At 44.4% G+C, this 110013-nt stretch overlaps 5 protein-coding genes and 2 pseudogenes across 11 annotated transcripts; 4 read left to right on the top strand and 3 right to left on the bottom strand.

Moving 5' to 3' along the window:
- The first annotated feature begins 3001 nt into the window (after positions 1-3001).
- LOC148899841 (uncharacterized) lies at positions 3002-8170 on the top strand. The gene is made up of 4 exons (XM_088995283.1): positions 3002-4009; positions 5316-5600; positions 5752-6564; positions 7492-8170. Exons 1-4 carry the CDS (start codon positions 3832-3834, stop codon positions 7611-7613), a joined length of 1398 nt encoding a protein of 465 aa, XP_088851409.1. The 5' UTR covers positions 3002-3831; the 3' UTR covers positions 7614-8170.
- Positions 8171-11222: 3052 nt separating this feature from the next.
- On the bottom strand, positions 11223-16856 carry LOC148899840 (uncharacterized). The gene is made up of 3 exons (XM_088995265.1): positions 16069-16856; positions 13265-13537; positions 11223-13128 (listed from the first exon to the last, which is right to left on the bottom strand). Exons 1-3 carry the CDS (start codon positions 16244-16246, stop codon positions 12038-12040), a joined length of 1542 nt encoding a protein of 513 aa, XP_088851391.1. The 5' UTR covers positions 16247-16856; the 3' UTR covers positions 11223-12037.
- Positions 16857-19758: 2902 nt separating this feature from the next.
- LOC148899839 (uncharacterized) lies at positions 19759-27148 on the bottom strand. The gene is made up of 2 exons (XM_088995299.1): positions 26837-27148; positions 19759-21479 (listed from the first exon to the last, which is right to left on the bottom strand). The coding sequence occupies exons 1-2, from the start codon at positions 26961-26963 to the stop codon at positions 20449-20451; spliced, it is 1158 nt and encodes a 385-aa protein (XP_088851425.1). The 5' UTR covers positions 26964-27148; the 3' UTR covers positions 19759-20448.
- A 2368-nt stretch (positions 27149-29516) lies between these two features.
- On the bottom strand, positions 29517-45832 carry LOC148899838 (uncharacterized). Of its 5 annotated transcripts, XR_016114808.1 has the most exons (6): positions 45411-45832; positions 39721-39867; positions 35411-35526; positions 31034-31114; positions 30780-30953; positions 29517-30658 (listed from the first exon to the last, which is right to left on the bottom strand). XR_016114808.1 is itself a non-coding variant. In XM_088995279.1 (4 exons), the coding sequence occupies exons 1-4, from the start codon at positions 45535-45537 to the stop codon at positions 33829-33831; spliced, it is 1101 nt and encodes a 366-aa protein (XP_088851405.1). In that variant the 5' UTR covers positions 45538-45832; the 3' UTR covers positions 32659-33828. The 5 variants fall into 5 exon arrangements, 2 of the variants coding, with proteins under 2 accessions (XP_088851405.1, XP_088851407.1); XR_016114807.1 differs by having other exon boundaries at positions 30780-31114; XR_016114806.1 differs by having other exon boundaries at positions 29518-30658; positions 30780-31114; positions 38271-39867.
- A 10254-nt stretch (positions 45833-56086) lies between these two features.
- Positions 56087-81995, top strand: LOC148899837 (uncharacterized). Of its 3 annotated transcripts, XM_088995209.1 has the most exons (6): positions 56087-56505; positions 57222-57335; positions 57418-57579; positions 65120-66739; positions 72049-72210; positions 81632-81995. In XM_088995209.1, exons 1-6 carry the CDS (start codon positions 56379-56381, stop codon positions 81859-81861), a joined length of 2415 nt encoding a protein of 804 aa, XP_088851335.1. In that variant the 5' UTR covers positions 56087-56378; the 3' UTR covers positions 81862-81995. The 3 variants fall into 3 exon arrangements, with proteins under 3 accessions (XP_088851335.1, XP_088851337.1, XP_088851336.1); XM_088995210.1 differs by lacking the exons at positions 56087-56505; positions 57222-57335; positions 57418-57579; positions 65120-66739 and adding exons at positions 70642-71967; positions 74402-75910; XM_088995211.1 differs by lacking the exons at positions 56087-56505; positions 57222-57335; positions 57418-57579; positions 72049-72210 and adding an exon at positions 74402-75910 and having other exon boundaries at positions 66546-66739.
- Positions 81996-91018: 9023 nt separating this feature from the next.
- On the top strand, positions 91019-96871 carry LOC148899836 (uncharacterized; annotated as a pseudogene).
- Positions 96872-102036: 5165 nt separating this feature from the next.
- On the top strand, positions 102037-102956 carry LOC148899835 (uncharacterized; annotated as a pseudogene).
- Positions 102957-110013: the final 7057 nt, after the last annotated feature.

Raw genomic sequence — 110013 nt, 5'->3', positions numbered from 1 at the left:
AAAGCTCCTCTGTGGCAAGGCCCCGGGGGTGGATGAGATCTGACCGGAGTTCCTAAATACTCTGGATGTTGTGGGACTTTCCTGGCTGACACGCCTCTGCAACATTGCGTGGTCATCGGGGAGAGTGCCTCTGGATTGGCAGACCGGGGTGGTGGTCCCCCTTTTAAAAAAGGGGGACCGGAGGGTGTGTTTTAACTACAGAGGGATCACACTCCTCAGCCTCCCTGGAAAGGTCTATTCAGCTGCCAACCAAAAACCGTCCAAAGGTAGATCAGCAAAGGTTAGCTTGAGGCCACGATCTTGTCTCAGTTCAGTAAGTTCCTCCTGCTCCTGTAAAGACATGTTTATTCCAACAGCTGATGCTGAGCTGAATGGGTCCCTAACCCAGCCAAGGTGCTCCGTGGAGGCTGAAGAGAAATACAATGTCATCTTCTCCTCAAGACTTTTCAGATGTTTTTGACACAACAAAGCAGTGCAGTAGTATTGACATCTTGCCATTTATTGGTGAGTGGGAACATTTCAAGATTGCCCCTTTCCACATGTTGCTGCCAGAGGTGCACCTTTGAACGAAAACCATTTCTTTCATCTGAACTTGTAAGCACATTTTCCTTTCGACCTTGCATTCGTGTGTTCATGAAAAATATCTGCCAGGTATGCCAGCCTTGCACATCACTCATCACTTGCAAGCAGCTTTGCGTAATCGGACCTCTCATTCGTCAGAAACACTTTAAGTTCCTCTCGCAGCCCCGTATGTTCACGCAGGCGAACAAAGTATTCCACATTTTGATTTTGGACTGAGGGCTGTTTCGCTTGGAGATGGCGTTTAAGCTTACTTGGGACCATAGCGCTGTTGGAGAGCTTTTCACCACAGACCAAGCACAATGGAGTCGGTGCCGCTGCATCTCCGGTAAAAGTAAATCCAAATGAAACATAGCTTTCGTTGTATTGCCTCGCATAGTAAAGAAACTTTACTCGACGTCACTGTCTTAGCTTTTTTTTTTTTTACCTCCATCCATACTAGGGCCTTCATTTGGGTCCGGGTTTTGTGCAGGGTCCACACCTCAGTCAGCATTTTTCCTCTTCAAAAACCTCTCCTTCGCTTTCACCGTCGTCCCGCTAGCCACAATCCGCACTTGCCGCGCTATCCATGCGTCACTAATTCGCTTGTCTCAAAGCGAATTAGTGATGCACAACTTCCTGCTGGTATGGAAGAGTACTACATGATTATTCTGCCAGGTGCTAGACTGCACAGGCACACAAATCGGATAATTTCCCGCGGCACCCCTGACAATGTCTCGCGGCACACTGGTTGAAAAACACTGCAGTAAAAGACTCTTTATTGGAACTCTGTCTCACCGTGCATTTTGGATCCAACCCTTTCCGCCTTCCGTCGTCCCTCGAGTCTTGTCACTACGCCTCGAGTGGACGTGACAAGGTGTTCCGAGCATGCGCCACTGGGAGGAGACCCCGGGACGATCCAGAACACGCAGGAGATACTATGTCTCCTAGCTGGCATGGGAACGCCTCGGGATCCGCCAGGACGAGCTAGAAGAAGTGGCTGGGGAGAGGGAAGTCTGGGCTTCCCTACTGAAGATGCTGCGCCCGCGACCCGACCCCAAATAAGTGGCAGAAGATGGATGGATGGATGGATGTATCATAAAGTCACTTTATTTACATTTGTGATGGTCATTGATGCCTTGATGGAATGGCGATGGAGGTCGAAGGTCAAAGGGAATTATTGTTTGGAAAGAGAGGCACATTACATAAGGACTGTAATTAAAGAAATAAACGGTGCTGTAAAATCAAGTTTTATTGACCTTTTTGATGGTCGTTGATGGCTCATGGAAGGAGAGTCACCTTCCATAAGGACTGTTGCTAACTTAACCTCTGGTGTGGCTTCTCTTCTTTTTTCTTTGGAGACTCCTCATCATTTTTGATGATTAAAAACCTCTTAATTGACACCTGTTGCTTTCTGACTTGTAAGGTCTTACAAAGCACATTATCGTTCATCATGTTGATGATTGTCATAGCCACAGTCTTTTCTGGATGGAACTGTTCGGTAAAAGCCTGCACATCATTCCACTTTGCCAACATTGCCTTGATGAGCTCACTTGATGCTGGCTTTAAAATCCTCAATAAGCGCCGAACTTCCACGTTGGCGCATGACGATATCGGCGTGAATTAGTTGTGCTTTCTCGCATAAAATAGCTATACTCACGCTGTCGCCGGATAGCTGCTTTTCGTTAATCGAAATTAACAGAAGTTTTTCAACTTCTTCGATTGCCCGAGACCGTCGCTTTGAGAGCACGGAAACACCTTTTGCAACAGACACACCTTTTATGGCTTCTCTGTTCCGGAGAATCGTAGCAATGGTTGACTTTGCATAGCCGTGCTCGGCCACTAAATCACACAAACGCACACCTTGTTCGCGTTTTTCAATTATCTCCTTCTTCTCAGCGACTGTGATTTTATTTTGTGTCTTCTTGGGCTGAAAACGATATTAAAATTATCAGTAAAAAGCACCAAGTAGGCGACCGACGTGTGCATTCAATGAGAGGGGGTGTGGAAAGTATATTATATTATATATAAAAAGTATATATATATACAGTAAAGTCTCGTTATATCGATATTCAAGGGAGTCGGAAAAAATATCGATATAACCGGGACTATCGATATATCCGACCCTGTTTGCATGTAATTGTCTCCGTGCGTGCATAGAAATAGTATCGATATAACCGGGACTATCGATATATCCGATATCGATATAACGAGACTTTACTGTAATACATTTGACATTATATATATTTGACATTGATCAACATTTGGAGTGTGTTTTTAGCTTCATTTTAAGTACCTGCAGTGTTCGAAATAACGTCTGCCCGGAGGGCGTACAAGTTTTAAAACGTCTTGGCCGACAACTTCAAAGAAAAACAACTTCAAGGAAAAAAGAAACGATTATTTTTAAATCAAACATTTGTTTTATTCAATAAAGCAAAAGCTACAAGCAAACCACTACAAGCCACATGGACTCCTCTTTCTAAGCTTTCAACACTTTTTCAGTCAAGGTATAGTCCGAAGCACAAAACAGGCTTCTGATTGGCTGCCGTGCCGAGTATGCAAATTGCCAAACAAACGTTTGTTTGGCAATTTGCATAGCGATTAGTCACCTTATTGTGTTTCAAGTTGTGAAAAATGGGGCAGGCAACTTAATGGCCGGGCAGGCAACTTTTCAGAGTTGTCTGCCCGGGTGTACGCTAACATTTTGTCATGAGTTTCAGTCACTGGTACCTGTAATGTTTGTTGTGGACCGACCTGGGCCTGCGGCACCTGGACACCCGCGCATTACTCGGCTTTTCTGCTTTCAAAGATTGGCACGTATGACAAAGTAGGAGCTTGCAAATACGTGCCCGCCAGGTGGGAACATAATCAACGAGCACATAAACACAGGAGTTCCCAAACGTTGTTTTGTTGATTGTTTTCTATGTCCTTAATTTAGTTTTTCAAACTTAAAAATAAATGTGTCCTTTTGTTCATTCTATACCTTCGTGCGTCCATCATAAAAGACTACTTGACCCTTGCAACATATTGAGCGGCCGTACACATGTGACTGATCCAAGTTTTGCCTTTGAGAAAACGGCCTCCCACAAGCTGAGCAACACCACCGGGCAGATCCGCCACTCGCAATATGGCGGAGCGTCACACGTGTTACTGGAGCGGTGAGGCGGATCAAGCCGCTCTCGGTCTCAACGCGACGTCTACTTTACGAGGCCCGAGTTCGGTGAGCAGACGTCGCTTCCATCTTAAAAGCAGAAAGAAGCTCGAGTCGTCGACATGTTGAAAGAGTTGGTGAGGGAAAGGCTGCTTGCGGCCGCCGACGAAATCTTCGGACTGTTCCAAACGACCGTGGCTTCGTACGAGGAGCAACTTTGTCGAGCGAGGGAGGAGAGCGAGCGACACCGACGACAACTGGAGGCGGTTTGCAAGACCCGGATTGTGATACGAGTCAAAGGTTTGTCCGCCATATTTGGATTCGGCATTCGCGCCGCTCGATTCGGCGGTTAAGGCGTGAAAGACGACACCAACGCTCCATTTTGTTGAAACGGAAGCCTACGCAGTCTTCTGGTTAGATTTTGGCCTCTCCGCGCACATTCCCGGGCCGTAGGAGACGCCGAACGCCCGAATTTAAATCGGAAGACGTCAATTGGCCGCGATTTCATTTGAACAGAAAAGCTGGCAAGAGCGTTGAACGGCCGCCATCTTGAATGTGAATCGGAAGTAGAACTGTGTTATTCGCGAACGAGCTGGATCTCTTAAGTGAACAAAGAGAGCCGGTTCCTAACAAGGAGCCGGAAACAGGAGCCGACTTTTTTTTGTCCTGTATTTCCCGCCCCCAGTCTTCGATTAAAGCCGCACGTGATTGGTCGATATCCGTGGAAGAGGAGAGAATTACAGACACACGCAGCAGTGAGGAGAAGGGCCAGGGGTTTTGGTAGACAGGTGGACAAATGTTATCAGAATCAGAATCATCTTTATTGCCAAGTATGTAGAACACACAAGGAATTTGTTTCTGGTAGAACACGCTGCACTAGTATCGTCGTCAAAAAAACTGCTAAGTGGCACTATACAGTTCCATTTTGGCTACTGTTGAAAGAGTTCAAAGAGTTAATGGCTTGGGGGAAGAAGCTGTTTAAATGTCTGTTATCACATTATGCTGTGATTATTCAATTATTATCAAAAATTCAATTATTCTATTTTTACTAGTTGGTAGGATAGCATTATTAATATGAAAAGCAAATTAGTGACCGCTGATCATCAGTAACCACAGGGAAAGTCAAAGTTAGTGGATGCTCTCTGTGCACATAGAAATAAATCCATACAAATACAAATATTTGATATAGTGTATTTTTTACATGAGTAATTGGCTTTTCACATGATTTTACATGATTTTTGGTAAAAAAAACCGAGGAGCCATTTGGGAGCCAAAAGAGCTGGACCTTTTTAGTGAGCCGAGCCAAAAGAACCGGCTCTATGAAAGGAGCCGCAATTCCCATCACTACTGTGCACATATAAATAACGGCATATAAATGCAAATATTTGATATAGTGTGTTTTTTACATGAGTAGTTCGTTTTTCACATAATTTTACGTGATTTTTGGTAGTTAATTAATTTAGAAAACAAAAAAATCTGAGGAGCCATTTGGGAGCCAAAAGAAAAGTTTCTTGTGCGGTTGAGAGAAAAATGTCGCACTCTGGCCCCTTTTGCCCTTCTATGATTTTCTAACTGTGTGAATGACGTCCTGCTTGTGTCCCTGCAGATGTCAATCAGCTAATCGGTCGTCAAGAAAAAGGTCCTGATATAAAATCGGGAAGCTCCGCTTTGGAGTACCCACAAGCCCCCCACGTTAAAAAGGAAGAGGAGGAGGAGGCCGATGTCAGCAGTTTGCCGCAAGATGGCGTCTCCGAGGAGAGTGTCAACGACCGACTTCCACCACTCGAGTGGTCAAAGCTTCATCCCGGCGGTCCCAGTGAAGATCGCCGCTGGACGCCCCTCTCGGGGCTTCACACAGAAGAAGCTTTGGGGAGCGCCGGCGATTGTGAAGGTAATGACATGTAGTCAAAAAAATGTGACGTCGCAGGCGCAAAAAAACGTTTCCCGCAGCTCAATTCTTGGCACGATTTACGATCAAACCAAAAACAAATCATCAGATTTTGTATATTTTTTGTGTATTTTTTGTGTATTAAAATCTTTAGTGAAGGAGGAAAAGGCCGATGTGAGCGACACCCGCCTGAAAAGCAAAGCGGGTGAAGACGAAGCGCCCGAATGCTCTGATTGGTCGCCGCCAGATAACCACCTGGCGCCAATCTCGGACGACGACAACGCTGACAGGCAAGGCGAGGATGAAAAGTGCCCGGGGTTTCCGAAAAAGGTCCCATGCGAGAAAAGTTCCCGCAAACCCCAAAAGCGTCCCGCCCCCAAAGGGCGTTTCTGCTGCTCCTGTTGCGGTAAAAAGTTCCCTTGCCCTTCCCACTTGATGAGACACCTGAGAAGCCACACGGGAGAAAAACCCTTTTGCTGCTCGGTTTGCAGTAAGAAGTTCGCTTCCAATTCCGACTTGAAGAGACACGTGAGAAGCCACACGGGAGAAAAACCCTCTTGTTGCTCGGTGTGCGGTAAAAAGTACCTTTGCAATTCCCACTTGATGACACACATGAAAAGCCACACGGGAGAAAAACCCTTTTGCTGCTCTGTTTGCGGTAAAAAGTTCCTTTGCAGTTCCCACTTGATGAGACACATGAAAAGCCACACGGGAGAAAAACCCTTTTGCTGCTCGTTTTGCGGCAAGGCTTTTTCTCTGAAGGGAAACATGATGGTCCACATGAGGAAGCACAGCGGAGAAAAACCCTTTGGATGCTCCACTTGTGGCAAGACCTTCGCCGATAAGGGAATGCTGGTCAGGCACGTGAGGACGCACACTGGAGAAAAGCCCTTCACCTGCCGAGTGTGCGGCAAAAGCCTCGCCCGGAAGTCCAATTTGGATTCACACGTCCGCACGCACCACGCCGGCAAGTAAACCGCATGCAGATCCCTCGACTGGAGTGTCTGATTGTTATTTCTGTCAATAATAATAATAATAATAATAATAATAATAATAATAATAATAATGATAATACATTTCATTTATAAGCGTCTTTCAAAACTCTCAAGGTCACTTTACAGTCACAGCACATGTTTTTCTGTGGGTGAGCAGCGGTAGACACACGCGCCGGCGTTCTCTCAACCCGGAAGTAACTCAAATAGATTGAAAACGAACTAGTCAGCTAATAGATAATAGCTAGCAAGCCAGCCAGATAGCTAATAGATAGCCAGCTATATGGCTAGCCAGATAGCTAATAGATAGCTTCTAGCTAGCCCACGAGATAATAATAATAAGAAGAAGAAGAACAATCAATTTCATTTATAAGCATCTTTCAAAACTCTCAAGGACACTTTACAATCACAGGACAGGTTTTTCTGCGGGCGAGCAGTGGTAGCCACACGCGCCAGCGATCACTCAACCCGGAAGTAACAAAGTAAAAAAAAAAAAACTTTTGAAATATGCATCTCAAAATTGAGTTGACATTGAAAACTCAAATTGACTATTCACTGAATGTCACTTTTTTCAACACTTTAATGAACTTTTTCTTCACAGTTGACCAAGAAGTCATTGTTTTTTTTAATAGATTTGTCACCATTTACGATTTCTTAAAATTGAAAATCGACATTTTTAGAATATTGGGGGCCTCGTTTGGTAAAATTACAGATTTTTTTTTACTTTATGTAACTTCCGGGATGGGTGAACGCTGGAGCGCGTGGCTGCCGCTGCTTATTCGACGTAAAAATATCCTGTTACTGTAAAGTGACCTTGAGAGTTTAGAAAGGCGCTTATAAATGAAATTGATTATTCTTAATATTATTATTATTAATATTATTGCTTTGGTCACGTCTTGCAGATGTCAAGGACGACGATCCGCAGGCGACCCCCCTCAAAGAAGTCCCGAAAGAGGTCGTGGAGTGGCCAAAGCCTCCCCACGTGAAAGAGGAAGCTGAAGAGGCCGACTGCGAGTGTCCTTGAGAGTTTTGAAAGGGGCTTAGAAATGAAAACCTCGAACATTAGAGACAGGCAGGCAGACTCACACACACATGAAAGGGAGATGACAGTTGAAACAAAAGTGTGAGAGGGTGAGAAAATGGATAGAAAACAGTTAAAATATACAGTAAAGTCTCGTTATATCGATATTCAAGGGAGTCCGAAAAAATATCGATATAACCGGGACTATCGATATATCCGACCCTGCGCCGAACTGCATTAAACAAAAGCCGCCAAAAGAGGGCAGCCAAGCGCCATATAAGAAACGGAGCTGGCCATTAGCTCCCTTTTTTTGGGTCAGAGATGTTCCCCCAATGTTGTCTCAAAATGGCACATATAATTCTTTAACGATTGTAAACATGTATGCTTTAATCTTCAGAACTACAGTGTATTTGAAACATATTCATAACTGGATGTGTAACAAGAAAGCATATTATCCGAATCTGAAGCCATTGTTTGGATTCACAAGCAATGCAAGACGTCTTGGCGTGAAGTCATTTTTATTTGCATTTGAATAAAAAGTGACATCGGTTGTCCTTTAATACACAGTATGGAATGTTAATAATTTTCAAAATCATCGCGCTTCAGCAGACAAAATAAGAAACATTGTTGCAAAAAACGATTGCATTCATATACAGTACAGTGGGCATGTACATAACACGACAGGGAAACTGCAACGCTTACATCTTACTTTATTATGTATGCAATTTAAAAAAGTCATCAATCTTCTTCTGCTTCCCATTTTTACCTTTTAACACAAACACTTCAATCTCGTCTGCTACACACGAGCTAGCGTCTGAAAATGAAAATGGCTCTGCTACACGGGTGCTGGGCACGTAACCAAGTCACCTGACCAAGTCGACCAATGGCGCGACTGATGGCGTGACACGTAACCAAGACACGTGACCAAGTTGACCAATGGCGCGACCGATGGCGTGTCACGTGACAAAGTCACACGGCCAAGTCGACCAATAGCGCGACCGATGGCGGCTCATGTGACCAAGTTGACCAATGGCGCGACCGATGGCGGCTCATGTAACAAGACACGGATATATCGATATAAACAACAAAAATGGCCGGCGGGGGATGAAAAGGAGCACCGTAATAACCGGATTATCGTCATAACCGGGTATCGTACTAAACGGTACTAACGGAGAGGCTTAACAAACAATTCTCCGCTAACGACTCTGCATCGGTGTGGAATGGCCTGAAAGCAATAACAAATTATCGTTTACCTTCCCCCCAAGCAGTGTACAACAATGGTATGGCTGATGAGTTGAATACATACTTTTGCCGATTTGAAAAGGACACCACCATTTCCCCGGTCTGCCCACCATTACCAGAAACTACCGTATCTCCGCCCTCTGCCCTACAGATCCACGAACTGGACGTTAGACGGCTCTTCAAGCAGCAAAAGATCAAGAAAGCTGCAGGACCTGACAGAGTGTCCCGCTCCTGCCTGAGAGTCTGCGCTGACCAGCTGGCTCTGGTCTTTACACAAATCTTCAACAGATCCCTGGAGCAGTGTGAAGTCCCATCCTGCTTCAAACAGTCTACTATCGTCCCAGTTCCAAAGAAACCAGCACCCTCGGGATTGAACGAGTATAGACCTGTCGCTCTGACGTCTGTGGTCATGAAGTCCTTTGAACGCCTCGTGCTGAAGCACCTAAAGAACATCACCGGACCTCTGCTAGATCCTCTTCAGTTTGCCTACCGGGCAAACAGGTCTGTGGAGGATGCAGTCAACATCGGACTGCACCACATCCTCGACCACCTTGACAACACAGGAACCTACGCAAGGATCCTGTTTGTGGACTACAGCTCTGCGTTCAATACCATCATCCCAGAACTCCTCATCCCCAAACTTCTCCAGCTTGGTGTGTCCCCCACGATCTGCCAGTGGACCCTCAGCTTCCTGACAGGACGGACACAACAGGTCAGACTGGGAAATATATCATCCACGACACGAACCACGAGCACTGGAGCCCCGCAGGGATGCGTCCTCTCTCCATTGCTCTTCTCTCTCTACACGAACGACTGCACCTCAACAGATGTCAAATTCATAAAGTTCGCAGACGACACCACGGTCATCGGTCTCATCAAAGACAGCGACGAGTCTGCGTACCGACAACAAGTGGAGCAGCTGGAGCTCTGGTGCAGCCGTCACAACCTGGAGCTGAACACGCTCAAGACAGTTGAGATGATGGTGGACTTCAGGAAACATCCATCACCACAGCTACCCCTCACACTATCCAACTGCCTGGTGTCAACCGTTGAGACCTTCAAGTTCCTGGGAATCACAGTCTCCCAGGACATGAAGTGGGAGGTCAACACCAACTCTATCCTGAAAAAGGCCCAACAGAGAATGTACTTCCTGAGGCTGCTACAGAAGCATGGCCTGCCACAGGAGGTGCTGCAACATTTCTACACGGCTGTCATCGAATCCATCCTGTGTTCTTCCATCACCGTTTGGTTCGGGGCCGCCACAAAAATGGACAAAATCCGACTTCAACGGACAGTTAGGACGGCGGAAAAAATCATTGGCACCGCCCTACCCACTCTCGAGGACTTGCACACTGCAAGAATCCAAACTAGGGCGCGGAAAATCCTACTGGACCCTCCGCACCCTGCCCACCACCTTTTCCAGCTACTCCCCTCAGGCAGGCGCTACCGATCCATGCGCACCAAATCCAGCAGACATTTAAACAGCTTCTTCCCCCAAGCCATTAACTCTTTGAACTCTTTCAACAGTAGCCAAAATGGAACTGTATAGTGCCACTTAGCAGTTTTTTTGACAACGATACTAGTGCAGCGTGTTCTACCGGAAACAAATTCCTTGTGTGTCCTACATACTTGGCAATAAAGATGATTCTGATTCTGATATTAAAGAATAACGAGCCGGTGAAATCGAGTGATGTGGCTATGGGAGTGAGAGCAAGTGTCATTGGATCGATATTTGAAGAGAAAAGAACATCCTGTAGCCGAGTCATCCGTAGCAAAGAGATTTGAACGTGTGAGCACCCTCAGACAGAAGAGCTCCCCGAAGTTTTTATGTCAGGGGACAAAATTTCCTTCCTCCGTCCACCTGCTGACCACCACAAAGGTAAACAATCCTATTCATAATTCTTTTCTTTACGAACGTACAATTAGCCTGGGTTACATTTATGTTTGTTATTTGTGTCTTTGCCATTTTGCTTCACACATTCTGAGATATATATTGCTTTTTATGTGTTGGTCAGCATTTCAATGTGCAATTTCATGCAGAAAATAATGTATAAAATACTGTACTAAAAAGGTCAATCATCAGGGTGTTGGACCGGATTAAAACGATTAACATTATTTGTAATGGGAAAAATGGTTTCAGTGTTCGAACAAATCGGTCTTCGAACAGGGTTCTGGAACGGATTATGGTCGAGAACCGAGGTACCACTGTACTAATAATAATAATAATAGTAATAATAATAATCCATTTCATTTCTAAGCCCCTTCCAAAACTCTCAAGGACACTCGCATTCGGCCCCTTCAGCTTCCTCTTTAACCCGGGGAGGCTTTGGCCACTCCACGACCTCTTTCGGGACTTCTTTGAGGGGGTCGCCTGCGGATCGGCGTCCTTGACATCTGCAGCACGTGAGCAAAGAATTAATTATAATAATAATTATAATAATAACAATCTATTTCAGTCATAAGCACTTAGCGTTCACCCAACCCGGAAGTTACATAAAGTAAAACAAAATCTGTAATTGACCAAATGAGGCCCCCAATTTTCTAAAAATGGCGATTTTCAATTGAAAAAAAAAACATAAACGGTGACGAATCTATCTAAAAAAACGATGACTTCTTGGTCAACTGTGAGGAAAAAGTTCAAGTGTTGAAAAAAGTCAAGTTCAGTGAATAATCAATTTGAGTTTTCAATGTCAACTCAATTTTGAGATGCATATTTCAAAAGAACGCTGGCGCGTGTGGCTACCGCTGCTCACCCGCAGAAACACCTATCCTGTGATTGTAGTGTCCTTGAGAGTTTTGAAAGATGCTTATAAATGAAATTTATTATTCTTCTTATTATTATTAATATCTAGTGGGCTAGCTAGAAGCTATCTATTAGCTATCTGGCTATCTATCAGCTATCTGGCTGGCTTGCTAGCTATTATCTATTAGCTGACTAGCTCGTTTTCAATCTATTTGAGTTACTTCCAGGTTAAGAGAACGCCGGCGCGTGTGGCTACCGCTGCTCACCCAAACAAAAACATATCCTGTGACTAAAGTGAGCTTGAGAGTTTTGAAAGACGCTTATAAATGAAATGTTTTATCATTATTATTATTATTATTATTATTAGTAGTAGTAGTCGTAGTAGTATTAAAAGAAATAATCAGACACTCCATTTGAGGGATCGCCGAGCGCTGCGTGCGGTTTACTTGCCGGCGTGCTGCGTGCGGACGTGATAATCCAAATTGGACTTCCGGGCGAGGCTTTTGCCGCACACTCGGCAAGCGAAGGGTTTTTCTCCGGTGTGCATCCTCACGTGTGTGACCAGTGTTCCCTTTTCGGCGAAGGTGGCGTCGCAAACTGAACATCCAAAGGGTTTTTCTCCGCTGTGCGTCCTCATGTGGACCATCATGTTTCCCTTCAGAGAAAAGGCCTTGCCGCAAACCGAGCAGCAAAAGGGTTTTTCTCCCGTGTGGCTTTTCATGTGTCTCATCAACTGGGAATTGCAAGAAAACTTTTTACCGCAAACCGAGCAACAAAAGGGGTTTTCTCCCGTGTGGGTTTTCACGTGTCTTATCAAGTCGGAATTCTCAGTGAACTTTTTACCGCAAACCGAGCAGCAAAAGGGTTTTTCTCCCGTGTGGCTTTTCATGTGTCTCATCAAATCGGAATTGTAAATGAACTTTTTACCGCAAACCGAGCAGCAAAAGGGTTTCTCTCCCGTGTGGTTTTTCATGTGTCTCATCAAGCGGTAATTGCAAGGGAACTTTTGACCGCAAACCGAGCAACAAAAGGGTTTTTCTCCCGTGTGGCTTTTCATGTGTCTCATCAAGTAGGCCTTGCAAGTGAACTTTTTACCGCAAACCGAGCAACAAAAGGGTTTTTCTCCAGTGTGGGTTTTCATGTGTCTTATCAAGTCGGAATTTTGAATGAACTTTTTACTGCAAACCGAGCAGCAAAAGGGTTTTTCTCCCGTGTGGCTTTTCATGTGTTTCATCAAGCGGTAATTGCAAGGGAACTTTTTACCGCAACGGGAGCAGCAGAAACGCTTTTTGGGGGCGGGACGCTTTTGGGGTTTGCAGGACATTTTCTTGCCAGGAACCATTTTCGGAGATCCCGGGCACGTTTCGTCCTCGCCTTGCCTGTCAGTGTCGTCGTCGTCGTCCGAGATTGGAGCCAGGTGGTCGTCTGGCGGCGACCAATCAGAGCATTCAGGCACTTCGTCTTCACCCGCTTTGCTTTTCGGGCAGACGCCGGTCGGGACCAATGCGCTGATATCGGCCTTTTCCTCCTTCTCTAAAGATTTAAATACACATCAATGTCTGATTTTTTTTTGGTTTGATCCTAAAACGTGCCAAGAATTGAGCTGTGGGAATGTTTTTTTTGCGCCTGCGACGTCACAGCCACCATTTTTTTGACTACATGTCATTACCTTCACAATCGGCGGCGCTCCCCAAAGCTTCTTCTAGGTGAAGCCCCGAGGTGGGCGTCCAGCGGCGATCTTCACTCGGAAGCTTTGACCACTCGAGTGGTGGAAGTCGGTCGTCGACGCTCTCCTCGGAGACGCCATCTTGCGGCAAGCTGCTGACATCGGCCTCCTCCTCCTCTTCCTTTTTAATCTGGGGGACTTGTGGATACTCCAAAGCGGAGCTTCCCGATTTCACGTCAAGACCTTCTTCCTCACGACCGATTAGCTTATTCACATCTGCAGGGACACAAGCAGGATGTAATTCACGCAGTTAGAAAATTGTCCAAGACCACGGCGCGAGAGGAAGTCACTGCCACATAACGCCAAAGCGATGTTCCAATTGGCTGAAAACTAAATCGAAGATGGCGGCCGTCCAGTGGTGTTTTTTGACCGTTCAAATGAAAGTGCAGCGAATCAATGACTTCCGATTCTGTGATAGGAATTCCGGCTCTTTTCAGAGCGCCGCTTCTTTTGGCTCGGCTCACTAAAAAGATCCGGCTTTTATGGCTCCCAAATGGCTCCTCGGTTTGTTTGTTTTTTTTTTTTTTGCTTAAATTATTTAATTACTAAAAATCATGAAAAATGATGTGAAAAACGAATTACTCATGTAAAAAATACACTATATCAAATATTTGTATTTATATGTGCATAGTAGTGATGGGAATTGCGGCTCTTTTCAGAGAGCCGGTTCTTTTGGTTCGGCTCACTAAAAAGATCCGGCTCATATGGCTCCCCGGTCTTTTTTGTTTTTGTTTTGTTTTGTTGCTTCAATTAATTAACTACCAAAAATCATGTAAAATTATGTGAAAAACGAATTACTCATGTAAAAAATACACTATGTCAAATATTTGTATTTATATGGCTTTATTTATATATGCACAGTAGTGATGGGAATTACGGCTCTTTTCAGAGAGCCGGTCCTTTTGGATCAGCTTACACACACAAAAAAACGGCTCTTGTGGCTCCCAAATGGCTCCTCAGTTTTTTTTCGTTGCTTAAAGGACAACCGACATCACTTTTTTGTTTCTTATATCAACAAGACTCCACTGCCAGGGAAGCTCAAGCTCTGGTGTCTGCAGTTTGGACTTCTCCCTCGGGTAATGTGGCCACTTACAGTCTATGAGGTCCCACTCTCAAGGCTGTCTGCATCGCAGAACTCAGTCCCGTAGGAAAACTCTGTTGAAGAGGCCTATGAGCGCAAGAAGCTGCGCTATGCAGAACTCGCAGTGGATGCGCAACAGCGAGGATGGAAAGCCAAGGTCTATCCCATTGAAGTTGGATGCAGAGGGTTTGTGGCTTCCTCCACCATCAAACTGCTAAAAGACCTGGGCATCCACGGACAGGCTCTGCGGCACGCAGTTAGATCACTCTCCGAAGCGGCAGAAAGAAGCAGCCACTGGATCTGGATGAAGAGGAAGGACCCTTGTTGGGCTCTTAGGTCAGCAACCTAAGACCCTCCCCCCCACCAGCTTCTCAACATCTGATTGGGCATGGGACACAAGCGCGGGCGTGATCAACCTGTCGCTGGCCACCATCGATGAGGGTGTCTCGTGATGAAAGGCCGAAACACCCAATGATTCTTTGGAGCACGACTGATGATGTCTCCCAAATTCACAACTTTCCCATCCATGAGGCACAGCTCCCACACCACTGTCAACATCAAGGCTAATCTCATGTGAGGACCATCCATTTGCACAAACGGACAGAATAACATCAGGTACAGTGTTTCATTATTCATAAAGCCGGTTCTTTTGGCTCGGCTCACTAAAAAGATCAGTCTCTTTTGGCTCCCAAATAGATCCTCAGTTTTTTTGTTGCTTGAATTAATTAACTACAAAAAATCATGCAAAATTATGTGAAAAACGAATTACTCATGTAAAAAATACACTATATGAAATATTTGTATGGCTTTATTTCTATGTGCACAGAGAGCATCCACTAACTTAACCGGGTGTCGGACGGACAACACAGCACGACTCCACGCCACGATCAAGCTCTGCGCGTCATCTGCCTGGGAGATCTGACAACGAACCTACTTACAAATTAAGAGAACAATCAAACTCTTTACATCCACTAACTTTGACTTTCCCTGTGGTTACTCTGGTCTGATAATCAGCTGTCACTAATTTGCTTTTCATATTAATAATGCTATCATACCAACTAGTAAGAATAGAATAATTGAATAATAATAAAAGCATAATGTGATAACATTTGTCCACCTGTTCAAACTTACCCCCCCCCCACTCTCCTCACTGCTGTGTGTGTCTATAATTCTCTTCTCCCTCCTCTACCACGGATATCGACCAATCAGGTGCGGCTTTAACCGAAGACTCAGGCGGGGAATAGAGGACAAAAAAGTCGGCTCCCGTTTCCGGCTCCTTGTTAGGAACCGGGTCTCTTTGTTCACTTCAGAGATCCGGCTCGTTCGCGAACAACACATCACTACTTCCGATTCACATTCAAGATGGCGGCCGTTCAACGGTCTTGCTAGCTTGTCTGTTCAAATGAAAGTGCATCGAATCGACGTCTTCCGATTAACATTCAAGATGGCAGCATTCCAGCGGTCTTGCTAGCTCTTCCGTTCAAATAAAATCGCAGCGAATCGACGTCTTCCGGTTCAAATTCGGGCGTTCGGCGCGAATAGGCCAAAATCGAACCAGAAGACTGTGGGCTTCCATTTCAACAAAATTTTGTGTTGGAGTCGTTTTTAACACCCTTCCCGTCAAATCGAGCGCCGCGAATGCCGAATCAAAGTATGGCGGACAAACCTTCGACGCGTATCACAATCCGGGTCTTGCAAACCGCCTCCAGTTGCCGTCGGTGTCGCTCACTCTCCTCCCTCGCTCGACAAAGTTGCTCCTCGTACGAAGCCACGGTCGTTTGGAAGAGTCCGAAGATTTCGTCGGCGGCCGCAAGCAGCCGTTCTCTCACCAACTCTTTCAACATGTCGACGACTCGAGGTTCTTTCTGCTTTTGGACCGGAAGCGGCGTCTGCTCGCCTAACTCGGGCCAAGTAAAGTAGACGTCGCGTTGAGACCGAGGACGCCTTGATCCGCCTCACCCCCTGCGGGAACACGTGTGAGGCTCCGCCATATTGCGAGTGGCGGATCTGCCCGGTGCAAGGCAAATCTTGAATCCGTCACACGTGTATGGCCGCTCAATATGTTGCAAGGGGCAAAGAGTCCTTTATGATGGACGCACGAGGGAATAGATTGAACAAAATGATCAATTTTTAAGTTTGAAAAACTAAATTAATGACATACAAAACAAAGTTTTGGAACTCCTGTGTTTATGTGCTCGTTGATTATGTTCCCACCTGGCGGGCACGTATTTGCAAGCTCCTACTTTGTCATACGTGCCAATCTTTGAAAGCAGAAAAGCCGAGTAATGCGCGGGTGTCCAGGTGCCGCAGGCCCTGGTCGGTCCACGACAAACATTACAGGTACCAGTGACTGAAACTCATGACAAAAAGTTAGCGGACACCCGGGCAGACAACTCTGAAAAGTTGCCTGCCCAGCCATAAAGTTGCCTGCCACATTTTTCACAATTTGAAACACAATAAGACGACTAATCGCTATGAAAATTGCCAAACGAACGTTTGTTTGGCAATTTGCATACTCGGCACGGCAGCCAATCAGAAGCCTGTTTTGTGCTTCGGACTATACCTTGACTGAAAAAGTGTTGAAATCTTAGAAAGAGGAGTCCATGTGGCTTGTAGTGGTTTGCTTGTAGCTTTTGCTTTATTGAATAAAACACGTGTTTGATTTAAAAATAATCGTTTCTTTTTTTCCTTGAAGTTGTTTTTCCTTGAAGTTGTGGGCCGTCAGAGCCAGCAAGGCCTTCTCTGCTGGCCTAACATAATCACACATCATTATCATCATTATAATAAAAGTCAATTTCATTAAAAAAGTATTTTTTCTAAATACGTATATATATAATTATTCTACATACTGTTTTCTTGATGTTATATTATATCCATTTGGTTATGCTCCTTTCAGTGTTGTAGTTTTAGGTCAGAGTTTTTAATCCAATCAGAATTCAACTAGCTTGTGTCGCCAGGCTGTATGAAATCTGACCGACACCTTCAGAATCAACAGTGAGGGTGTCTGTGCGCTGTACATGAACGGGCACATGTAGTTGATAGATAGTTGCGATAGCCAATCAGATCACGAGTCGGCACAGTAAGGGCAGCTAGAGGGCCTCGCGTTGAACATGACGTACGCGTCCTGTGATTGGATACTCACTTTACCTCAGGCCTCAGCGGAGGCAACGCTATGCAAATCAACCAAGCTACAACAGATCAGACCCGGAAAATCTAGCAGAAAAAACAAGTATATCTACTCGCTTTTTAACCCACAATGGCTGAAAGAGAGGACAACTCGCTGTCGCATGGAGGCCTATTCTCAAGAACAAATGAAAAAGATTTGTTTACTTTTATTTTCAACAAATAGTTCGTTTTGTGAACGTCTTGTTGTTTTTCTTATATTAAACTGACATTTTGTAATTTAGCGTAAAATCTTGTTAAAGATTGCATATTCTTGGTGGACTTAATAAAACTTTGTGGACAAATGATTTTAAGTTTCCTTTTATTTTGAAGTGTTTGCAGTAGCATGTGTTGTAGACGATTAAGGTGATACCACGCCCAGTACTGCGTGCGTGTGCTTTTGTAAATGATATCTCCAGCCGTTGTGTCATAAATTACGGTATTACGAGGGATATTTGTTCGCGTCGGACTAAGCAGGACTTCACTGAAGGCCTAGGTGTGAAATGCACGGACCGCCACTGGAAATCATTAGAGTGTATGTCCGGTGGAATCTCATGAAATTCTGAGTAATCAGTGCCTCCATCTTCAAGGAACGAATTCAGATGTTGGACTGTGAAAGTTTTAATTTTAGAATAAATTCAAAAGGAGTCAACAGGGTTTACAAGCAGATCCCTTGTTCACATTCACTAACAAAAAGGCAACTCATCCCACAGAGGTTAAGGGGAAATGCGTGAATGTGCACGCATGCGCGTGCTGACATGACTTGAGTCAATGCAGCCCAATCTACCTCTACAAATCTAAAAATAAAATACAAATTATCAGGGAAAAATCAGCATAAATGTCACATTTTACATTACATTTTCTGTCTAACATTTCTCTTGCTTCTCTGTACGGCCCTACATACTCATCGTTCTCTTTTCTGTGAAACAACGTGGTTGTTGTATCTCGCTCCCTACATTCTTGTTCGTGTTTTCTATCTCTTTCCTGTTGCTGCCTCTCCTGTTCCTCTTTTTCTATTTTAACTTGCCTTGCTCTTTTTTCACCTGCCTCTCTCTGTCCTGCTATTTTCATCCATACGTAAGTATGCTGAATACCTTCTTTGTTCATTTGTTTTTCCTTACAGTTCGTTTTGTTTCTGATTTTTTGCTGTAAGTCTTTTATTCCCGCCTTCGATAGTTTGCCGTTAAAATCATACTTTTTTATCCAATACGGTAACGGTTTTAGTGCTTCTGGATCTTGTTTTTCTACCACTGTCCAATCTTTACATTCTTGGTTGTCTATTTCTTTTTTTTACGTTGTTTACTTTGCCCTTTTCCCATTTTGGCAATTTGGTCCCAACTATGATGAGTGCTCCCAGGGAGTCCTAATAGTTGGGGATGTTCTTAGTGAGGTGGTTTTCAATGCCTTATTGTGGTAATTGTCAAGCTTCTATCCCGGTGAGGGCGGACAATTCAGAAACCAGCATTAAACAGAAGACAATGAAACAACCGTGTTGCATTTGCTAAGGCCCACAGCTTGCAGAAAGGGTGGACAGTGGAAACGTGGCAGAAGGTGGATTTTTCGGATGAATCGTCCATTGAACTGCATCCCAATCACTGCAAATACTAAAAAAGACCTGTTGGAAGCCGCATGGACCCAAGATTCACCCAGAAAACAGTCAAGTTTGGTGGAGGAAAAATCATGCTTTGGAGTGACATCCGGTAACATCAACAGCCTGAAGTATCAAGAAATTCTTGCTGACCATTACATCCCAAACCGCAAGGGATGGCAAATTCTGCAGCAGGATGGTGCTCCTTCCCATACTTCAGCCTCCACATAAAAGTTCCTGAAAGCAGAGAAGGTCAAGCAAGGTGCTCCAGGATTGGCCAGCCTAGTCACCAGACATGAACGTTATTGAACACTTCTGGGGTAAAATGAAGAAGGCTTGGAAGATGAAACCGAAGAATCTTGATAAACTCTGGGAGTTCTGCAAGACTGCTTTCTTTGCCATTCCAGATGACTTTATCAATAAGTTAATTGAGTCATTGCAGAGACTTATGGATGCAGTCCTCCAAGCTCACGGGAGCCATACACGAAATTAATTATTTTTCTAAGGTATCATGACTTTATGTTCTGACGTTATTGCAGCATATTTGCGTATTCAAAATGAAATATGTATAATTTCTACATTATTTTTGTATGCGACAAGACTTGATAGAATGATACAAAACTTTATTTTAGTATAATGAGCATAATCTAAAGGGCTTTGCCTTTCATATCAACCATTTCTGATTCCAATAGATCAACGACAATTCAAGTTATTATCTGTTGTTTCTACAACTTGGATAAGCGACAAGACTTATCAGGGACTGTATATAACAAATATAACCCTGCCACGTTACTCAAGTCTTTTTTTGAGCATTTGTTTAGTTTCCCCAATCTTTATTTTGACAATGTATGGAATAAACGACATGACTTTGTTTATCATTTAATCATAGGAAATTGAACACATTTCACAACACAGACAAAACCTTGAAAATGAGTAAAAAAAACACATTTAATAACCATAACTGAAAGAAAAAATAAAAACAATTTCAATGTTCCCAAGGGGAAAATAAAGAACGTAAACACATGACAATCAGCCTGATAAAGCCTGCTCGGATGAGTTTCTCACCAGTATCGGTTCTTGAGTGTCTATTTAAGAGTCCCTTCACAGAAAATCTTTGGCCACAAGCAGAGAAGGAAAAGGGTTTATTTCTCAGCAGTGCAGATGATTGTGTAGCTAATTAAAATGCCCTTCATCGAGAATCCTTTGCAACAAACTGGGCAGGCAAAAGCTTTCCCACCGGTGTGGATTCTCACGTGCACTTAAGTGATGCTTCCTTAAAAATCTTTGACCACATTCTTAACAGGTAAAAGGTTTCTCACCACTGTGGATTCTTGTGTGGCGAATTAAATTGGCCTTCTTCGAGAATCCTTTGCCACAAACTGAACACGAAAAAGGTTTCTCACCACTGTGGGTTCTGGTGTGGCGAATTAAATGGCCCTTCTGAGAAAATCCTTGGCCACACACTGTGCAGGGAAAAGGTTTCTCACCAGTGTGGATTCTAGTGTGTTTACTTAAGGTGCCCTTCTGAGAGAATCCTTTGTCACAAACTGAACAGGAAAAAGGTTTCTCACCACTGTGGATTCTTATGTGGCGAAGTAAATTGGCATTCTTAGAGAATCCTTTGCCACAAAATGAACAGGAAAAAGGTTTCTCACCACTGTGGGTTCTTGTGTGGCTAATTAAATGGCTCTTCTCAGAGAATCCTTTGCCACAAACTGAACAGGAAAAATATTTCTCGCCAGTGTGGATTCTTATGTGTTTACTTAAGTTTCCCTTCTCAGAGAATCCTTTGCCACAATCTGAGCAGGAAAAAGGTCTATCACCAGTGTGGATTCTTGTGTGTTTACTTAAGCTTCCCTTCTCAGAGAATCCTTGGCCACACACTGAACAGGAAAAAGGTTTCTCACCAGTGTGGATTCTTGAGTGGCTAATTAAAGAGTGCTTCTGAGTGAATCCTTTGCCACAAACTGAACAGAAAAAATGTTTCTCACCACTGTGGATTCTTGTGTGGCTAATTAAATCGGCCTTCTGAGAGAATCCTTTGTCACAAACCGAGCAGTCAATATGTTTCTCACCAGTGTGGGTTCTCGCATGCCTTTTGAAATGACTCTGACCAGTCAACGTTTTGCCACACAGACAAGATTTGCAGGGTTTGTTGCCAGTGTGACATGTCAGAACACCGTCAGACTCTTCATCTTCACCATCATCATTTGATGATCTGTTGTCATCATTTTTGGTGCAAGGGTGCTCTGGCTCCTCTCTTTTAATGTCGCGGGCTCTCTCTTCTTCCTTCTTCAGCAGCGCAGGGCAACCATCTTCGCTGATATCTGCATGACACAAAAAGACAGACACACACGCAATTATGGTGAAAGTTACTCAGAGATAAATGAGTTCAGATTACCACTCAAAATGTGACATGAAAAGAATCACATTTGTGGTGGATTTCAAGACTGACGTCGGCGACGAAAAAGTGCTGCTTTTTCAGACATGCTACTTTTTTTTCTTTCAAACACAATCTCTTTCTCTTTGTCTCAGCGCGCACACACTCACATACACAGCTTTTAGCACCCGCGTGCGTTCTTAGCTGAAGGCTTTCACACCCGTATGCGTCTAGTATGCAAGAACTTCTTGAATTAGAACATTTTGCCGAACATGAAGCATGTAAAGCTTTTTTCGTCCTTGTACGTCTGGACCTGTTCAAACAAGCCGACGGTGAACATGCAAGTTTTTTTTTGCGTGTATGAGTTCTCATGCATCTTTTGGGCGAATTTCTTTGTGCACATGGTGCAACCAAAGGGATTCTAAAAGGCGCTTGGAAATTAAACGTCTTGTTATTCTTATTCTCTACTGTGCGCGTACACTTGTGCTTCATCAGGTTGATCTTGCGGGAGAATCTCTGCCTCTCATGTGTGCAACTCTGTCTATACTACTCCTCGCCACACACACAAACAGCGACAGAGAGAGAGATGGAGAGAGAAAGAGAGAGACTGACTCACAGCAGCGAATGCTCCGATTGGTCTCTAGTCAGGCATCGCTAGTCGAACAAGCAAATACGAGTTGTTCATATCAGAATCAGAATCAGAATCATCTTTATTTCCAAGTATGTAGAACACACAAGGAATTTGTTTCCGGTAGAACACGCTGCACTAGTATCGTCGTCAAAAAAAACTGCTATGTGGCACTATACAGTTCCATTTTGGCTACTGTTGAAAGAGTTCAAAGAGTTAATGGCTTGGGGGAAGAAGCTGTTTAAATGTCTGCTGGATTTGGTGCGCATGGATCGGTAGCGCCTGCCTGAGGGGAGTAGCTGGAAAAGGTGGTGGGCAGGGTGCGGAGGGTCCAGTAGGATTTTCGCGCCCTAGTTTGGATTCTTGCAGTGTGCAAGTCCTCGAGAGTGGGTAGGGCGGTGCCAATGATTTTTTCCGCCGTCCTAACTGTCCGTTGAAGTCGGATTTTGTCAATTTTTGTGGCGGCCCCGAACCAAACGGATATCATTACAAGAGCCACTTTGTGTCAGAATCGGTTTGGTCAGAAACAAAAGTCCTGATGTCGCACAAGTTGGAAATTAAATATATTATTATTGTTGTACTCTTGTTGAGTGTGTTTGATGGTATGAGTGGCAAAGTCATGTTTAGGTTGTTCGCACAGTGATGTTGCCTGCGGAGAGAAGGGAATTTTCGTATGTTATGATAAATATAGTCCAGCCTATAATGTGTACTATCCTGAGACAAGAAAAGTCCTGAAACATAGACTGGTGAAGTTTATCACATAAAACAGCACAGATAATCAGACTCAAACCGGTTGTGACGACATTCAGAGTTACAGAAAAACACCTTGACAGGTAATCAAGCAGAGTCAGGGACAGCTTGAGGAAAGCAAAGAGCCGAGTGCTGAAGAAACAGTCGAGACAGATCTGACTCAGACGGACAGTGTTTAGGCAGAACAGGAAAGGTGTTATAGAAGACAAAGAAAGGCTCCAGAATATTTAAAGGAGTATCAATGTAAAATTGAGTGGGATGATGACAAAAACGAAAATATTGAGTATTTCTACAGAGTGACTTATGGCACACCGAAGACATTTAAAGAGGCTCTGGAGTCTGAAAAGTCAAAAGTGTGGGCGACTGCAATGAAAGAGGAGATGAAATCTTTGACAGAAAATGAGGCTTTCACTCTGACTTCACTACCAAAAGGCAAACAAGTAGTGGGAGGTCGCTGGGTGTATACAGTGAAAGCGAACCGAGATGGATATGAGACTTGTAAAGCCAGATATGTAGCAAAAGGATACGGTCAAATGGAAGGAATTGACTATAAAGAGACACCTAGAGCAGTGGGCCCCAACCTTTTTTGCGCCACGGACCGGTTTAATGTCAGAAAATATTTTCACGGACCGGCAGATAAAGAAACTTTCCAAAGACGTGTTTTTTTGACTCATTTTGCTAGCTTACGGTGGGATAATTTTAGCGGTATGTATCACGTGACCTAGACAAGTGTTTTGACATGCGTCAAGAGTAAGTCATAGATGGATGTAATCTGGCAATTTTTCATTTTATGTAAATTATTTATTCTTTCTGTGCGGCCTAGTCCCAAATGACCCACGGATCGATACAGGTCCGCAGCCCGGGGTTGGGGACCTCTGACCTAGAGCAAACATGGTAGCTGATGTTCTTACCAAAGCAGTGACAAAAGCTAAGCTTGAATGGTTCAGGGGATATTTGTTTGGAGAGTAATGTGAACTGGAAAATGTGAATAATTTGAAGTTTACAGAATATTGCCAACATGTGAAATGTTTTATTTTTCCAACAAGGTATTTCTCATTTTGAGATGTGTTTTGTCTATTACTAGATATTTGTAAACATGTCTTTGAGAGGGAGTATTGAGTGTGTTTGATGGTATGAGTGGCAAAGTTATGTTGAGGTTGTTCGCACAGTGATGCTGCCTGCGGATGAGTGAACCTGTGAGACCAGGATGTTGTAATGCTTTTTATGAGCATGCGCAGAATAAACGGCCCGTGAGTGAGTTCCCAGACCAAAGACAGATACGGCTGTGCGTCATTATTCTTCCATGAATATTAGCAACCATGAAAGTGAAATAGCCACCATGAAAGTGAAAACTACTTTGGTGACCGTAGATGAGAAGGTCTCCTGTACGACTGAGAGCTTACACAGACGTTTTGGTGACCGTAATAACGCGAAGACTGCTGCAGGAATGTCCAGCGCTACATCTCTACTGTAGTTCACGTGTGCTTCATCAGGTTGATCTTGTGGGAGAATTTCTGCCTTATATGTGTGCATCTCGATGCTCCTCACCACACACACACACACACACACACACACACACACACACACACACACACACACACACACACACACACACACACACACACAAAATAGGGAGAGAGAGCGACAGAGAGAGAGAGACGGCGGAGTGAGAGAAAGCGACTGACTCACAGCAGCGAATGCTCCGTTTGGTTTCTCGTCAGGCATCGCAAGTCGAACAAACAAATATGAGTTGTTTATATTAGTGATGAATTCAGGCTCTCTGAAAAGAGACGGAATTCCCATCTTCTTTTGGATCGGCTCACTAAAAAGATCTCTTTTGGCTCCCAAATGGCTCCTCAGTTTGTTTTTTTGTTGCTTTAATGAATTAACTACCAAAAAAATAATGTAAAATTATGTGAAAACCGAATTACTCATGTAAAAAATACACTACAGCAAAGTCTCGTGATATCGATAGTACTGCTTATTACAATACTATTTCAATTTCCCAGCAAATTTCTAGTCTTTTATGATATAATTAGTTAGTTACGACGATACCCGGTTATTACAATAATCCTGTTACTACGATGCCCTTTTCATCTCCCACCAGCCAGTTTGGTCTGCTTATATCGATACAAAAGCAGCTGAAAGCTGAACAATATTTGCTTAAGGATTTCAATACCACCATTAGCGAAATCTGTAAACAGAGTATTGTTTGATTTTTGGCGAACACCGTTTGAAGGAAGAAAAATGGTTATTGGTGTCCTGAGCTGACTCATATATAGTTTCACTTTTTGTTTTTCACATTGATTGTTTTGTATTCGCCTTTTTGTTTTTCTGAGTCGAAACACCTGGGTACGGTTTGTTCGGTTACACTGACACAATCGGTCACACTGACCCAATTTGTTTTGGTTTTGAAAACTGCATGTTTTCACACGCCTTTGTGTGCCTGCCAAAAATTGCTCGTTAGTCCGGGGCTGAGGGAAAGGAGGAGGAATGACTCATCTCCTGCGTGGACAGGCTGGCCACCTGTCTTAGCAAGAGTGGGTCTATAAGATGGGGTTTTCCTCAATATCGGGTAGAGTCTGCTGTGAACTGTGCACAAGTGTCCAGCTCTTCGGTTATCCAGATTACTCTACCGGGGTGTTTCGCCGGCTCTCCGCCCTTTGTCAACGGTAAGGTATACTGTTCTGGATCTGAACTGTGACGTTGGAGTCTTTACATGAGGGCATGAAGGTGACAGTTTGTGTCTAGCGTAATTACTCATGAGGGGAAACATTGTGATGTTGGAGTCTTTGCATGGGGGCATAGAGGTGACAGTTTGTGTCTAGCGTAATTACTCATGATCGGGAAATGCTGTAAATTGCTGTGTGTTTTATCAATAAATACATATCTATATATACAGTCGTCGTTTGTGGTCATTTCTCTGCTGCGATCTCTCCGAACCTGTAACAAGGCAATTTTTCATAAAACACTGTTGGTCACGTGACCAGATGTCACTAATTGTCATTTCATATTAATAATGCTTCCATACCAACTAGTAAAAATATCATAATTGAATAATAATAACAGCATAATGTAATAACATTTGTCCACCTGTCTACCCAAACCCCCGCACCCCTCTCCTCACTGCTGCATGTGTCTGTAATTCTCCCCTCCCTCCTCTACAACGGATATCGACCGATCACGTGCGGATTCAACCGAAGACCGGGGGCGAGGAATATAGAGGACAAAAAAGTTGACTCCCATTTCCGGCAACTTGTTAGGAACAGGCTCTCTTCGTTCACTTAAGAGATCCCGCTCTAAAACCCGTTCGTTTGCAAACGACACATCACTAGTTCATAGCATTCATCACTTTGCTGCCGTGAAATGTAAATTTCTCCACCGCGAGACTAATAAAGGCAAATCCATCCATGCATTCCAAGAGCCACTTCGTGTCAGAATCGGTTTGATCAGAAACAAAATTCCTGATGTCGCACAAGTTTCGAGACGTGTGATTCTATACATATGTGATGAGAGCTTTGTGCCTTCGCACTTGTGATTTCCGACAGCCATTGTATGTTACTTATTTGAGCGCGGGTGTACAAAACAAAACTGTTGAGAAAGTTAGATTGTATCCTCATTTTATGTAACGCTGTAATACTGAACTGATCTGGCAACCCAGCCACGACGCGACATCACGTGACTTGACAGCGATAAAAGCCAGTTTGTGTGTATGTTTTGGACTTCTCGTACGACGGTGAACGCAGCGGTTGCTGTCTGTGCTTCGGCAAATAAATATCCTACTTGTATGATCTAAACAAGAGGACCATCTCGACTCATTATTCTCCCAAATGCATCGCGAAAGCGCTGGAGATCTCAACAAAAACAATGCACGAAGCCTGTTCAAAAAGACTTGAAAACAAGCGAGACGATCAGTAAGAGCCAACCTTGTCCGTGAAGAACAATTCTTGGCTGCATCCTCAAAATGGCGTCCTGCAGTTGACGTTGTCCCTTGTGGTCCTCTTTTTCTTCATATAGGTCCTTCTCGTCTTCTGGTGTCTTTCTTGCGTCCATTGTTCACACGACACTTCCAAAATGTTTCGCTTACGATCTCTGCGGAGCGATGCGTTGAGCACGAGGTCCTGTTTGTTAGCGGCTAGCAAACTCGGCTAAGCTAAACGAGGCCTAGAAAGTCCAACGGAGACCGAGACGTCTTTAATCGGACACAAGCTTCAACGAAAGATGTTCTCACCGAGTAAGATAGTGGTGGGCGCTCCGAGTGGTCGTTTTGAGCACGTCGCCGGCAAATTCGGGAGTTTGGTCAACGGGTGTCGACCGCGTTTGCGTCAAGCTCGTCAGTCCTAGGTTGCGTCAAGTCAGCAATTGTGAATATTCTGCATCCGGAAATCTGTCCACGGTGAACCCCGTTCACCACCTTAGAAATAAGACAATTCTAAGCAGTCAGCGGTTTGGATTTAAAATCGTGTTTAAAAATAAGTCAGGCCTCCACGCGTTCACCCAGAAAGAATGAAAACGGTCTCAGAATAGCACCAAGAAGAGACAGAAAAAGGTCAACATAAACGCTCAGTCCAAAATAACAATTTTACATTGTTAAATACCCCCCCCCCCCCAACCAGACCAGGTCGAAGGCACACAAAACCACTTCGGGTATCGAACGACTGTCGTTCTGATCCGATGTTAGATTAAAAAAATCATCCAAATCAATAAAATAAAAAATGTGGCCCTTGTTTGGAAATTTGAATCAGATAATGGATGTTGGGATGCATGTTGCAGTGCACACCGTCGAATTAACAGCGGTCGAAGTACATCAAATCTTCTTTTCCTTTCGGCTTTTCTCTTCAACGGGTCTCCACAGCAAATCAGTGTCCTCCATCTTTAAAGGTTTGATCCGCATGTTTGTTTTGGCCAGTATTCAACGATGGAGTTGGTATTAGTTTAGCCCTATGCTGGAGGGTTCTGATAACTCCTAGTTTGTGTTGTAAAGGGTGGTTAGAGTCAAAAAGTAAGTATTGGTCAGTGTGCGTAGCCTTCCTAAAGACTTCTGTTTTTAGCGCTCTGTCCTCTTTTATAATTACTTTACAATCCAAGAAGGCTAGTTGGTTCTCTTTCGTGTCCTCACGAGTAAATTTAATGTTGATGTCTACAGAGTTGAGGTGATCGGTGTAGGATTGAATTTCTTGTTTTTTAATTATGACAAAAGTATCGTCCACATATCTAAACCAGTGTTTAGGTTTTGTCCCCGGGAAGGATGTGAGGTCCTGTTTCTCCATCTCTTCCATGTACAAATTAGCCACTATGGGTGAAACTGGTGAGCCCATACCACAACCGTGAATTTGTTTATAAAATTAGAGGAGGGACCTATCATAGCTGTGTCCGGCGCCGCCATGTCTGGACATTAGGGATATATAAATAGGGCAGATACGACCAGTCAGACTTTAGTTCGCTGACGAAGCCTCTTGGATAGGAGGCGAAACGTCCGAAACCTTCAAATTTGTACAGATGACGGCTGAAGAAACCTTCTCATCGAAGAACTGCTACAATGCGTCTTTTTTTTTTCGGTGAGGGGCGTTCCTTTAGTGACGTCATGTACGGACTCGTCACCAACTCAAACACAAGACTTCCTGAATATTCAGCACGAGTCTTAAAACGTAAAATATTGCTATATGCGGTGGAATCTTCATAAATGCGCTCAGTAGAAGTCATTTGAAGTAATTTTACAAATTATGGATGCAACTTGTCCAAATACGTCGGTTGTCCTTTAAGGGGCCTCATCTGAATATGCTCAACAATGGATTCAGATGAATTTCTAAATCTAATGGCTTGGATAGAAATCATTCAACAACGACGTTGACAGGCCTCAGCCCCGGAAAAAAAATAAAGCCACATTCTCTGACTTCCCGTATGTGTTCCCCTCCAGTGGATACGCCGCGCAATAGCACCCTGTCGAATAAACAGGGCCAATGGCATGTGATCTGATTACTTTTCCAAATGGCACATCAACCAAAAAATAATGAAAAACAATTAATTGAGACGCACCCTGTCAAATCAATGGGGCCACGGCACGTCATCGCGCTCCGGTGGACACGCTATGGAATTGCACCATGTCGTAAAAAACAGGGCCGATGCAGGGTCATCTGAACGTGCCTCCCGTTGAAAGTATAGGACAGGGGTCGGGAACCTTTTTGACTAGGAGAGCCATAAAAGTAAAATACAGTAAAGTCTCGTTCTATCGATATCGGATATATCGATAGTCCCGGTTATATCGATACTATTTCTATGTACGCACGTTGAAAATTACATGCAAACAGGGTCGGATATATCGATAGTCCCGGTTATATCGATATTTTTTCGGACTCCCTTGAATATCGATATAACGAGACTTTACTGTACTTAGAAATGTTTTTCAGTGAGAGCCACACGCACGCGCGCACGCACGCGCGCGCGCACACACACACACACCGCCACTTTTCAACAAAATATCAGAATGTATTATTTAAAATAACTTTGTGATAGTACTCACCGTTAACATGAATGGTTTTCTGTTCCTCGTGATTGGTAAAAATCCAGGCGAACGATCGGAATGAAATTGGATTGGATTGGATTTGCCTTTATTAGTCTCGCAGTGGAGAAATTTACATTTCACAGCAGCAAAGTTATGAAAGAAATGAAAGTATAAGGAAGGAATGAAATTCAACTTGCCGGTCAGGAGGCAAAGTTACTGCTAGCTAGCCTGCACACGGCTCATAAGCTTCCACACTTGCTATCTGCAATCGACTTCTCGCAGAAGTATGTTGATGCTAACGTTAACATGGGGCTTGTTAAAATGTTACAGACATTCGACTGTTTCATCGATGGTGTTGTTTCATTGCAAATTAGAATCAGAACATTTTCTCTCCTGTAATGCTCCGGTGCATTAATGCTGAAGTGCACTAGTTGGGCTCATTTAAAGGGGCGTTTACCTGTTTCAACATGACGGCCACTATCAACCAATCAAAATGGCGCTTTCGGGCAACCTAGCTCAGTGACATCCAATCAAAATTGCGCTTTCCGCCAACTGCAGCCCCAACGGGAAATGAACGGCGTAAAAACAAAAATATGTATTTAGTTTTATCGGCGAGCCATATGCAATCATCAAAAGAGCCATATATGGCTTGCGAGCCATAGGTTCCCGACCCCTGGTATGGAGATGCCAGCGTGTCGTCATTTATGATCACGTGATCGGCCGCTAACTACCGGTAGGCAGAAAGCCTACCAACACAAGAAAGTGCTATCATTGTTTTGTAAGCTTGTGCATTTAATTTTCGGTTTAGATAGTGATGGGTAGATTAGGCATCCTGAATTGTTTCGACACAGTGACGCAATGTATCGACACTGTGTTGCTGAATACTTTTGCTGAATACTGACACCTGTGGACTTGCAGGGAACATTTCACAGGGTCTTCTGACGCTGATCTGTCAAACCAATTTTATCCAATTTCATTGATTAGGCATTTGCGTTCACATTATTTTTAGATCTATGTAATTTCATAAAAATCTTTGATATTCGAGACACAGTTGATAAATTAAGTGAACATCGATCTGAATGCCTCAGTAAAAATGTTGCGAATGACAATGGACTCATTGTAATTAAAGATATTTATTCCAAAAAATTAGTTTCTCCAGCGTTATGTTATTCAGTCTATTTCTTAGCATTGTGGAGGTGCTCTTGTTGGCGTAAGAAAGTTCGCTGCTGCAAATGCGACATTTCACCTGAAAAACACAGTATGAATAATAAACTAAGACTTACTTTCAAAATAATCATGAAATAACAGAACATTGAGAAAATATGAGAGTAAGACAGTGAAACAAGGAAATCAACATCAAACAATACCTTCAATGAAAAGGTTTCTTCAGCCATCATCTGTACTTCTTTGAAGGTGTCGGACGTTTCGCGTCTTATCTAAGAAACTTCGTCAGCAAACTGGTAGTTTAGGCCCTGGATAGCTGGATAGCTCAGTTGATAAGGCATCGGTTTGGCATATGGGAGACGAGGCTTCGAATCCCACTTGGGGCCGAGAAAATGAGCACAACAAAGACATCATCCAGTGTGGGTCCTTGGGCAAGACCCTTCACGCTAATGCCTACCTCATACAATGATGACAGACAATAAATGGAATGACATGCCGGCTCAGACGTCGCCCGGCCAAACAAGGTCTGCGTCAGGTGCTGGGGAACCAGAGCACCTTGATGAAAAATGGGCTACTGGAACAAAGCGGAGATGGACGAGATCCGATAACATGGCTCTGTTGGAATGCTACTAGTCAAGCAACCCTAGTCAGAGGGGTTACATGCGGCGAATGGGGGCTGAATGGTTACTTTGAAACCCACAGTCACGGTTGACCACGAAACAACTAGTAGCTCAGTGTTCCAATATCCACAAACGGCAATTGCTATCAGAACTTGAGATTGATGAGGTACAACACAAATTCCGAGGTGAAGGGCCCCAGGCTGCCACATCAGAGGAAGAGGTTCAACCAGAGATTGGGAAGCAAGCCCCAATGAATGATGAGATTGGGAAGCAAGCCCCAATGAATGAAATGCTGAGTGAAGCAGCAACTGACCTGAGAGATAAGGTCATGGCAAGAACGAAAACTGGGCAACTAAGAAACCGATTTCAACGGCTATGTGAAGTACCACCTGAAAGTCTCATGGAAACTGTGAATGCAGCACTGAGAACGATCCCGACCGGAATGATCACGGAAACCAATGAGCTGATATACGCCTCAGCATCAGTGATCCTAGAGATGCTTGGCTACAAGAGCAACCATGAGAGCCACGAGATCCATTACCCACCATGGAAAAGACGGTTGGAGGCTAAGATCAAGGCGGCTCGGAAAGATGTGAGTCAATTGACGGAGACCCAGAGAGGTGTGAATAAAAGGCCAATACCCAAAAGGTACATGCAGATAACCATACCTGAAGCACTCAAAACTGCCAAACAAAGGCTCCAGGCCTTGTCCAGTCGCCTAAAGAGGTACATGAAAGAGAATGAGGCCAGAAGAATAAACAGGCTGTTCGCAACACAACCTGCGAAAGTGTACGCTCAGTGGCAGGGTTCTAACAGCAGAGCAGACCCTCCAAGGCTGGAAACTGAAAGATACTGGAAAGGCATGTGGGAGAAGGAGGTCGCACATAACAGCAGTGCACAATGGCTGGTGACTCTGAAAGAGGAGCACAGCAACCTCCCTGAACAGAACCCAGTTACCATCACAGCGGCAGATATACAAGGAAGAGTCTCAGGTATGAAAAACTGGACGGCACCAGGCCCGGATATGGTCCACACCTACTGGCTAAAGAAACTCACAGCTCTCCACGAGCGCCTAGCAGCACAAATGAACCAGTTGCTGATGGATGGGACTCACCCAGGATGGCTAACCGAAGGGCGAACAATCCTGATCATGAAGGATTCCTCAAAGGGTACTGTTCCTTCCAACTATCGGCCAATAACCTGTCTCTCCACAACATGGAAGCTCATGTCAGGCATCATTGTGGCTAAGATAAGTGGACACGTGGATCAATACATGAGCAAAGCACAGAAAGGCATTAGTAGAGATACTGGAGGCGCCAAACATCAGCTGCTGGTTGACAGAACAGTCGCACAAGACTGCAGGTCCCGACATACCAACCTGTGCACAGCCTGGATTGATTACAAGAAAGCATATGACTCGATGCCACACACATGGATCACTGAATGCTTGGAGTTGTATAAGGTCAACAGGACCCTGAGAGCCTTCGTTGCAAACTCGATGAGGATGTGGAAAACCACACTTGAAGCCAATGGCAAGCCACTAACGCAAGTGTCCATCAAATGTGGCATATACCAAGGTGATGCACTCTCCCCACTGCTGTTCTGCATAGGACTGAACCCCCTCAGCCAGATAATCGCCAAGACAGGCTATGGATACCGCCTCAGAAATGGAGCTACGATCAGTCACCTCCTCTACATGGATGACATCAAGCAGAGCGAAAGGGACATAGACTCCCTGATCCACACAACCAAGATCTACAGCAGTGATATCGGAATGTCATTCGGGCTGGAGAAATGTAGTCGGATGGTGACAAAGAGGGGCAAGGTAGTCCACACTGAAGGGGTCTCACAATAGCAGACATTGAAAACAGCTACAAGTACCTTGGTATACCACACGCCAATGGCAACCTCGAACTAGCAACAAGGAAAGCGGCTACGACCAAATACCTCCAGCGGGTGAGGCAAGTCCTCAGAAGCCAGCTCAATGGCAAGAACAAGACCCGGGCAATAAACAGCTATGCCCTGCCAGTGATCAGATACCCTGCAGGAATAATAAGGTGGCCAAAGGAAGAGATTCAGACCACGGATGTTAAGACCCAAAAACTCCTCACCATGCATGGAGGGTTCCATCCCAAGTCTAGCACCCTGAGACTGTACACAAGCCGTAAGGAAGGAGGCCGGGGACTAGTGAGTGTGAGAGCCACTGTCCAGGATGAAACATCCAAGCTCCATGAATACATCAAAGAGAAGGCTCCGACGGATGATGTACTCAGAGAATGTCTCAGACAATGGCGAACAGAGGATGAGGTGCTGGAAGAGGGACAATCATGGGACGAAAAGCCCCTACACGGGATGTACCACGAACCATAGCAGAAGTGGCTGATCTCAAGAAGTCCTATCAGTGGCTAGAGAGGGCTGGCCTAAGGGACAGCACAGAGGCACTCATCCTGGCTGCTCAAGAGCAGGCCCTGAACACCAGAGCCATAGAGGCAGGGATATACCACACCAGACAAGACCCAAGGTGTAGGTTGTGCAAAGAGGCACCTGAAACAATCCAACACATAACTGCAGGGTGTAAGATGCTGGCAGGGAAAGCCTACATGGAGCGCCATAACCAGATGGCTGGCATAGTCTACCGAAACATCTGTGCGGAATATGGACTGGAAACCCCAAGGTCAAAATGGGAAACACCTCCCAAGGTAGTAGAGAATGACCGAGCAAAGATCCTGTGGGACTTCCAGATACAGACTGACAAGATGGTAATGGCCAACCAACCAGATATCGTGGTCATAGATAAAGGGGAAAGGAAAGCCGTTGTCGTGGATGTAGCGGTCCCGAGTGATGGGAACATCAGAAAGAAGGAACATGAGAAAATCGAGAAATACCAAGGGCTCAGAGAGGAGCTGGAGAGAGCCTGGAAGGTAAAGGTGACAGTCGTGCCTGTGGTGGTCGGAGCACTCGGGGCAGTGACCCCCAAACGAGACGAGTGGTTGCAACAGATCCCGGGAACAACATCGGATATCTCGGTCCAGAAAAGCGCAGTGCTGGGAACAGCACGGATACTGCGCAGAACCCTCAAGCTTCCTGGCCTCTGGTAGAGGACCCAAGCTAAAATGGGGGACAGACACCACTCATGAGGGGTGAAACGAGGATTTTATTTTTATCCCTACTGTCCAGACATAGCGGTGCCGGACTCTGCTATGATAGGTCCCTGCTCTCAGGTTGGGGGGAGCAGAGGACTACTCCCTGCAGCTCCACTGATTGTTCCTATTGTTCTGACTAACGACTGGCCTGATTGCCCCACTTCCACTGGGATCACCTCATCAGTATTACTAATCCTATTTTGCCTAAGCAGGCTGTTGTACGAACGATCCAAATTGAACCTCACACCACCATATTGTTTTAAAGGATTTATCTGTTTTATGAAAATCGCTTCTTTTACTCCCCTTTCATATTATCATGTACTACTCTTTACAATTTCCATTCTTACAATGTATTGAATAAATTAAGTTTGGGCCTCAATCGGCCCCAACCTGAGAGCAGGGACCTATCATAGCAGAGTCCGGCACCGCCATGTCTGGACAGTAGGGATAGGGATATATATATATATATATATATATATACAGTAAAGTCTCGTTATATCGATATCGGATATATCGATAGTCCCGGTTATATCGATATTTTTTCGGACTCCCTTGAATATCGATATAACGAGACTTTACTGTATATATATACAGTAAAGTCTCGTTATAACGATATCGGATATATCGATAGTCCCGGTTATATCAATACTATTTCTATGCACGCACGGAGAAAATTACATGCAAACAGGGTCGGATATATCGATAGTCCCGGTTATATCGATATTTTTTCGGACTCCCTTGAATATCGATATAACGAGACTTTACTGTGTATATATATATATATATATATATATATATATATATATATATATATATATATATATATATATACACACATATATACTGGTGGGAAACCTTAAAGGCCGCCACGTCGTCACGGAGCTGCGGCCACCAGAACCGCTGGGTGACGAGGTGCTCGGTGTGGCTCACCCCGGGGTGCCAAGCCATCTTGGAGGCATGCCCCCACTGCAGCACTGCAGAGCGCAGCGCCGGGGGCCCGAACAGTCTTCCTGTATGGCAGTTATCGGAAGCCGGGGTAGCTATCAACACCTCAAGGACCCTCCGTCCTACCTCCCACTGGAGCGCCCCCACGATCTGGCGGCCGGGCAGGATGGTCTCCAGGAGATCTTCCTTGCCTGTCAGCTCGTGGATCCGCGCGAGGGCGTCGGGTTTGGTGTTCTTGGTCCCTGGGCAGTATGTGAGGGTAAAAGAGAAGCAGGTTAAGAAGAGCGCCCACCGTGCCTGGCGTGAGTTCAGCCTCTTGGCGGCCCGGATGACCGCCAAGTTTTTATGGTCGAGGTTCTGTGCATCTACTTCGGAAAATGATATGCAAATGCACGACCTTATAACGCTCGGGAAAGACGGAAGCGCAAAGCAGCCTTCTGATTGCCAAGTATCCAAATTGCCAAAGAACCGACATTCAGACATTTCCAAACCGAATGAAGATTTCGAAATCGGAATAATTTATTCTGATTTAGAAATCTTTGTTCAAATGTTTGCTTTCTTAAATAAAACAAACCATTGATTTTATAAAATATCTTTCGGGTTTTTTTTCTTTTTCTTGAAGAAGTTGTCAGCCACCCGGGCTGTGTCGTTTTATAAGTTGTACGCCCGACGGAAAAGTTGGGCATCCGGGCATACGCTATTTCAAACACTAGTAATGTCCACGCGAGGGACATTTCTTGACCGCAAGAAGCAAGTCTTCAATGATGCTCTCCTTCGCCGAGTTCGAGTCTTCGCTCAAACAGAAGCGCTCCGGTGTCTGCATTAGCCAAGCTGACCCGAGAGTACACCAACGCGCATTTTTTAAAAAAGATTGCGAGATCTCAAATTCTTTGCGAGGGAATGCAAAGTATTGCGAGATGTCGCAAAGTTTATTTTTTTTTCTTCAATGTCCACTTAGGGGCTCAGTAAAAAAAACAGCATACTATACATAGTAATTTATTTTCAACTAAAAACGGCATACTATACATGGTCGGGTTTTTTCGGGCAAAAAAAGCATTACTATACATCAGGAGTATAAAACTCTAATTGACAGAGGGCCAAAATAAAAAAATAAAAAACATTGTCAAGGGCCAGACCGAAATTTTTACATTGTTTTTATTATCTTTAAGATACAGTAAACTACTGTATTAACCATCCCAATATATCCCCAAATGTTTTAAATCGGGCGTCAAACGCCACCCTTTTGTGGCGTTCCGCCACTGACGTCGCACATGCACAATAAATGGCTGCGCTGACGCCACCCACCTCTTGGCGCGTTCAATGTGTACGCACCTTTAGCGGGACATGCTCTGTGTAACGGGCCGGGGGGCCAGAAGTAATACATATTAGAAATTATCTCACTGGCCAAATATAATTGTAGTGCGGGCCCGAGATAATTGTAGTGCGGGCCAAGATTGGTCCGCGGGCCTGAGTTTGACACGGTTGCTTTACATGGTTATTTCTTTCGGGAAAAAAACGCCTTACTATACAGTATATACAGGTAACATCCGAGTTACGACCGCGTTCCGTTCCGACAAAACGGTCATAAATCAAAAAGCATTCAAAATGGCTGACGTGGCCAAGCACGTGATCATAAAAAATGACGACACGCTGGCATCTCCTATACGACAGAATAGTATACGACCTTAATCTGTTGTTTCTAAGAAACGTTTTTTATTGAATACAATAATAGATACCAAAATGTTGACATTTTATATTTGGTTTTATCGATTTTTATTACTGTGTCGGCGCACAGGCTTTCTGCTGACCCAAATACGCACAGCTTCCCACGCATGCGATCTGTCGAAAAATCACTTTCCTTGCTAACGGAGAAGTCAGCCAACAATCGCGCTCGGACTCAGGTGGACGCCGAAGCAAACAAGTTCTACCGGTTGCCTTCTCCTCGGCCGCACCCCGCGCCGACGTGCGGACCGACCCAGGGACCGTCTGAAACGCCGACGTGCCCAACCCACTATCTCGCCGCGCAGCAGAACAAACTGTCTCAAAAAGGCAGCATCGCCGACCGTGAGCCCGATGCGGCAATTGCGTCGCGGCGATCCCACCCGCTCGAGCGCGGGGTGATTGCTGTGCTAGTGAGATGCTGTCATGTTGGAGAATATTGTAGTACGCGTTTGTTAAGTAATAGTTATTTTGTATCCTCATTTTGTCCTATTTCGAGATTGTCACGTTCGGATTGACAGCTGGGGGCGGGGCCACGCCCTTCCGCTTCCAATGCTGTCAATTCCTTCATCAGAACGCTAAAATGGGACGCTGTCAACTTGTATTTGTACTTTGTATTACCCTGGACCATGTATATCTTCGGTGGTCGGTCCGAGCACCCCCCACACATCCCATAATACTTTCAGAATTGTACCTTCTCTGCACCACCGTGTGCGACTAGCTTTTCGCCATTGTCGGGTTTCCCATCCGCCCCCCCACCTGTCGTTTTTCGTATTGTTTATTTTTTATTATTTCCCTGGAACTCTTTTCTGGACCAGAACTTTGTGTTGTAGCTTAATAGATCATCCTACATGGACCTCTGTCTCTGTCGTGTTGCTGGCTGTAGCGGTGGCAGCGGTAAAAAAAATAAAATAATAAATAAATAAAAAATTGGCGGTCGTGGTCATAAGTACGGGTGGTCGTAACTCTCGCCGGTCGTAAATCGGATGCTACTGTCGGTTTTCTTCACCCATTTATACATGGTCTTTTTTGGGCAGAATTTTTTTATCATAGAAAATTGAACACATTTCACAACACGTAGGGTGCTGTACACTCAACGATGGCACAGGGTGTGGGAAAAAAACTTAAACATTAGTGACAAAAATACATTTAATAACCATAACTAAAAGTTACTAAAAAAAAACAATTTCAATGTTCCCAAGGGGAAAAAAAGAATGTGAGTAAATTACAATCAGCCTGATAAAGGCGGCTCGGATGAGTTTCTCACCAGTATCGGTTCTTGAGTGTCTTTTTAGGAGTCCCTTCACAGAAAAATCTTTGGCCACAAACAGAGAAGGAAAAGGGTTTCTCACCAGTGTGGATTCTTGTGTGGCTAAATCCAGTCAATGGCTCTTCTGAGAAAATTGTTTGCCTCAAACTGGGCAGGAAAAATATTTCTCAGCAGTGCGGATTGTGTGGCTAATTAAAATGCCCTTCTTCGAGAATCCTTTGCAACAAACTGGGCAGGCAAAAGCTTTCTCACCGGTGTGGATTCTCATGTGCACTTAAGTGATGCTTCCTTAAAAATATTTGACCACATTCTTAACAGGCAAAAGGTTTCTCACTGGTGTGGGTTCTTGTATGGTTAATTGAAGAGCCCTTCTGAGCAAATCTTTTGACACAAACTGAACACGAAAAAGGTTTCTCACCACTGTGGGTTCTGGTGTGGCGAATTAAATGGGCCTTCTGAGAGAATCCGCGGCCACACACTGAGCAGGAAAAAGGTTTCTCACCACTGTGGATTCTTGTGTGGCAAATTAATTTGGCCTTCTTAGAGAATCCTTTGAGACAAACTGAACAGGAAAAAGGTTTCTCACCACTGTGGGTTCTGGTGTGGCTAATTAAATGGCTCTTCTCAGAGAATCCTTTGCCACAAACTGAACACGAAAAAGGTTTCTCACCACTGTGGGTTCTGGTGTGGCGAATTAAATGGCCCTTCTGAGAATATCTTTGGCCACAAACTGAACAGGAAAAAGGTTTCTCACCACTGTGGATTCTTGCGTGGCAAATTAAATTGGCCTTCTTAGAGAATCCTTTGCTACAAGATGAACAGGAAAAAGGTTTATCACCATTGTGGGTTCTTGTGTGGATAATTAAATGGCCCTTCTCAGAGAATCCTTTGCCACAATCAGAACAGGAAAAAGGTTTCTCGCCAGTGTGGATTCTTGTGTGTTTCCTTAAGCTTCCCTTCTCAGAGAATTCTTTGCCACACACTGAGCAGGAAAAGGGTTTCTCACCAGTGTGGATTCTGGTGTGGAAAATTAAACGGTCCTTCCGAGAGAATCCTTTGCCACAAACTGAACAGGAAAAAGGTTTCTCACCACTGTGTATACTTGTGTGGCAAATTAAATTGGTTTTCTTAGAGAATCCTTTGCGGCAAACTGAACAGGAAAAAGGTTTCTCACCACTGTGGATTCTTGTGTGTTTACTTAAGTTTCCCTTCTCAGAGAATCCTTTGCCACACACTGAACAGGAAAAAGGTTTCTCACCAGTGTGGGTTCTTGTGTGGCGAATTAAATAGGCCTTCTGAGAGAATCCTTTGCCACAAATCGAGCAGGCAAAATTTTTCCCGCCAGTGTGGGTTTTCGCATGCTTTTTCAAATGACTCTGATCAGTAAACATTTTGCCACACAGAGAAGATTTGCAGGATTTGTTGCCAGTGTGACATGTAAAATCACCGTCAGACTCTTCATCTTGACCATCATCATTTGATGATCTGTTGTCATCATTTTTGGTGCAAGGGTGCTCAGGCTCCTTTCTTTTAATGTCGCAGGCTTCCTCTTCTTCCTTCTTCAGCCGCGCGGGACAAGTATCTTCCCTGACGTCTGCATGACACAAAAAGACAGACACACATGCAATTATGATGAAAGTTACTCAGAGATAAATGAGTTCAGATTACCACTCGAAATGTCACATGAACAGCATCACATTTTGTGGTGGATTTCAAAAGACTGACGTTGGCGTCAAAAAAGTGCTGCTTTTTCCAGCTTTTTTCGTGCAAACACAATCTCATTCTCTTTATCTCTCTCAGCGTGCACACTTCCTTCCCCCAGCCACACACACTCTCATACACAGCTTTTACCACCCGCGTGCGTTCTTAGCCGAAGGGCTTCACACCCGTATGCATCTAGTGTGCAAGAACGCCTTGAATTAGAGCATTTTGTCGAACATGAAGCATGTAAAGCTTTTTTTGTCCTCGTACGTCTCAAACTGTTCAAACAAGCCTACTGTGAGCATGTCATTTTTTTTTGCGTGTGTGAGTTGTCATGCATCTTTTGGGCGAATTTCTTGGTGCACATGGTACAACCAATGGGATTCTGAAAGGCGGTTGGAAATTAAACATATTCTTATTCTCTACTGTGTGCTTCATCAGAATCAAAATCATCCTTATTGCCAAGTATGAAGAACACACAAGGAATTTGTTTCCGGTAGAACACGCTGCACTAGTATCGCCATCAAAAAAACTGCTAAGTGGCACTATCCAGTTCAATTTGGGCTACTGTTCAAGAAGTTAATGACTTGGGGGAAGAAGCTGTTTAATTGTCTGCTGGATTTGGTGCGCATGGATCGGTAGCGCCTGCCTGAGGGGAGTAGCTGGAGAAGGTGGGGGGCAGGGTGCGGAGGGTCCAGTATGATTTTCCGCACCCTAGTTTGGATTCTTGCAATGTGCAAGTCCTCGTGAGTGGGTAGGGCGGTACCAATGATTTTTTTCCGCCGTCCGAACTGTCCGTTGAAGTCAGATTTTGTCCATTTTTGTGGTGGCCCCGAACCAAACTGTGATGGAAGAACACAGGATGGATTCTGACAGCCGTGTAGAAATGTTGCAGCACCTCCTGTGGCAGGCCATGCTTCTTTAGCAGCCTGGTTGATCTTGCAGGAGAATCTCTGCCTCTCATGTGTGCATCTATGTCTGTGCTACTCCTCACCACACTTACATATACACACACACTCACCAACAAGGACATAGAGAGATAGCGAGAGAGACTGACTCACAGCAGCAAATGCTCCGATTGGTCTCTCGTCAGGCATCGCTAGTCGAACAAGCAAATACAGTGGTACCTCGGTTCTCGACCACAATTCGTTCCATGACCCTGTTCGAAAAGCGATTTTTTTCGAACACCGAAACCACCTCTTTGCTCGAGTTTTTCGCGTCTTTGAACGTTCGTTTGGCAATTTGCATACTCGGCACCGGCGCCCAATCAGAAGCCTGCTTCGGACTACACCCTGACTCAAAAGTGTAGTTCAGAGTTTTGAAACCCGCTGAGAAAGTGGAGCCCTCGTAGTGTTAAGCAGGCAACACAACGCAAACGTTGCACGCCTGCACGCGACAACAGTTGGTCACGGAGAGAGCGGTACACCCGTGCGCCGCTCAGTTCCCCACCCTCGCGCCGCTCTCACGCGTCGTATTGGCGTTCGAACACCTGATGTTCGAACACCGAAGCAAAAATATCTCGAATATTTTGTTCGAACACCGATTTGTTCGAACTGTGAGGCGTTCGAGAACCGAGGTACCACTGTACAAGTTGTTCATATCATGACAAGAGACACTTTGTGTCAGAATCGGTTTGGTCAGAAACAAATGTCCTGATGTCGCACAAGTTGTAAATTAAATGTATTATTATTCGTATTCTCTTGTTGAGTGTGTTTGATGGTGAAGGAAGAGATTGTTATTGGTGTCCTGAGCTGACCCATATGGTTATATAATTGGTTCACATTGATATAATTTGTTTTGAACACCTGGTACCCAGGTCGTTATACTCTCGCACGCTGTTTTGTAGCTTGTCTTGTATTTTTGACACAAAATATCTTGTTTTGTTTGGACAACTGGTACAGTACATTGATAGTTTGTATTACTGCCTGAATTGCCTTCTCTGAAGCACCTGGTCCCAAGGACGCTGATATGACTTATGAATTGCCTTTTCATACAAAATGTGTTTTTCTGGAGCACCTGGTCCCAAAGCTGAGGGAGGGAGGAGAAATGACTCTCCTGCGCGGACAAGCTGCCCACTTGTTCTCGCATGAGTGGGTCTATAAGACGGGGAGTCTCATCAATAGATCGTTAGAGTCTGCTGTGAACTGTGCACAAGTGTCCAGCTTTTCGGTTCCAGATTAGTCTGCCGGGGCGTCCGCCGGCTCTCCGCCCTCTGTCAACGATAAGGTATACTAGTCTGGATCTGAATTGTGATATTGGAGTATTATGTGGGGATACAGGAATAACAGCTTGTGTCTAGCGTAATTACTCATGATGGGAAATGCTGTGTATTCTATCAATAAACGTCACCGATATACATACAGTCGTTGTTTGTGGTCATTTCTCTGCTGCGATCTCGCTGAACCTGTAATAAGGCATTTTCACAAAACAGATGGTATGAGGGGCAAAGTCATGTTTAGGTTGTTAGCACAGTGATGTTGCCTGCGGAGAGAAGGGTATTTTCGTAGGTTATGATAAGTATAATTCAGCCTATAATGTGTACTATCCTGAGACAAGAAAAAGTCCTGAAACACAGACCGGTGAAGTTTATCACAAAAAACAGCAAAGGTTGTGACACGTGGGACGGTTGAGACGACATTCAGTTACAGAAAAACACCTCGAAAGGTAATCAAGCAGAGTCTGGGACAGCCTGAGGAAAGCAAAGAGCCGAGCGCTGAAGAAACAGTCGAGACAGATCTGACTCAGACAGACAATGTTCAGACAGAACAGGAAAGGAGGTGTCCTATAAGATAAAGAAAGGCTCCAGAATATTTGAAGGAGTACCAATGTAAAATTGAGTGTGATGATGACAAAAATGAAAATATTGATTACGGGTAACATCCGATTTATGATCGGCGCGAGTTCCGACCACCCGTACTTACGACCGCCAGATTTTTTTTTCTATGGTTGCCACTGCTCCAGCCAGCAACGCGGCAGAGACAGAGGTCCGTGCAGGGTGATTTATTCAGCTACAACACAAAGCGCTGGTCCCAAAAAGAAGACCAGGAGAATAATCAAAAATAAAGAATACCAAAAACGATAATAATAATAATCATAAATAAGAATAATACATTTCATTTATACGCGCATTTGAAAACTGGGAGGTGGGCTCGGACGAAGATATTAAAAGTCTAAGGTAATACAAAGTACAAATACAAGTTCACAGCGTCCCGTTTTCGTACCCGCTGTCCTGAAGGAAGTGGACGTTGCAGGGAGGCGTAGCCCCGCGCCCAGCGGTCAATCCAAACGTGACAATAGGGAGGAAGGAGGGAGGGGTGTCCGCTGAGGCAGAGCGGGTGGGATCGACACGACGCAAATACCGCGTCCGGCTCACGGTCGCCGCCGCCGCCTCTTTGAGACAGGTGACCTCTTCTGGCTTCTCCGTTAGCAGGGAGAGCGATTTTTGGAAAGCTTGCATGTGTGGGAAGCTGTGCGTATTTGAGTCAGCAGAAAGCGTGTGCACCAACACAGTAATAAAGATCGATAATACGAAATATAAAATGATTAAAATGACACTAAAAGTGTAGATTTATAAATGAACTGTCAAAATTTTGGTATATAATAGTATTCAATAGAAAATGTTGCTTAAAAACAACAGATTGACATCTATACTATCCTGTCCTATAGGAGATGACAGCGTGTCGTCATTTGTTATGATCACGTGATCCTCCAACCAAAGGGCAAACAAGTAGTGGGAGGTCACTGGGTGGACACAGTGAAAGAGAACCCAGATGGATCTGAGACTTGTAAAGCCAGATATGTAGAAAAATGATATGGTCAAGTGGAAGGAATTGACTATAAGGAGACATTTTCACCTACAGCAAACATGTTAGCTGATGTTCTTACCAAAGCAGTGAGAAAAGCTAACCTTGAAAGGTTCAGGGGATATTTGTTTGGAGAGTAATGTGGAATGGAAAATGTGAATACTTTGAAGTTTAGAGAATATTTCCAATGTGTAAAATGTTTTATTTTTGCAACGAGGCATTTCTAATTTTGACATTTGTTTTGTTTATTACTAAAGAGAGTTGTAAAATGTCTTTGAGTGTGTTTGATGGTATGTGTGGCAAAGTCATGGATTGGATTGGATTTGCCTTTATTAGTCTCGAAGTGGAGAAATTCACATTTCATGTTGAGGTTGTTCGCACAGTAATGTTGCCTGCGGACGAGTGAACCTGCGAGAATGTTGCAATGCTTTTTATGAGCATGCGCAGAATTAACGGCCCGTTAGTCAGTTCCCAGACCAAAGACAGACACCTCTCTGCGTCATTATTCTCCCGTGAATATTAGCCATCATTAAAGTGAACAACTACTTTGGTGACTGTAATAACGCTAAGACTGCTGCAGGAATGTCCAGCGCTACATCTCTCCTGTGTGCATTCACTTGTGCTTCAGGTTGATCTTGTCTGAGAATCTCTGCCTCATGTGTGCATCACTGTCTCTGCTACTCCTCACCACACACACACACAAAACAGAGAGAGAGCGACAGAGGAAAGAAAGCGACTGACTCACAGCAGCGAATGCTCCGTTTGGTCTTTAGTCAGGCATCGCTAGTCAAACAAACACATACGAGTTGTACATATGAGTGACGGGAATTCCGGCTCTTTTCAGAGAGCCGGTTCTTTTGGATCGGCTCACGAAAAAGATCTGGCTCTTTTGGCTCCTCAGTTTGTTGCTTAAATTCATTAACTACCAAAAAAATCATGTAAAATTATGTGAAAACCGAATTACTCATGTAAAAAATACACTATATCAAATATTTTTATTTATATGGCTGGATTTATATGTGCACAGAGAGCACTTTCACTTTCCCTGTGGTTATTCTGGTCTGACCATCAGCTGACACTAATTTGCTTTTCATATTAATAATGCTATCATACCAATGCGTAAAAAAATAACATAATTGAATAATTATAACAGCAAAATGTAATAACATTTGTCCACCTGTCTACCCATACACCCCCGCCTCTCCTCACTGCTGCGTGTGTCTGTAATTCTCCTCTCCCTGACAATCACCTGCGGGTTTAACCCAAGACGGGGAATAGAGGACAAAAAAAGTCTGCTCCCATTTCCGCCTCCTTGTTAGGAACCAGCTCTTACTTCACTTCAGAGATCCGGCTCCAAGCGCCGGTTCGACGGAATGACACATCACGAGTTCAGATCATGACAAGAGCCACTTCGTGTCAGAATCGGTTTGGTCAGAAACAAAAGTCCTGATGTCGCACAAGTTTCGAGACTTCATTCTATAAATATGTGATGAGAGCTTTGTGCCTCTGCACTCGTGATTTCCTACAGCCATAGTATGTTACTTATTTAAGCGCGTGTGTGCATAAACAAAACAATGCACGAAGCCCGTTCCAAAAGACTTGAGAACAAGCGAAACGAGCAGTAAGAGCCAACCTAATCTGTGAAGAACAATTCTTGGCTGCATCCTCCAAATGGTGTCCAGCAGTTGACGTTGTCCCTTGTGCTCCTCTTTTTCTTCATATAGGTCCTTCTCGTCTTCTGGTGTCCTTCTTGCGTCCATTGTTCACACGACACTTCCAAAATGTTTCGCTTACGATCTCTGCGGAGCGATGCGTTGAGCACGAGGTCCTCTTTGTTAGCGGCTAGCAAACTCGGCGAAGCTAAACGAGGCCCAGAAAGTCCAACGGAGACCGAGACGACTTTAATCGGACACAAGCTTCAACGAAAGACGTTCTCACCGAGCAATATAGTGGTGGGCGCTCCGAGTGGGCTTTTTGAGCACTTCGCCGACAAATTCGTGAGAATTTGGTCATCGGGTGTCGACCGCGTTCCAGTCCGAGCTTGCAACAAGTCAGCAATTGTGACTACTATGCATCCCGGAAATCTGTCCGCAGTAAACGCCGTTCACCGCCTTCGAAATAAAAGCATGGTAAACCGTCAGCGGTTTGGATACAATGAAATTATTCAGACAACTACGCGTTCCCCCAGACAGAATGAAAACGGTCTCAGAATAGCACCAAGGAGGAGAGACAGAAAAAAAGTCAACATAAACGCTCAATTAAAAATGTTACATCATTAAAAAAAATTGCAACCAGATGTTAGGCTTAAACCCAAAACATTTTCACCAATTGTGAAAGAAAAACACAAAGACGTGAGATGGACGAGAGACTGTTCCGTAACATTCATCCGACCCACTCTGAAAACAATCTCTGGTCTCCTTGCTTTTATTGAAAGTTGGGGAGTGCCTGTTTACAAGGTCTCAACCGTCTAAAGCAGGGGTCGGGAACCTTTTTGACTAAGAGAGCCATAAAAGTAAAATATTTAGAAATGTTTTTCAGCGAGAGCTACACGCACGCGCGCGCACGCGCGCGGCCACTTTTCAACAAAATATCAGAATGTATTATTTAAAATAACTTTGTGATAGTACTCACCGTTAACATGGATGGTTTTCCGTTCCTCGTGTTTGGTAAAAATCCAGGCAAACGATCGGAATGAAATTCTATTTGCCGGTTCAGAGGCGAAGTTACTGCTAGCTAGCCTGCACACGGCTCATAAGCTTCCACACTTGCTATCCGCAATCTACTTCGCGCAGAAGTATGTCGATGCTAACGTTAACATGGGGCTTGTTAAAATGTCACTGACATTCGACTGTTTCATCGATGGTATTGTTTCATTGCAAATTAGAATCAGAACATTTTCTCTCCTCTAATGCTCCAGTGCATTCAGGCTGAAGTGCACAAGTTGGGCTCATTTAAAGGGGCGTTTACCTGTTTCAACATGACGGCCACTATCATCCAATCAACATGGCGCTTTCGGCCATTCCAGGTCAGTGTCATCCAATCAAAATTGCGCTTTTCGCCAACTGCAGCCCCAACGGGAAATGAACGACGAAAAAAACGACAAAATGTATGTAATATTTATCGGCGAGCCATATGTAATCATCAAACGAGCCATATATGGTCTAAAGGGAGGGGGAACACACCAGTTGAGACTGGCGCAAAACACAAGCATATTTTGAGATAAGCAGAAGACTGTTCAAGGAGACATTCTGTTAATTGTGTCTGCACATTCTGTTATTGAAAGTCAGCATGGCTAGAGATAAAAACAAAAAGCTATGTGCGTGTGCAAGTAACTTAGATAATACTAAGCAAACTAATTTACGAATATAATGTGACTACATGATATACAGTTTCACTCCAACATTCCCCCGTTTATCCAATTTACTTATTGTAGATCATCATTTATTGATCACTTCACAAGGATTTTTTAGCATAAAATCATAAACACATAAAAAAGTTACACCTAGAGGAAAAGTTGTCACTCATAATCGCCTGGATCTGGAAAAAAAAAATCAAAAATGTTAAAAGATATTTCATTGTCATAGTCAACATCATCTTTATTAACGTTAACACTGTCTTCGTCGTCATCATGTTGTGGGATCGCTGACCCCAAAGCAGATATGAGTGGAATATTTACGCTAGAATGTGGCATTTCTCTCATAAAAACATAATTACACTGAGCAGAAACATGCTTCATAGCAATAAAATACATTTAGCATGCAATTATGTGACAACTAAACCAACCAATCCCCTGTTTGTTTGCTCAAATCGTCCGTCACATACATTTTTCCTGTTGAATCTTACTCAGAGGAGTTACGTTGTAATTGCAAACGTAGTTACACTCAGGGTCTTGAACGAAAGATGTTATCACCAAATTAAAATTAAAATCAGGAAAACATTGTTCAAAATTATCAGCGACATTTTGGTATTGAGGTGAAACCATGTGTCAGTGAGCTGAGCTGTTTCCTAAATCTGAATCAGCCTTCCTTCGTAACAGCAGGGGGTACACCCCATTCACTTTAAACGTGGGCGCAACAGTAGTAATAAATTTGACAAGCAGAACTCGGATACAGGGAATGCAGCAACCCCCACACAATGTCCGGAGAGCTGAAAAATAAAATGTAAGTGAAGTTAAAACAGACACTAAATTTGTACGTGACAAAGGTCTTCCTCCACAATTCTGACGACAAGGGCGGGTTCACGCTGGAGTGATCCATCCAGTTCAGTGTGCGGAGCCCTCCGGGCGAGGTTGAACGTCACTGTTCACCAAACATCGCACACGCTCCATTGGCCTCAACCAAGAGCACATCGACCGCCAAGCAGTCCCAGAACGCCATCAGAGATGTGACTGTCACTCGTTTTGCTTCCAATAGCCCAATAGGCTCCTTCAGTATAATTTGCATGCTCGTGGACACTATCGTGGCGATAGCGGATCCCGTCAACACGTGTCATTCATTTCCATCATAAAATATGGTAATCGGTATGGTCGCCCAAACATAATTTCATAAGGTATTAACCCGTTGGTACTAATTATGTTAATGTGTAATTTAATCAAGTCTAGGCATTGAGTCCATTGTTTGCCTGTTTCCATTCATTCTTTCTACCAATCCTGCGCTCTGTGGTGATAACCACAATGTCGTTTTAAATCAATATGAAATGCTCTGACTATGTTGTCTATTATTTGGTTAACAAAATGTGAGCCATTATCACTGTATATTTTTTTTCTGGAATACCATATCTTGGTATAATGTCTTTACATAACGCTTTTGCTACGGTAAGTGCTTCTGGATGTTTTGTTGGAAATAAATAATTCAATCCATTTAAAAAAATGAATCAATGATTACCAAACATAATTTTTTACCTTCACTTTGATTCAATTCAATAACATCCATAAAATCCATTTGTATATGTTGAAATGGGTAGCTCGGTTTAGGAAATTGACCACTTTGTGGACATAGATTATCTTGTACATTATATTGGGCACACACTAAGCATGCTCTACAAAAAAAATTGAATAAAACTGAAAACCATATGTTGTATAAATAGTTGATATTAAGCCCACCATTCCACCTGTCGAGACATGAGATTTCCCATGACTCAACAATGCAGCCCATTTATACAAATTTTTCGGTAGGATAGGTTTATTTTCTGGACAAAAATATATACCATCATCTAAGCGTGCTCCCTTCCGGAGCCACATATCTGTTTCAGGTTTGGGAAATTGTTGCACATCACGTAAAATGGTCCTATCTAGAGTAGGAAAAAAAATCATCAGAAATAAGGAAAACACGAACAACGCCAGCAGCAGCTTGCTTAGCAACTTTGTCAGCAAATGCATTGCCTTTAGATACAGCATCCGTACCGGAGGTATGCGCTGCGCATTTGCAAATGGCTAACTTAGCGGGCAATTTAATGGCTTGCAATAGATCAATCAATCAATAAGTGCGCGTGAGTAACAGGTTTACCAACGGATGTAACCATACCCCTATTATTCCAATATTGAGCAAATGTGTGTGTAATTTCAAACGCATATTGACTATCTGTATAGATGGTAATACTTTGATCCGTCATCAATTTACAAGCTTCAATAAACACAGTAATTCCAGCTGCTTGTGCAAAATAATGTTGGGGTAAAGCATCAGCTTTTACAATTTGATCATACGTAACTACAGCATAACCAGTTCTTGTCTTTCCCAGATCATCCTTTCGTGATGAACCGTCACAAAAGGCCTTTTCTGCCTCAGGAGTCATTTTTTTCCCACTTCTAAATTATCTCGCGTGCCTGATCCAACCTACTTGGGGGCCGATTCTGGCCCGCGCGCCGTATGTTTGACATCACTGGTCTATATCGACCAATGTTTTTTTTTCCCAACAAATCAAACCCTCAATCTTGGAACTGTATAGTGCCACTTAGCAGTTTTTTTGACAATGATACTAGTGCAGCGTGTTCTACCGGAAACAAATTCCTTGTGTGTCCTACATACTTGGCAATAAAGATGATTCTGATTCTGATTCTGATCTTCTGATGTTGACATTTATCACACATTTCAATGGTAGTTTTCACAACATCAATTTTCAAATGCAACAAATTAATTCAAATTTCAAAACATCATTATTTTTACACTTTATTTTTTGTCTCTCTCTTTCCTGATATAACATGTAAATTTTAACTCACGTTACCCTCTGAAATCTAAAAATTGATACTTTGGGACTTTTCCGGACCCAACCCGCATTTCCCTCTGTATGAAAATGCGGTTCGTGTCAAAATAATTTTGGCAATTTTCTTGCCTTCCGGCACTTCTCTTGCTTACGACCATACGGCCATAACATGTTAAATTTGCCCTTTGCCCAATTGTTATATTTTAATAACGTTTTAATTCAGCCAGCATCTCTTCCAGAATACGGTTATTCACCTCTTTTAATCAACGTTATTTTGGCACCTCAGATCGAAGGCAGTTTGATTTTGAATGTCCGAGTAGGACTGACCACATTCCAACACTTTGTCCATCAGAAACAAGTGTGTTGTCAACTTTTATACATTCGGGACGCCCCTAAATACTGCCTGAGAGCTATGGCTTTTTTCCTTCCCCCCTTTTATTGCTTCTATGAATTTGGTCCAGTTCTTCAACGCATAGGGCGGACTCTATAACTGGGTTCGTTGAGTAGGACAGCAATTCAAATTTACATTTGTGGTTTCTCCTTCTTCAACCCCCGATCGGGTGAGGAGAACTTGCATATTGCATCCACAAAAGTCTGCTGTTTGAATCCCACTGTATATTACATGAATTACGTCACGTTATCGCAATTCCAATCACAATCAGACGCACTCACGGCCGAAAACAGCTGGCGCTTCACTCCTAGACAGTCAAGCTCACACAGGCACACACAGACACACAGACACAATGGTGATCAGTCCTTGTGTATTTTCACTTCATCGCTCCTGACATTTTCTTCTTTTGGTGGCTTTCTGTCTAACATTTCTCTTGCTTCTCTGTACGGCCCTACATACTCATCGTTCTCTTTTCTGTGAAACAACGTGGTTGTTTTATCTCGCTCCCTACATTCTTGTTCGTGTTTTCTATCTCTTTCCTGTTGCTGCCTCTCCTGTTCCTCTTTTTCTATTTTAGCTTGCCTTGTTCTTTTTTTCACCTGCCTCTCTCTGTCCTGCTATTTTCATCCATACGTAAGTATGCTGAATACCTTCTTTGTTCATTTGTTTTTCCTTACAGTTTGTTTTCTTTCTGAGTTTTTGCTGTAAGTCGAAAGTTTGCCGTTAAAATCATACTTTTTTATCCAATACGGTAACGGTTGCTGTGGCCACAGACTTGCCTAGATCTCTCTCCCACGCTGGAATCGTCAGGTTTCTTGGAATGGAAGGACCAATTTAATGTTAGGCTTAAACCCAAAACATTTTCACCAATTGTGGAAGAAAAACACAAAGACGTGAGATGGACGAGAGACTGTTCCGTAACATTCATCCGACCCACTCTGAAAACAATCGCTGGTCCCCTTGCTTTTATTGAAAGTTTGGGAGTGCCTGCTTACAAAGGTCTCAACCGTCTAAAGGGAGGGGGAGCACACCGGTTGAGACTGGCGCAAAACACAAGCATATTTTGAGAAAAGCAGAAGAGACTGTTCAAGGCGACGTTCTGTTATTGTGTCTGCACATTGAGAGTCAGCATGGCTATGAGTCAAAACAAAAAAGCTATGTGCGTGTGTAAGTCACTTGGATAATACAAAGCAAACTAATTTACGAATATAATGTGACTACATGATATACAGTTTTACTCCAACACGACCCCTGAGGGGAAAAGCCGAAAGGAAAAGAAGACTTTGACATACCTGCCAACTTTTGAAACCAGAAAAGCCGAGTAATGCACCGGGGTCCAGGCGCCGCAGGCCCTGGTCGGTCCAGGACTTTGTCTTGGTCAGGGGCTTTAGCCAAACAATTTTTTAACATGACAGCTACTTAAAGGCCAACCAACGTCACTTTTTTGTTTCTTAACTGACATCAGAAAAACGTTTTATAGAATGTAAAATACCCAAAACACGCAGTATGATATTTTTTTCAGATGCAAAACACCAGTAAAAATGACTTAAAGTGTCCAAAAACTGCGAAAAATTGACCTGCGAGTTGGGCATTTTCAGAAAGTCCCGCCCCCAGTTCGTGACGTTACTGCAAGACGTCTTGCATAGCTGGAGAATCAAAACAATGGCTTCAGATTGGGAGAAGATGTTTTCTTGTTACTCATCATTATGAATATGATTCAAATAGTTCTGAAATGGAAAACATACATGTTTTCAATCCATTAAAGAATTTATTCCCTGTCATTTTGAGGCAACATTGAGGGGAAATGTCTCATTGAAAAAGAGGCACAAAATGGCGACCTATTGTGGCCACCTCCGTTTCCACAGGCTGATAAATTCCTCATATGGAGCTTTGAAGCCCTCTTCTGGCGGCTTTTGGGTGCAACACGAGGTCCCCAGACCAAACATTACAGCAAAATACATTGACGTGATGGAAGGACCGCTACAATGCGTCTTTTTTTCGGTCAGGGGCGTTCCTTTAGTGACGTCACGTACGGACTCGTCACCAACTCAAAAACAACACTTCCTGAATATTCAGCGCGAGTCTTAAAATGTAAAATATAGCTATATGCGGTGGAATCTTATTAAAATATGCTCAGTAGAAGTCATTGGAAGCCATTTTACAAATTTTGGACACAACTTGTTCGGAGACGTCGGTTGTCCTTTAAAATGAGGCTAAAAACACCATCCAATGTTTATCAATGTCAAAGATATATACTTGTGAAAAAAATACCCATATTTCAACTTGTCAATCATGAAAATATCATGTTTGCTACTATTATAAGAAAACAAAATAGAAATATTTTCAGATCAGCATCAATCTAGTTTGAAAAGTACACAGATTTGTAAGGCTTTGTTAGTCACTTGAAATCTGCGCATCGAACCTCCATCTTGATGGATTTAATTTGAACGACATCCAAGTGAACATTCAAGATGGTACACCTCAGCGAATCATAAACATGTTGAATTTTCAGATGTGCATTCGGTTCACAGGAAACACTTTGTGTACTAAAAAGACATAAGAATGGTTATATATACTCTTCAAAGTTCAAAAAACACACAAAAAAGATACAATCATTTTAAAGTGTACAAAAGTGTCATCACGTACATACGACGCACCAAGGATTGTTCTAATAAATGACTCACAATTTATATGAATATTGTAAATAATAATAATAACAATAATAATAATAATAATAATACATTTCATTTCTAATCACTTTCAAAACTCTCAAGGTCACTTTACAGTCACAGGGTAAGTTTTTCTGTCGGTGACCAGTGGCAGCCACACGCGCCAGTGTTCACTCAACCCGGAAGTAAGTCAAATAGATAGAAAGCTAGCTAGCTAACAGATAGCCAATAGATAGCTAATAGATTGACAGCTAGCTAGGTAGCCGTATAACTAATGGATAGCCAGCTAGATAGCTAGCGAGCCATCCAGATCAGAATCATCTTTACTGCAAAGTATGTAGAACACACAAGGAATTTGTTTCCGATAGAACACGCTGCACTAGTATCGTCAAAAAATTGCTAAGTGGCACTATACAGTTCCATTTTGGCTACTGTTGAAATAGTTCAAAGAGTTCAAAGAGTTAATGGCTTGGGGGAAGAAGCTGTTCAAATGTCTGCTGGATTTGGTGCGCGGATAGCTAATAGATAGCTAATAGATTGACAGATAGCTCGGTAGCCGTATAACTAATTGATAGCAAGCTAGATAGCTAGATTACTTTAGATACGATGCCTTTTTGCATTAATGTTTTGATGGACAGACTATGAACATAATGAAGTACCGTATTTTCCAGTGTATATGGTGCACCCAAAAGCCTTGATTTTCTTCCAAAGATGAGCCTGCGCCTTAGACGCGCTATATAAATCAATATGTATTTGATTGTACTGTGTATATATTTTGAGCCACAATAGTGGTGCGTAAGCCATGCAGCCTCTACTGTCATGCCTTATAATGTGGTGTGCCTTATATTTGGAAAACTTTTATTTACTCATATATTATACAGTATTTGGAAATCTTTTTCATTCATTGAAGTTGCGCCTGATATATATATATATATATATATATATATATATATATATTAGATGTCACGAGAGGCTGTGTCCTGGAGGGCAAATACATCCCCCTAAGATGGCTCCACCCAGAGAGTCTTGGCCCCACCTGGTGGAAGGCAGCAATTAAACCCACACACCTGCAGCTGATCAGGGCTTGATTGGAAAGCAGGGCTCTTAAGGCAGAGAGCCTCTGAGTGTGCAGCTTGGGGGAAAGACAAGCTCGATTGCTGTGCTCTGTGGATAAGTTGATTGCTGCGTGGAACTCATTGCCAGTTGGGACCACACGACTGGACACTGGATTTGAACCTAGCTAAGGTGGCTAGGCTACATGACGAGGACGTCAAGAGGGGTGAGGCCTAGAGACTCTTGTAAAGAACCCCGTCTTCAGTTTTACCTCAGAAGAGACTTTATTTGGATTTAAGGAGCAGAAGAGAATATTTGGATTTAAGTATCAGAAGAGACTTTATTTTGATAAGTATTGGAAGAGACACTATTCAAACCTTTGTTGCTTGTGAATTCCCCCTGAAACCCTTGATTAAAACCTTAGCAACCACTCATTTGACGACAATGAGGTTAAAATCTTAGCGAAAGAACATAGATGGTTTGAAAGGGGGGTAAAAGAGGTGATTCTTATAAAACAACAAAATCCTTCATTAAAGCGGTCTGGTGGGGTGAGGTTCAATTTGGATCGTTCATACAATAGCCTGCTTAGGCAAAACAGGTTAGGCAACTTTCGCAATGCTGATGAGGGTCGTTATGCTGATGAGGTGATACCGGGGGGAGTGGGGGTAATAGGCCAGTCGTTAGTCAGGAATGTAGGAACAATCAGTGGGGCCACAGGGAGGGGTCCCCCGCCCCCCCCAACCTGAGAGTAGGGACCTATCATAGCTGTGTCCGGCGCCACCATGTCTGGACAATAGGGATATATAAATGGGGCCGATACGACCAGTCAGACTTTAGTTCGCTGACGAAGCCTTTTGGACAGGAGGCGAAACGTCCGAAACCTTCACTTTTGTACAGATGACGGCTGAAGAAACCTTCTCATCGATGGACCACTCCTGTACGACTGAGAGCTTACACAGACAAACGTCACATTGCATTTCTGATTGCAGTAAGCTTCAAACGTTTCCTTTATTTTTGAAAGCTTCATCTTGTCATCTTCAGCATCAAATGTGACGTTATTGTAGACCTCGAGAGCTTCCTCTGCCACAACGTGCAAAATCATGGATGCTTTCATCTTCACATGGCTTTCATCAGCTCCAATCGCAAACAAATACAGTTCAAAACGTTGCTTAAATCCCTTCCAGTTTTCAGCCACGTTACCTGTTAGCTGCGGATCTGTCGGTGGACGGAAAGCTTCCATTTTTGCAGTTTTCTGCCGGGGGTTGTGCTCAATGTCTTATTCTTTTTCCACCGTGTAATCTTCCGTTCCAAGTCCTTTTATCGTCCTATTGTCTTCCAGACCAATTCTGACACCATGCGTTGCTTTGTGTAAGCGGGTTCGGTCCACATAATACAACTTCTGGAGAGAGTTGAGGTTCTTTAGTTGGAGGGAGAAGGCAATTGACATGTGAGTCTCTCGTCAGCTCTCATCAGACTGACTTGCAGCAGCAAGCTTCTTTGGTCGATACCCAGGCATCACTAGTCGAACAAGCAAATACGATGTGCTCATATAATTCATTACATGCGGTGCAACATTCACCCCAACATTCAACATCCGATTCAAATTTCCAAACAAGGATTTTTTATTTTATTGAGTTGGATGTTTTTTTAATCTAACATCGAATCAGAACGACAGTCCCATTGTTCGATACCTGAGGTGGTTTTGTGTGCCTTCGACCTGGTGTGGTTGCATGGAATGGGGGTTGTTTTTATTTAATAATGTCAAATTGTCATTTTTGATTGAGCGTTTATGCTGAGTTTTTTCTGTCTCTCCTTCTTGCTATTCTGAAACCGTTTTCATTCTGTCTGAGTGAACGCGTCGTTGCCTGAATAGTTTTTAACAATTCTTGTAAATCCAACACGCTGACGGCTTAGAATACTTTTATTTCGAAGGTGGTGAACGGTGTTCACTGTGGACAGATTTCCGGGATGCAGAGTAGTCACAATCGCTGACTTGACGCAAGCTCCGACTGCAGTCCAAAACGCGGTCGACACGCGTAGACCAATTTTTCCCGAATTTGTCGGCGACGTGCTCAAAACGCCCACTTGAAGCGCTCACCACTATCTTGCTCGGTTAGAACATCTTTCGTTGAAGCTTGTGTCCGACGAAAGTCGTCTCGGTCTCCGTTGGACCTTCGAGGCTTTGCTTAGCTTAGCCGAGTTTGCTAGCCGCTAACAAAGAGGACCTCGTGCTCAACGCATCGCTCCGCAGATATCACAAGCGAAACATTTTGGAACTGTCGTGTGAACAATGTGCGCAAGAAGGACGCCAGAAGACGAGAAGGACCTTTATGAAGAAAAAGAGGACCGCAATGGTGAACCTCAACTGCTGGACACCATTTGGAGGATGCAGCCAAGAATTGTTCTTCACGGACAAGGTTGGCTCTTACTGCTCGTCTCGCTTGTTTTCAAGTCTTTTTGAACAGGCTTTGCGTATTGTTTTATGTATACACGCGCTCAAATAAGTAACATACAATGGCTGTAGGAAATCGCAAGTGCAAAAAGGGTTGTTTTTATTTAATAATGTCAAATTGTCATTTTTGATTGAGCGTTTATGTTAACTGTTTTCTCTGTCCTTCTTGCTATTCTGAACCGTTTTCGTTATGTGTGGGTGAATGCGTCGTTGCCTGAATAGTTTTTAACAATTCTTGTAAGTCCAACACGCTGACGGCGTAGAATGCTTTTATTTCGAAGGTGGTTTACGGCGTTCACTGTGGACAGATTTCCGGGATGCAGAGTAGTCACAATCGCTGACTTGACGCAAGCTCCGACTGCAGTCCAAAACGCGGTCGACACGCGTTGACTAAATTCTCCCGAATTTGTCGGCGACGTGCGCAAAACGCCATTATCTCGCTCGGTTAGAACATCTTTCGTTGACGCTTGTGTTCGATTGGAGTAGTGTTGGTGTACGTTGGACTTTCTGGGACTCGTTCAGCTTAGCTGAGCTTGCTAGCCGCTAACAAAGAGTCCCTCGTGCTCAACTCACCGCTCCGCAGAGATCGTAAGCGACACATTTTGGAACTGTCGTGTGAACAATGGACGCAAGAAGGACACTGTAATTATATGAGCAAATCATATTTGCTTGTTCGACTAGTGATGCCTGGCTGTAGACCAAAGGAGCATGCGCTGCTGCAAGTCAGTCAGATGAGAGCATACGAGAGGCACACGTGTCAAATGACTTCTCCCTCCAACCAAGACGGCAGTCCTAGTAAAGAACCTCAACTCTATCCAGAAGTTGTATCATTTACCGAACCCGCTTACACTACAACACTCTCTCTTCTTTCTTTCAGACGTGAATCAGCTAATCGGAGATGTGAAATCGGAGATCTCCACTTTGGACTATCCACAAGTACCCAACATTAAAAAGGAAGAGGCCGATGTCAGCAGTTTGCCGCAAGATGGCTTTTTCGAGGAGAGTGTCGACGACCGACTTCCACCAACCGATTATGAAGGTAACGACACATACTGTACTCCAAAAAATGGCGGCTGTGAAGTCGCAGGCGCAAAGAACATTTTCAGCAGCTCGATTCTGGACATGTTTTAAGATCAGACTTCTTCTTTTCCTTTGGGCTTTTCCATTCAAGGGGTCGCCACAGCAAATCAGTGTCCTCCATCTTTAGAGGTTTGATCCGCATGTTTGTTTTGGCCAAGCTTTGACGTCGGATGCCCTTGTGGAACTGTCGCGGCTTGGAATTGAAGCGGATTTATTGGGACAGGAGATGTGAGGCGATCTTTTCGTCAATGGATGCTACAGCTTCGTGTTTGGTTTCAACATTTTGCTTGTAGTAGACGTGCGCATTCCACCATGACGTCCCTGATCCACTGCTGAAAAGGATGCTATGTTTTAGGGAAAAAACAAATGTCGAATTTGATGTGGATTGACATTTTTACACAAGGGGAAAAAGTCTGAGATTTGACAACATACCAGAGAAAAACCCTTTCAGCGCTGAGTTTGTCGTAGAAGTGAGATCATCGATGGTTCTAGGTCAGGGGTGGGCAAACTTTTTGACTAACGGGCCACAATGGGTTCTAAAATGTGACAGAGGGGCCAGGCAAAGGAGCATTTGGAGGGAGTGTTTGGGCCGGATATACTCAACCTAAAGCATTAAATGTAGTGTGTGCAAACCTCATAGCAGAGTAAGACTACGAGAGTACGACAACCCAATGTATTAACTGTCTTTCAAATGAGAAAAATAGCCCTTATGAGTTAACAAATTTGGCTCAAGGAATATGCACGATATGGCATTTACATACTATTTAGCAGATACTGGGAGGAGTGGATAGATTAAAAAAAAACAAGTTTCAATCGAAGGTGCAAAGTTAACGAAATGAACATTTATTCAAAAATAGAATCACTTTCAACATTCAAAACATATTACACAACGAAACACTCAAGCTCAATAATATCGAGTTGTGTTAAACTCTGCAAAATCATAGATGGATTGTCCTGACCGCGCGCTCTACAAACTCGCCGCGGACGCCCTCGCCTTCACGTGCAAACAGTACACGTGTATCGTAACCTGCAGTTGAAATTTGCATACTCGGCACGGCAGCCAATCAGAAGCCTGCGTCGTGCTTCAGACTTTCCCAAGCGTTATAACAGGGGTGTCAAAGTCAAATCCGGACCGCCACATCATTTTTTTCGGCCCGCGAAAGCAAATCAAGCGTGTTAAATTCCATGATGATTGCTAAAATTTGAGCCAAAATGTCATATTTTTGGATGTCAACCACAATAAAAGTCATTATTCTTGACTTACGAGTTATTCATTAATTTGCTGTGTTCTCTATATGTAATATTTGAAGGGATTTAAAGGGATTCTAATGGGTTCCCCAAATTCATAACGGCCCTCGAGAGGAAACCATAATTACAATGTGGCCCGCGGCAAAAAATGACTTTGACACCCCTGTTTAATGGTTGTGCATACAAAACACTGTTTCAACTTTCAAGATGAAGAGTTACGAACTTACGTATGAATGACAGCGGTTATCCAAGTGGGGATTTGCGCACTGCGGGGAGCTCCTCGGCTGGCGCTAAACTGCTCTGCTGTGTTGGAAATGCTGCATTGTTTGTGTTGGGTTATTTTTTATCGTTCGCCCCAGGTTCATTGCTTCGACGGGTGTTGATGGAGATCGATGGTTAAATCATCAGGGAGCCAGGACTTGAACAGAAAGTTGATTTAATTTGGAGAGCACGGGCATTGTGGTGCGGACGGAAGAGCGAGCATGGAGAGAGAGAGAGATGAACGGGCTGCAGGAGTATTTATGCGGTGCTTCGCAATGACGCGACAGGATGTGACGTAATAAAAGTGCGACATCGTGTAAAGGAAGGCAGGAAATGACATACGAGGAAGTTCAAAATGTAAACAAAGATTACAGAGCGATGTTTAGAGATGTTTGTATGGCGAATTACCCTAACATCTCCCCCCTGACGAACATTTTTAACATCGGTCGAGGTGAACAGAAAAGAAAGTCATAATGGAAACATTCTCAAATCAAAGTCATGTCATTCTCTAGCTACAATAGTCAAATCTTCATGGGATCCTGGATGGTGATCACCAGGATGACGAGTAGGAACAAAATCGTTTGTAGCATTTGTCGCAAGCAGGCCCCAGGGTGTGGTACAAACGAGCTGGTGAATGGGAAAAGGTGTGTGATCTTCGGCTCCAGTTGTGCATCTGGAATCTTCTTGACGAACGGTGTGGTGTCCTCGCGAGTCCAGACGAAGCTTGTAGCTGCTAAGACGGCTAGCAGCTCCGCAACCGGTCCATCCCACTTTGGCGTGGCCCACGTCATCTTCTTCATACCGCATCTCTGTCCTGTGGAGACTAAAAGAAGACTTGTGCCAGGTCACATGTCAAAGGGATGGTTTCATTCTGCACAGCACCCTTTCTTGGTGTTTCTTTCCCTATCAAAATCTGTCTCATCGTTTAGGCTCTGTAATGCATTCTCTCACAGAAATGGCAGACATTGTTATTGTTAGATTTTAGTTGGTTAGTGTATGTTAGTTGTTAGTGAGTCTGCATTTCTGGAGGGCACCACTTTCTTGTGGGAATGATATTGCAGCTAACATCACTCAACACCAAAAGTGAAAATTTTGGCAATGATGATCTAGGCTATTGCCATTCCCCCCTGTTGAGACATGAAAAGTCTCAATTTGCCAATTGGGAACGTGTTTGCGCGGAACACGATCCCTCTTGGACATTGCACAGATCATCAATACGACCAGTCAGACCCTAGTTCGCTGACGAAGCCTCTTGGATAGGAGGCGAAACGTCCGAAACCTTCAAATTTGTACAGATGACGGCTGAAGAAACCTTGTCATCGATGGACCACTCCTGTACGACTGAGAGCTTACACAGACACCAATTTGCATAAAACTGCTTGTCAATCATTGGTCAAAAATTTGGAGTCCAAATTTTGGCATGTCTCTCAACACCTGCATGAGAACTAATTCATGTAGCGTGTACCACGGAATTTTTGTACATTGAGCACAACTTCTTCTGCTGTTACTCCTCTGCTGGCCCCCAGGCAAATCATCTCTGCAAAAATGTGTTTTTGGTGGACATTTGCATGTCACCAAATTGTATGGGTGGAGGACAGCCTTCTACAATTTGCACAAGTTTATGTACAACATTATGGCGATCTGTGTAAATGGTCATCTCGTACTCACCTTTTGTCATTCAGTTGGAGGGCACCAGTTGACAGTCAGTTTCGCTTCTGCGTAGGACATCCATTCGCGCAACCCAGCTTCATCTGCGGCCACCCTGGCACGGATTCCGCAGGAGTCCTCCCCTTCTGAAGGATCTCTTTCTCTCAATTCTGAAAGAAGCTGGTTAGCGTGGAAGCCCTACACAATGTATCTGATTTCGCCTGAATCTCTGGCCGACATCGGTGCCCACTCAACTCATTTGCCAATTTCATTCTTACCGGCGAGAAATTCCTTTAATGTGCACTGCAGTCAATTACTCCAATGTGCACTGCATCCAATTCATAATAATAATGATAATAATTCACAATCAAATCAATCTTGACAGGTTATCTTGCACTTTTTGTCGTAACTACAACTTACTTTTGAACTGACAAATGTCATCACTGTACGCAAAGGCAGCCAGGAGATAAATTAGCATCTGCATGCTGTCTTAATAAACGTTGGATTTCCTCCATTGCATCTCCAACATTGAATACTTTCAAATCAATTAAGCCTAATTGTAACAATTCGATGCTCGCTAGATGGTTGGATGAGAAATATGCGCAATAAAAATTGTCATGCATTACAATAAATGCCACACATTATGCTTTTGGAAAACAAAACTACTCTCAATATGGACTTTGTCATCGATCCCAAATCAGCAGGTGGGTGTGCCAACTCTAGTTCTGCAGGTGCATCCCACCAGCCATTGCGGCCTCTCCTTTGTTGGATGTCCTATGACAACTGAAGCAGAGATTAAACTTTGTTTCCAAAAACACCAAGAATGCAAATTCGGTTCGGATGATACTCCGGATGAAAATCACAGGATGGGTGGATGCAAATGGCTTGTGCACCCCACAGTTCATCAATTCATCCTGCAAATGGAACAATTTCTCAACCATCATCCCAGCTCTGTTTGCGAATTGTTGCTTTACACATCATCTGCACAAAAAGCATAATGAAAAAAGTTCAGTCATCAAATTTTGCAACTCCATCTTTTCCTTTTGAAATTAATTTCTCTGCTCAGAAACTAATAAAGGTGCATCCGATCAAATTCAATTTATCGTTTTTATGAATCAAATCATCTGCTCTTTGATTTCAGGGGATGACAATTGTCAGGACAAAACCAGTGTAATGATCAGGTCACAATCATTATCTTAATAAATCTATAACTTTCCTTCTATGAAATGTCCAACAATATCAACTGGTGAATCTCTGTAAGGACTTAATCACCAGCAAATTTCGTTACATTTACCTTGCCAATTCCATCCAATTCAAGATAAATGTTCCTGTTATTCAGCCCAATTTACTGACCATTTTATTTACTTTTTCCAATTGAACCGTCGTTTACGAGCCAGCAGGGCCTCCGAATTTTCTCTGGGTCTTTTAAACCCCTCTTTGAAGCTCTGTCCTGACAAAAACCCTTGATAAGAGGCATCGTAAATAACTGGCTTGTTTCAAATGGCTTGAACAAGCTGTGGACAGAACAAGGTTCAGCTCTGTTTGACAAACTAAACTCATAATTTTATAAAGTCACTCTTTGATTCTGTCATGTTATACAATTTCCATTTCATTTCGCATTTGCCCAAATCAGGATTTCAAAATGATTTGTCTTACATGGAAAAGGGCATGTAGCTTCAAAAGAGTGAATTAATCATAATCATTTATCATTGAATCTAGCAACATCTATCTTGCTGATTTCAGTTCAATTTGAGATAAACATCCTTATTTCCTCAATTGAACCGTGATAGAGGAAAAACTTGAGCAAAAACATACATGATTGTTATCCTAAGGAATGCAATGGTCTCACTGCTTAAACACCATCCCCCAGTTTTTGAGACACAGCAGGCCAGATCCCAGCAGTCATAAATAACTCCAAAACGCAAATGGCCAATGTTCAAATCGCCCTTGAGAACAATGTGGCACAATTTCAACGCTGATAATTTTACAAATTCACTGTAGTTCGGCTTATGTCTATTCATTTGTCCGCTGTCTTCATTTATTTGCTCACTCAGTCTAATTAATTATTTAATTCAGTTTTTTTTGTTTCAAGTAGCATTCGTCAATAAGCTATGGAAAAAGAAACAGTGTTATGTCATTCATGAGGACGTCGAGCGGAGACGAAAGTCTCCTCGCTGCATGGTTGAACAGGTCTCCCGATGAGACAGGACAGCCCACTCCATGGCACCCGGTCGAGTCCTCTTGTGATGACAAGGGCGCCTCGGTTCTGTGGAGAAGAGAGGCCTCGCGGCAGAATCAAATTCGGCAGGAAGAATGTCTTTTATACACATGTTTGTGAATGTTAACGCAGCCCTTTATTAATTTTATTTTCCTTTATTAACTTATTCGCGAATGAATCAATTTGCCGATCTCAGAATGTGGTTGTGAATTCACCCCTTACCCCTCTCTCACGGGTAGGGAAAGAAGGATGGGGGGGGGTCTGTCTGCATCAGTTGCTGGCAAACCACCCATTACCTCTTTTTTTTCCTCAGCGAAGTGTACACAACGCGCGTACATACACAACAATACATAAAAACACACAATGCATGCACAAAAAGACGAAAGACAAAACACGAAAAGGGAAGACAAGAACACACACACAAGGACTGCTCCCCCTAACGCCCCCCTCCTCCAGCCGACCACCCTCTGCCCCCTGGACAATGAAGCTCCCTGGGAAACCCCGTAGCAATGGCTAGCATTGTTGACCATGTGCTAGTGTTGGTGAATTAAATGAAATTACGGTAATCCACAATATCGCGTCAACAAGCAGGCCTCGCCGAGGGAATGGTCCCTCGTCGCTCTTGTGGATACAAGCAGATGACCACCAAAAGCTAAAAGCTTCTGTCTCTTGTCAACCATTATAGCTGCAGCTATTTAAAACAAAAAACGTCCGGAGTGAAATCTCTCAATTCCCCAATTTCACTCACGGCCCTCGCGCACAGTGAATTCCAAAAATTCACCCCTTGTGAATATTATAATTAGAATTATTCTGGTTTTACAGTACGGCAGCCAGGGCGCGGTAAACCAGACATCTCGATAAATATTAGGATCGATTTGTCGCGTATATATTTAATACACCTCCAGGCTCGACTCAAATGGGGACCCGCCTTGGCCCGATCATCAGAAATAGAACCCATAGTTTGAACATGGGCTATAATCGGACGATATCTTCCAATAAAGTCGCGTTAGTAGCCTCGATACGTGGATTACGCGCAAAGAAATCCTTCTGGCCACAAAGGATTCCACATTCGTTCACCCAACATAGCAGCATGCTAGCGGCACTCACCCGTGAAACTCAACCGTGTGGTCAGGTCAGAATGAAGAGGCGCTCCCATCACGCACCCCTCAAGCGCTTCGGACCCAACCGGCGCGGGTTTCTTGGCACCAGAATGTTGGGTTATTTTTTATCGTTCGCCCTTGGTTCATTGCTTCGACGGGTGTTGATGGAGATCGATGGTTAAATCATCAGGGAGCCAGGACTTGAACAGAAAGTTGATTTAATTTGGAGAGCACGGGCATTGTGGTGCGGACGGAAGAGCGAGCATGGAGAGAGAGAGAGATGAACGGGCTGCAGGAGTATTTATGCGGTGCATAGCAATGACGCGACAGGATGTGACGTAATAAAAGTGCGACATCGTGTAAAGGAAGGCAGGAAATGACATACGTGGAAGTTCAAAATGTAAACAAAGATTACAGAGCGATGTTTAGAGATTTTTTTATGGCGAATTACCCTAACAGTTTGTCCGCTGGGAATTTGTGTCAATTTACACCTTTGTGCGTGTTACCGCAATTGGCTGCAACACGATTCGCGTTATTTATGTAGTTTTCCATCTAATTTCGCGATCAACACGGTGTTTTCAGATGAAAAAAGTACCCAAAATGCAATGTGTGTCGCTTTTTCGGTCAGGGGCGTTCCCTCCGTGACGTCACTTAGGGTATCGTCATCCACTTAAAAACAAGGCTTCATGAATATTCAGCGCAAGTCTTCAAACGTAAGATATAGCTATATGCGCTGGAATTTTGGAAAATGCGCCAAGTAGAAGTCATTTGAAGTCATTTTACAAATTATGGATGCAACTTGTCCGGAGGTGTCGGTTGTCCTTTAAAGTGTCTTTGAGTGTGATGAAAAGCGCTTTCACATCATCAAATGTATTATCTGTATCATATTGGACTTGGGTTCAGCGAGCAAATTGAAATGGGAGAAGGGGGACCACAAGGGGGCGTCAAAGCGCCACTTATGATTCTGGAACGGATTATGGTTGAAACCCAAGTTTGACTGTATTTGCGTTGCTTGCGTCCCGCAGATCTCCGGCGGATGAGCGGCGGTCTGGACGAAACTCCCCCTCGGCCTCCATGGGGGCACTCCGGTTTGGAGCCGGAGCGCCCGCCTGGCTCCTCCCATTTTGAGGCTGATGTCAGCCCGAACGGCGGCCGCCTGAAAAGCGAAGCGGGTGAAGACCAAGCGCCCGAGTGGTCTGAAGGGTCACCGCGAGACGACCTCCTGGCGCCAATGTCGGACGCCGACAGGTCCCGCAAACGCCAAAAGTGTCCCTCCCTGAAGGAGCCTTTCCACTGCTCTGTTTGCGGTAAAAAGTTCACTTGCAAGTCGCGCTTGATGATCCACATGAGAAGCCACACGGGAGAAAAACCCTTCGGTTGCTCCATTTGTGGACGGACCTTCGCCGAAAAGGGAGCGCTGGTCAAGCACATGCGAAGGCACACGGGAGAAAAACCCTTCGGTTGCTCCATTTGTGGACGGACCTTCGCCCACAATGGAATGCTAGTCACGCACATGAGGACGCACACGGGAGAAAAACCCTTCGGTTGCTCCATTTGTGGACGGACCTTCGCCGAAAAGGGAACGCTGGTCAAGCACATGCGAAGGCACACGGGAGAAAAACCCTTCGGTTGCTCCATTTGTGGACGGACCTTCGCCCACAATGGAATGCTAGTCACGCACATGAGGACGCACACGGGCGAAAAACCCTTCGGATGCTCCACCTGTGGCCAGACCTTCGCAGAAAAGAGAACGCTGGTCACGCACATGCGAAGGCATACGGGAGAAAAACCCTTCGGATGCTCCACCTGTGGCCGGACCTTCGCCGAAAAGGGAGCGCTGGTCAAGCACATGCGACGGCACACGGGAGAAAAACCCTTCGGTTGCTCCATTTGTGGACAGACCTTCGCCCAAAATGGAATGCTAGTCACGCACATGAGGACGCACACGGGCGAAGAACCCTTCGGAAGCTCCACCTGTGGCCAGACCTTCGCCAAAAAGAGAACGCTGGTCTCGCACATGCAAAGCCACACGGGAGAAAAACCCTTTAGCTGCTCGGTTTGCGACAAGACTTTTTCTCGGAATGGACACATGGAGGTCCACATGAGGACGCACACGGGCGAAAAACCCTTCGGATGCTCCACCTGTGGCCAGACCTTCGCCAAAAAGGGAGCGCTGGTCAAGCACATGCGAAGGCACACGGGAAAAAAACCCTATAGCTGCTCGGTTTGCGACAAGGGTTTTTCTTGGAAGGGTTACGTGGAGATCCACATGAGGACGCACACGGGTGAAAAACCCTATTGCTGCTCGGTTTGCGACAAGGCTTTTTCTCAGAAGGGTCACGTGGAGGTCCACATGAGGACGCACACGGGTGAAAAACCCTATTGCTGCTCGGTTTGCGACAAGGCTTTTTCTCGGAAGGAACACATTGCGGTCCACATGAGGATGCACACGGGTGAAAAACCCTTCGGATGCTCCACCTGTGGCCAGACCTTCGCCGAAAAGGGAACGCTGGTCAAGCACATGCGAATGCATACGGGAGAAAAACCCTTCGGATGCTCCACCTGTGGCCGGACCTTTGTCAAAAAGGGAACGCTGGTTAAGCACATGCGAAGGCACACAGGAGAAAAAGCATTGTCATCAAATGGTGAGTATAGTTTTTTCTTTTTTAAATGTTGCTGTGCCGATGAACATTTTGTGTTTGGGAGCCTTTTGCTGAGCGAGTTGCTTGTTCTGTAGCCACAAAGGGACATAAGTCTTCTTGTGCCGGTCCCAAGCCCGGATAAATACAGAGGGTTGTGTCAGGAAGGGCATCAGACGTCAAAGCTTGGCCAAAACAAACATGCGGATCAAACCTCTAAAGATGGAGGACACTGATTTGCTGTGGCGACCCCTTGAATGGAAAAGCCCAAAGGAAAAGAAGAAGTCTGATCCTAAAACATGTCCAGAATCGAGCTGCTGAAAATGTTCTTTGCGCCTGCGACTTCACAGCCGCCATTTTTTTTGAGTACAGTATGTGTCGTTACCTTTACAATCGGGTGGTGGAAGTCGGTCGTCGACACTCTCCTCGGAGACGCCATCTTGCGGCAAACTGCTGACATCGGCCTCTTCCTTTTTAATGTGGAGGACTTGTGGATAGTCCAAAGCGGAGCTCTCCGATTTCACGTCTCCGATTAGCTGATTCACGTCTGAAAGAAAGAAGAGAGAGATTGTAGTGTAAGCGGGTTCGGTAAATGATACAACTTCTGGATAGAGTTGAGGTTCTTTACTCGGACTGGCGTCTTGGTTGGAGGGAGAAAGAAATTGACATGCGTGCCTCTCGTATGCTCTCATTTGACTGACTTGCAGCAGCGCCTGTATTTTGTTTTTCTACTTTCATTCCTTTCATCACTTTGCTGCTGTGATTGTGAACGTATTGTCTCCACTGCGAGAATAATAAGGACAAATCCAATCATTACATCTCCCATTCTTCATTTTATTCTTTACTTTTAACAAATGTCATGAATGTATTGATTTTGTGTGTGCAGTAATTAGCAAGTTTAAACTTCAATAAAGTCTTTCCAAATTTCACAGCAATAAATGAAATGACATTCACATTGGCTGCAGTATCCGATTTGAATGTGAGATGAATGTCCTGCACTTTCAGAGTAGTTTTCCAAGCTTTTTCTCCTCTTTCATCTTTTACAGCATGCACATAAAGTTCCTCCACTTCATAATGATCATCTACTGCATCTACCTTGCCTTTCATGTCTTGGTTCCTGCAGCAACGAGCAAAGTGATTTGCTTTGTTGCAGTTTTGACATATTTGTGCTGCACACTGCTTTGGGGGATGTTGCGTACCACAACGAGTACAACATTTTTGTTTGAATATATCTTATTTTTATTGGCTTGTCTCACTCTTGCTTTCATATCGGCGGTTTTGTTTTTGTTGAATCTGTGTGCATTTCTTTCCGCTGCATCCACATTGCAGCTAGCATCATTTAGCAGCTCTTTAGCCTGTGATTTAACAGTTCTACACAGTGCTAAGGCTTTTTCCAGGTCCAGATCTGATTCTCTGAGTCGCCTTTCTCTCAGTTTATTGTCTGTAATGCCACACACTATTCTGTCTTTGATCAGTGATTCTGTTAATCCACCAAACTCACATGTCTTTGATCTGTTTCTCAGCTCATTTGCATATTGGTCACTAGTTTCTCCAACTGTCTGTACACGTGTGAAGAATGTGTACATTTCAAACGTCACATTGCGTTTCTGAATGCAGTAAGCTTCAAACGTTTCCTTTATTTTTGAAAGCTTCATCTTGTCATCTTCAGCATCAAATGTGACGTTATTGTAGACCTCGAGAGCTTCCTCTCCCACAACGTGCAAAATCATGGATGTCTGTGTAAGCTCTCAGTCGTACAGGAGTTGTCCATCGATGAGAAGGTTTCTTCAGCCGTCATCTGTACAAAAGTGAAGGTTTCGGACGTTTCGCCTCCTATCCAAGAGGCTTCGTCAGCGAACTAAAGTCTGGCTGGTCGTATCGGCCCCATTTATATATCCCTAATGTCCAGACATGGCGGCGCCGGACACAGCTATGATAGGTCCCTACTCTCAGGTTGGGGGGGGGCAGAGGACACGTCCCTGTGGCCCCGCTGATTGTTCCTACATTCCTGACTAACGACTGGCCTATTACCCCCACTCCCACCGGTATCACCTCATCAGCATAACGACCCTCATCAGCACTACGAAAGTTGCCTAAGCTGTTTTGCCTAAGCAGGCTATTGTATGAACGATCCAAATTGAACCTCACCCCACCAGACCGCTTTAATGAAGGATTTTGTTGTTTTATAAGAATGGCTTCTTTTACCCCCCTTTCAAACCATCTATGTTCTTTCGCTAAGATTTCAACCTCATTGTCGTCAAATGAGTGGTTGCTAGCTTTTCAGTGCAAATGTACTGCCGATTGAGGTCCACTTATATTATCCCTGCGATGTTGATAAAGTCTTTTTTTGAGAATTTGTTGAGTCTCCCCAATGTACTGCTCTTTACAATTTTCATTCTTACAATGTATGGAATAAACTACATTACTTTGTTTTTCATTTGGTAGCCTATCTTTTGGATGCACTAATTTTTGCCTTAACGTGTTTATCGGTTTGAAATAAGTAGGAATTTTATGTTGCCAAAGGACTCTTTGTAATTTTTCAGAAACTCCTGCAATGTACGGTACTGCTACTCCTCTCCTTTTTGTATCTTGAGAATTATTGGTTTCGTTCGCTATTCTTTCTTTCTGACATTTGTTGAATGACCACTGAGGGTACCCACAGTTAGTGAGTGCTCTCCTGATATGTTTAGACTCCTTTTCTCTACCTTCAGTGCTAGTTGGTATTAGTTTAGCCCAGGGGTGGGCAAACTTTTTGACTCGCGGGCCGCATTGGGTTCTAAAATTTGACAGAGGGGCCGGGCCAGGAGCATTTGGAGGGAGTGTTTGGGCCGGAAATACTCCGAACAAGTTATGTCCATAATTTATAAAATCACTTCAAATGACTTCGACTGAGCGTATTTTACAAAGATTCCACAGCATATAGCTATAGTTTACGTTTTAAGACTTGCGCTGAATATTCATGAAGTCTTGTTTTCGAGTTGATGACGATCCCCATGTGACGTCACGTTTGGACCACCCCTGACTAAGAAAGCGACATACAATGCATTTTGGGTACTTTGTTTGGTCTGAAAACTTCGTGTTGATGGCGAAATTAGAAGGAAAACACATAAATAACACCATGGTGAATCGTTGTGTGTTGCACCAAGACAACTATTTGATATTCACTGACACAAATTCCCAGCTGACAAATCAGCCCATTTCTAACGGAGCTTGGGCGCAATCTTCTGTTTTTCCTGGGTGCTACATTGCTGTCATTGACTGCTCGAATTGATATGGGAGGACTCCTCACAGACGCCCTCGCCTTCACGCGCAAACAGTAAACGTGTACCGTCGCCGAGCACACAAACATAGACTACCTGCAGTTGAAATTTGCATACTCGGCACGGCAGCCAATCAGAAGCCTGCTTCTTTCTTCCGGACTTTCGCAAGCGTTATAAAGTCGTTCAATTGCATGTCATTTTCCAAAATAGATGCACAGAACCTCAGCCCAGAAGAAAGATTCAAAAGAAGCTAACAACATATGTGACGCTACAAAACGTAAATTTACATAAAACCGTGGCTGTAAAGTGTACGTGAGACTTATGAAAGCTTAGTGGCTCGTAGGAAGCAATGCAAACGTTGCATTGTGCACCACAATGACAATCGACTACTGCAGCAAAATCTACAGCCATGCACATTTGTCGTAAATTAAGCAAGGTAGCATTTGTAGTTGGTGCATTATTGATTTAAAAAAAAAACTTTGTACTTTGTGACAATGTTTTTTAGTGGGATTAGTCTCATTTTGCTTCAAGTTGTGAAAAATGGAGCAGGCAACTTTTCAGTAATCTGCCCTGTTGTTCGCTAGCTTTTTGTCATGAGTTTTAGACACTGTTTTTACTATAATTTGGGCAAATTCAGCGGGCCGGATTAAAAAGCCTAACGGGCCGTATGTGGCCCGCGGGCCGTAGTTTGCCCATGTCTGGTTTAGCCCTATGCTGGAGGGTTCTGATAACTCCTAGTTTATGTTGTAAAGGGTGGTTAGAGTCAAAAAGTAAGTATTGGTCAGTGTGCGTAGCCTTCCTAAAGACTTGTGTTTTTAGCGCTCTGTCCTCTTTTATACTTACTTTACAATCCAAGAAGGCTAGTTGGTTCTCTTGAATGTCCTCACGAGTAAATTTAATGTAGAAGTCTACAAAGTTGAGGTGATCTGTGAAGGATTGAATTTCTTGTTTCTTAATTATGACAAAAGTATCGTCCACATATCTAAACCAGTGTCGAGGTTTTGTCCCTGGGAAGGATGTGAGGGCCTGTTTCTCCATCTCTTCCATGTAAAGATTAGCCACTATGGGTGAAACTGGTGAGCCCATAGCACAACCATGAATTTGTCTCGTCGTCACCACTGAGACTGCTGCTGGGGTTGGGACAGATGTAAAGAGAGAAGTCACATCGTATGATGCCAAAGTTTCCTCAGGTTCCAATATGAGGTCTTTGATCCTCTCTACAAACCCTGTGGTGTTCTCTACGTGATATTGTGTGTTACCAACCAACGGAGCTAAAATAGTTTTTAAATATTTGGCTACATTGTATGTAGAGGAGTCAATGCTACAAACAATGGGTCTGAGGGGGAACCCTTCTTTATGTATTTTTGGCAGGCCATAGATACATGGCGTGGCTTCTCCCGGGTATAATCTAAAATACATCTGTTTGTTTTCCTTTCTCTAACTTTTGGAGACAGTCAATCATTTCTTTCTTGTATCTATTGGAAGGGTCCCTTTTTAGTTGCTCATACGTGTTAGAATCACTGATTAACCTAATTATTTTGCTATACCCGTTGACTAAATTCTCCCGAATTTGTCGGCGACGTGCGCAAAACGCAGTCGGAGCGCCCACCACTATCTCGCTCGGTTAGAACATCTCTCGTTGAAGCTTGTGTCCGATTAAAGTCGTCTCGGTGTACGTTGGACTTTCTGGGCCTTGTTTAGCTTAGCCGAGTTTGCTAGCCGCTAACAAAGAGGGCCTCCTGCAAAACGCATCGCTCCGCAGAGATCATAAGCGAAACATTTTGGAACTGTCGTGTGAACAATGGACGCAAGAAGGACACTGTAATTATATGAGCAAATCATATTTGCTTGTTCGACTAGTGATGCCTGGCCGTAGACCAAAGGAGCATGCGCTGCTGCAAGTCAGTCAGTTGAGAGCATACGAGAGGCACACATGTCAAATGACTTCTCCCTCCAACCAAGACGGCAGTCCTAGTAAAGAACCTCAACTCTATCCAGAAGTTGTATCATTTACCGAACCCGCTTACACAACAATCTCTCTCTTCTTTCTTTCAGACGCGAATCAGCTAATCGGAGACGTGAAATCGGAGAGCTCCACTTTGGACTATCCACAAGTCCTCCACATTAAAAAGGAAGAGGCCGATGTCAGCAGTTTGCCGCAAGATGGCTTCTCCGAGGAGAGTGTCGACGACCGACTTCCACCACCCAATTGTAAAGGTAACGACACATACTGTACTCCAAAAAATGGCGGCTGTGAAGTCGCAGGCGCAAAGAACATTTTCAGCAGCTCGATTCTGGACATGTTTTAAGATCAGACTTCTTCTTTTCCTTTGGGCTTTTCCATTCAAGGGGTCGCCACAGCAAATCAGTGTCCTCCATCTTTAGAGGTTTGATCCGCATGTTTGTTTTGGCCAAGCTTTGACGTCGGATGCCCTTGTGGAACTGTCGCGGCTTGGAATTGAAGCGGATTTATTGGGACAGGAGACGTGAGGCGATCTTTTCGTCAATGGATGCTACAGCTTCGTGTTTGGTTTCAACATTTTGCTTGTAGTAGACGTGCGCATTCCACCATGACGTCCCTGATCCACTGCTGAAAAGGATGCTATGTTTTAGGGAAAAAACAAATGTCGAATTTGATGTGGATTGACATTTTTACACAAGGGGAAAAAGTCTGAGATTTGACAACATACCAGAGAAAAACCCTTTCAGCGCTGAGTTTGTCGTAGAAGTGAGATCATCGATGGTTCTAGGTCAGGGGTGGGCAAACTTTTTGACTAACGGGCCACAATGGGTTCTAAAATGTGACAGAGGGGCCAGGCAAAGGAGCATTTGGAGGGAGTGTTTGGGCCGGATATACTCAACCTAAAGCATTAAATGTAGTGTGTGCAAACCTCATAGCAGAGTAAGACTACGAGAGTACTACAACCCAATGTATTAACTGTCTTTCAAATGAGAAAAATAGCCCTTATGAGTTAACAAATTTGGCTCAAGGAATATGCACGATATGGCATTTACATAGTATTTAGCAGATACTGGGAGGAGTGGATAGATTAAAAAAAAACAAGTTTCAATCGAAGGTGCAAAGTTAACGAAATGAACATTTATTCAAAAATGGAATCACATTCAACATTCAAAACATATTACACAACGAAACACTCAAGCTCAATAATATCGAGTTGTGTTAAACTCTGCAAAATCATAGATGGATTGTCCTGACCGCGCGCTCTACAAACTCGCCGCGGACGCCCTCGCCTTCACGTGCAAACAGTACACGTGTATCGTAACCTGCAGTTGAAATTTGCATACTCGGCACGGCAGCCAATCAGAAGCCTGCGTCGTGCTTCAGACTTTCCCAAGCGTTATAACAGGGGTGTCAAAGTCAAATCCGGACCGCCACATCATTTTTTTCGGCCCGCGAAAGCAAATCAAGCGTGTTAAATTCCATGATGATTGCTAAAATTTGAGCCAAAATGTCATATTTTTGGATGTCAACCACAATAAAAGTCATTATTCTTGACTTACGAGTTATTCATTAATTTGCTGTGTTCTCTATATGTAATATTTGAAGGGATTTAAAGGGATTCTAATGGGTTCCCCAAATTCATAACGGCCCTCGAGAGGAAACCATAACTACAATGTGGCCCGCGGCAAAAAATGACTTTGACACCCCTGTTTAATGGTTGTGCATACAAAACACTGTTTCAACTTTCAAGATGAAGAGTTACGAACTTACGTATGAATGACAGCGGTTATCCAAGTGGGGATTTGCGCACTGCGGGGAGCTCCTCGGCTGGCGCTAAACTGCTCTGCTGTGTTGGAAATGCTGCATTGTTTGTCCGCTGGGAATTTGTGTGAACTTTCACCTTCTTTGTGCGTGTTACCGCAATTGGCTGCAACACGATTCACCGTCGCGTTATTTATGTAGTTTTCCTTCTAATTTCGCGATCAACACGGTGTTTTCAAATGAAAGAAGTACCCAAAATGCATTGTGTGTCGCTTTTTCGGTCAGGGGCGTTCCCTCCGTGACGTCACTTAGGGTATCGTCATCCACTTAAAAACAAGGCTTCCTGAATATTCAGCGCGAGTCTTCAAACGTAAGATATAGCTTTATGCGCTGGAATCTTTGTAAAATGCGCCAAGTAGAAGTCATTTGAAGTCATTTTACAAATTATGGATGCAACTTGTCCGGAGGTGTCGGTTGTCCTTTAAAGTGTCTTTGAGTGTGATGAAAAGCGCTTTCACATCATCAAATGTATTATCTGTATCATATTGTACTTTGGTTCAGCGAGCAAATTGAAATGGGAGAAGGGGGACCACAAGGGGGCGTCAAAGCGCCACTTATGATTCTGGAACGGATTATGGTCGTAAACCCAAGTTGGACTGTATTTGCGTTGCTTGCGTCCCGCAGATCTCCGGCGGATGAGCGGCGGTCTGGACGAAACTACCCCTCGGCCTCCATGGGGGCACTCCGGTTTGGAGCCGGAGCGCCCGCCTGGCTCCTCCCATTTTGAGGCCGATGTCAGCCCGACCGGCGGCCGCCTGAAAAGCGAAGCGGGTGAAGACCAAGTGGCCGAGTGGTCTGAAGGGTCGCCGCCAGACGACCTCCTGGCGCCAATGTCGGATGCCGACAGGGAAGACAAGGACGAAACGTGGCCGGGCTCTCCGAAAAAGGTCCCCGGCAAGAAAAGGTCCCGCAAACGCCAAACGTGTCCCTCCCTGAAGGAGTGTTTCACCTGCTCCGTTTGCGGTAAAAAGTTCACTTGGAAGTCGCACTTGATGAGCCACATGAGGATGCACACGGGCGAAAAACCCTATAGCTGCTCGGTTTGCGACAAGGCTTTTTCTCGGAAGGAACACATGGAGTTCCACATGAGGACGCACACGGGTGAAAAATCCTTCGGATGCTCCACCTGTGGCCGGACCTTCGTCGAAAAGGGAACGCTGGTCAAGCACATGCGAAGGCACACGGGAGAAAAACCCTTCGGTTGCTCCACCTGTGGCCGGACCTTCTCCCTAAAGGAAACGCTGGTCACGCACATGAGGACGCACACGGGCGAAAAACCCTTCGGATGCTCCACCTGTGGCCAGACCTTCGCCAAAAATGGAACGCTGGTCAGGCACATGAGGACGCACACGGGTGAAAAACCCTTTAGCTGCTCGGTTTGCGACAAGACTTTTTCTCGGAAGGGACACATGGAGGTCCACATGAGGATGCACACGGGTGAAAAACCCTTCGCATGCTCCACCTGTGGCCGGACCTTCACCGAAAAGGGAAAGCTGGTCTCGCACATGCAATGGCACACAGGAGAAAAACCCTATAGCTGCTCGGTTTGCGACAAGACTTTTTCTCGGAAGGAACACATGGAGGTCCACATGAGGATGCACACGGGTGAAAAACCCTTCGGATGCTCCACCTGTGGCCAGACCTTCGCCAAAAAGGGAGCGCTGGTCAAGCACATGCGAATGCACACGGGAAAAAAACCCTATAGCTGCTCGGTTTGCGACAAGGGTTTTTCTCGGAAGGTTCACGTGGAGGTCCACATGAGGACGCACACGGGTGAAAAACCCTATTGCTGCTCGGTTTGCGACAAGGCTTTTTCTCGGAAGGAACACATGGAGGTCCACATGAGGACGCACACGGGTGAAAAACCCTATTGCTGCTCGGTTTGCGACAAGGCTTTTTCTCGGAAGGGACACATGGAGGTCCACATGAGGATGCACACGGGTGAAAAACCCTATTGCTGCTCGGTTTGCGACAAGGCTTTTTCTCGGAAGGGTTGCGTGGAGGTCCACATGAGGATGCACACGGGTGAAAAACCCTTCGGATGCTCCACCTGTGGCCAGACCTTCGCCGGAAAGGGAACGCTGGTCAAGCACATGCGAAGGCACACAGGAGAAAAAGCATTGTCATCAAATGGTGAGTATAGTTTTTGCTTTTTTAAATGTTGCTGTGCCGATGAACATTTTGTGTTTGGGAGCCTTTTGCTGAGCGAGTTGCTTGTTCTGTAGCCACAAATGGACATAAGTCTTCCTGTGCCGGTCCCAAGCATAAATAAAGACGGTTGTGTCAGGAAGGACATCAGACGTCAAAGCTTGGCCAAAACAAACATGCGGATCAAACCTCTAAAGATGGAGGACACTGATTTGCTGTGGCGACCCCTTGAATGGAAAAGCCCAAAGGAAAAGAAGAAGTCTGATCCTAAAACATGTCCAGAATCGAGCTGCTGAAAATGTTCTTTGCGCCTGCGACTTCACAGCCGCCATTTTTCTTGAGTACAGTATGTGTCGTTACCTTTACAATTGGGTGGTGGAAGTCGGTCGTCGACACTCTCCTCGGAGAAGCCATCTTGCGGCAAACTGCTGACATCGGCCTCTTCCTCTTCCTTTTTAATGTTGGGTACTTGTGGATAGTCCAAAGCGGAGCTCTCCGATTTCACGTCTCCGATTAGCTGATTCACGTCTGAAAGAAAGAAGAGAGAGATTGTAGTGTAAGCGGGTTCGGTAAATGATACAACTTCTGGATAGAGTTGAGGTTCTTTACTCGGACTGGCGTCTTGGTTGGAGGGAGAAAGAAATTGACATGCGTGCCTCTCGTATGCTCTCATTTGACTGACTTGCAGCAGCGCCTGTATTTTGTTTTTCTACTTTCATTCCTTTCATCACTTTGCTGCTGTGATTGTGAACGTATTGTCTCCACTGCGAGAATAATAAGGACAAATCCAATCATTACATCTCCCATTCTTCATTTTATTCTTTACTTTTAACAAATGTCATGAATGTATTGATTTTGTGTGTGCAGTAATTAGCAAGTTTAAACTTGAATAAAGTCTTTCCAAATTTCACAGCAATAAATGAAATGACATTCACATTGGCTGCAGTATCCGATTTGAATGTGAGATGAATGTCCTCCACTTTCAGAGTAGTTTTCCAAGCTTTTTCTCCTCTTTCATCTTTTACAGCATGCACATAAAGTTCCTCCACTTCATAATGATCATCTACTGCATCTACCTTGCCTTTCATGTCTTGGTTCCTGCAGCAACGAGCAAAGTGATTTGCTTTGTCGCGGTTTTGACATATTTGTGGTGCACACTGCTTTGGGGGATGTTGCGTACCACAACGAGTACAACATTTTTGTTTGAATATATCTTATTTTTATTGGCTTGTCTCACTCTTGCTTTCATATCGGCGGTTTTGTTTTTGTTGAATCTGCGCATTTCTTTCCGCTGCATCCACATTGCAGCTAGCATCATTTAGCAGCTCTTTAGCCTGTGATTTAACAGTTCTACACAGTGCTAAGGCTTTTTCCAGGTCCAGATCTGATTCTCTGAGTCGCCTTTCTCTCAGTTTATTGTCTGTAATGCCACACACTATTCTGTCTTTGATCAGTGATTCTGTTCATCCACCAAACTCACATGTCTTTGATCTGTTTCTCAGCTCATTTGCATATTGGTCACTAGTTTCTCCAACTGTCTGTACACATGTGAAGAATGTGTACATTTCAAACGTCACATTGCGTTTCTGAATGCAGTAAGCTTCAAACGTTTCCTTTATTTTTGAAAGCTTCATCTTGTCATCTTCAGCATCAAATGTGACGTTATTGTAGACCTCTAGAGCTTCCTCTCCCACAACGTGCAAAATCATGGATGCTTTCATCTTCGAAAGGCTTTCATCAGCTCCAATCGCAGACAAATACAGTTCAAAACGTTGCTTAAATCCCTTCCAGTTTTCAACCACGTTACCTGTTAGCTGCAGAGCTGTCGGTGGACGTAAAGCTTCCATTTTTGCCGTTTTCTGCCGGGGGTTGTGCTCAATGTCTTATTCTTTTTCCACCGTGGAATCTTCCGTTCCAAGTGCTTTTATCGTCCTCTTGTCTTCCAGACCAATTCTGACACCATGCGTTGCTTTGTGTAAGCGGGTTCGGTCCACATAATACAACTTCTGGAGAGAGTTGAGGTTCTTTCGTTGGAGGGAGAAGGCAATTGACATGTGAGTCTCTCGTCAGCTCTCATCAGACTGACTTGCAGCAGCAAGCTTCTTTGGTCGATACCCAGGCATCACTAGTCGAACAAGCAAATACGATGTGCTTATAATTCATTACATGCGCTGCAACATGCATCCCAACATCCAACATCCGATTCAAATTTCCAAACAAGGATCTTTTATTTTATTGATTTGGATGATATTTTTTAATCTAACATCGGATCAGAACGACAGTCCCATTGTTCGATACCTGAGGTGGTTTTGTGTGCCTTCGACCTGGTTTGGTTGCGGGGGGATGGGGGTTGTTTTTTTTTAATAATGTAAAATTGTCATTTTTGATTGAGCGTTTATGATGAGTTTTTTCTGTCTCTCCTTCTTGCTATTCTGAAACCGTTTTCATTCTGTCTGAGTGAACGCGTCGTTGCCTGAATTATTTTTTTAAATTCAAACCGTTGACGGCGTAGAATGCTTTTACAGTAAAGTCTCGTTATATCGATATCGGTTGTATCGAGAGTACCGCTTATTACGATACTATTTTCGTTTCCTTGCACATTTCTAGTCTTTTTATGTATAATTAGTACCGTTTAGTACGATACCCGGTTATTACGATAATCCGGTTATTACGGTGCTCCTTTTCATCCCCCACCGGCCATTTTTGTTGTTTATATCGATATATCCGTCGCGCCATTGGTCAACTTGGTCACGTGTCTTGTTACGTGAGCCGCCATCGGTCGCGCCATTGGTCGACTTGGTCACATGAGCCGCCATCGGTCGCGCTATTGGTCGACTTGGCCGTGTGACTTTGTCACGTGACACGCCATCGGTCGCGCCATTGGTCAACTTGGTCACGTGTCTTGGTTACGTGTCACGCCATCAGTCGCGCCATTGGTCGACTTGGTCAGGTGACTTGGTTACGTGCCCAGCACCCGTGTAGCAGAGCCATTTTCATTTTCAGACGCTAGCTCGTGTGTAGCAGACGAGATTTTTGAAGTGTTTGTGTTAAAAGGTAAAAATGGGAAGCAGAAGAAGATTGATGACTTTTTTAAATTGTATACATAATACAGTAAGATGTAAGCGTTGCAGTTTCCCTGTTGTGTTATGTACATGCCCACTGTACTGTATATGAATGCAATCGTTTTTTGCAACAATGTTTCTTGTTTTGTCTGCTGAAGCGCGATGATTTTGAAAATTATTAACATTCCATACTGTGTATTAAAGGACAGCCGACAGCCGTCACTTTTTATTCAAATGCAAATAAAAATGACTTCACGCCAAGACGTCTTGCATTGCTTGTGAATCCAAACAATGGCTTCAGATTCGGATAATATGCTTTCTTGTTACACATCCAGTTGATGATGAATATGTTTCAAATACACTGTAGTTCTGAAGATTAAAGCATACATGTTTACAATCATTAAAGAATTATATGTGCCATTTTGAGGCAACATTGGGGGAACAAAAAAGGGAGCTAATGGCCAGCTCCGTTTCTTATATGGCGCTTGGCTGCCCTCTTTTGGCGGCTTTTGTTTAATGCAGTTCGGCGCATGATCGGATATATCGATAGTCCCGGTTATATCGATATTTTTTCGGACTCCCTTGAATATCGATATAACGTTGCTGTGAAATGTAAATTTCTCCACAGATGAGACTAATTAAGGCTAATCTAATCGAACCTAATATAATGTGGATGTATGTGGAACTGTCGCGGCTTGGAATTGAAGTGGATTTATGTGGGACAGAAGATGTGAGTCGATCTTTTCGTCAGTGGATGCTACAGCTTCGTGTTTGGTTTCAACATTTTGCTTGTAGTAGACGTGCGCATTCCACCATGACGTCCCTGATCCACTGCTGAAAAGGATGCTATGTTTTAGGGAAAAAACAAATGTCGAATTTGATGTGGATTGACATTTTTACACAAGGGGAAAAAGTCTGAGATTTGACAACATACCAGAGAAAAACCCTTTCAGCGCTGAGTTTGTCGTAGAAGTGAGATCATCGATGGTTCTAGGTCAGGGGTGGGCAAACTTTTTGACTAACGGGCCACAATGGGTTCTAAAATGTGACAGAGGGGCCAAGCAAAGGAGCATTTGGAGGGAGTGTTTGGGCCGGATATACTCAACCTAAAGCATTAAATGTAGTGTGTGCAAACCTCATAGCAGAGTAAGACTACGAGAGTACTACAACCCAATGTATTAACTGTCTTTCAAATGAGAAAAATAGCCCTTATGAGTTAACAAATTTGGCTCAAGGAATATGCACGATATGGCATTTACATACTATTTAGCAGATACTGGGAGGAGGGGATAGATTAAAAAAAACAAGTTTCAATCGAAGGTGCAAAGTTAACGAAATGAACATTTATTCAAAAATGGAATCACTTTCAACATTCAAAACATATTACACAACGAAACACTCAAGCTCAATAATATCTAGTTGTGTTAAACTCTGCAAAATCATAGATGGATTGTCCTGACCGCGCGCTCTACAAACTCGCCGCGGACGCCCTCGCCTTCACGTGCAAACAGTACACGTGTATCGTAACCTGCAGTTGAAATTTGCATACTCGGCACGGCAGCCAATCAGAAGCCTGCGTCGTGCTTCAGACTTTCCCAAGCGTTATAACAGGGGTGTCAAAGTCAAATCCGGACCGCCACATCATTTTTTTCGGCCCGCGAAAGCAAATCAAGCGTGTTAAATTCCATGATGATTGCTAAAATTTGAGCCAAAATGTCATATTTTTGGATGTCAACCACAATAAAAGTCATTATTCTTGACTTACGAGTTATTCATTAATTTGCTGTGTTCTCTATATGTAATATTTGAAGGGATTTAAAGGGATTCTAATGGGTTCCCCAAATTCATAACGGCCCTCGAGAGGAAACCATAATTACAATGTGGCCCGCGGCAAAAAATGACTTTGACACCCCTGTTTAATGGTTGTGCATACAAAACACTGTTTCAACTTTCAAGATGAAGAGTTACGAACTTACGTATGAATGACAGCGGTTATCCAAGTGGGGATTTGCGCACTGCGGGGAGCTCCTCGGCTGGCGCTAAACTGCTTTGCTGTGTTGGAAATGCTGCATTGTTTGTCCGCTGGGAATTTGTGTGAACTTTCACCTTCTTTGTGCGTGTTACCGCAATTGGCTGCAACACGATTCGCGTTATTTATGTAGTTTTCCATCTAATTTCGCGATCAACACGGTGTTTTCAGATGAAAAAAGTACCCAAAATGCATTGTGTGTCGCTTTTTCGGTCAGGGGCGTTCCCTCCGTGACGTCACTTAGGCTATCGTCATCCACTTAAAAACAAGGCTTCCTGAATATTCAGCGCGAGTCTTCAAACGTAAGATATAGCTATCTGCGCTGGAATCTTTGTAAAATGCGCCAAGTAGAAGTCATTTGAAGTCATTTTACAAATTATGGATGCAACTTGTCCGGAGGTGTCGGTTGTCCTTTAAAGTGTCTTTGAGTGTGATGAAAAGCACTTTCACATCATCAAATGTATTATCTGTATCATATTGTACTTTGGTTCAGCGAGCAAATTGAAATGGGAGAAGGGGGACCACAAGGGGGCGTCAAAGCGCCACTTATGATCCTGGAACGGATTATGGTTGAAACCCAAGTTTGACTGTATTTGCGTTGCTTGCGTCCCGCAGATCTCCGGCGGATGAGCGGCGGTCTGGACGAAACTCCCCCTCTGCCTCCATGGGGGCGCTGGTCAGGCACATGCGAAGGCATACGGGAGAAAAACCCTTCGGATGCTCCACCTGTGGCCAGACCTTCGCCGAAAAGGGAGCGCTGGTCAAGCACATGCGAAGGCACACGGGAGAAAAACCCTTCGGTTGCTCCATTTGTGGACGGACCTTCGCCCACAATGGAATGCTAGTCACGCACATGAGGACGCACACGGGCGAAAAACCCTTCGGATGCTCCACCTGTGGCCAGACCTTCGCAGAAAAGAGAACGCTGGTCACGCACATGCGAATCCACACGGGAGAAAAGCCCTACAGTTGCGGAGTGTGCGGCCAAAGCTTCGCCCAGAAGGTCAGTTTGGCTTTGCACATCCGCACGCGGCACACCAACAAGTAAAGCACAGTGACTGACCGGCGCTCGGTGAGCAAGGGTGGCTTTTGTGCACCCGGTAACTCCGTGCGCTTCACGGAAGTCCAAATCGCATCAAAGACCTTCACCAAAGAGGTGCAGCAGCAGCAGAATTTTGAAACGGTCTTCAAAGTAGGAGTTGTTTTCATAACTTTGCTGCTGTGAAATGTAAATTTCTCCACTGCGAGACTAATAAAGGCAAATCCAATCCAAATATGTGCCTGCCTGGTGGGAAAATAATCAACGTGGAGAGAAGAACAAAGCAGTTTCAAAACATCATTTGGTTGATTGTTTTTCATTCATTATTTTTTTAACTTAAAATTACATTCCGGTTTCCTTGTCCATCTATTGTAAAAGACTCCGTGCACTTCCAATATATTTAGCGGCCATATAGTTTGTCTGTGATAAAAGGGCCTCCCACACTTTGAGCACACGTTCCACCTCACGCAATATGGCGGAAGCTCACACGTGTTACCGCAACTGTGAGGCGGCTCTCGGGGATTCTCGTGAGTCGCAAAGCGACGTCGACTGAATGAGGCCCGAGTCAGGCGAGCGGCTTCGCTTCTAGTGTGGGAATTCAGGCTTCTTTCACAGAGCCGTTTTTTTGGGCTCGGCTCACTAAAAAGATCCGGCTCTTTTGGCTCCCAAATGGCTCCTCAGTTTTTTTTTGTCGCTCTATGCGGTGGAATCTTTGTACAACACGCTCGGTGGAGATCATTTGGGGGGATTTTGCAGGTTGTGGACGCAGCTAGTCCGGAGGTGTCGGTTGTCCTTTAAATATATGATGTGTGTACTGGATTTTCCAGTATATAAGGCACATGGCAGTATAAGGCGCACACCCAATGAATCGTGTATTTTCAATTTGTTTTCTTCCATATATAAGGCAGAGCTTGTTTGCAGATGACATTGTGATCTGTAGCGAGAACAGGGAACAGGTGGCGGAGAAACTAGAGATGTGGAGGTATGCCCTGGAAAGGAGAGGAATGAAGATCAGTCGCAGCGAGACGGAATATATGTGTGTGAATGAGAGGGATCCAAGTGCAAGAGTGATGCTACAGGGAGAAGAGATAAAGAAGGTGGAGGATTTTAAGTACTTGGGGTCAACTGTCCAGAGCAATGGAGAGTGTGGAAAAGAGGTGAAGAAGCGTGTCCAGGCAGGCTGGAGAAAAATGTCAGGTGTGATGTGTGATAGAAGGGTTTCAGCTAGGATGAAAGGAAAACTGTATAAAACTGGTGAGACCAGCCATGATGTTTAGACTGGAGACAGTGCCGCTGAAGAAAAGACAGGAAGCAGAGCTGGAGGTAGCAGAGTTGAAGATGTTGAGGTTTTCTTTGGGAGTGACCAGGTTGGATAGGATCAGGAAGGAGTACATTAGAGGGACAACTCATATTAGAGGCTTTGGAGAGAAGTCAGACTGAGATGGTTTGGACATATCCAGAGGAGAGACAGTGACTATATCGGGAGAAGGACGCTGAGTCTCTAACTGCCAGGCAGAAGACCGAAGAGGAGGTTTATGGATGTGGTCCAAGAGGACATGAAGGTAGCTGGTGTGAGAGAAGAGGATGCACAAAACCGGGATAGATAAAGGACATTGATTCGATGTGGCGACCCCTGAAGGGAAAAGCCGAAAGGAAAAGAAGAAGATGCATAAGGCAGAGCGGACTATAAGGTGCAGCTTCAATGAATGAAAAAGATTTCCAAATACTGTATCATATATGAGTAAATAAAAGTTTTCCAAATGTAAGGCACACCACATTATCAGACATAACAGTAGAGGCTGCATGGCTTACACACCACTATTGTGGCTCAATATATACAGTACATTCAAATACATGTTGATTTATATAGCGCGTATAAGGCGCAGGCTCATCTTTGGAAGAAAATCAAGGCTTTTGGGTGCACCATATACACTGGAAAATACAGTACTTCATTATGTTCATAGTATGTCCATCAAAACTTGAATGCAAAAAGTCATCTAATCGAAAATAATCTTGCTATCGATTAGTTATACGGCCTTGTGACCTTGAAAGTTTTGAAATGCGCTTCGAAATGAAATGTATTATTATTGAGAAGATTCATATCCATTGTGAGTCATTTATTTGAACAATCCTTGGTGCCTCGTATGTACATCATGACGCTTCTTTGTACACTTTGTAACAATTGTATCTTTTTCGTGTTTTTTTTAACTTTGAAGAGTATATATAACCATTCATATGTCTTTAGTACATGTTTCCTGTGAACTGAATTCACATCTGAAAATTCACCATGTTTGATTCGCTGAGGTGAACGATCTTGAATGGTTACGTCATTCAAATTCAAGTTTGTTGATATCAAACCATCAAGATGGAGGTTAGATGCGCCGTTTTCAAGTGACTAACAATGCCTTATAATTCTTTGTACTTTTCAAATGACATTGATGATATTTGTTATGAATATTTGTTGTTCTTTTGACTTCAAGATGGCGCCGCGAGAGTGGCTGCCTTTAAAGAAGCTCCCGTATGTGTTTTTTTCTACTTCTTCCTTTCATAACTTTGCTGCTGTGAAATGTCAATCTTTCCACTGCGAGACTAATAAAGGTCAATCCAATCCCATTTTCATGATTGACAAGTTGAAATATGGCTATTTTTTCACAGGTATATATATATCTTTGACATTGATCAACATTTGGATTGTGTTTTTAGCCTCATTTTAAGTAGCTGTAATGTTAAAAATCGTTTGGCTTGAGCCCCTGACCAGGACTCCTGGACCGACCAGGGTTTGCGGCACTTGGCTTTTCTGGTTTCAAACATTGGCAGGTCTGTCAAAGTAGGAGCTTGCAAATACGTGGCCGCCAGGTGGGAACATAATCTACATGGAGAGGAGAACAGGAGTTTCAAAACTTTTGTTGGTTGTTTTTTTATTTCATTTATTTTATTTTTCAAACTTAAAATAGTGTCCTTTTGTTCATTCTAATCCCTCGATGAGAAGGTTCCTTTAGCCGTCATCTGTACTTTTTGAAGGTGTCGGACGTTTCGCCTCCTATCCAAGAGGCTTCGTCAGCAAACTAAAGTCTCACTGGTCGTATCGGCCCTATTTATATATCCCTAATGTCCAGATATACCTATATATATATATATATATATAAATCCTCGTCTCACCCACCATGGGTGGTGTCTGTCCCCATTTCAGCTCGGGTCCTCTACCAGAGGCCAGGAAGCTTGAGGGTTCTGCGCAGTATCCGTGCTGTTCCCAGCACTGCGCTTTTCTGGACCGAGATATCCGATGTTGTTCCCGGGATCTGTTGCAACCACTCGTCGAGTTTGGGGGTCACTGCCCCGATTGCTCCGACCACCACAGGCACGACTGTCACCTTTACCTTCCAGGCTCTCTCCAGCTCCTCTCTGAGCCCTTGGTATTTCTCGATTTTCTCATGTTCCTTCTTTCTGATGTTCCCATCACTCGGGACCGCTACATCCACGACAACGGCTTCCCTTTCCCCTTTATTTATGACCACGATACTGGAGATATATATATATATATACAGTAAAGTCTCGTTATATTGATATTCTCGAGAGGCCGAAAAAATATCGATATAACCGGGACTACCGATATATCCGACCCTGCTCGCATGTAATTTTCTCCTTGCGTTCATAGAAATAGTATCGTAATAAGCGGTACTATCGATATAACCGATATCGATATAACGAGACTTTACTGTATATATATATATATATATATATATATATATATATATATATATATATATATATATATATATATATATATATCAAAGTCAGCTTTATTGTCAAATATGCTAATATGCATGACATGCAGCACAGATGAAATTAATGTCCTCTCGGACCCGGCATGCAAGACACTAATAGTTGGCTAAAAAAGACATACAATTGACAACAGACTATACATGTAATTTCTGAATGCAAAGTGAGGGAGTGTCGTCTGGAAAGTGAGGCAGTGACCTATGTAAAGTGAGGTAGTGACATATATAAAGTGATGTAATGTAGTAATGCAAAAACAAACAAGAAGAAAGGGTTGAAGTGGTTGAAGTGAGGTCTTGCAGAAAAAAATGAGAAAGAACAAAAAATAGAGTTCAGGATGATAGTACAGCGTGTAGCATGTCCTCAGAGTTCGGTGAGTGTGGCAGTGGGAATGGGCAGGGCTGGGAGAGAGTTGAGTCTCCGGACTGCCTGGTGGCAGAAACTGTCCTTGAGCCTGCTGGTCTTGACTCAGAGACTCCGCAGTCTCCTACCCGATGGCAGCAGGCTGAAGAGGCTGTCGGAGGGGTGTGTGGGATCGCCAGCGATCCTGATGGCTCTGCGGGTGTTGTAGATGTCCTGAAGACGGGGAGAGAGACACCGATGATCTTCTCAGCTGTCCTCACGATGCGCTGCAGAGTCTTACGGCAGGACACGGTGCAGGCGCCGTACCACACGGTGATACAGCTGGTCAGGATGCTCTCGATGGTACCGCGGTAGAAGGAGGTCGTGATGGGGTCGGGGCTCCAACTCTTTTTAGTTTGCGGAGGAAGTACAGGCGCTGGTGGGATTTCTTGGCCAGTGATGACGTGTTGTAGCTCCAGGACAGGTCTTCGGATATGTGCACTCCCAGGAACTTGGTGCTGCTCACTCTCTCCACTGCAGCACCGTCAATGGTTAGTGGAGCATGCTGGAGGCGCACTCTCCTAAAGTCCACAACAATCTCCTTCGTCTTCTCCACATTGAGACGGAGATTGTTGTCCTTGCACCACGTGGCAAGGCGGCTGACCTTGTCCCTGTAGGCTGTCTCCTCATCGTTGTTGATGAGGCCCACCACAGTTGTGTCATCCGCAAACTTTATGAAGAGGGTAGAGCTGGGTGATGATGGTGAACAGTCATGTGTGAGCAGAGTGAAGAGGAGGGGGCTCAGCACACACCCCTGGGGGGCCCCTGTGTTCAGGGTGATGGTGCTGGAGTTGTTGTTTCCAACTCTGACTGCCTGTGGTCTCCCCGTCAGGAAGTCGTGTTTCTCAATGAACTCCTTCTTCTCCTCGACTGTAATTTTGTTTTGTGTCTTCTTCGGCTGGCGGAGGTCGGGAGCGGCGGCCCTGCCCCAGCTGTCAACTCGCACGTGACAATTTAGGTGTCATTACGTCACGTGAAAGCATCGACTAAATAACACCTTTGTGTAAAGCTTTTAGCCGAAGGACGGTAGCAATGGTGGACTTAGCATACCGGGCTCTTTATTTGTAGAATGGTAGTGACACACAGTGTGGGAGATGTGTCAGGCTGAGATTCACATGACAGCCGCGGTGCGCACATGTGGCGCCACAAACGCACACCTCGTTCGTGTTTCTCAATGATCTCCTTCTCCTCCACTGTTATTTTGTTTTGTGTCTTCGGCTGCACACGAGCCTGTGGTGGGATGTGCACTCATAGTAAGGGGGTGTGGAAAGGTAGGCTGGCTGGGACGCTGTTTGATCGTGTGCTTTTGTGGTCTTCCGCCGAATAGTAATCCGCCAGCCGTGGTGGAGGGGTGTGTCTGGCAAAAATAGTGCGTATGCCAAGGTTTAATTTTCATAAATGTAATGTTCGTAAACCGAAAAGTTCGTAAGGCAAGGTGTTCGTAAACCGAGACGCCACTGTATTAGAAATCATCTTGCCGACCAGATCTAATTGTGCATGAGTTTGACAAGACTGCTATACATGGGTGTTCCATGGCGAAAAACACCTTACTATACAGTATATGTCTGTGTAAGCTCTCAGTCGTACAGGAGTGGTCCATCGATGAGAAGGTTTCTTCAGCCGTCATCTGTACAAAAGTGAAGGTTTCGGACGTTTCGCCTCCTATCCAAGAGGCTTCGTCAGCGAACTAAAGTCTGACTGGTCGTATCGGCCCCATTTATATATCCCTAATGTCCAGACCTGGTGGCGCCGGACACAGCTATGATAGGTCCCTACTCTCAGGTTGGGGGGGGGCGCGGGACCCCCCCCTGTGGCCCCACTGATTGTTCCTACATTCCTGACTAACGATTGGCCTATTACACCCACTCCCCCCGGTATCACCTCATCAGCATAACGACCCTCATCAGCATTGCGAAAGTTGCCTAACCTGTTTTGCCTGAGCAGGCTATTGTATGAACGATCCAAATTGAACCTCACACCACCAGACCGGTTTAATGAAGGATTTTGTTGTTTTATAAGAATCGCCTCTTTTACCCCCCTTTCAAACCATCTATGTTCTTTCGCTAAGATTTTAACCTCATTGTCGTCAAATGAGTGGTTGCTAGCTTTTAGGTGCAAATGTACTGCCAAATGATGATCCTTCACAGATCATCTCAACTTATAAAAGGATCCTTCACAGATCATCTCAACTCTGTAGACTTCAACATTAAATTTACTCGTGAGGACATTCAAGAGAACCAACTAGCCTTCTTGGATTGTAAAGTAATTATAAAAGAGGACAGAGCGCTAAAAACAGAAGTCTTTAGGAAGGCTACGCACACTGACCAATACTTACTTTTTGACTCTAACCACCCTTTACAACATAAACTAGGAGTTATCAGAACCCTCCAGCATAGGGCTAAACTTATACCAACTAGCACTGAAGGTAGAGAAAAGGAGTCAAAACATATCAGGAGAGCACTCACTAACTGTGGGTACCCTCAGTGGTCATTCAACAAATGTCAGAAAGAAAGAATAGCGAACGAAACCAATAATTCTCAAGATTCTAAAAGGAGAGGAGTAGCAGTACCGTACATTGCAGGAGTTTCTGAAAAATTACAAAGAGTCCTTTGGCAACATAAAATTCCTACTTATTTCAAACCGATAAACACGTTAAGGCAAAAATTAGTGCATCCAAAAGATAGGCTACCAAATGAAAAACAAAGTAATGTAGTTTATTCCATACATTGTAAGAATGAAAATTGTAAAGAGCAGTACATTGGGGAGACTCAACAAATTCTCAAAAAAAGACTTTATCAACATCGCAGGGATAATACTAGTGGGCCTCAATCGGCAGTACATTTGCACCTAAAAGCTAGCAACCACTCATTTGACGACAATGAGGTTAAAATCTTAGCGAAAGAACATAGATGGTTTGAAAGGGGGGTAAAAGAGGCGATTCTTATAAAACAACAAAATCCTTCATTAAACCGGTCTGGTGGTGTGAGGTTCAATTTGGATCGTTCATACAATAGCCTGCTCAGGCAAAACAGGTTAGGCAACTTTCGCAATGCTGATGAGGGTCGTTATGCTGATGAGGTGATACCGGGGGGAGTGGGTGTAATAGGCCAATCGTTAGTCAGGAATGTAGGAACAATCAGTGGGGCCACAGGGGGGGGTCCCGCGCCCCCCCCAACCTGAGAGTAGGGACCTATCATAGCTGTGTCCGGCGCCACCAGGTCTGGACATTAGGGATATATAAATGGGGCCGATACGACCAGTCAGACTTTAGTTCGCTGACGAAGCCTCTTGGATAGGAGGCGAAACGTCCGAAACCTTCACTTTTGTACAGATGACGGCTGAAGAAACCTTCTCATCGATATACAGTATATGGTAGTTTTTTTATACATGGACATTTTTTGGGGGGTTAATTTTTGTTTTTATAAAATAGATGATTAAACACATTTCACAACACGTAGGGTGCTTTACAGTCAACGATGGTACAGGGGTGAAAAAAAACCTTGAAAATGAGTGGAGAAAAAAAATTACATTAATAAACAATAGCTAAAAGTCATGAACAAATGATTGTAATGTACCACGGGGGAAAAATCAGTATTGGTCCTTGAGTGTCTTTTTAGGAGTGCCTTCACAGAAAATCGTTGGCCACAAGCAGAAAAGGAAAATAGTTACTCACCAGTGTGGATTCTTGTGTGGCTAATTAGAGTACATGGCTCTTCTGAGAGAATTGTTTGCCACAAAGTGGGCAGGCAAAATATTTCTCAACAGTGTGGATTCTCACATGCACTTAAGTGATGCTTCCTTAAAAATCTTTGACCACATTCTTAACAGGGAAAGTTTTCTCACCGGTGTGGGTACTTGTGTGGCTAATTAAAGAGCCCTTCCGAGAGAATCCTTTGCCACAAATTGAACATGAAAAAGATTTCTCACCAGTGTGGGTTCTTGTGTGGCTAATTAAATTGCCCTTCTGAGAGAATCGTTGGCCGCAATCTGAACAGGAAAAGGGTTTCTCACCAGTGTGGATTCTTGTATGGCGAATTAAACAGCCCTTCTCAGAGAATCTTTTGCCACAAACTGAATAGGAAAAAGGTTTCTCACTAGTGTGGATTCTTGTGTGGCGACTTAAAGAGACCCTGTAAGAGAATCCTTTGCCACAAACAGAACAGAAAAAAGGTTTCTCACCACTGTGGGTTCTTGTGTGGTGAATTAAATTGGCCTTCTGAGAGAATCATTTGCCACAAACCGAGCAGGTAAAATGTTTCTCACCAGTGTGGGTTCTCACATGCTTTTTCAAATGACTCTGATCAGTTTTGCCACACAGAGAAGATTTGCAGGCTTTGTTGCAGGTGTGACATGTCTGATCACAGTTAGACTCTTCATCTTGACCATCATCTTGGTCTACAGTTGTTTTGTTGATTGTTTTCTATGTCCTTAATTTACTTTTTCAAACTTAAAAATAAATGTGTCCTTTTGTTCATTCTATACCTTCGTGCGTCCATCATAAATGACTACTTGCCCCTTGCAACATATTGAGCGGCCGTACACGTGTGACTGATCCAAGTTTTGCCTTTGAGAAAACGGCCTCCCACAAGCTGAGCAACACCACCGGGCAGATCCGCCACTCGCAATATGGCGGAGCGTCACACGTGTTACCGGAGCGGTGAGGCGGATCAAGGCGGTCTCGCGATTCTCGCGCGTTTCGATATGACGTCACCAATACGAGACCAGATTTATGCGAGCAGACGTCGCTTCCATCTCAAAAGCAGAAAGAACCTCGAGTCGTCGATATGTTGAAAGAGTTGGTGAGAGAACGGCTGCTTGCGGCCGCCGACGAAATCTTCGGACTGTTCCAAACGACCGTGGCTTCGTACGAGGAGCAACTTTGTCGAGCGAGGGAGGAGTGCGAGCGACACCGACGACAACTGGAGGTGGTTTGCAAGACCCGGATTGTGATACGAGTCGAAGGTTTGTCCACCATATTTGGATTCGGCATTCGCGGCGCTCGGTTCGGCTGGAAGGGTGTTAATGACGACGCTCACGCTAAATTTTGTTGAAACGGAAGCCCACAGTCTTCTGGTTATATTTTGGCCTATCAGCGCACATTCCAAGGCCGCACGAGACGCCGAACACACGAATTTGAACCGGAAGAAGTCGATTCGCTGCGCTTTCATTTGAACAGAAAAGCTAGCAAGACCGTTGAACGGCCGCCATCTTGAATGTGTATCGGAAGTAGTGATGTGTTTGTAGTTCCATTCCGAACAGAGGACTCCGGTTCGTTATACTGATGGTTAATTATTTAATGTGATTTCACTTGCATGCTGACTCACCAACGACACCACCACCACCACCACCGTAGAACTACAAACAAGTATAAGTATAGCTGTTATTTACACACAAACATTTGGACCCCACATCAATGAAATAAAACCAGTGACGTGCGTTGAGGTACATGACTGGTGAGGCACTGATGTCATCACAGTCAGATTTACAAACATATGAACTCCTCAGAGTAGCTTATTCACCATTTGATTGGCAACAGTTAACGTGTTTTGTTTAAAATGTCATGTCAGCATTCTTCATATACTGTATACAAACTGTAGCATAGAAAAAAGAATTAAAAAAAACTTTATCGTGATACCTTTACTTATAAATGAAGTCCAAGTCTCTCTGCCAGTGAAGAAAGTCATCCTTGATCAGTCCTGTTCCGAATGTATGTTTTCATTCTTTTCAGTGCTGAGAATGACCGCTCCAATGACCGTAGGTCGAGCTGGAACAGTGAGCATGAGCTGGAGCAACTTTGTCGCTTCAGAAGTAGTTTCAATGAGATCCTTCTTGGCGAAAAAGTTGATTTCCATTCATCCTTCACCGTTTGTGAGCGATACAGTCCGGTGTTGGTCTTCCTTTAATTATGATCTCCTGCTTCGATTGAATGTCCAGTTTCGAAAATTAATTCAATGTAATCCACCATTCTGAAAATAAGGCCAAGCAACACGAAAAAATGGCTGGATCGTTGCACTTAATTTGCTAACTGTTTACTGGAGCTATCTGTCACTAACTCTATTATTCTGCCGCAGAGGAACCGCAAGAAGAATCTCTAATCGCCCCCTGTCATGAGGCAGGAGAACTGTGTGCCTCACCTATGCACACAGTTTTGATAAAAATAAAATAAACACTGTAGTACAGTGTTTATAATGTACAGTAACTGTACATTATATCCACCAGCTAAACTGTAGAAATTTAGTTCATACACTAAAAGCTTTTGAACACTTTCATAGCGATATGCAGAGGGACAACAATGCGGTCTCACTGCAGAACAAGACAGCACAGTTAGCATAGTGACTGCGCAATCCATGGTGAGGCTCAGCCGGCTGCTGCCTCACCTCTCGTCTCCACTTAGCATTTGAACGGTAAGCACAGCCTCACCTGCCTGCCCTGACTGCACTACACTGAATAAAACATATGCAACAAAATCGTACAAACCACTTTGCCCGCTTTCTGTCCGAAATAGAAGTTTTTGGTCTTTTCCTTGCTAAACAGTACAGCGATAAAGCATGTCTCCTTATCTTCACACACCACAAACTCCAAACAATCTTCATACGTGTCCCAAGAAGCAAGACAAACTGCAGCTGAAGTAGCATCATCAAGAGAAGCTCTCAGAGCCATGAAAGAAAATAAAGCACAGCCATCTGTTGGTCAACTACGGGACAGCAGTCATAAATAAACAAATATATATATATACAGTAAAGTCTCGTTATATCGATATTCAAGGGAGTCCGAAAAAATATCGATATAACCGGGACTATCGATATATCCGACCCTGTTTGCATGTAATTTTCTCCGTGCGTGCATAGAAATAGTATCGATATAACCGGGACTATCGATATAACGAGACTTTACTGTATATATATTTTAAACAAAGCCTAACAAAAAGACTGCAGTGCATTCTCTACCATGTGTCTAGCAATAGAACCGTTTTGTGTGTGGCCCTCTCGACATAACGTGGCTGAAACATACTTTAGACAAAAAATATGATTATTTTCAAATCAAACGTTTGATTTGAAAATAATCATATTTTTTCCCACCCAGGCCGAGATGTTTTAAAACGCGTACGCCCGACGTAAAAGTTGTACGCTCCAGGCCGACGTTATTTAGAACACTGCAGGTACTTAAAATGAAGCTAAAAACACCATCCAAATGTTGATCAATGTATATATATATATGTGTGTGTCTGCGTCGGGTGAGCCCTTTGATGAAAAATGGGCTACTGGAACAAAGCGGAGATGGACGAGATGCGATAACATGGCTCTGTTGGAATGCTACTAGTCAAGCAACCCTCGTCAGAGGGGTTACATGCGGCGAATGGGGGCTGAATGGTTACTTTGAAACCCACAGTCACGGTTGACCACGAAACAACTAGTAGCTCAGTGTTCCAATATCCACAAACGGCAATTGCTATCACAACTTGAGATTGATGAGGTACAACACAAATTCCGAGGTGAAGGGCCCCAGGCTGCCACATCAGAGGAAGAGGTTCAACCAGAGATTGGGAAGCAAGCCCCAAAGAATGATGAGATTGGGAAGCAAGCCCCAATGAATGAAATGCTGAGCGAAGCAGCAACTGACCTGAGAGATAAGATTATGGCAAGAATGAAAACTGGGCAACTAAGAAACAGATTACAACGGCTATGTGAAGTACCACCTGAAAGTCTCATGGAAACTGTGAATGCAGCACTGAGAACAAACCCGACCGGAACGATTACGGAAACCAATGAGCTGATATACACCTCAGCATCAGTGATCCTAGAGATGCTTGGCTACAAGAGCAACCATGAGAGCCACGAGATCCATTACCCACCATGGAAAAGACGGTTGGAGGCTAAGATCAAGGCGGCTCGGAAAGATGTGAGTCAATTGACGGAGACCCAGAGAGCTGTGAATAAAAGAGGTACATGCAGATAACCATACCTGAAGCACTCGAAACTGCCAAACAAAGGCTCCAGGCCTTGTCCAGTCGCCTAAAGAGGTACACGAAAGAGAATGAGGCCAGAAGAATAAACAGGCTGTTCGCAACACAACCTGCGCTCAGTGGCAGGGTTCTAACAGCAGAGCAGACCCTCCAAGGCTGGAAACTGAAAGATACTGGAAAGGCATGTGGGAGAAGGAGGTCGCACATAACAGCAGTGCACAATGGCTGGTGACTCTGAAAGAGGAGCACAGCAACCTCCCTGAACAGAACCCAGTTACCATCACAGCGGCAGATATACAAGAAAGAGTCTCAGGTATGAAAAACTGGACGGCATCAGGCCCGGATATGGTCCACACCTACTGGCTGAAGAAACTCACAGCGCTCCACGAGCGCCTCGCAGCACAAGTGAACCAATTGCTGATGGATGGGACTCACCCAGGATGGCTAACCGAAGGGCGAACAATCCTGATCATGAAGGATTCCTCAAAGGGTGCAGTTCCTTCCTACTATCGGCCAATAACCTGTCTCTCCACAACATGGAAGCTCATGTCAGGCATCATTGCGGCTAAGATAAGTAGACATGGATCAATACATGAGCAAAGCACAGAAAGGCATTAGTAGAGATACTAGAGGTGCCAAACATCAGCTGCTGGTTGACAGAACAGTCGCACAAGACTGCAGGTCCCGACATACCAACCTGTGCACAGCCTGGATTGATTACAAGAAAGCATATGACTCGATGCCACACACATGGATCACTGAATGCTTGGAGTTGTATAAGGTCAACAGGACCCTGAGAGCCTTCGTTGCAAACTCGATGAGGATGTGGAAAACCACACTTGAAGCCAATGGCAAGCCACTAACGCAAGTGTCCATCAAATGTAGCATATACCAAGGTGATGCACTCTCCCCACTGCTGTTCTGCATAGGACTGAAGCCCCTCAGCCAGATAATCGCCAAGACAGGCTATGGATACCGCCTCAGAAATGGAGCTACGATCAGGGACCTCCTCTACATGGATGACATAAAGCTGTATGCTAAGAGCGAAAGGGACATAGACTCCCTGATCCACACAACCAGGATCTACAGCAGTGACATTGGAATGTCATTCGGGCTGGAGAAATGTAGTCGGATGGTGACTAAGAGGGGCAAGGTAGTCCACACTGAAGGGGTCTCACTCCCTGAAGGAACGATAGCAGACATTAAAAACAGCTACAAGTACCTCGGTATACCACAGGCCAATGGCAACCTCGAACTAGCAACAAGGAAAGCGGCTACGACCAAATACCTCCAGCGGGTGAGGCAAGTCCTCAGAATGGCAAGAACAAGACCCGGGCAATAAACAGCTATGCCACCTGCCAGTGATCAGATACCCTGCAGGAATAATAAGGTGGCCAAAGGAAGAGATTCAGACCACGGATGTTAAGACCCGAAAACTCCTCACCATGCATGGAGGTTTCCATCCTAAATCCAGCACCCTGAGACTGTACACAAGCCGTAAGGAAGGAGGCCGGGGACTAGTGAGTATGAGAGCCACTGTCCAGGATGAAACATCCAAGCTCCATGAATACATCAAAGAGAAGGCTCCGACGGATGATGTACTCAGAGAATGTCTCAGTCAATGGCGAACAGAGGATGAGGTGCTGGAAGAGGGACAATCATGGGACGAAAAGCCCCTACACGGGATGTACCACGAACCATAGCAGAAGTGGCTGATCTCAAGAAGTCCTATCAGTGGCTAGAGAGGGCTGGCCTAAAGGACAGCACAGAGGCACTCATCCTGGCTGCCCAAGAGCAGGCCCTGAACACCAGAGCCATAGAGGCAGGGATATACCACACCAGACAAGACCCACGGTGTAGGTTGTGCAAAGAGGCACCTGAAACAATCAAACACATAACTGCAGGGTGTAAGATGCTGGCAGGGAAAGCCTACATGGAGCGCCATAACCACGTGGCTGGCATAGTCTACCGAAACATCTGTGCGGAGTATGGACTGGAAACCCCAAGGTCAAAATGGGAAACACCTCCCAAGGTGGTGGAGAATGACCGAGCAAAGATCCTGTGGGACTTCCAGATACAGACCGACAAGATGTAATGGCCAACCAACCAGATATCGTGGTCATAGATAAAGGGGAAAAGAAAGCCGTTGTCGTGGATGTAGCGGTCCCGAGTGATGGAAACATCAGACAGAAGGAACATGAGAAAATCGAGAAATACCAAGGGCTCAGAGAGGAGCTGGAGAGAGCCTGGAAGGTAAAGGTGACAGTCGTGCCTGTGGTGGTCGGAGCACTCGGGGCAGTGACCCCCAAACGAGACGAGTGGTTGCTACAGATCCCGGGAACAACATCAGATATCTCGGTCCAGAAAAGCGCACTGCTAGGAACAGCACGGATACTGCGCAGAACCCTCAAGCTTCCTGGCCTCTGGTAGAGGACCCGAGCTGAAATGGGGACAGACACCACCCATGGTGGGTGAGACGAGGATATATATATATATATACAGTAAAGTCTCGTTATATCGATATCGGATATATCGATAGTCCCGGTTATATCGATACTATTTCTATGCACGCACGGAGAAAATTACATGCAAACAGGGTCGGATATATCGATAGTCGTGGTTATATCGATATTTTTTCGGACTCCCTTGAATATCGATATAACGAGACTTTACTGTATGTATATATATATATATATATATATATATATATATATATATATATATATATATGATCTTTTATGGGGACCTGGGAACGGATTATTCTTCGCTTCTTCGGGCTTCGCACATACACACACACACACACACACACACACACACACACATATATATATATATATATATATATATATATATATATATATATATATATAGGGCCGAAACTACCAGTAAGACTTTAGTTTGCTGACGAAGCTCTTTGATAAGAAGCGAAGAATAATCCGTTCCCAGGTCCCCATAAAAGATCATTTTCTACTAAATAACCATTTAAACTACACAAAATATAGTGATATCTCAGTTTACAAACTTACTTGGTTCCATGAAAGTGTGTGTAAGGTGAAAAGTTCATCTGCCAAACATCTATTTCCCATAAGAAACCATTAAAATGACAATAATCTGTTCCCGGGTCCCCATAAAACATAATTTTCTACTAAATAAGCCTTAAAACTACAATAGTATATACATTTTTACATATAATAAATGTGCTATTGTATTGTCATTAAAGAAATAAATTGTACAACATAAGTCACACCAACGCACACCTTGTTTGTGTTTCTTGATGATCTCCTTCTGCTTGATCTTCTCATCTCATCTCATTTTCCGTAGCGCTTCTTCCTCATTAGGGTCGCGGGGGTTGCTGGAGCCTATCTCAGCTGTCTTCGGGCACGAGGCGGGGGACACCCTGAATTGGTTGCCAGCCAATCGCAGGGCACACAAAGACGTACAACAGTCACTCTCACACTCACACCTCGGGACAATTTGGAGTGGTCAATCTGTCTGCCATGCATGTTTTTGGAGTGTGGGAGGAAACCGGAGTACCCGGAGAAAACCCACGCGGGTCCGGGGAGAACATGCAAACTCCACACAGGGATGTCGGAGCGGGACGCGAACCAGCGACCTCTGCACTGTGAAGCCAGTGTCGACTACCGGGCCGCCCCCACCCCATAATAATAATAATAATAATACCGTATTTTTCAGATTATAAATGGCTCCGGATTATAGGTCGGACCAGCCAAAAAATGCATAATTAAGAAGAAAAAAACATATATATATAGGTCGCACTGGAGTATAAGTCGCATTTTTGGGGAAAATGTATTTGATAAAATCCAACACCAAACAACATACATGTCATCTTGAAAAGCAATTTAAAATAAATTAATTAAATTAAAATAAAATAGAGAACATCAGGCTCCGTTTTACTTCTTTTTTTTTCCAACATAACACCGCAGCTCTCGCTCTACTCAACTCCGATGGACACACCTCCTTTTTGGTAACCCACAACAGTCTTTTACAAGAGTTATTCAGATAACTCTAGCACAAAGAACATGCTAACAAGTTAGAGAGGCGTTTGCGTTGCATGAAGCGGTAACACCAAGAAGGTCTTCCTTCCTTCCAAAGCCGTTTATATTCATCTCCATGGCAACGACCTGGGCGTGGAGACGCAACTGCGCTGTCGACAACCCTCTCCCAGCAGCACGTTGTTCAAGCACCCATGCGTGAACTCGTTCCTCCAACTGCGGCCACCGAGCTTTTCGCCCGCCATTAGCTTTTTTTGTTTTCTTCATTTCAGTAAGCGTAACCTCTGCTTTTTGCCAGTCCCTTCCAAGTTTTTCGCTCACGCCAAACTTTCTTTCCGCTGCTCGATTGCCGTTTTCGGCTGCATATTTCACTGTCTGCAGCTTGTAAGCTGCAGAATATGACTTTCTTTTCGGTGCCATTTTTATTCAGCCCTTCTCAGTTGTGTTTATAAATAACAGCTGGTGTTACAGAAAAATCAGACCCTCCGGAAACCGCGACCGCAGAGACAGATTCTGACGGCTCACAGATTTCCCTGTAACACCTGTTATAGAAATGTGTAGGCTACTGTCTCTGCGCTCGCAATACCAGCACAGGCCGAGAGCGCGCTATTGCGGTTTAATGTGAAAATAACATGGGAAATAATATACAGTAAGAAAAAAAAGCATATCTAAGTCGCTCCAATTTGATGAAAAAAACTGTGATTTATAATCCAAAAAATACGGTAATAATAATAATAATAATAATAATAATAATAATAATAATAATAATTATTATTATTATTCTAATAATAACAATCCATTTCATTTCTAAGCCCCTTTCAAAACTTCTGCTTCCTCTTTCACACGGGGATGCTTTGGCCACACCACGACCTCTTTTGGGACTTCTTTGAGGGGGGTCGCCTGCGGATCATTGTCCTTGACATCTGCGGGACGTTAGCAAAGCAATAATATTAATAATATTAAGAATAATCAATTTCATTTATAAGCGCCTTTCTAAACTCTCAAGGTCACTTTATAGTAACAGGATATTTAGCAGCGGCAGCCACACGCTATCTATTAGCTATCTGGCTGGCCAGCTTGCTCGCCAGCTTGCTCGCCATTATCTATCTGTTAGCTGACGAGCTCGCTTTCAATCTATGAGTTACTTCGGGTTGAGAGAAAGCCGGCGCGTATGGCTGCCGCTGCTCACCCACAGAGAAACCTATCCCGTGACTGTAAAGTGACCTCGAGAGTTTTGAAAGACGCTTATAAATCAAATGTATTATTATTATTATTATTATTATGATTATTAAAGGGCAACCGACGTCGCTTTTTTGTTTCATAACTGACATCAGAAAAACGTTTTATAGCAGCTAAAATACCCAAAACACGCAGTAAGATATTTTTATTCAAATGAAAACACCAATAAAAATGACTTAAAGTGTCCAAAATCTGCAAAAAATTGAGCTGCGAATTGGGCATTTTCAGAAAGTCCCGCCCCCAGTTCGTGACGTCACGCCAAGACGTCTTGCATTTCTAGTGAATCAAAACAATGACTTCAAATTCAGATAATATGCTTTCTTGTTACACATCCAGTTATGAATATGATTCAAATAGTTCTGAAGAGGAAAGCATACATGTTTTCAATCCATTAAAGAATTATATGTGCCATTTTGAGGCAACATTGGGGGAAAATCTCTCACCCCCCCCCCAACAAAAAGAGGCACAAAATGGCGACCAACTGTGGCCACCTCCGTTTCCACAGGCTGATACGTTCCTTCCATGGAGTTTGCCTCCCTCTGCTGGCGGCTTTTGGTTGTAACATCTGGTTTTCCAAAAAAACAGTACAGCAAAATACATTGACGTGATGGAAAGACGCTACAATGCGTCTTTTTTTACGGTGAGGAGGCGGTCCTTTCATGACGTCACGTACGGACTCGTCACCAACTCAAAAACAACACTTCCTGAATGTTCAGCGCGAGTATTAAAACGTAAAATATATCTATATGCGGTGGAATCTGATTAAAATACGCCCAGTAGAAGTCATTTGAAGTCATTTTACAAATTATGGACACAACTTGTCCGGTGACGTCGGTTGTCCTTTAAAAGAAATAACAATCAGACACTCCAGTCGAGGGATCTGCATGCGGTTTACTTGCCGGCGTGGTGCGTGCATACGTGTGAATCCAAACTGGACTTCTGGGCGCATCTTTTGCCACACACTCGACAAGCGAAGGGCTTTTCTCCGGTGTGCGTCCTCACGTGCGTGACCAGCGTTCCCTTTTTGGCGAAGGTCCCGCCACAAGTGGAGCATCCAAAGGGTTTTTCTCCGCTGTGCGTCCTCATGTGGACCATCATGTTTCCCTTCAGAGAAAAGGCCTTGCCGCAAAACGAGCAGCAAAAAGGTTTTTCTCCCGTGTGGCTTTTCATGTGTCTCATCAAGTGGGAACTGCAAAGGAACTTTTTACCGCAAACAGAGCAGCAAAAGGGTTTTTCTCCAGTGTGGCTTTTCACGTGTCTCATCAAGTGGGAATTGCAAGTGAACTTTTTACCGCAAACCGAGCAACAAAAGTCGTTTTCTCCCGTGTCTTCTCAAGTCGGAATTGTAAATGAACGTTTTACTGCAAACCGAGCAGCAAAAGGGTTTTTCTCCCGTGTGGCTTTTCATGTGTCTCATCAAGTCGGAATTGTAAATGAACGTTTTACTGCAAACCGAGCAGCAGAAACGCTTCTTTGGGGCGGGATGCTTTTGGGGTTTGCGGGACCTTTTCTTGCCGAGGACCATTTTTGGAGACCCCGGTCCCTTTTCGTCCTCGCCTTGCCTGTCAGTGGCGTCGTCATCCGAGATTGGAGCCAGGTGGTCGTCTGGCGGCGACCAATCAGAGCATTCGGGCGCTTCGTCTTCACCCGCTTTGCTTTTCGGGCGGGCGCCGGTCGGGACCAATGCGCTGATATCGGCCTTTTCCTCCTTCTCTAAAGATTTAAATACACATCAAAGTCTGATGATTTGTTTTTAGTTTGATCCTAAAACGTGCCAAGAATTGAGCTGCGGGAAACGTTTTTTTGCGCCTGCGACGTCACAGCCGCGATGTTTTTTGACTACATGTCATTACCTTCACAATTGCCGGCGCTCCCCAAAGTTTCTTCTGTGTGATGCACCGAGGGGGGCGTTCCCTGGTGATCTCCCCTAAGATCGCCGGGATGAAGCTTTGACCACTCGAGTGGTGGAAGTCGGTCGTCGACGCTCTCCTCGGAGACGCCATCTTGCTGCAAACTGCTGACATCAGCCTCCTCCTCTTCCTTTTTAATGTGGGGGGCTTGTGGGTACTCCAAAGTGGAGCTTCCCGATTTCATGTCAGGAACTTCTTCCTGACAACCGATCAGCTGATTCACATCTGCAGGGACACAAGCAGGACGTCATTCACACAGTTAGAAAATCATAGAACGGCAAAAGGAGGCAGAGTGTGACATTTTTCTCTTAACCGCAAAAGAAACATTTATCCAAGACCACGGCGCGAGAGGAAGTCACTGCCACGTGACGCCAAAGCGGCTTTCCCATTGGCTGAAAGCTAAATCTAAGATGGCGGCCGTCCATTGGTGTTCTTCGACCATCTTTTGGCTCCCAAATGGTTCCTTGGTTGTTTTTTTTTCGCTTAAATTAATTAACTACTACTACTAAAAATCATATCAAATTATGTGAAAAACGAATTACTTGTGTAAAAAATACACTATAACATCCCTCCGTCCATTTTCAGTCGTGCTTATTCCGCATTAGGGTCGTGGGGGGGGGGGGGTTGCTGGAGCCTATCTCAGCTGTCTTTGGGCACAAGGCGGGGGACACCCTGAATTGGTTGCAAGCCAATCGCAGCGCACACAAAGACGTACAACAGTCACTCTCACACTCACACCTGGGGACAATTTGGAGTGGTCAATCTGCCTGCCATGCATGTTTTTGGAGTGTGGGAGGAAACCGGAGGACCCGGAGAAAACCCACGCGGGTCCGGGGAGAACATGCAAACTCCACACAGGGAGGCCGGACCGGGACGCGAACCGGCGACCTCTGCACTGTGAAGCCGGTGTGCTAACCACTCGACTACCGGGCCACTACAAGCTCGGGCTTCCGGGCACGGCCCGCCCCTGCTCTCCGCCTTGCCCATGTCGGTCAAAGGCTTCTTGTCAGCAGCCATGGGTCTCAGCGGCGCAGGTAACGAGGGCCTGGTGATCGACGAGGAAGAGTTTTTCGACAGCCAGTACGACTTTGATTTCAGCAACCTGAAGGACACGTGCACCTACTACCGAAGAGGCGAAGTCTACCACAGGCCATGTGGATGGCTGCGCTTTGCTCTCAAGGTCTGGGATAAATACCCGGACGGGAACATGTGGCTGTGCGAGCGAGGCCACAGAACCACCACCTACTCCAAACCCGGAGAATGGCCCGTGTCCTACCACGGGACCTCCAAGAAAGGAGCCCAGGCCATCATTGTCACCAATTAGCAGCCTGGTCCGGGCCAAAGGTACGGTAGCGACGTGTACTCGACGCCGTACTTGGAGTATGCGGTGGCCTACACGCAGACGTTCCAATCGTGCGCGACCAACACAGAGTACCGCGTGGTCATGCAGAACCGGTTCAACCCGGACTTCCGCCAGAAGTACAACGACGACAAGTACTGGTTGCTGCCCGTCCCCGAGGGCCTGACGCAGGAGCAGGAACAGGATCTGGTGGAGAAGGCCATCCGGCCCTACGCCGTGCTCATCAAAGTCTTCTGACCCAAAGGGAAACCGCCGCCTGCTCCAAAATACACTATAACATTTTTTTATATGGCTTTATTTATATGTGCATAGAGCATCCACTAACTTTGACTTTCCCTGTGGTTACTCGGGTTTGACAATCAGCTGTCACTAATTTGCTTTTCATATTCATAATTCTATCATACCAACTAGTAGAAATAGAATAATTGAATAATAATAACAGCATAATGTGATAACATTCAACCTTACCCCTTACACTCCTCACTGCTGCGTGTGTCTGTAAGTCTCTCCTCCCTCCTCTACCAATCACGTGCGGCTTTAACCGAAGACCGGGGGCAGGGAATAGGGGACAAAAAAAAATTCGGCTCCCGTTTCCCAATTCCGGCTCCTTGTTAGGAATCGGCTCTATTTGTTCACTTCAGAGATCCGTGTCGTTCGCGAACAACATTGTGACTAACTGCACCTGATGCATTTGTTTATGACTGCTGTCCCGTAGTTGACCAGCAGATGGCTGTGCTTTATTTTCTTAACATTGCGTTGGGCTGTTGTGCCTTCCGGTAAAGATTTACTTCCCGCTCTTCGTTATTTAAGCTTCATTTTATGGCGAAGACGGCGAGGATTGACATGCTTTATCGCTGTACTGTTTAGCAAGGAAAATACAAAAGAACAAAGACCGAAAACTTCTATTTCGGACAGAAAGCGGGCAAAGTGGTTTGTACGATTTTGTTGCATACGTTTTATTTCATTGATGTGGGATCCAAAAGTTTGTGTGTAAATAACAGCTGTATTTTTATACATGTTTGTAGTTCTACGGTGGTGGTGGTGTCGTTGGTGATTCAGCATGCAAGTGAAATCACATTAAAGAATTAACCATCAGTATAAAGAAACCTCTGTTCGGAATGGAACTACAGTAGAATACTTCCGTGAAGAGTGAAGACTCCACGTGATAGCTGAATCGTTTTTTGTCTGAAGACGTCGGGTAGAAGATTCGCCTGCAGAAGATGTCCGTGGTGAAAGTTTGAGCTGCGAAGTGAAAGGAGCAGTGTCTCAAGCCTGAACAAGGAGCCCGTTGAACAAGCAATGCCTCGACAAGCGGGCCAGACAAGCACTGCCACTGAACTCTTCGCTGCAAAGACCCGCCATCTTAAAAGAGAAGCAGACGTTTCCCTACATCAGCACTTGCAAACAACATTCACAGTCAACATGCCATGTGAAGGTGAAATGGACCAATCATAGGCCCAAGAAGAGCAAGTTAAAGCAACAGTGATGGAACACCACATCCGAGTAAAGCAGATTTCACAAAGCCTAGAACAAGTGAACGCACTCGCACACGAACTGAAAAGGGACAGGAACTTGTAGATGACAAGTTGAAAGATCTGCAAGCAAAGTTTAAAGTGACCTATGAAAGGTGGAAATAATGTTAATGTACTGAAAAAGGCCATCAAATACAATGACGATTCTGACCTCGTGAATACAATGAGCAGAATAAATACAGCTCAAAATGTGATTGATGCTACTTACCAAAAATTCAGAGACACTCTACATCCAGAGCATCCAGACTCATAAAAAAGAAAGAAAGAATGACACACGCGAATCACTCACCCAAACTGCCAATAAAAAGGCTCAGCAATTCCTTAAGGTTGATAGGTCAGAAATCTATTCTTGGCCACACAATGAATCCGTGTTTGAGACTACATTGTCCAATGTCTCCATATCTTCACACACAACTACATCTCAAAACATTTGTGATGATCTTGTGAAAACCTTCGCTGAAGCCATTACAGCCAATCGCATTCCAATCCCACAGCCTGCTGCATTTATAGGAGATCCTCTCAAGTTTAACGATAGGAAGCTTTCGTTCTCAACGCTGATTGATAGGAAGAACCTGCCAGTTGAAGAACAAACCTACAAAAGTACGTCGGTGGTGCTGCCAAGAAAGCTATTGAAGGGCGTTTGCTGGTAGGTACAGATTCTGCTCGCCTGGACTACATTGGAAGACAGATATGGCAATCCTTTCTTAATTATCAAAGCATACAGGGATAAGATCCAGGCATGGCACAAAATTGGACCAAAGGATAACCAAGACCTACGTGAATTTGCAGACTTTCTCAGCAGCGTTGAATCAATCATGCCTTATGTACAAGGACTGCAAGTTCTCAATGACTGCTTGGAGAACCAAAGAACAGCAGTCAATCTGCCTGATTGGTGCAGCTCACGCTGGAATCGTGCAGTTGTAACAATTGAGGATGAAACTAATGTGTTTCCTGATTTCAAGGCCTTTGTGTCATTTCTCAGAAAAGAGGCTCGTATTGCCTGCCACCCTATAACATCGTGGCAAGCCATGAACCCGAAAGATGAGAAAGCAAAGGCAAGCCAGCAACTCAACTTGAATGAATATAGAAAACGAAACATTAATGCCAAAACCTTCACTACAAGTTCAAGTGAAAAGACAGACAGCCAATGTCTGTTCTTCAAGAAAGTAAATCACACTCTCCACAAGTGTCGAAGGTTTATGGAAAAACCAACAGAGGAAAGAGTAAAGTTTGTGCAGCAGGAGAAACTTTGTTTTGGCTGCCTTGAAGTTGGTCATCATTCAAAGAACTGCAAATCTAGAAGCACATGTGACACATGTGAAAAGCACCATCCAACATCCTTACATCAAAACCGTGACAGGAAAGAGTACAAGCAAAGACAACAAGACCAGCCAAGAGAAAGGGACAAAGAAGAGGGGTCTAAACCAAGGACACAAGAGTCAGATGTTGCTACTTCTTTTAGAATTGTACAGGATAGGAGCAGCACTTACACTTCACCAATCGTTCCAGTCTATGTGTCCACATAGACTGAACCAGACAAGGAAGTGTTAGTGTACGCATTGCTCGACACCCAATGTGTTTTTTTCGAAAGGATTCGACAATAAACTGGACTGGTCAACAAACACGGATGTCCTAATCAAAAAGGGACAGAGTCGCCTCTTCCTACTCAAGAAACTGAGGTCTTTTGGAGTTCAGGGGTCACTCCTAAAGACTTTCTATGACTCTGTGGTGGCATCAGCCATCCACTATGGCATTGTCTGCTGGTCAGGCAGCATCACCACCCGGTACAGAAAAAGACTGGAGCGCCTTGTCAAGCGGGCCAGTTCTGTCGTGGGCTGCTCGCTGGACTCTCTGGAGGAGGTGGGCAACAGACGGACGCTAGCTAAACTAAAAGCTATGATGGACAGTCCCTCCCACCCCCTCCTGCCCACCATGACAGCACTGGGTAGCTCCTTTAGCCAGAGACTATTACACCCGCGCTGCAAGAAGGAGAGGTACCGCCGGTCGTTCCTACCGACTGCTGTCAGGCTTCACAATTCTCAATGATCACATGTGAAAAAAGAAAAAAAAAAACTGGACACTTGTAAATATGGGTTGTTGCAATATATCAAAATGCATTTCTTGATTCTGCACTATGTACAGTTTTTCTTATGGAACGGTTTTGCACATTTACATCTGCACAGTATACAGTTGACACTTTATTTTGTTATGCTTAGAATATCTTGTTTTCTATCCTTTCACCCCCACCCCTACCCAATCCCTTTTCAATTGCTGCTGTGGACTGCAAATTTCCCCATTGTGGGACGAATAAAGGTATTCTGATTCTGGACTTAAGACTTAAGCTTCCGGGTCGAGTGTACGCTGGCGCGCTTTTGGCTGCCGCTATTCGCCCGCAAACATTTTGGCTTCTTTTAATTTTTACGATTCCTGTAACCACTGGAAATACTCGACAGCCACCAGAGGAACTTATGGTCGTATTCCAATCCGTTTTGGCTATCGGATCGTCTCGTGATTCCGGTCGTTTATCCGGATCACAGACGAGAATACGTACGATCTCCACCCACCTGTACCTGCTGTTGAGGGCTAACCTGGACGCTGCCTGTCTCTGGACGTTACTGGTTGATATCATGTCGCAACTCCATCGACCCGTTGGACGGCTGCAGTATTCGGCGGCAGAGCTCCTCAAACTCTGCTTCCGACGGACGAGCGTGCCGCAGGCGATTTTCCAATTCCCTGAAATCGCTCGTCGCCCTTCCCGGAGGTATATCCACCGCGGATCACGTCGAGACTTTCACCTTGACGACTCCAAGGATATCACCTCCCTGTGGTCATCTTTCCTCCGGCCACGCAGAGGGTACAGCCGCTTCGTGGAACACCGTGTGTTGGCGGCCTGGGTAGGTCGGCCAATGCGCCTCAAAATGACGACACCACCAGCATCAACTTCGGCCTCCTGAACATCCGCTCGCTTACGGGAAAGGGTTGTCTTATCCAAGACATCCTTCGTGACCGTAAGCTGGACTTCTTCTGTTTGAATGAGACCTGGCAAACGGCGGGGGACTTTTCCGAGTTGAACGACACGACGCCACCTGGGTTTGTTTACCTCTCAAAACCCCGCCTCTCGGGCCGAGGAGGCGGTCTCGCGATATTTTACCGCGAGATCTGGAAAGTCACTCAAGTACCAGTCCCGGAAACTCCCTCATTTGAATGCCTTGCGTGTCAAATTTCTGGACGATCTCCCACTGTTAGTCGTCCCACGAAACCGCATCATGACTTTTTAAAAGACTTCTCCCCTGTCTTCACACACCTCTCCACTCTGTCACCAAATATTATTATCCTGGGGGACTTCAACATACACATTGACAGTTCCACCCATCCCCTTACCAAAGACTTGTTTTCCTCACTGGAGAGTTTTGGCTTGCATCGATTCTCTGATTTTCCCACACATACAAATGGGCATGCCCTGGACTTGATATGCTGCTGTGGTTTTACTCCCGCCAACTGCACAGCAAATGAACTACCTGTAACGGACCATTTCCTTGTCTCATTTAACGTTCCCATCACACTCTCCCCAAGCCACCCCGCATCATCACTTATCGGAACGTCAAACACATCGACACTTTTTCCCTCACTGCAATGGCTGCCACCCTCAATCCGGACTACAACTCCCCCCCGATGAACTTGTCTCCCGGTACAACACGGACCTTGCAAACATGCTAATCGCCCTTGCTCCTGTCAAGTCCCGGTCAGTCCAATTCATCCGATCCGCCCCTTGGTTCACCGCCCATCTCCGCTCCACCAAGGCGAAAACTCGGCAACTGGAAAGACTTTACAGGAAGACCGGCCTCACTACCCACAAGGACATGTACACAGCTCACCTCACTCATCACAAGGACTCTATCACACGCGCAAAATCACAATACCATTCTGGACTGATTGACGCTAACACTGGGAATGACTCTCTTTTCCCCATACAACAAAATCATTCAACCCCCTAGCTGTCTCCCCCCACACTTTCACTCCTCAGACACCTGCAACGCTCTGCTTCTGTTTTTCACTGAAAAGATCAACAAGATCCACCAGAACCTCGGCTCCTCTGTATCCCTCCCCTCCCCCAACCTTCCTACTCCCTATCAACTGCTGTCGTCTTTTGAACTCCCTCATCCCTCCTTACTTTCTGACCTCATCACCAAGTCCAAGAATTCCACCTGTCAACTTGACCCCCTCCCTACTGTCCTCATCAAATCTTGTATCCCCGCTCTCCTCCCTTTTATTTCAGCTCTTATTCACTCCTCATTATCCACTGGAATTGTTCCTGCCCCTCTCAAAACCGCAGCTGTAACGCCAATCCTGAAAAAACTTGGTTCAGATCCCAATGATTTCAATAACATACGTCCAATTTCGCATTTTCCATTTATCGCTAAAATTCTCGAAAAAAAACGTCGCCTCTCAGCTCCACTCTCACCTCACTCACAATAACCTCTACGAACAATTCCAGTCTGGTTTCCGTCCCCGCCACAGCACTGAATAAGCCCTCATAAAAATCACTAATGACCTTCTCATAGCAGCAGATACCGGCTACCTCTCTGTTCTCATCCTTCTTGATCTATCTGCAGCCTTTGACACCATTTCTCACCCCCTCCTGCTGAACCGACTCTCCACTCTAGGCGTGACACACACCCCACTTAGTTGGTTTCACTCCTACCTCACTGGCCGCTCACAGTTTATGCAAATTAACTCATTCACTTCACGGTCCTCCCCTGTGTCTTCTGGTGTGCCCCAAGGTTCTGTCCTGGGGCCCCTTCTCTTTATTATATACCTTCTTCCCCTTGGTGATATCTTCCGCAAATTTGGAATTCATTTTCACTGCTTCGCGGATGACACCCAGCTCTACCTCTCCAGTAAACCCGACGCCTCTCTTCCACCTGCATCCCTTACACTTTGCCTCTCAGAAATTAAATCCTGGTTTTCTCATAACTTTCTCAAACTAAACAGCGAAAAAACGGAACTTCTCCTTGTCGGTACAAAATCCACCCTTCACAAAGCAAACAGTTTCTCTCTCACCATTGACAGTTCTACCGTGTCCCCCGCCCTTCAGGTCAAGAGCCTGGGTGTCATCCTCGATAGCACACTATCTTTTCACTCCCATATAAATAACATAACTCGGTCTGCGTATTTTCACCTCCGCAATATCAATAGTCTCTGTCCCTCTCTCACCCCTCACACCACTGCTATCCTCGTCCACAGTCTCGTCACCTTCCGTATCGATTATTGTAATTCACTTCTTTTCAGGGTCAATCAAAAATGTCTCCATAAACTCCAACTAGTCCAAAATTCCTCAGCCCGGATCATCACCAAAACCCCCTCCTTTCACCACATCACCCCTGTCCTCCAACAGCTCCACTGGCTCGCTGTTAAAGTCCGTATTGAATTCAAGATACTTCTGTTTACATTTAAAGCCATCCATAACCTTGCCCCCCCCCCCCCCCTATCTGTCCACCCAACATCCGTAACATTGACTCCCTTCCTACTTTCAAATCTCACCTGAAAACCCACCTGTTTAAACTTGCCTTCATGGTCTAGTTCAGGGGTCGGGAACCTTTTTGACTAAGAGAGCCATAAAAGTAAAATATTTAGAAATGTTTTTCAGAGAGAGCCACACGCACGCGCGCATACAAACGCTTTTCAACAAAATATCAGAATGTATTATTTAAAATAACTTTGTGATAGTACTCACCGTTAACATGAATGGTTTTCCGTTCCTC

The sequence above is a fragment of the Hippocampus bargibanti genome, linkage group LG04 (assembly GCF_051943395.1).
Source record: "Hippocampus bargibanti isolate YZ-2025 linkage group LG04, ASM5194339v1, whole genome shotgun sequence".
NCBI lineage: Eukaryota > Metazoa > Chordata > Actinopteri > Syngnathiformes > Syngnathidae > Hippocampus > Hippocampus bargibanti.
Note: the sequence above shows the minus strand (reverse complement) of the source record. Positions and strands in the feature narration are given on the sequence as shown.

Coding starts and splice junctions, on each gene's coding strand:
- LOC148899841 (XM_088995283.1), top strand. CDS start 3,832: ATGTTGAAAGAGTTGGTGAGGGAAAGGCTGCTTGCGGCCGCCGACGAA. Junction 4,010..5,315: donor GATTGTGATACGAGTCAAAG/GTTTGTCCGCCA, acceptor GTGTCCCTGCAG/ATGTCAATCAGCTAATCGGT. Junction 6,565..7,491: donor CGTCCGCACGCACCACGCCG/GCAAGTAAACCG, acceptor CACGTCTTGCAG/ATGTCAAGGACGACGATCCG.
- LOC148899840 (XM_088995265.1), bottom strand. CDS start 16,246: ATGTTGAAAGAGTTGGTGAGAGAACGGCTGCTTGCGGCCGCCGACGAA. Junction 13,538..16,068: donor GATTGTGATACGCGTCGAAG/GTTTGTCCGCCA, acceptor GTGTCCCTGCAG/ATGTGAATAAGCTAATCGGT. Junction 13,129..13,264: donor GAGCGCCGCCGATTGTGAAG/GTAATGACATGT, acceptor TTAAATCTTTAG/AGAAGGAGGAAAAGGCCGAT.
- LOC148899839 (XM_088995299.1), bottom strand. CDS start 26,963: ATGGACGCAAGAAAGACACCAGAAGACGAGAAGGACCTATATGAAGAA. Junction 21,480..26,836: donor AATTGTTCTTCACGGACAAG/GTTGGCTCTTAC, acceptor TGTGTCATGCAG/ATATCAGCGAAGATGGTTGC.
- LOC148899838 (XM_088995279.1), bottom strand. CDS start 45,537: ATGGACGCAAGAAGGACACCAGAAGACGAGAAGGACCTATATGAAGAA. Junction 35,527..39,720: donor TCAAGATGAAGAGTCTGACG/GTGATTTTACAT, acceptor CATACTGCCCAG/GGACCAAGAACACCAAACCC. Junction 34,305..35,175: donor GGTTTCCCACCAGTATATAT/GTGTGTATATAT, acceptor CCCCCATTTTAG/CTTGGGTCCTCTACCAGAGG.
- LOC148899837 (XM_088995209.1), top strand. CDS start 56,379: ATGTGCGCAAGAAGGACGCCAGAAGACGAGAAGGACCTTTATGAAGAA. Junction 57,336..57,417: donor CAACCAAGACGGCAGTCCTA/GTAAAGAACCTC, acceptor TCTTTCTTTCAG/ACGTGAATCAGCTAATCGGA. Junction 66,740..72,048: donor AAAAGCATTGTCATCAAATG/GTGAGTATAGTT, acceptor TCTTTCTTTCAG/ACGCGAATCAGCTAATCGGA.